The 143,831-nt window shown below is 45.1% G+C and overlaps 3 protein-coding genes across 3 annotated transcripts; all 3 read left to right on the top strand.

The window, feature by feature from the left end:
- Positions 1-12,244: 12,244 nt before the first annotated feature.
- On the top strand, positions 12,245-13,183 carry LOC101553123 (olfactory receptor 10V1-like). The gene has a single exon (XM_004620800.2). It carries the CDS (start codon positions 12,245-12,247, stop codon positions 13,181-13,183), a length of 939 nt encoding a protein of 312 aa, XP_004620857.1.
- Positions 13,184-29,218: 16,035 nt separating this feature from the next.
- PATL1 (PAT1 homolog 1, processing body mRNA decay factor) lies at positions 29,219-65,632 on the top strand. The gene is made up of 19 exons (XM_055143255.1): positions 29,219-29,476; positions 31,452-31,563; positions 37,594-37,811; positions 38,333-38,413; positions 40,455-40,649; positions 41,587-41,688; positions 42,677-42,766; positions 42,967-43,184; positions 44,847-44,936; positions 49,045-49,225; positions 49,946-50,069; positions 50,496-50,593; positions 51,746-51,805; positions 53,139-53,287; positions 53,585-53,744; positions 58,280-58,435; positions 62,616-62,707; positions 62,800-62,949; positions 63,864-65,632. Exons 1-19 carry the CDS (start codon positions 29,462-29,464, stop codon positions 63,883-63,885), a joined length of 2,313 nt encoding a protein of 770 aa, XP_054999230.1. The 5' UTR covers positions 29,219-29,461; the 3' UTR covers positions 63,886-65,632.
- Positions 65,633-82,608: 16,976 nt separating this feature from the next.
- On the top strand, positions 82,609-126,171 carry OSBP (oxysterol binding protein). The gene is made up of 14 exons (XM_055142213.1): positions 82,609-83,725; positions 88,560-88,768; positions 91,813-92,063; positions 100,667-100,865; positions 101,119-101,221; positions 101,507-101,561; positions 101,727-101,858; positions 110,131-110,376; positions 110,617-110,737; positions 120,286-120,389; positions 121,438-121,533; positions 122,821-122,999; positions 123,453-123,673; positions 123,761-126,171. Exons 1-14 carry the CDS (start codon positions 83,358-83,360, stop codon positions 123,901-123,903), a joined length of 2,427 nt encoding a protein of 808 aa, XP_054998188.1. The 5' UTR covers positions 82,609-83,357; the 3' UTR covers positions 123,904-126,171.
- Positions 126,172-143,831: the final 17,660 nt, after the last annotated feature.

Raw genomic sequence — 143,831 nt, 5'->3', positions numbered from 1 at the left:
CACTCACCCTCACAATTAAATCAGGGATACTTCTCAGGAGGTCACTAGGTTATACCAGACAGAGAACCCAAGTCGATCTGATCAGCAGTCCAGTGCTTCTCCCAACTGACTACATAAAATTAAACAGCAAGCAAAGTTTAGTGATATCAATTTTCAGGCTTAGCTAAGAACTTGGTCTCATAATTGTATTTCACAAGTGTATGGCATATTTCTATTTACAAATTGCTTTCATGTGCCTTGGCCCTCTAACCAAAAACAAAAATGTTACTAGTTTCTTTTGCTTTGTTTTGGTTTGGGAATGCATACCGAGGTGCTCAGGCCTCACTCCTGGTGGACTCGGGACCATATGTGGTGCCAGGGTCTGTGCCCAAGTTGGCCAGTGCAAGGCAAGTGCCCTACTTGCTGTACTATCACTCTGGCCTCTAATTTGTTCTTATATTATCATCACTTAGCAAGTACAGAATACACCTCAGTTCTATGAATGTGAGTGATCTGCTTAAAGGTTTTCTGATAGATCTTGGATATGGGCCCTTTATTTGATATATTATGTGCTAGCATTTCTCCCATTCAGTAGGGTGTCTTTGTATAGCTTGAGTTTCTTTCACTGTGCAAAAGCTTTTTAATTTTATCTAGCCCACTTGTTTATTTTTGGTTGTGTTGTGTTTGCCACTATGGTCATCTTATTGAAGACTCCACTGAGATCAATTTCCTGAAGAGTTTTGCCAATGTGAACACCACCAAGTGTGAGTCCCACAAGTTTCACCCCCTATATGGCAAGAACAGAAAATGGAGCAGAAGTTTTTGTGGGGGTTTTGTGGGGGGGGGGAGAGTGCACGCTCGCACATGTGTGTGTGTGCGCGCACACACACACACACACACACACACTGTGCCCTCACATGCCACACCTGGTAGTGCTCAGAGCTTACTTCTGGCTCTGAGCTCAGGAATCACTCCTGGCGGGGCTCAGGGGACCACATCAGGTGCCAGGGACTGAACTCAGGTTAGTGGCAAAAGCCCTACCTACTGTGCTATCACTGTGACGCAATAAATTTAATATTATTTACTATAAAAATTTTTGAAGGGCTCATGCCTGGCAATGGTCTAGGGACCACATACAGTGCTGGGATTCGAACCAGTGATGCAATGCAGCTTGTGCTAAACCAAGTGTCTTTTTTTTTTTAATTTTATCACCATGTGGAAAGTTACAAAGTTCTCAGGTTTATGTCTCAGTTATACCGTATTCAAACACCATCCCTTCACCAGTGCCCATATTCCACCACCAAAATCCCCAATATACCCCCAGACCCTCACCCCAACTGTATAACTGATGAATTTCACTTCATTTTCTCTTCACCTTGATTGCGTTCCATATTTCAACACAAAACTCACGATTATTGTGGGAGTTATACCCCCAAACAAGATAGCTCTACTAAGGAAGCATTTGATAATTAGTTTTCCATTAAAAGATTGTATGTTTTCAGGACTAAACCAAGTGTCTTAACCCTTGTTTTATCTCTCAGACCCCAAGCAGGAACGTTTAAAAGTGATGCTATACCGTGAAAATCATAAAACTGAACTAAATGTTAGCTTGAGTGCAGCAGAAGAAATATATGTGAAAGGAATTCTGTGCCCCCTTCCTCTGCCAGATAAACTTGCATGTGTCCTAGAGGGAGCAGAGAGCATGGACCAATAGGCACCCCTTCTATCACGCATGATTATGTAAACTCTGACTCGTGGAGGGTTAGTGGACATGAGGTAACCTGGAGTTCATACATTCTTGCTTAGCTTGATGTCCTAGACCTGAGGAAGCAGCTCACCCTTCAGTTTGGTCTCACAACGGGACATGTGCAACAGAGCTAATACACAATCTACAACCTGGAACCAAGCATAATCAACCTGCAGCCAGGTCAGGGCCGACTCATCTGAACTTCACCTTCCCAAATAAGTGAAAAAGAGTAACAATAAATAAGTACATAAATGTTATATCACTAATTTGGGACTAGTTTGTTACACCATTTGCTCAACAGTTGATCATCAAACCATTCCCCCAAAGTAATGAACATTCCGGTATTTCCACTTTCTTAAGAATCAAATAAAAAGAGATAAACCAATCACCAAACCCAAAGCACTTCGAATTCCAGTCTTTCTTCCCAAACTGTCTGGAACTCCTGAAATAGCTGTTCCTTACTTAATGTCCAACACCTAAAGGTGCAGACAGAGAAAGGGACAGGGAAGAATATGCATACTTTATTTACTCAAAGACAAAGTTTTCCCCTATCCATTGAATTAACATCTCTTACATTCTGGTAGCACTGTAGAACTGTCATCCCATTGTTCACCGATTTGCTCAAGTGGGCACCAGTAATGTCTCCATTGTGAGACTTCTTGTTACTGTTTTTGGCATATCCAATATGCCACGGGTAGCTTGCCAGGCTCTGCCACGTGGGCGGGATATCCTCAGTAGCTTGCCGGGCTCTCCGAGAGGGATGGAGGAATGGAACCAAGTTGGCCACATGCAAGGCAAACGCTCTACCTGATGTGCTATTGCTCTCATCTAACAAAATTAAGCTTATTGCTCATACTCTTCAAACTCCCTTTCTTTTCAAGGTTACTGTTCTCAAACCTAAAACTAACAGTGTAGAGGTTCTATAGAACATAGATATCTCATATTATGGCCCAAAAGTTGAATCATTACATTAAAGGCCAAAACAAATATTTCGCAAAATGTTTATGTTCTGTGATTACCTATTTATCATTTAAAATTAAAATTTTCCTATTACTTATGTCCAATAACTTTTTATCAATTCTTTCTATAAAAGCAAGTCACATTTTTTTTTGCTTTTTTGGGTCACACCTGGCGATGCACAGGGGTTACTCCTGGCTCTGCACTCAGGAATTACCCCTAGCCGTGCTCAGGGACCATATGGGATGCTGGGATTCGAACCTGGGTCAGCCGCGTGCAAGGCAAACGCGCTACCTGCTGTGCTATCGCTCCAGCCCCGCAAGTCACATTTTTTAATTACTATTAAAAAACAAATACTTTCTTAAGTAATTTTGACTTGAGATCAAAGCATCTTTTTTAATTCAAACAAAGAAGTTTTAAAAGTCAGGTGACAATGAAACATTGTTTTTCTTGATGTTATAGGAGAAAATGCTTTTCCCAAGAAAAATATGAAGTGAAAAATACAAAGTATGGAAAGAAAAAGATTACTAGATAGGAGTTTTAGGAAAATTAAACCTGTAGTTTTTAACATTAATAACAAGGAGTATATTATTATAATCATAATAGTATAAAGGCAGCTTACCATAATTAAAAAGATAGGACATTAATTTATAAAGTCCAAAAGTTTAAATCTCAGTCATATCAAGGACTATACATTACTTAACCTGATGATTCATCTCACGATGAGAATGACAATCTCAACCTCTCAAAATTGTTACAAAAAATCTAATAGAGTACTTATAAAGAATCACATACTCTTTTCCTTTTCATTTATTTTCTTTTTGTTCATTTTTAGGTCACACCTGGAGATACACAGGGGTCACTCCTGGTTCTGTACTCAGGAATTACTCTTTGCAGTGATTGGAGAACAATATGGGTTACAGGGATTGAACACAGCTCATGTGTTTGCAAGGCAAGCATCCTACCCATGTACTATCTCTCCAGCCCCAGAAAACATTACGTATCCTAAGGTTCATTATATGTACATTTATGAAGTTATATGTACATTTTACCATAAGGATTTTTTAAATACACATCACTTTGTTCCTCTTTCTTCCACTTCCCCATTCTATAGTAAAGAATTTTTTCAAATCCCTGAAGTGATAATGACTTCTCACAATGGTGGTAACAAGATCAAACCAAATTTCAAAAAAAAGAAATATTAGTGATTTCATTAGTTCAAGTTGATATCCTAGAATTGTATGTACATAACTTCAGAGTAACTGAATAGCAATGACATATTCTCTTGATCCAAAAATTTACCTGTGTCACAGAAAATATTAAGGGACTTACATCAAAATAATCAAGTTTTACTTAATTTATTAACCCTTTTCCTAGATAATTTTATTATTTTATTTATGAGCTTTATATTATATTATATATAATATAATTATATAATTATATTATATTATTTATGAGCTTTGACTTTATAAAAATGGCACTAATGGAAAACAGTATGGACATTTCTCAAAAAATTAGAAATTGAGCTCCCATTTGACCTAGCAATGCCACTTCTGGGAATATATCCCGGAGACGCAAAAATGTATAGTAGAAATGACATCTGCACTTTTATGTTCATTGCAGCACTATTTACAATAGCCAGAATCAGGGGGAAAAAAACGAATGCATGAGAACAGATGACTGGTTAAAGAAACTTTGGTACATCTACACAGTGGAATACTATGCAGCTGTTAGAAAAGATAAAGTCATAAAATTTGCATATAAGTGGATCAACATGGAGAGTATCATGCTAAGTGAAATGAGTCAGAAAGAGAGGAACAGACATAGAAGGACTGCACTAATTTGTGGAATATAAAGTAACTGAATGAGAGACTAACACCCAAAGATAGTAGAGATAAGGACCAGGAGGATTGCTCCATGGCTTGGAAACTGGCTTCACATGCTGGAGGAAAAGGCAGCTCAAATAGAGAGGGGAACACCAGATAAAGGATGCTTGGAGAGCCAGCTCGGGATGGAGGATGTGTGCTGAAAGTAGACTATAGTCCAAGCATGATGGCCACTAAATATCTGTGTTGCGAACCACAACATCCAAAAGGAGAGAGAGAGAGAGAGAGAGAGTAAGAGGGAATGCGCCTGCCACAGAGGCTGGGGGGGGGGGGGAGGGAGATGCAGGGGAGGGATACTGGGAACATTGGTGGTGGAGAATGGGCACTGGTGGAGGGATGGGTACTTGATCACTGTATGACTGAAACTTAAGCACAAAAGTTTGTGTAAGTCTGTAACTGTACCTCATGGTCATTCACTAAAAAAATAATTTTTAAAAAAATGGCACTAGTCATCAGACCTCAGATAAAAAGACTGTTCTCATTGTTTTCTGGCTTAATGATACCATCAAAACTGTAATACCCTAAAGACTATTTTTAAAATAAAGGGAATGACATCATCAAAGTAAAGTATTACTGAAAAGTAAATAAACTCTAAAAGCTATTAAATGGTGGCTCATAAGGAGGTTTGGATGTTTTGTTTGTTCTGTTTTATTTTACCCTGTTTTGAATTTCTATGGGCTATAAATCAGTCACTGTTGGTGAGAAAATTTTACTTGTAGTTTGTAATACTACTAGTGACAAAAAATACTAGTGACAAGACTCTGAAAGGTGAATACCTCAGTTCAACTGAAATAGAGCAATATGCAAATTTTTTGAAGGATGCTCTGACAGAAACTCCTAACGGTGAGTCTGATCTCAGAGAAGGAGCAGCAGCTGTCAGAATTATTGCCATGACTTGGCACTTGTTTGTGGGCAGGGACTTAGGGACACCCAGGAACTGGGTCCCAAAGGTTCTTTGAAGAGTTGTAAAGGCTTAGATGGAGCGAAAGCTTTACAAATAACACTTCGGTTCGATGATTGTTTCTCCTTCTAGAGAGAGAAAATCAAGTTCCCAGCTAATTCCAGCAAATCTGTCAGGTAAACTTTAGCCTGTCAGATTTCTTATTTCTGTGTTCAAGAGGCAGCTGCAAAGTAAGTCTTTGTAAAATGTGTATCTTTTCAGGTAAGGGAGATACAGCATCACAATACTGGATAAAAGCAAAGTGTTCCTAATTATCCCTTAGACAAATGAAAATTCTGTTTTGCTCATGTAACAGCTGGGAAAAAAATCTGTGAACCATAGAATTTTTTATCTAAGTTTTGACTTTCTTTCCAAAGAATGATTTAGAGACTTGTTGTTATAATTTAGCTCAGGTGAAGACAAAGGAGATCAAAAAGGTTTTACCGCACACTGAATAATTTCCAGTTCTTATTCAGAGCAGAGAACCATTTCACATTTTCAAATGAAGAGACTTGAGAGGCTATCCTTCTAATCCCAAGAATATCGATAATCATTGTCTGGTAAGTACACAAACTATAATTTAACATAAACCTTTACCATCTTAAAGAACTAAAAAGAAATCATTTTGGCTCTGACCCCAAGACTGAAACAGTTCCTGAGATATTCCTACTGCATTTTATTTCTTATAATGATCATGAGTCCCTAAATTGACATTGCCTTTGCTAAACCATTAGAATCCTCAGACTATTTATGCTACATATTCTTCCTTTATGTCACATGTCACTGTCACTGTCACTGTCATCTTGTTGCTAATCAATTTGCTCAAGCAGGCACCAGTAACATCTCCATTGTGAAACTTGTCGTTACTGTTTTTGGCATATTGAATACTCCACAGGTAGCTAGCCAGGCTCTACCGTGCGGGCGAGATACTCTCAGTAGCTTGCCGGGCTCTCCGAGAGGGGGGGAGGAATCGAACCCTAGTCGGCCATGTGCAAGGCAAACACCCTACCGGCTCTCCAGCCCATGTTACATGTAACAGAAATTATTCATTTATTCATGTCTTCTTACATTGTTTCTGATATTTGGCTATGATTGCTGCTGGGTATACAACAGAAAACATGAGAGCCACAAGCTATTGTATTCTTGAAAAATGTGAAAAAAGAGAAAATATCATGTAAACAATCTAAGTCAGCAGTACAATAATTAGAATTCAGAAAGGTTAAGACATACAGAAATACTCTGACAGAGTTATAAATAAACCACCATCACGGTCACTGGATTCCAGGGCACTAGAAGGTCCTGGCTCAGATTGGAGTAATAGCAATGTAATGACAACATACTTAAACTTTGTTCTGTGGTTATAATTGGGTGCAAGATAAATGTTACTGTACATAGAGAATTGAAAGCTAGAAAAGCACCACCACGGATTGTACATACTCATAAAATGATAAGAATTCATCAGGGCAAGGGAGATAGTTCAAGGGTTCAGAACAAAGAACCCTTTGTCAAAACCTTTGCATGTAGGAGGCTTCGATACATATTACCACAATGTCCCCAACACATGGTAATGACACCCAAAGCACTAAACTGGGAGTAACCAAAAACATCCCAATGTGGCTCTCAAAACCAAGAGTGTTTTTAAAACTCATCAGTGAAGATTTTACATACTATTATAACATAACAGGAACTCTTGTTGTCTATAGCATGATCCCAAAGGGCCATTAAAGGGACTAGAGCAAAAAAATCTTTTTTCATTGTTTCATGTTCTTGGGAAAGATGCCAAAGAGTAGAATCTCTGGTTCATTTGGGAGCTCTACTATTATTATATTGACTTCACCATACTGTTCCTGTAGAGACTGAACTAGAAAAACACTTCCACCATCAAATGAGAGTTCATTTTTAAACACGTTCCTGGAAATACTGGTTGTTACTAAGGTTTTTGAAGTGAGTTTATTCTCACTGGTATGAGGTGGTGTCTCATTTTTCTTTTGATTTGCATTCTCCAAATAATTGTAATTATGAGCACTTTCTCATAATCTATTATTATGAGAAATAATAGTCATCTATATTACTTCATTGGGGAACATCTTTCAGCTTCTCTCCCAATTTTTTGATGTGTATGTTTGAGTTTTTATTGTTGACTTTAGTGAGCACTTAATATATCTTAGATATTAGCTTTTCCCTCTCAGAGAGCCCTGCAAGCTACCGAGAGTATCTCACCCGCATGGCAGAGCTTGGCAAGCTATCCATGGCGTATTCGATATGCTAAAAACAGTAACAACAAGTCTCACAATGGAGACATTACTGGTGCCCGCTCGAGCAAATCGATGAACAGTGGGACGACAGCGCTACATTGCTACAGACAGATATTAGCTTACTATCTGAAGTATGGTATGAGAATATTTTATCTTATTCAGTAGAGCATCTTTTATTTTAGGCTGGATTTCTTTCTTCATGTGTGGTTAAGTAACTTTGTGCCTCAATACCTAAAACGTTAACCCTATTGTAATGGGGTTTTTTTTACCTAAATTATAATTTTAATTTTTATTGTTTTTGGGGTCTTTTTGTTGTTTTTTGGGTCACACCCAGCAATGCACAGGGGTTACTTCTGGCTCTTCACTCAGGAATTACCCCTGGAGGTGCTCAGGGGACCATATGGGATGCTGGGATTAGAACCCAGGTCGACCGCGTGCAAGGCAAACGCCCTACCCGCTGTGCTATCGCTCCAGCCCCTAATTTTAATTTTTAAAGAAAATTACTTTATTAATTAAACACTTCTTTTGCTTCTATTTTCTTTTCCAATGCAATGAATACTTGAAGATGCCCCAGAAGTCATGAGTATTCTCCCTAAGCTCTCCTCCAAATGTTTCAGATATTTGAGTGGCCTCTGATAGGCAGAGATAATATTAAAGAGAAAGGAAATAATATAGAAACCTCTAATACAATAAGGAGGACTATGGCCCGTTTTGAATAAACTTTTGTGTTGGTATCAGGTTGATATGTAGATTCATTTTTTGCAACTGGTTTTCCCAGAATTATTTGTTGAAGGAGGCGTTCCAGTTTTCCCAGAATTATTTCTCAAAGGGGATTTCCTTGCTATTTTTCTCTTTGTTTTTTTTGTTTTGTTTTGTTTTGGGGGGGAGGGACACACTTGATAGTGCTAGAACTTACTCCTAGCTCTGTGCTCAAGGCCAACTTTGTGGAGGTGCTATAGGAATGCCAAAGAACAAACCAGGGTTAGCCACATGCAAAGCAAGTACCCTGCCCTTTACTCTCTCTCTCTGGACTTTCCTCTTCATTAAATTTTTTTTCTATTAAGGTACCGTGAATTGCAAAAATATTAATTTTTAATAAAATTAAATGATACAGTTCAAATATTGAAAAAAGCATAAGGTGGTGGGGCTGGAGATATAGCACAGCGGGTAGGGCGTTTGCCTTGCACGCAGCCGACCCGGGTTCTAATCCCAGCATCCCATATGGTCCCTTGAGCACGGCCAGGGGTAATTCCTGAGTAGAGCCAGGAGTAACCCCTGTGCATCGCCAGGTGTGACCCAAAAATCAAAAAAAAAAAAGCATAAGGTGGAGTAAACAAATTTTCCCTAAGTTGTTCCTATAAGATTCTTCTATGATGTTCCTACATTCTACAAAATTTATGAACAAGTGATGTCATTTTATCTTCCCACCACTAGGCTAAAATGCTCTCTTTTCAGGTCCTGAAAGACAAGCTATTCTGGCAAATAAAATCAGGTAAGCACTATTCACAGTGGTTTTATGTCTCACTCTCTTAATTTACACCTCCAACCATCTTACCTCACATTTGTGTTTTAGAGGAGGAAAATTTTATTTTATCAAGAAGCACATAATTCTTCAAAAAGCCTTTTTATCAGGTCCTTTAAATACTTGTTCTTGTGAGGATGATTTTGACCTATCTATAAGAAGTAATTAACTAGACACATGATTGAGTGACATCCTAATGTCATGATTGTTAGGTATGAGGAATGTTTATGAATTTTCTTTTAATGTAGGAGTACTGCTATTTATTCAACCACAGATTAAGCTGACTGAAGCAGGCATGAACTCCACATTACTTTTTTTTTTCTTTTTTGGGTCATACCCAGTGATGCACAGGGGTTACTCCTGGCTTTGCACTCAGGAATTACTCCTGGCGGTGCTCAGGGGACCATATGGGATGCTGTGGATCGAACCCGGGTTGACCGTGTGCAAGGCAAACACCCTACCCGCTGTTTTATTGCTCCAGCCCCTCCACATTACTTTTTAAAAAAAATTATTGAATATCCATGAGATAGATAATTACAAAGGTCCAACACCCAGTCCTTGATCGGTGTACATTTCCCACCACCACTGTCCCCATTTTCCTCCTACCATCTCCCAAAACCCCATACCCTACCCCCAGCCTCCCTCTATTTTTGTGTGTTATGGTTTGGAATACAGATACTAAGAGGTTAATGTCTTTTTTCAGGACATTCAGTATTTTTTTAAATTTATTCTTGTATTGAATCACCATGTGGAAAGTTACAAAGCTTTCAGGTTTAAGTCCCAGTTATACAATGCTTGAACACCCATCCCTTCACCAGTGCACATATTCCACCAAGGACATTCAGTATTTTTATCAGAATGGTAAGACTGGAGTAGCTTTTAACTGGGTGACAGCTTTGGGATGTGAACATAACTGCTGAGGCTTCCAGAAGTACAGGGAGCTGGGGTTGGGGGTAGTCCATCCCAACTCTGGAAAACCTAGATATTTCAATGACAAAATCTGCATATCTGAATTTTCAGCAGACTATATCTTGGTGAGGTCCATCCTGAGATGGCGGACTCAGGCCAGGGACATGGCAGTGCTTTTGGATTATGGAAGTAAGCGACTACTGGGGGCTTTGCTTGGGCAGGCACCATGCTAACCTGCCCCCCTCCAATTGATCCCAGTATGTTCATCTTTGCGCAGGTCTGAAATTAACTGCTGCCTTTGATCTCTTCTGAGACTTATTGATAGGTCTCTGAAGTAAGGCCAGTAGAAGAGTTTATAGGTGGCGATGGAGTTGGTCCGTGGGAATGACTGCCAGTGTTACAGGAGTATTGGAAAGTGCAGGGACGTAGTTCACCTCAACTCTGAGAAAGCCTGGAGATTTCAATCACAAAACCCGCCTACCCAAGTTTTCAGCTGATTATATCTTGGTGAGGTCCATTCTAAGATAGTGGAGTCAGGTGAGAGGGATGGCCGCTTTTGATTTCTTTTGAGATTTAGGTCTCTGAAGCAAGACTGAAAAATCAGCTTGTATAGCTGAGCCGGAGGTGTTTTGTGGGCATGACTCCCATATACCTAATTTTTGGCCGCTTGATTTGTCAGGAAATTTGGTCCCAAGTTGTTGGGTCTGGCAAGAGGCACAGCAGCAATTCTGGGGTATCAGGAAGCCTGAAGATACGATCAGGCTGCTGATGCACTTGTCCCGCAGGTATAGGTTGACCTGCTGACGGCACCGTACCCCGTTTATGGATTATAGGTATGATGGTACCTAAAAGGTAGCTAAAACAAAACTAATTGTAGTCTTTAGTTTTCCTTCTGAGAGACTGTTCTAGTCTACATTATGCCCAGGAGTCTAGACAAAGCTCCACATTCAATGTTTCATCACTTTGAGTGGTAGCAACAAAGTCAGAGCAATAAACAGACCATAATGCACCTAAAAACCTTATCTCCTTCACACAGAGAGAAAGGATATTTTCCACTAAACCAAAAACAGTTTGCAATTTAAGCACTAAGATCAATTAGTAATTTTTTAAAAAAAGATCAATGAGGGGCCGGAGCGATAGCACAGCGGGTAGGGCGTTTGCCTTGCACGCGGCCGACCCGGGTTCGATCCCCGGCATCCCATATGGTCCCCCAGGCACCGCCAGGAGTAGTTCCTGAGTGAAAAGCCAGGAGTAACCCCTGAGCATCGCTGGGTGTGACCCAAAAAGAAAAAAAAAAAAGATCAATGAATAAGTACTAACAAATTGAGAAAACTTTCAGTGACCAACGTTTTTTAAACAAAAAAGGAATTGCATTATATTAGCATTTTAAGAGGAATGTTTTCATCTATGCAATGACTTGCCATTGCTAAGCAACAAAAACAAATGGTTAGGGAGAGGGGAGGAAATGTTTTCATTAAGTAAACAAATGAAAGCTAGGGGAATACTTTGCTTATAGTTAGAGGCTAAGAATTTGAAGTATCAGTTCTTTTCTGCAACCATAAAGCAAAAATAGAGTCATTGCACTTATTTCTGCTTAATTGGCAGAAGGAAGACAAGCCAAGAACAATGTCATACTCCTTTATATGGTAATAATATGATCCCAAAGAATTGTTGGTCTTGAATAAAGGTAACTAAAACTTCATGGGTGAAGGTCAATAATATATTGCTATACAAGTTAATTAGGCATTATTAGTTTAGCTACTCCTTGTAAAACAAAAATAAAGTCAAAACCTTGAGCATCATTGCCATTGCCTAAATTAACATGGCTCTTATTCATAGTGAGTCTTTATAATTAGTGTCAGTCAAATCTCATGAAAATTTTCCTAACAAACACAAGCAATGACAGGGAATAGCCTTCCCAGCATAAACTAGTTTCATAATTATTAAAGCTATGATACTGACCAGTATCATCATCTTCATCTAAAAATACAGCATTTTTTTTTTGCCTAACACCTTTTTTTGTCCTAGAAAACCCTATGAGTCAATTTTATGGGGGATGAAAATCAAACCACAGAGATCCAGTTCCACTTCGAGCCTTTCTCACCCATCCTGGAGGTACAGATATTGATCTTTGCGGCCTTCCTGCTAATGTACATTGGCAGTCTCATTGGTAATACCACCATCTTTCTCACTGTCTGGGCAGAACATTCCCTCCACACTCCGATGTATTTCTTTCTGGCCAACCTGGCAGTTCTGGAGATCTTTTATTCTTCTACTGTTGCCCCACTGGCATTGGTCAACCTCCTGACCATGGGGAGAATACCCATCACATTTACTGGCTGTGGCACACAGATGTTCTTCTTTGTATTTCTGGGCAGTGCTGACTGTATCCTCTTGGGGATCATGGCCTATGATCGGTTTGTAGCAATCCGGGACCCCTTGCGTTACACCCTCATTATGAGATGGCAACTATGCACCCAGCTGTCTGTAGGCGCCCTGATTCTTGGTTTCATTCTAGCCTTGCAACTGATAAGTCTGATTTTCCATCTGCCCTTCTGTGGGCACAATATGATCACTCACTTCTACTGTGACGTACTCCCTATCTTGAGACTGGCATGTGGAGATACGCGAACATCAGAAGCCATGATCTTCATTGTCAGCGTCATCATCCTCACCATCCCCTTTTCCCTGATCTCCATCTCGTATATCTTCATAGTGTCCGCCATCCTGAAGATCCGCTCAGCAGAGGGACGGCACAAGGCCTTTTCCACCTGCTCTTCCCATCTCACTGTAGTCCTCCTCCAATATGGCTGCTGTAGCCTTATCTACTTACGCCCCAGTTCTAGCTATAACCCCAAGATGGGCCGAGTAGTGTCTGTTGTTTATACATTTGTCACCCCTCTCTTGAACCCCTTGATCTACAGCATGAGAAACAAGGAGCTGAAAGATGCATTAAATAGGGTGATGAAAAGACACAAATTGAAATAGGAAATGGATTTTCTGGGCTCAGATGAATGATAGTAAATCATTCTTTAAAAAAAATAATAATAATAGGCCAGGATACAACTCAAAGACCTGTGTGCCTGCTTCACATGTTGGAGGCCCACCAAAATTCGATCCCCATTATTTCATACTCAACCTGTACACTGCCAGGAGTAGCTTCCAAGACCATGTCAAGGAGGGTCCATGAGCATTGCTGGGTGTAGTCCCAAAATAAAAATTATAATCAGGGATCACAAGACCTAAGCATCTGGAGAACAAGATGAGAACCTCCTCATGCCCCAGTTCTTATTTATAGTTCTCAAATATAGTCTAAGTGCTAGAAAGTAGGGTGCTAGCATTTAAAAGAGGAGGAGCAAGAGAGATAATATAGAAGTGATTTCCTTGCATATGAGTGAGCCCAGTTCAATCCAGGCACTGTAATGACCCATTGCCCTGAAGCATTGCCAGATATGGCCTGGAGGGCCACAAAAATAACCATTACCGCATAAACACTCTCCTCTCATTGCAATATTGATGCTCTTGCCATACAGAGCTGGGATACATACTTGTTTCCCTTGAATTTGGGTAGCACAGAAACTCTACAGTAGCACTGATGCCATAAAATTTTCAAAATGTGAAAGGGGAAACACCTTCAAATGACCTTGCAAGAAAACTTGCTCATAAAGAACCTAGATTTATACATAACATATAGGTTTTTTTAAATCACACTGAAAGCCAAAGACTGTAATGGTTTCAAACTATGTCCAAAAATCCTTTGACTTGTACACAAATGCTTTAGCTAAAAAATCTTACTAAGATCCCAGTTGACAGCCAGTACCCACTGCCGGACAATGAGCCAACCTTCAGATGATTCTGGCAACTAACCACCGAGTCACTCCCAGCTTTCACTCAGAACCAACTGATGTCCCCAGGAACATTTATGAAATGTCCACATCTGTCCTGGACAAAATGTCCCTTCTTTTAATAAAAGAAATTATTATTTTTTTAACTTTTAATTTTTTTGAATCACCTGAGATAGAGCATTACAAAGCTTTTCATGATTGGGTTTCAGTCATAAAATGTTCCAACACCTGGGGCTGGAACAATAGCACAGCGGGTAGGGCATTTGCCTTGCACGCGGCCAACCCGGGTTTGATTCCCAGCATCCCATATGGTCCCCTGAGCACCACCAGGAGTAATTTCTGAGTGCAGAGCCAGGAATAACCCCTGTGCATCGCTGGGTGTGACCCAAAAAGAAAAAAAAAAATGTTCCAACACCCATCCTTCCACCAGTATAATTTCCCAGCACCAGTGTCCCCAGTTTCCCTCCTACCCACCCCCAATCCAACCCCAACCCCTGTCTCTATGGCAGGCACCTCTCTCTCTCTCTCTCTCTCCCCCTCTCTCTCTCTCTCCCTCTCTCTCTCTCTCCCTCCCTCTCTCTCCCTAATAAAGGAAATAATTATTATAATTTCAAATAACTAAACTTGGGGCAAGTTAATCATCAATAACCATCAATGTCTGGGATGTTTGTGTTGTTACATCAAATGTATCCTCTATCACTTAATAAGAGATAAACGAAAGAAAAACAGAATGTAGACCTTGCCACAAAAGTTGTGTCTTAAATGGCAGTTAATAGGCACAGAGCACACACATTGCAAATGTGAGAAGTGTGCCTGAGCAGGGCCAAAGCAATACTATAGCTCTGTATATATACAAAGTAAGGTATTTGCCATGCATGTGGCCAACTGAATTAGATCCCCTGCATCCCATATGGTCACCTGAGCACTGCCAAGAGTAATTCCTGAATGCAGCGCCAGGAATAACCACTGACCACCGCTGCCAGGTGTGTCCCAAAAACAGAAAAAGAAAAAAAAAAGAAGTAAGCCTGAGTTTTTAAACTTTCTTGCATCTTACACTGTGCATAATTGAATATCTTAAGAGTTTTAATAAAGATCATAGGATTTTTGGCAATGTTCAGACTTCAGTGAAATAGTCTGTCTTCTGTTTTGCAAGGGAATGATACAACCAATAGAAGACACCAAAAAACTTTTCTTTTCTTTTTTTTTTTTTTTTTTTTTTTTTTGCTTATTGGGTCACACCCAGGGATGCTCAGGGGTTACTCCTGGCTCTGCACTCAGGAATTACTCCTGGCGGTGCTCGGGGTACCACATGGGATGCTGGGAGTCGAACCTGGGTCCACTGCGTGCAAGGTGCCCTACCCGCTGTGCTATCTCTCCAACCCCACAAAAAAACTTTTTAGCAAGGAAATGATACAACCCAAAATGACACAACCCAAAGAAATGATAAAACCAAGGTCCCTCTAGTGTAGTAATTTCAGAGAATAGTCTGAATGTCTCTCTTTGCTTTCCTGACTGCTCCAGTAAAAGCCCCAAAGCTAAAAGCTAAACTGTTCTCCCTCACTTTAGTATGGGTAAATACAGGAGTCCGACAAATGCCAGAAACACACTACCAGCAAGATATAGCCACAGGGAATGCCAACATGTTGGACAGGGAGTTGGGCAGAAAGGGCTGTTTAAGCTTTCATAGGGTGTCCTCTCTTACTCCTAACCCTTTTTTTAGTCCCTCCTACCTCCATTTCTGTAGCATGTGCTGTTGCAATAAAAGAGGCAAGTGGATGCTGCCACAAAGTCCTGTTCTGGGGATTCTACAGGAATTACAAGAAAACAGCTAACAACTGACGAGTAGGGAGATAACCAAAGAGAACCTGGAAAGGACTTGGACCTGCTGTGAACCAACTGGTACAGTTTATTTCTCTGGTTGGTTTTGCCTTCTCATTTCTATATGTAGGCTTATGATTAAGAGATCTCAGAAAAGTTTGAACAAATACTATTGATGAAGTAAATGTTTTCATGAGAATAAAATGTTAAATAAGATATATTCAGTTTCTGCCCCTGATCACTTAGTATCATATTGCCTTGTGAATTATGAGGATAAACTCTCTCTCTCCCCCCCATCTCTTCCCCGTTCCTCAAAACCTTCAAATAAAAACTGTTTTTACTTTCTTAAAAAAAGGAACATTTTTTTTTATGGGGCTGGAGCAATAGCACAGCGGGTAGGGCATTTGCCTTGCATGAGGCCGACCCGGGTTCAATTCCCAGTGTCCCATATGGTCCCCTGAGCACCGCCAGGGGTGATTCCTGAGTGCAGAGCCAGGAGTAACCCCTGTGCATCCCTGGGTGTGACCCAAAAAGAAAAAAAAAAGGGACATTTTTACAGAACATTTACCATGAAGATTGAGTGGGCAAGTGAGTTATAAGTGAATATAAACATGTATACCCTAACCAAAGAACAATCGTCTTTATTAGGGAAGGAAGTCCTCTTCCACCAAGTTGAGCAAAGAGCTTCTGGAGGGACACACATGGACCAGTGATGGAGGAAGGGGACCCCAGCTCCCACTCCCCCCACCCCCCCCCCCCGCAGTCAGATCAGTCACATCAACCCTGGAGATCAATGGGGTGATAGATGTCATAGCCAGATCATCCACATCCTTAACCCTAATCTTAACCCTTCCTCTAATGTGAGTTTCCAAGAAAAGGTGCATGGGCACACAGGACTTGAGTGTTTGGTGGCCAAGAACCATTCCCCTGGCTGGACCATAGGGGCGAACAAACGGAGGACTGGGGGAAAGGAGAAACAGGGCCCCAGGCTGGTCGGTAGTCAATTCTCTCCCCTTACAGCACAATCGTAGTAGTGGTTTTGTTCATAGTCCCAGTCATCATCGTTCCATCATCCTAGTCTCCTCGTAGACCTCAAAATCTTCTCTAGTCCTCTATTTTCTATTCATTGTCTAGTCCCATAGTCCCTTCTTTCCCCTTACAGCATAGCTATACAGCAATCATGGAGGGTGGGGTACACATAGATGGGGTTGAATATTGTCATAACAACAAACAGAGGTAAAGCCACTCCTTCAGGGGAAATTCTAGGTGATTAACTCAAGGACAAAATCTCATCTGCGTGTTCAGCACTCCAGATTACTAGGAGATCCACTCAAGGGTGGGATTCCATCCAGGGTATATTGTTTATCCTTCCCTCAGCTAGTAATCCATTTAAACAATTACAGTGAATTCACTTCTTATAATATTTCTAATCATTTTGTATGAACACAGTAAGAGATATATTAAGTTTAAAGGTTGGCTCTTCCTGGGGACATCTCACTATATTCCAGACAACAGTCCTCAGGCCAGGTTAGTCTTTCCTAACGCCAGCAGGGTCTTTATTCAGTTACTTCTTTTGGGGCCATGACAGAATTTGTTCCATGACTATGGTCTTAACAACTTATTATACTTATGATGTTTAGCTTGTCTCCTTTCAATGCCAGGGTAGCTTACAGCTTTCCCTGGGTCCATCCGGTCCCTTCCTTAGGACCCTACCTTTGGAGTGTTAGGAACTAAGGGCAACTGAGGCTTAAGTCAAGTAAATATGAATGTCCAGAAGTAAAGATTTTTGGAGTCAATTAACTCCCATGTTACAAAAGCATAGGATCAACTGTCTTCCTTTGTCTATACAAAAAGGACATTGCTTAATAAACGATGCAAATGACATATAGGAAAGGGAAAGGCAATATAGGATTATTAGTTCTGATGGGATTGGGTGTACTTCATGCGTGATGTAGGCAGGTAGATAGGGAAAGGCCCTGGGCAATGAAACTTTGATTATCAAAGTCTCCAAGGAGAATCTTTTTTTTTTTTTTGCGTCACACCCTGCGATGCACAGGGGTTAGTCCTGGCTCTGCACTCAGGAATTACTCCTGGCAGTGCTCAGGGGACCATATGGGATGCTGGGAATCAAACCCGGGTCGGCAGCATGCAAGGCAAATGCCCTACCCTCTGTGCTATTGCTCCAGCCCCAAGGAAGGAGAATCTTAAGACTGATACACCTTGGAGATTCAGAAAACAAAAAACCAGATAAGATCATCAACAGACCCTGAGGATAATGGACCTCTCCCCCAGGAAGTTCCTTAAACTCTCCCTTAACTCCACCCAAAGAAGGCCATCATCACTCCCAACCTCCCTGGTAACCTCCTTAGCAACGAACTTTTACCTGCAAAGAAACCTCCCATGGGGGCAGGTTGGAGAAACCCTATAAAGGCCACCTTGAACAAAGTAAAGGCTCACATATGCTGCCTGAGCCCATGTGCTGCTTTTGCCCATGGGACCGAGCACATGCAGTACCCGAGCACGTGTGTCGCCCGCATCACCCCTCTTGAGATGTACTTTCATACTTTTGTGTCTAAAACTCGGATATGTGTAGGTGCTCTCTCCACCCTTGGAAAAGCCCGCATTCTCTCTTCAGCCCATAACTCTTACTCTTCTCTCTCCCTCTTATCCCTTCCTCCTTCCCTCAAAAAAAAAAAAAACCTCTAAATAAAATTTGTTTACTTCACTGCTTGTCTACTCCTGAAATTCTTTTCCGCAAATGAGACAAGAACCCAGTAACCCTGATACCGGGTGGTAGAGGCGGTTGGGGAGAAAGTGACCGTCTTTCTCCTCCCCGCTTCACATAAATCACCCGTGGGGCCCACCGACATCAGGGGCACTGTTGTGGGAGTAACCAATAAACTTAAGGTCCCTGCAGGGGAGCAAGGACAACCCAATGATATCTTCTCAACACCCTAACACTATTCTTCTAACTCTATCTTTATCCCTAAAGGGGAGAAAAAAACTATTCAGGATCCAGGGAAATAGCTCAAAGGACTAGAGCAGATGTCTGTCATGCAAAGAGACCCACGCTTAATCCCTCACTCTGCATGGTCTCCCGAGGACTGCCAGGAGGCCCCAGCACCAGTAGGGAAGTCCTCCTCCCCCCAAATAAAACACACCCGTGAAAACTTTTATTTTTGGTTTTTGGGTCACACCCGGCAATGCACAGGGGACACTCCTGGCTCATGCACTCAGGAATTACTCCTGGCGGTGCCCGGGGGACCATATGGGATGCTGGGAATCGAACCCTGGTCGGCAGTGTGCAAGGCAAACGCCCTCCCCGCTGTGCTATTGCTCCAGCCCCGAAAACTCCTTTTGAAATCCTGAATTAACCAAGCTTGTTGTAACTACGTGACGTACAAACTTTAACCTTTAAAAAGTTGACACCTTTCAATAATACAGCTGTCACTGTCACTGTCATCCCAGTGCTCATCAATTTGCTGGAGCGGGCACCAGTAACGTCTCCATTGTGAGACATCTTTGTTATTGTTTTTGGCATATCGAATATGCCACAGGTAGCTTGCCAGGCTCTGCCATGCGGGCGAGATACTCTCAGTAGCTTGCCAGGCTGTCCGAGAGAGGCGGAGGAATCGAACCCAGGTTGGCTGCGTGCAAGGCAAACGAATTACTATCTAGCTGCATAAAACCATCACTGTCACTGTCACTGTCATCCCGTTGCTCATCGATTTGCTCGAGCGGGCACCAGTAACGTCTGTCATTGTGAGGCTTATGGTTACTATTTTTGGCATATCCAATATGCCACGGGTAGCTTGCCAGGCTCGGCCGTGTGGGCGCGATACTCTCGGTAGCTTAAAACCATTACATTCTCTTACTAAAGAGTTTCTTAATTTTTATTTCTTTTGAGGGAGAAGCAAACTCAGCAGTATTTGGGGGTTATTCCTGGCTCTGCACTCAGGAATCCCTCCTGGCTGGGCTGGGGGACCATATGGGATTATAGGTGTCAAACCCAGATCTACCTACAAGGCAAGTACCTTACCCACGATTGTTCTGGCCCAGGAATTTTTCTATTTTTGAATTGTTTACTTTTTAAGGTTTTTTTTTTTTGTCGTTACAAGCTAATATATAGGGACCAGGATATAGTACAGAGATCGGGACACATGCCAGGCATGACCTGTTGAGGAACATTTATCCCCAAGGCACCCTGACACGTTATGCATCGGGTCCAGGCGGACCCTGGCCGTGGAGCAAAGGAGGAGAAACCCCTCCACGCATGCGGAGAAAGCCCCACCGAGAGCAGTTGATTACAGCTCACTTTATTGCCAAATACACACATTTTTATAGTCTTGGCTTATAGGAGGTCCAGTCACATAGAGCTTCACACTATTGGCCTATCAGTTTTTCCTCTCTGCTTTGTCCCTGGTACAATCCCCTTCAGGGCTGTATGCTGCAGTTCAGATGAGTTACTTGGGGTGTACGTGATAGTTTCTGCATTTTAGGCTTACATGACGAGGGGGTCGAGTGAGGCTCAAGGCCAGAGACATGACACAGGCACCCTGCTTTGGTATCTTTGCCCAGTTACTCCCGCTATCGAGGTTCCGCTTCGGGAGGGCCGCTTTGCAAGGTCAGGTTTTTCCTGATCTAGTGCCCATCACCCTGTTCCACACCTGACCCACATTCAAATCCTAATACCACATAGTCTCCTGAATAACAGCAGGTATAGCCCCAGATGTCCCCAAGCACCACAGGGAATGGCGCGGAGATTCCCAGCACCGAGCACCGAGTGACTCAGATATTCCCAAGCATCAGAGGGCCCAAACAGTATTGCATCCTGGGTTCTCTGTTCTGGTGGCTAGTTGGATGAGTATCAGTGGAAATGATCCCCAGCTCTCTGGGCCCAGCTTGGTAGACAGCCTCCCCCATTCCCCTAGCAAAAAAAAAAAAATTATAAGATACAGGGCCTGGGAGATGTTTAGAGGGCTAGACTATAAGCATCGCATGCAGGTGCTAGATACAATCCCAGCACTGCCTGGTCCTCCAAGCACTGAAGCCAGGGAGTAGACCTAAGAAAAGCGAGACGAGGCCCCAAAAAGCTAAGATACAATGACAAAAATGCTGAATGGTGAAGTACTCACCTAGCATATGTGAGGCTCTGGATTCAATCTCCAGAACAGCAAAAAAAAAAAAAATTATTGAAAAATAAGGGGCTGGAGCGATACTACAGCGGGTAGGGCGTTTGCCTTGCACGCGGCCGACCCGGGTTCAATTCCCAGCATCCCATATGGTCCCCTGAGCACCACCAGGGGTAATTCCTGAGTGCAGAGCCAGGAGTAACCCCTGTGCATCGCCGGGTGTGACCCAAAAAGCAAAAAAAAAAAAAAAAAAAAAAGAAAAGAAAAATAACTATAATCATGATAAGGCCAGAGAGATAGTATAGCCAAGGCTATACTCAGCCTTGCACAAGGCTGATCCAGTTTCAATTCCAGGCATCTGTACAGTCCCTTGAACACTGCCAGGAGTGATTTCTGAGTGCAGAGCCAAGAGTAATCGCTGAGCATTACAAGCTGTGGCCCAAAACAAACAAAATCATGATTCAAACCTAAGGAATGTATACATCCATCCTAGGCCTTGTAAACAAGGCAGCCTTAATCAATATCACTGTCCTCCACCTCTAGATCTGGAGGTTCTCTGAGGAAAATAACTTTGCAGGGAGCTATCAGCTCATGTGATATCAATGCCTTCAGGAATGTCCTAAAGGAACTACCTGGAATTCTTCTGGAAGAAATGTCACTCTTTTCAGAAATGTCCAGAGTAGGTTTGTTAGCTTATTTCTTTCTTTTTTTTTTTTTTTTGCTTTTTGGGTCACACCCGGCATTGCACAGGGGTCACTCCTGGCTCATGCACTCAGGAATCACCCCTGGCGGTGCTCAGGGGACCATATGGGATGCTGGGATTCAAACCCGGGTCGGCCGCGTGCAAGGCAAACGCCCTACCTGCTGTGCTATCGCTCCAGCCCCGCTTATTTCTTTTTTTATATTATAATTTGCTTTTAAGTAAAAATCTATGATGAACAACATTCCTCTCTACTGATGAAAACCTTTTGGTGTTGGGATCTGTATTTTCTTTAGTTTGTTTGTTTTTATTTTCTTTTGTTTTGGGGGGGACCACACCCAGTGGAACTCAGAGCTTAATCCTGGCTCTGAGCTCAAGGATCACCCCTGGTGAGGCTTCAGGGATTATCTGTGTAGTGGGCTCAAACCTGGGCCAGCTACAGACCTACAGGGCAAGAGCCCTACCTGTTGAGCTATCAAACCAGTCCATATTTTCAAACTTTTAAAGAAACTTTTTGAGCTTTGAAAAGCTTCTGCTAAGTCCTTCACTGTAAATTTTCTTGGAGGTTCTTTCTTCCTCTGTAGTTTAACCTTTCCTCTTATTCTTCCTCAACTGACTGTGTTACTGTTCCTGTTCCAGCAACTCCTGAGTCAATTTTTCAGATAATACCTCTAAGAGTTCCTCATTGTCTTCTTCATGCACACTCAGATTAAAGTTGCTTGCCATTTCAGCTTCTTCTTTTTTTTTCTTTTGGGTCACCCCCGGCGATGCTCAGGGTTTACTCCTGGCTCTGCACTCAGGAATTACTCCTGGCAGTGCTTGGGGGGACCATATAGGATTCTGGGAATCGAACCCAGGTCAGCCTCGTGCAAGGCAAATGCCCTACCCACTGTGCTATCACTGCAGCCCGACAAAGGGTCTTTTATCATCATTTTTTTTTTTAGCTTCCATATTGAAAACTCCCTGCCCTGCTCTCCAAAGCTTCGGATGATCATCACTCTTTAATTTTTCTCTTTAATTAGTTTCTCTTTAATTAGTTTCCATTACTAACTAGCATGCTTTGCACTTTACTTATTTACCTTATTTTTCTCTCCATGATAAATGAGCTCTATAAGTGTTTTTTTTTTTTTAACGTACCTTCCCATCATGTTTCCTGATGAATTTATACCATCTAGTAAATAATCCAGTCAGGCTGGAGCGATAGCACAGCAGGTAGGGCATTTGCCTTGCATGCAGCCGACCCGGTTCGATTCTTCTGTCCCTCTCGGAGAGCCCAGCAAGCAACCAAGAGTATCCCGCCCACACGCAAAGCCTGGCAAGCTGCCCATGATGTATTCAATACGCTAAAAACAGTAACAAGTCTCACAATGGAGATGTTACCGATGCCCTCTTGAGCAAATCCATGAATTATCGGAGGACAGTGCTACGGTGCTACAGTGCCATTTCAGCTACATTCTTGCTGATTTTTGCTATCTCCACAGCTTTCACAAATTCTCTGAGGTCTTCAACAATCCTCAACTGTCTTCTTGCAGATGCCACCCACACACTCCCATAGTACTAGCACCCTAACCCAAGCAAAGTTCTTTTTTTTTGGGGGGGGGTGCACCAGGTGATTCTTGGGGTTGCTCAAAGTGGTACTTGGAGACCATGGAACTGGGAATCCCACAAGCAAAGAATCTGCTCAAACCCTTTGAGCTATCTTTCCAGTCCTCAAGCAAGGGGTTTAATGCCCTCCTCACGTCTGTACTCTTTCAGAATTATACTTATCTTCCTCAGTTGTAGCAATGGCCTAGGTAAACGTGGGTCTCTGGTAGTAGACCTTGAAAGCTGCTATAAATCTGTGATCCATTGATTTAATCAAAGGTGTGGTATTGGTAGACATGCCATTTTGGTGTTAGTCACTGTCACTGTCACTGTCATCCCATTGCTCATTGATTTGTTCGAGCGGGCACCAGCAACGTCTCTCATTGTGAGACTTATTGTTACTGTCTTTGGCATATCCAATACGCCACGGGTAGCTTGCCAGGCTCTGCCGTGCGGGCTAGATACTCTCGGTAGCTTGCCAGGCTCTCCGAGAGAGGCAGAGGAATTGAACACGTGTCGGCCGTGTGAAAGGCGAACACCCTACGGCTGTGCTATCACTCCAGCCCTTGGTGTTAGTATGATCACCAATAAAAGGAGTAGGAGCAATAATAAAATCTTTTTTTTTATTTGAGGAGGGGGGCAATCACACCAGGCCATGCTCAGTGGTTACCCCTGGCTCTGCACTTAGGAACTACTCCTGGTGGTGCTTAGGGGCCATCTGGGATTCTGGGGTCTAACCCAGGTCGGCCATGTGTAAGGCAAATGCTCTATCCACTATACTATCACTCCAGCCCTCAACAATAAAATCTTGAAAGAGGTGTTATTTAAAAAAAAATCTTTCATTCGCCTCCCCGAAGAGCTTGGGGAACCATGCAGTGCCAAGGACTGAATCTGAGGCTCCCACATATTAAGCAAGCACCCCAGAGCGTTGAGCCATCTCTCTAGATCATTTTACCTTCTAAGTCATTATTTTCTTTATGTTTATAAACCTCTGGTACTAATATCTATTACACTAAAGTTTCTCCTAACTTTTGTGATGCTTGTCATAAATTCCTTGACTACAGGTATAATGATCTTCTGAGGTCACCAACTTGCTTGCTCTGTATCTTTGCAAATCCCCAAGAACAATGTCTTAAGTCAACACTTCGCAAAAAAGAGCAACCAAAACCAGTAGCATGAGCATCATCTGAGAAGTTATGAATATAATGCTCAGGTTCCCCCTTCAAACCTATGGAATCAGAAACTAGGATACAGCCCAGCCATCTGTGCCTTCACAAGTCCTCTGGATAATACAAAGCATTGCTTTAGGATTGTAAATTTCTTAATGAAAATGAATACCCAATCACACGAGAAAGCAAAATTTGATTCTTTGAATATATAAAAACACATGTGTATTGAGACTATAAATTCCACAATGGATTGTTTGCAGCTTCAGAAATAAGAACAAAACAGTGCCAAAGATAGCCCAATACTTTTCTGGTTTGTCCTCTGGGCTATTAAAAACTATCTCTCCCACCCACATGGCATGCTAAAGTGACTTTTTTTCTACCCACTAAAGGTACACTTTCCAGAACCATCTTATTTCTGAAGAATTACTTGTTAAAAGAATTTGTAGCTCTACCTTAATAATGTGCCTACTGGAAACTATATATGAGAGTCTCATTAATATCCCTCATAGACAGCTACTTAAGAGGAAAAATGTGAATGAATTATTTCTCTATTTCTCTCTAGGTCTTGAGTTTTTTGGTTTTGTTTTGTTTTTTTTTGTGGGGGGGGGGTCACACCTGGCAATGCACAGGGGTTACTCCTGGCTCTGCACTCAGGACTTACTCATGGCAGTGCTCAGGGAACCATATGGGATGCTGGGAATCGAACCTGGTTCAGCCACATGCAAGGCAAATCTACCCGCTGTGCTATCACTCCAGTCCCAGTTTTCTGTTCTTTAATCTCTGCTCTTCACTTTTTCTTACTTTCTTTGATCTTACATTGACTTAAGCATTTTCTCATAGAAACTGCTTAAGCTATGTTCTAAAGGTCTTGATCTGTTAGCATTCAGGTCTGAGTATTTCCTACTCTCCCTTAAGTCTTCTTAATTGGCACCTGAGGTAAAGTTTTCAGTTTTTTAGTCTTTTCTAACCTAATAATCAGAAAATAAAATGTGCATTATCATGGAATGAAAATTCTGCAAAGGACCAAAGAGTAAATATCTCAAGACTCTGTTAGTCAAATGTCTGGGTCTTTGTTTGTTTTGTTTGAGGGTCACACCCAGTGGTGTTGGAAGGTTGCTCCTAGTGATTAAGATTTACAGTAATCTTAAGTGTAGAGGGAAATTTTACATATATAGGCCTTATCTATTTCATGTAACTCCAAAATACATTAGCATAGAATTTCTTTAAAAGTTTTATTAATGACAGGTAATGACATGATTATTAACATAATGAGATTCAAGTATAAAATGAAATTTAATGCAATATACTTTAGATTCCAGAGTTGAAATTTTACTTATGTAAGAGAGAATAAGCCTTTTATTATATTATATTCAGTGGTTTTAATTTCTTTATTTACATAGGTTAAAATCATATGGTAATCAAAAATTGGCTCTTAATGATTTATTATCTGACCATTCTATTTTTTATTTCTTCAAGTTTTATTGGGCTGGAGCAATAGCACAGCAGGTAGGGCATTTGCCTTGCATGTGGCCGACCCGGTTCCTTTCCTCTATCTCTCTCAGAGAGCCCAGCAAGCTACCGAGAGTATTCCGCCCAGATGGCGGAACCTGGCAAGCTACCCATGGTGTATTCGATATACCAAAAACAATAACAGTAACAAATTTCACGATGGAGATCGTTACTAGTGCCCACTCAAGCAAATCGATGTGCAACGGGATGACAGTGATAACAGTGAAAGTTTTGTTGGAACAAGCAATATAGAGTAAATTAGTTATGTGCCTAAGGGGGCAGGTGGGATTGGGAGGTAAACTAGGGACATTGGTGAAGGTAAAGTCACGTTGGAACACAAAGGCTTGAAACAACTGCATGATGAACAACTTTGTACATTACTATTTTGGTGGGGTTTTTTTTTTTTGGCTTTTTGGGTCACACCCATCGATGCACAGGTATTTCTCCTGGCTCATACACTCAGGAATTAACTTCTAGCGGTGCTCAGGGGACCATATGGGGTGCTGGGAATCGAACCTGGGTGGGCCTTGTGCAAGGCAAATGCCCTACCCACTGAACTATCCCTCCAGCCCCTACAGTCACTGTCACTGTCATCCCATTGCTCATCGATTTGTTCGAGCGGGCACCAGAAATGTCTCTCATTGTGAGACTTATTGTTACTGTTTTTGGCATATCCAATATGCCACGGGTAGCTTGCCAGGCTCTGCCATGCGGGCGTGATACTCTCAGTAACTTGCCGGGCTCTCCGAGAGGGTGGAGGAATTGAACACGGGACAGCTCCTACTGTATTTTTAATTTAAAAAAAAATAAGATTTACTGTAGCCTAAGTACATGAGGATTGTTACAGTCCATGCATGCTCCAAAACCAATTCTTGAAATGCTGGCCTGCTCCAATTCTTGAAGGCTCAGGCCTGGCCTGCATATACATTTGCTTTTGCTCAATTGTCATGGTAATATTGACGCTGACTTTTAAGAATCAAAGTGATCCAGGGGCCGGAGCGATAGCACAGCGGGTAGGGCGTTTGCCTTGCACGCGGCCGACCCGGGTTCGATCCCCGGCATCCCATATGGTCCCCCAAGCACCGCCAGGAGTAATTCCTGAGTGCAAAGCCAGGAGTAACCCCTGAGCAGCGCTGGGTGTGACCCAAAAAGCAAAAAAAAAAAAAAAAAAGAATCAAAGTGATCCTGGGGCCAGAGAGATAGAACGACCCGTAGAGCACGGGCTACCCCAGGTTTGATTTCCCCCCAGCACCCCATATGGTTCCCAAAACCCCACCAGGAGTGATCCCTGAGCACAGAGCCAAGAGTAAACCCTGAGCACCACCAGATGTGACCCCCCCCAAAAAAAAAAAAACAACAAAACTGAATCAGTAGGACCGCATCTGCCAGCTCTGCCACTGGGCGGTGTGAGGGCAATTCACGTCTCTCTTCAGGTTCCGCACCTGAAAGTGGAGAAAGCAACATGGGCTCTACCCTGTGACGCTGGCAACATGAAAGGATTTCAGTGCGATAGCGACCATCACAAAGAGCTAATCTAGCGAGACTCCAGCCAGGTGCCGTCGTCGTGATATAATAGAAGTTAACCAAGAAAGTGATCATGGTGAGATAACTTGGCAGAACTCTGATCGTCAGAGATGAAGGCGCTGCGTCCCACGGGCAACTTTCTTTTTTTTTTTTTTAATTTATTTATTTTTAATTAGAGAATCACCGTGAGGGTACAGTTACAGATTTATACACTTTTGTGCTTATACTTCCCTCATACAAAGTTTGGGAACCCATCCCTTCACCAGTGCCCATTCTCCACCACCCGTAAACCCAGTGTCCCTCCCACCCTCCCCAATCCCATCTCCCCCCCACCCCACCCTGCCACTGTGGCAAGGCATTCCCTTCTGTTTTCTCTCTCTAATTAGCTGTTGTGGTTTGCAATAAAGGTGTTGAGTGGCCGCTGTGCTCAGTCTCTAGCCCTCATTCAGCCCGCAACTCCCTTCCCCCACATGGCCTTCGACTACAATGCAGTTGGTGATCGCTTCTCTGAGTTGACCTTTCCCCGGAACGTGAGGCCAGCCTCGAAGCCATGGAGTCAACCTCCTGGTACTTATCTCTACAGTTCTTGGGTGTTAGTCTCCCACTCTGTTATTCTATATACCATAGATGTGTGCAATCTTTCCATGTCTGTCTCTCTCTTTCTGACTCATTTCACTCAGCATGAAACTTTTCATGCCCATCCACTTGACTACAAAATTCTTGACCTCCTTTTTTCTAACAGCTGCATAGTATTCCATTGTATAGATGTACCAAAGTTTCCTCAACCAGTCATCCGTTCTGGGGCATTCGGGTTTTTTCCAGATTCTGGCTATTGTAAACAGTGCTGCGATGAACATACATGTGCAGATGTTGTTTCGATTGTACTTTTTTGCCACGGGCAACTTTCATTTCCGAAACCCCCACGCCTCCTAACACTCGGGGAGTTGCCCTTCTGCGGGGACAGGTGCGCTCGGAGACCCCCGGAGGTGCCAGGGGGGCGGGGGTGACGCAGGTTTTAGTCCGCCGGGCGGCGCGTGGGTGCCCCGAGCTCAAGGAGCGGTATCAGAGCCCCCCGACTTCTGCGCCAGGGTGCCAAGCCTTAAGCGGTGGTTGGGCACACACTTTCCCTGGGTTTGCCCTTCCGAGGAGACGGTGTCACCCAGCCCAGGCACACCGCCACCCGCCTCGCTGCTGCCCACCACGGCTGTGCCCTGCGCTCTGGCTCTGCCGCTCCACGCGGCCACAAATGATCACCCTGACAGAACCTCCTGGGTTTTTGCCTTCGGCTTTGAAAAAAAAAAAAATAGCGAGAAGAAAGGAAGAGAAAGCGCCGTTATCACCCGGAGACACATAAATCACCACCGTGACCGCCGTGGCGGCGGCGGCGACGAATGCCGCCTCTTGCCGAGCGCCTTCAACTTCCCTCGGCCGCGACTCGGAGCCCCTGAGGAGCCCCAGAGCCCGGGCAGGGCACTGGAAAGAAAAGAGAAAAAAAACACAGTTGCAAGATGACCGTCTCGCTCAGCCTGGAAGCCCTCAGAGCGCCGATCCTGTGACAATCACAAGGGTTTCTCTCCGCCCCGTCGGGGACGGGAACTCGTGACTGGAACCTGAGCGCTGGGCGGGGCGGAGGGGGGGGAAAACCCGGGAGGGGGGCGGAGCCTCGAGTCCGGAACGCGGAGAAGCCCCCGACGGGCGGCGCGTGCGCACTGCGCCGCCGCGGGACCTCCTTCCCGCCGCCGCCACTCGGAAGCGGGACGCCAAATCTGTCCCCGCGCAGCCGCCGCCGCCGCCGGGCGCCGAGCCGAGCGGCCGCCCTCCCCGCGGCGCGCCTGCGCACGTTCCCACGCACGCTCCGGCGTACGGCGGCGGCCAGGGGTCGCGAGCCGGTGGAGCACCCGCGCGCGGAGGAGCCCGGGGAGTCGACGCTTCTTTCCCTCCCTCCCCCCATTCCCCTCCCCGCTCCCTCCCCCCCCTCCCCGAGAATGTTCCGCTACGAGGTGAGCTGTTGCGACCGGAAGTGACCCCTCCCTCCCTTGCGCGCCCCTCTTCCTTTCTCACCCCCCCCACCATCACTGTCCCCCCCCCCCACACACACACTCCGCGGGGCGCATCGGTCCCGCCGCGCTCGGAGTTGCTGGAGAGTTGGGTGGGGGGGGCGGGCTGGGGTGAGGTGAGGAGGGGCGGTCGGTCGGACCCGCCGGCACTGAACCGAGCACGCCGGGCCTGGGGGGGGGGGGGCCGGGGTTGAGTGTGTGTGTGTGTGGGGTGGGGGGGGTCTCGGCTTTCCTCCGAGGACGGTGAACTGGAATCAAGGGGCGGGACTGCGCGATCGGTGGCCCCGGAGGAGAGTTAAGGCTTGCTGGGGGGGGGGGGAGGGCCCATGAAGTGCCCTGCCGAGAAACACCCCCCTCCCCCTCCCCAGCCCCGCTCTCACAGCCCTGCCGCACCCCCCCCCCCCCCCCCCCCCGCCCCGCGCCTCAGCCCTGAGGAGAGTCGCCGAGGGGAGCGCGTCGCGCCCACCCGGGACTCCTGCGGAGCAAGAAGTCACCGGGGAAGCCTCAGAGACCTGTTTCCCGCCCAGGACCCGGAACCGACTCTGCCCCCGACTGCACGCGCGCGCGCACACACTCGCACTTTCACACTCCCCCCCCACACACACACACACAGACACACGCGCACTCACGGGCAGCCCGTGCCCGTGGGCCGGGGTCTGTCTGGATTTGGCCCTGGACTGCGCCCCAAAGACCCCCCCACCACCCCACCCCAGAGAGGGCTCCGGGCAGGCGGGGAGGGGGGCGTGTCCTGCCGAGTTCCTGCTCGGCCCGGGTCTGACGTGGGTTTGGTGCCAGTGCTGGGGATGGAGCAATCGCCCGGAGAGGGCTGACCCCGCCAACCCATTCACTGTGTGACCTTGAGCGTCTCGGGACACACAGTCTCTGGGCTGGTACCGTGGAAAGGGCTGCAAAGGGCTGCCGGGTGTCCGAGAGTGCTGCCCGGCTGCAGACAGCACGCCCACCCCGGGGGAAGTGGACCCTTGGCCGAGCTGGGTTGGAGGAGGGTGGTACCCTGGTGTGGCAGTTGTGGAGCGCTTCGGGATGGGCATCGTGGCTCAGAGGTAGCCCCCCCCACCCCGCATCCCGCCTTCCCGGAGAGCCTGGACTTGTAATTCTTGGAAAACGGAAGCGCACAGACCCTTGGTCTCTCTGATAGGGACCGTTTCAGACCAGACTGATTTTGATGTAAATCAGAGCGGAGATCTGCAGTAGGCAGAGTGCTTGGGAAATTGGAAATGTGTTGGAAGTTAAACTGGAGGAGGACAGTGGTTAAAATAGGCCATCCCTGGGTTGTTATGGTGACAAGTGGCGTCGCTCAGTGAGTCTGTGCTTCGTTTGTTCCTCTGAGGTGAGGCTGAGGTTTCAGAACCTAACACGGGGCCGGGACACAATAGGAGCTCCAGAGCCATTCACCAGAAAGAATGTAACGGGGCCCGAGTTTGCACGCCTCTGCGGAGCTTTGAGTTGGCTGTGAATTTGCACGGCTCGAAGAGGGAGGCCCCCCCCCCAGCTTGGATTTTTTTTCTCCAAGAGTTCATTTAATTGTGGGTGAAAATGGAACTTTCTGATGTTACCACTGGAACTTAGGCCAGAAGGAAACAGAAGGAAAAACGAAAGAGGAAACTTGAAAAGGAAATAGTGAAGTGTTTGAAAAGATGAGCTGAATGGGGAAGATGAGAATTTTGTTGAAAGCTATTCATAGAATTTAAGCAAATTATTAAAAGTGGTCGTTTTCACTGATCACTAATATCTAACCATGAGTTATAGGATATTGGGAGCCTGATTTCATGAAGAAATGTTACTTTTAGATTGTTGATGAAGATGGGTAATTGGGGGGTAAGGGTGAATGAAGGAAGGAACTTTTTTTTCAATGAGGTTGTGAACTTCATAAAAAGTCTCTTTTCTCTAATTTTTTAAGTCTTTGGAGGACTGCCCTCTGGATGAAGATGAAGATGCATTTCAGGGCCTGGGAGAAGAAGATGAAGAGATTGATCAGTTCAATGATGATACATTTGGGTCAGGGGCAGTTGGTAAGTACCATCTTTCTCTTATAATGTCATCTTGGTTTCTTGCTTTTTTTCAAATGGTCACTTTTGTCAGTAATGCTCTCTTGATAGCTGTCCCCTCGGTAATTTGACAGAGCATTCTCTTCCTGAACTCCTGTTTGGTTTTGGGCCACACCCAGCCGTGCTCAGGGCTTATTCCTATTTCTTTACTCAGGGATTATTCCTGGTGGGTGTGGGGGACCATATGGGATGCCAGGAATCAAACCCAGATCGTTTGCATGCAAGGCAAGCACCCTACCTGCTGCACTCTCTCTAGCCTCTGTCTTCTTCCTGTCTTGATCAGAGCAATCTTATTTTTATTGGAAGTATCTACCTTATTACTCTTGTGGTCCTCTTTTTTGCTGTACTTCTAAAAGTAGATGTTCCTTCAGGCCTTTTCCTTCAACCGTATTATCTATTATTCTAAGTTGACACTATAATTAATTCCAGTGGTTAGAGATGATGTGTTGTTGTTGGGGGGGGGGGCACACCCAGCCAGTGCACAGGGCTTACTCCTGGCTCTGCACTCTGAGATTACTCCTGGCAGGTGATCTCAGGGTCTGGGAGAGGAAGAAGAGATTGATCAGGGGACCATATATAGTGCTGGGGATCGAACCCAGGTCACCTCCATGAAAGGCAAGCATCTTCCCCACTGTACTACTAGATGTTTTACCAACTTTTAAAATAATTCTCAAACACGGATACTTCTTTTTGTGGTATGAGTAACAGGGAAATCATTGGACTAGGAGAAAATTCAGTTTTGGCTTAAATATGTTTTAAAATAGTTTGTTTAAAATACACTTGATCATTAGATATTGCGTGCTACTGTTTTATAGTATTTTCAATAAAATGAAATTTTATTTTTGAGAATTTTGATACAACTTCATATTTTATAAACCTATTGTTCAGAGATTTAAAAAAAAAATCCCATTCCTGAGACTGGAGAGAAAGCTCAATGGGCTAGAGCACATGCTTTGCATACAGGAATCCTGGGTTTGTCCCCAGCATCCATTGTCCCTTGAGCACTGAACAGGGAGTAGCTCCTGACCTCTACCAGATAAGGCCCCAAAATGACAACAGAGTCTCTCTTCCTACATATAGATAAATATCCTCACTTCAGAAGTACATACTCTCAAATTGGAAAGATCGAAAATATTGCCATGACCATTGCATAAGACTGACAAGCAAATCATGAAGTATCCTAAGGCAAAATAATTATTTTCAGAAGTTGGGGAAGATTAAAACTTAAAAAACAAAAGACTAAACTTACCACATACACAGTTAAAATTATTGAGATGGGAAAATTAATAAGCAAGAGCTTATATGTAAAATTTGAGAATTAGCTTCTAGAACAAGTCCAGAAATACATTCAAATTCACCAGTACTTTTTTTTTTTAAAGAAGTAAGTGTAAGTCAGTGTGATTTTTGCTTTGACTGTTGATGTTGAAAAGCAATACTAATGGTGTTTTTATTAGTATATATAAAGATGAGAGGGCTGGCCTAGGTTTGATCCCTTGTACGCAGCCAACTCGGGTTCAATTCCTGACATCCCATATAGTCCCCCGGGCACCACCAGGAGTAATTTCTGAGTGCAGAGGCAAGAGTAACTCACCCCTGAGCATCACTGGGTGTGGCCCCAAAACAAAATATATAAAGGATGAGTCATTTCTTTGAAATCTTTGTACTTCTAGCTATGTAGCATATATTCAGTCAAGTAATAAGAAGAGAAAATTTAGCATTCCAGATTATCCCACGGTGTTGCAAATAAAAATATAGTAAGTCTTTAAAATGTTACAGTTACTGGTTTTACAATTTAAATTTATTAAAGTTTAATCTAAATCTAAGGTGAATGAATTTGCAAAACTAAGGAAGTATACTAATGTCTATTAGGGTTTGCACAGTTTGGTGAGGAGCTAAAACTGCCACTATTGGGAGCCACCCAGAGAAGTATTTGAGGTAGCAGCTAGCCTCACCACAGAATGCAAGCAAAAGCTTCTGGATTCTAGCCATAATTTAGGCTATGAGATCATTCTGCAAGATGGCATGATCTGAAAATGCTGTTTGCTCTCCAAAGAGATTGCAGGGAAGGGCAAATACACTGGAATACCAAATCTAAACAGAGATGGGAGTTGCGAATCGTGTTTTGAAATAAGTACAAAATATAGTAGAGACAGGGCTAGAGCAATAGCACAGCAGGTAGGGTATTTGCCTTGCACACGGCTGACCTGGGTTCAATTCCCAGCATCCCATATGGTTTCTCCGAGCACTGTCAATAGTAATTACTGAGTGCATGAGCCAGGAGTAACCCCTGTGCATTGCCAGGTTTGACCCAAAAATCGCCCCCCCCCCAAAAAAAAAAAAATAAAAATATGGGAAGGGTCCTGGGTGATGTATAGCTGCTTACCTGCTTACCTGGGTTTGATCTCAGGCACCATGTAACCTCCAACCCCACCAAGAGTGATTCCTGAACACAGAACTAGTAGTGTGCCCTAAAAACACTGCCAGATGTGGCCCAAAAGGGGAAAAAAATACAGGGGTAAGGAGATAATAACAATAGTTAGGGCGGTTGGCTAGCATACACTAGAATAGATCCAGTTTCTGGCACCACTTGGTCCTCCAAGTTTCTCAGAGTGCTATACTAGAACCTCCCAATACACACCCCCCCCCTTCCAGCACGCAGTTGGCCAAGAATCAGTGGGGCCAGGGGCCCCTGGATCTCTGAGCATTGCTTAAGAAGCCCCATAGTAAATATTAAGGAAGTGTGCCAAAGCGCCCATGGTTATGCCATAGTAAACGAGGCATTAGAAGGTAGAGATAGTGATAGAACATATGGCTAACCCACTTGAATTCATTGACGTTTAAATAATACTGTATTGTAGATTTTAAATCGTCATAACATTTTAATTTCTATTAAAATAGAAAGGGTTTTTTAGAGGAAAATTACTTTCTCAGTTAAACCTTTTATTTTCTGTAATATACCTATGCAGTCAATATGCAGTTGGTGTAGAAAATTCTAGCCAGTAGGTAAAATGTCAGACCTTTCACATATTTGGCTTGAAACTTTTAGCAAGAAATAAAGGTCATGAATAATACCCATTAGTACTGTAGTTATTTTAAGTCACTAGCTACAAATACTCTGATGTCACCTTTCCTTAAGAAACTGGTCACTGTCTGCTGCATGGAAAAATATTTTCATCATCTTGGGCAGTAAGTGGGCCACAGTAATCTCAACTCATGCTCTAAAAATAAAAGCTTACACATTAAAGGTGCTTATTATGTGTTGGACACTCTTCTAAGAAATGTTTTACATATATTATTAATCCTCACAGTAACTTTGTGAGGTAGATACTATTATTAACTCATTTTAACAAATGAACAAAAGTGACAGAGAGCTTAAGTAACTATTAATACAGTCAGTATAAACTGCCAGTTACATTAAAACGGTCTTTGGGGAAGTCTTTAGGAATATCCTGTCTCCATTTGGGAGGGTTTCATATTCTTCTGCTCCTTAATTGATAGTTGCTGTACTCTTTGGTGACCTTTATCATCTTAAAATGAAATAATTTTCATTTTGCTCCATTAAATCTTTTTTTGTTTTATTTCTGTTTGATAATATTCCCAAGACAGACTTTAGAGGAGTCACTGCAAGTATCAGTTTATAAAAGCCAGGAGTTCAGGAATTCATGACAGGGTCTAACTAGCTGAAGATTTAACAGATATCTCTCTACTTTCATTTCTCTTTTCTTTTACCTAACTTTTGCCATTTCCCCTAATGTAGGTTGAAGTCAGGTGTTAACTTATCTAGGCGTTATATTTTTAGATAATTTGGATAAAAATAGTGAAATATCCACTTACACTATTGTTTTAGATGTTTTTTTGTGTAAGAAATCTATGTATTTTATGGCATAGATTTCTTTGCTAACATATTTCACAAAGTAACAGTAAAATCCTAGCAGCTGTTCTTCTAATATTGTTATCTAATCAGTTTTTATTGTTTTTGATTTTGATCAGTTTTTCAAACAGAGGGTCTCATTTATAATCTGTGCTCTATGACCATTCAGTTACACCCTCAGTCAGGAACAGTGTATGTTTTAATGTAATTACTAACATCAGATAAACTGTTCATCTTTGGTGTGATCTGGTAAAAATGGGAAACATAAGTATAGAAACAATACAACTCTAAGCATTAAAATCAATCTGTTAACTTCATAGGGCCAGAGAGCTAGTAAGGTACCTGCCTTGCACACATTTGGCCCAGGTTTGATCCTCAGCACCCCGAGTGATCCCTGAACAAAGAGTCAAGATTAAGCCTTAAACACTGCTGGGTGTGGCTCTAAGAATCGACCAAAAAGAAAAAAATGATCTGTTAACATTTTAAATTTAGAAATGTAAAAAATTCCTTAACTCAGGATTGCAGATTTCATTTTTTAGGCCTTGCTAAATAACAAGAGCAAATTTTTCCTCTAAAAATTTGCTCGTGAGAGGCTCCAGTGACAGTATAGCAACTGGGCTTTGCATATGGCTAACTCAGGTTTGATTCCTGGCACCCCATATGGTTCCCCAAACCCCATCAGGAATCATCCCTGAGCACAGAGCCAGAAGTTAGTCCTGAGCACTGCCAGATGTGGTCCCAAAATTTTTTAAATTAAAAAATATATATATGTTTTTTTGCTTGTGAGGGCCATAGCAATAGTACAGTAAGTAAGGACTTTACATTGAATGCTGCCATCCCAGGTTCAATCCTTGACACCAGATATGGTCTCCTGAGCCCCACCAAGACTAATCCCTGAGCACTGCTGGATGTGACCTAGGGAGGATAAAAACTGCATCAAAACCTGATTCCGATCAGAATAGCCTCAAAGAACCTGAGGAGATCTCCCCTACCTTTTTGAAATCCTCATGTCTTCCCTTGATTAGTCCCATCTAGACATAAACCTTGCTGTCTCTTCTGCCATATAACCATATAACAAATTGTCTTTCACAAGCACCTTTGCTCAGTGTCACCTCTGTGAGATGTATCACTGTATCACTGTCATCCTGTTGTTGGTCAATTTACTGGAGTGGGTACTAGTAACGTCTCTGTTCCTCCCAGCCCTAAGATTTTAGCAGCCTCTCCTTACTTGTCTTTCCCAATGTTTGGAGGCTCTTTCAGGGTCAGGGGAATGAGACCTGTCATTACTGTTTTTGGCATACCGAATATGCCACCGGGTGCTTGCCAGGCTCGGCCTGTGCGACGGGATACTCTCGGTAGCTTGCTGGGCTCTCCAAGAGGGGTGTGTGTGTGTGTGTGTGTGTGTGTGTGTGTGTGTGTGTGTGTGTATACATATATATATATGTATATATATATATATTACTCTCTGTGAGTGTAATATAGTGAGATGTACCTCTGACTATCCTATTTAAAGCTTACCTGCTTGAAAGAATTGCAGGAACTCAAAAATCTTTGTCCATTTTGTACAGTGATCTATCCCAAATACACAGACTGTATATGTGACATGATAGTTGTTCAGCTATCATGGGAGTTAAATTTTTAACTGGGTGGTGGCTTTGGGGTGTGTGTATGGTATGGCTGCAGGGGCTTCTAGAAGTACAGGGGTTTGGGGGGGAGGTAGCTCATCCCCAATTCGTGAACACGTAAAGATTTCAGCCATAAAACCCTCACACCTGGGTTTTTCAGCATACTAATTTCTGAGTAAGTGTCGTAATCCTGGTGTTTATCTAAGAAGCCTCCAGAACTTTTCTGGGTATTACTCTGGATGCTATGTGGTGCTGGGGATTGAACCTGGGTAGGGTACATGCAAAGTAGGCTCACTTCTGTACTACCCGTGGCCTCATGCTGTTCTTAGTTGCAAGATGTTCACTTTTACTGTACCCCTTAATTTGAATTTTATTTTATGTCTCAGTAGGAACTCCACTTCCCACGTGTCCTTAGAATTGTGAGTTTGACTAAGACTTTCCTAAAAAATTTTATGTCTGGCCTAAGCTTTATTTTTGTTTTTAATAATTTCATTATAGATGATGATTGGCAGGAAGCACATGAGCGCCTGGCTGAATTGGAAGAGAAACCACCAGTGGCAGTTAATGAACAAACAGGCAATGGAGAAAGAGATGAGATGGATTTGTTGGGTGACCACGAGGAGAATCTGGCAGAAAGACTTAGTAAAATGGTGATTGAAAATGAACTGGAAGATCCAGCTATCATGAGAGCAGTGCAGACCAGGCCAGTTTTGCAAGTGAGTAAGTTACTCTGATTTGAGAACTATAGCAGATTAATAATTAAAGTGAGGTGCTGAACTTTGCCATTGTGTTTCACCTGCTAGAACAAGAGAATTATACATGCCATGGAAATTTGTTAATGTAATTCCTGATGAAAATAATTGTGGAGTTACGTTGACAAACAATGAGTATTCCAGAAAATTATACTTTCTGTTTTTACTCTCAGATATTGCTTAGGCACTGTGATTTACAATGTTCTTAATAATAGTTTTTCAGGCATACAGTGTTCTAGTACCACAACTGCCACAAGTCTCAATGTCCTTTTTTGTCTGTCTCAAGGTCCCCTCCCATCACCTCCCTCCTTGGCAAGCAGTACTTTCTTATTTTCTTAACGTTGAGGCTTTCTTGGAGCCCTGCTCATAAAACAGACACACACACACACACACACACACACACACAGTAGATTAATTATCCAGTGTTCCTTCATTATTCCAGACCTGGTCTATGTGTTTTCTTTTTTTTTTTTTTTTGTTTTCAGCCCCAACCAGGAAGCCTCAATTCTAGCATCTGGGATGGATCTGAAGTTCTGAGGCGAATTAGAGGACCACTGCTTTCTCAGGTATTTAAACATTCTTGAAGTCAATTTCCTAATGATAAAACTCTCACGTGGACTCCTGTCTTCCTTTCCTTGCTGAAACAATGTATGATCCATACCAGTGACCAGTTTGGCCCCTTCTTTTAAGTGCTCTGCAGCTATAACTATTGATTGTACTTTCTTAGACTCCTTCATAGGGGTGGTCACATGACTGCCGTATTTTGTAAGGGTCGAAAGAGAGCTACTGGAACTCAAAGTTTTTAATCATTCCAGACAAATCTATAGGGTTGGTTGGAGAACAGTGGTTTGTCAGTGTTTGAGGTGGCATAGGAGTTAACCACAGAATTTGGAAGAGTGATAAAATTTACATTATCTTTTGGTGGGTGGAGCGCATTCTGCAGTGCTCGGGCTACTCTGGACTAAGTGCTCATATGACCATATGATTCTGGGTGTCAAGCCCAGGAATCCTACATGTAGAATGTACACTCAGTCCTTTCAGTGATCTCCTCAGCCCTGTTCTGTCTCTAGATTGTGGTGACAGATCTGTGGATTTATCAGTACTCAGAACTGTATACTGAAAGGGTACATATTAGTGGAAATGAAATAGAAATTAAGATTTGGGGGGTTGGGGGCCCACACCCAGCAATGCTCAGGGGCTCCCCCAGGCTCTGCGCTTAGGAATTACTCCTGGCCATGCTTGGAGGACCATATGGGATGCCAGGGATTAAACCTGGGTTGGCCGTATGCGAGCCCTACCCACTGTACTATCTGTAGGAGAACATGGGGTTTGTCCTTTTAGCCTTGCCACAGGGAGCTTAGGTTTAGACACTCCCGAGACACTCTCATTCCTTTGTTTATCTGTAAACTCTTCTCTGCATCCTCCTTCCCAACCAGTTAATCACCTTTTCCTAATCAGATTCTGTTATCTTGTAAGATCAGATTCTTCTAAGGACTCTGAATTTGTATTGTAAGTGTCTTTTGTATAGTTTACCTTAAAACAATGGCCTTTCTGTATGGACACAGGAAGACAGTTAATATTATGCTTATAATTTGGGAGTTAATTGACTCCAATAATATTTACCCCTGAGCATCTGCTTTCTCAACTCAGTTGCCCTTAGTTCCTAACACCCCAAAAGCAGGGTCCCAACGAGGGACGGAATGGACCCAGGGCAAGCTGTGAGCTACCCTGACATCGAAATGGGCCAGGCCAAAGCGCCACAATACTCAACTATAAGTTGAGGGCATGATCATGGAAAGTGCTGTCATGATCCAAAGGTAACAGCAGATTAGGACCCTGCTGGGGTTAGGAAGATTAACCTGGCCTGAGGACTGTGGTCTGAAGATGTCCTCAGGAAAAACCACACTTCATATCTCTTACTGTACTCTACAGAATAACATTGTTAGAAATATTAGAAGTAGATTTACTATGACTATTTAAGCAGATTACTAGCTTACACCCTGACACACCCTTGTTTGGACCCCCACCCTTGAGCAGATCTTCTTAGATGAGATTTCCTTAGATGAGATTTTGTTAATCTCCTCGAGAAATGGTTAATGTCCAACCCACCTTTGTGTCACCACCCTGTGTAATTTGCTATATAAAGGAAGACTGTGGGGCACTGGGGGGCAGAAGAAGAAGACAGAGGAAGAAGACAGAAGACACAGAGAGACAGACAGAAGAGAGACAGACAGAAGAGAGCACAGTAGAGCACAAGGTGAAAGAAGTGAGAGCGAGCAGGGCAGAAAGGGGATAGAGGAAGATCCAGAGAGAGAGAGAGAGAGAGAGAGAGAGAACGAAATAAACTGATCCGAGCAACCAGTTTGGCCTTCTTCCTTCTCATCATCGGGGAGGGGAAGTGGCGTGAGACTACCGAACTCGGGCAGCGGGAGAGATAGAGCCCCACTGGTCCCTTTCTCTTTTGTGTTTTTACACAAAATTTATTTCAGACCCATAAATAAATTTTTTAACTAATTTCCTCATGGTATTCTTGGCACCTGTAGAGATTATTGAAATATTTCAATTTAATTTTCTTTTTCTCTTTCTTCCCACTGTTTCCTGAATTAGGAAATGCCTACGGTGTCCGTATTAGAATATGCCTTGCCTCAGAGGCCCCCGCAAGGCCCAGAAGATGATCGGGATCTCTCTGAGCGAGCTCTACCAAGGCGATCGACGTCCCCTATCATCGGGAGTCCTCCTGTCAGAGCTGTCCCCATAGGCACCCCGCCCAAGCAGATGGCCGTACCCAGCTTCAACCAGCAGGTACCTCTCATTAACAGGCACTCAGCCCAGGATATTGGGAATCTGGGCTATTCAGGAGATTGGTAACGCCGGGAGGCGGGGGGGAAGTTTTTAGGCTTTAGCTCAGAAAGAAACATAGCCGACTAGGGGGAGAAGTTAGTACCAGTCAGAGACACATTCCCTATCGCCCGTCATTGGTGCTGCTCCTATTGCTGCTGTCCTTTCACTGGGGGAGACGAAGGGTCGTTCACCACGCTCCGTGGATACTCCTTTTTAATGTGCTTTACTGGCTGCCCAAAAACACGGGCAGAGAGACTGCTGAAAGCTGGGGGGCGTGGGAACACACAGCACTAGCCACATCCCTTTTTACCTTTAAGATATCCCTGCTTTCCCTAGAGCCTGTGCAGTCCTGTTCCATAGACTTCCCTCCACCTGAAACCAGCAGCTGGAAAGGAAGGCCAATTTGGAAGGTATGGGGGGAGGGTGGTGTTGGTGTGGCCTAGTCAGGCTCAGTATCCTCTGAACACGGTGGAGCCACACATGTAGCATGAAAGAGCTGAGCACGGCGGCCATGTCACAGGGGCCTCAGGATAGGGCTTAGTTAATCCTCCAGCTTTCTTACCATTCCTTTTCCCTCACTGCTCCCAAAGTGCATCCTCCGGGAAAGCGTCTGTAAGTCAGGATATCTGCTGGTACCTCCCTCCGGTAGCATGGAAGGGGGGGGATAAACTGGAGAACGGGCCACGTCTTCTTCCTCAGTTAAAAAGTGGCACTCGGCTTGGTTTTCATGAGAGGAAGTGACCAAGGATTCTGCGTACGAACCCAGAGATGTAGCAGTTTGCTTAGAAGTAGGGCTGTGCATTGAGTTCTGTGTCTCTACCAGTACCTGAGGGGAGGGAGTGTAGGTGGAAGAAAAACTGACTTCATTGAGTGTAGTTGTGTATGTTTGTCCTCGTAGATTCTGTGTCCGAAGCCTGTCCATGTTCGGCCCCCAATGCCGCCTCGTTACCCTACTCCCTATAATGAGAGGATGTCTCCAAACCAGCTCTGCACTGTCCCGGTATGTCACTGTACAACCTAACGAAGATGTCCTTTATGTATTTTTTTGTATTGCTGCCTCTATGATCTCTAGGCATATATAGGTAACTCTTAAATCTTGCATATTTCTTGTCATCTCTAATGCTTGAATTTCTAGATTTTTTGGGGGGGAAGGGGAGCAGTTACGCCACAACCAGTGGTGCTCAGAGGCTACTCCTGACAGTTTTTAGGGATCACCATAGTGGTGCTCCGAGCCAGGAGTATAACTGGGGTCAACTACATGGAAGACAAAGACCTTAACCCCTGTGCTATTTCTACAGTCCTCGATTTCTATCTTTAAAAATTTCAATTCAGCAAGATTGTCTAATTTCTTTTTTTTTTCATGCAATCATTCTCCTTTAATTTCCTTTGACTGGTATAGAAAATGTGAACAGCATTAACTTCTCAGTTGGACATATGTACTAATTGTATAATTTATATATATATATTATTTACAAAATAATTTTATTATACTCCCATTGACCTGTTTACTAATATTTGTTAAGCTATTTTTTTTTTTTAATTCTTTTATAAGATTGTCTAATTTCTTGCTACATTCCCTTACTTTCCTGCTTTCCTTTTTTTCATTTTTGGTGTGTAATCATGGTGCTTAGAATTTCCTAGGCACGGGGCTGGAGTGATAGCACAGCGGGTAGGGCGTTTGCCTTGAACTCGGCTGACCTGGGTTCAAATCCCAGCATCCCATATGGTCCCCTGAGCACCGCCAGGGGTGATTCCTGAGTGCATGAGCCAGGAGTGACCCCTGTGCATTGCTGGGTGTGACCCAAAAAGCAAAAAAGAAAAAAAAGAAAAGAAAAAAAGAATTTCCTAGGTGCATTCTCTCTTATTTGTTTACCAAACAGAATGTGTCAAATTTGAGAATTTCATATTCTAGTTAGTTCTCCCTTTCTGTTGCATTCTTTTCTGTCGATTTACTGGTCTCCTAACATTTTCTTCTTTTTTTTTTTCAGAACTCTTCCCTCCTGGGTCACCCTTTCCCTCCTAATGTTCCTCCTGTCCTCAGCCCCCTCCAGAGAGCACAACTTCTTGGAGGAGCACAGGTAGGTCTATGGTTTATTCCAGCTCATAAAGTGCTCGCTCTCTCCCAAGGTCCGCTAAATGCTGTCTTGGATTAGCTGTAAATGGCGTCCTCCTTCCTTTTTCCAAACACAGTTGATGAAATCAGTATTTGCTTTTGGGTGGCTTAAAGCAGAGGACCTTGCTGATGACACGAATTGTAAGATCTTGTCTGCCTTTGTAGCTACAGCCTGGACGGATGTCTCCCAGCCAGTTTGCACGGGTCCCTGGATTTGTTGGTAGCCCACTTGCTGCCATGAATTCCAAGTTGCTACAAGGGCGAGTTGGGCAGATGCTTCCCCCAGCACCAGGCTTCCGTGCCTTCTTCGGTGCTCCAGCCCCTGCTACCCCACCTCCACAGCCGCACCCCCCTGGCCCAGGACCTCATCTCCAAAACCTCAGGTATCAAAGGCCACTGTCAACCATTGTCAGCCAAGTCTCTTGAGCTCTTACAAAGCAGCAGTCTTAACACGACAGTACAGACGTCTTGCAGTATCTGCAGGTGACACGTTTTAAGATGGTATTTGGTCCACAAGTTACCAGACACTGAAAATGTTTGACAGTCTCCAGACTATAACTTGAATCACTTTTGCTTAAGTCACATGCTTCCTATGTACGTCTGCACATTACAACTGGGTTGCCTCTTAGAACGTTTTGATATTTCATCAGTTTTGTCTTACGCTAATATATCTATACAAACAGTACCTTATCAGTTAACAAGTATTATCATATCCTAAATGCAGAACTACAGATTTTGAGTACTCGGCCAATCTCAGTGCTAGCTAAGTTTATACCACAGTGGATTCAAATTTTTGCTTATACCAAAGTGGATTCAACTTTTTGCTTCTGTGAAATTGTGGATTCTTCAAAGAAACAAAACCAATAGGGTGAGGAGATTACCTGCTTACATTTTCTGTTCATGAGACATTTTTAGGAATGCCTCACGTGATTGGGGGGGAATAACAAGTCCAAAATCCACAGGCTAGGTCCTCAGGTTAGAAAGCTAATTAAGAGTTGAAGTTGTAGTCTTGAGTCTGAAGTTTGCAGGTCAGGATATGGGAATTGCAGGACTTTTACGTCTTTACCTTTCATTACTGTTTTGGGGTCACATCAAGTGGTTCTCAAGGGCTCCATCTAACTCGGTGCTTAGGGAATCGTGCAGTGCCAGGTACTGAACTCGGGCTTCCTACATGCATGCATACAAAGCATGTTTGGCTCATGGACCTGTCTTAAAGTTGAGCCTTAAGACAGAGTTTTTCATTCTCTGGGAAACCACAGTAAGCTGAGGATAATTTAAAACCATCAGCTGATTGGACGAGGCCCACCAACATAATGGGGGGGCTTCTTTTTTTCCTTAACGTCAAGCAATTGTAAATGTTAATTGTGTCTACAAAATACCATTAGAGAAATATCTAAGCTAATGTTTGCCCAGTAAAGGAAGAGCAGGGGAGGTGGGGGTGGTTTATGGGACAGAAAAAAAAAAAGAGGACCCTAACCTAGCCAAGTTTTTGTTATAAAATTTACTATTACCTATCTAAATCAATCGCTAGGTAGGGCCCATGTCATTTCCAAATATCCAAAACTAAGAACATTAAATCTGTTTAGCCCGGGGCCGAGGGAAGCACCGCTGCTTTACTGCTAATAACACTCTTACTGTTGTTGTTTGGGGCCACCCCCACGTTGTTGTTGTTGTTGGGGGCCACCCCCGCGATGCTCAGGGGTAACTCCAAGCTCTGCACTCAGAAATGACTCCTGGCAGTGCTTTGGGAACCGTGCAGTATACTGGGGATCCAACCCAGTCGGCTGCACGCAGGGCAAGCGCCTACCCGCTTTACTACCTCTCCAGCCCTGCTAATAGTGAAGAATTTATATTTGTAGAAACCTCCCCCCCCCAAAAAAAAAACCCAAAAACCTGATTTTTCCTTCTGAAATATCTCCTCAGCATAGACTTTAACATTCCCTCACTGAACTGTATGCGTTTACCAGTTACTAATACAAAGAATGATGTGGCTCTTTCAAGTTTCATGTCCGAATGACAGAATTCAAACTTTACTCCTTTTTCAGATCTCAGGCCCCAATGTTCAGACCAGACACCACTCACCTTCATCCCCAGCATCGCCGGCTCTTGCATCAGAGGCAGCAGCAGAACAGAAAGTAAGTGTCCACACTGCTTCTTCATAGATGCTCTTTCCCCATCCATCCTATTAAGACCCCTGGCTGGTAATGTTTCATGCATTCGGTGTTCTTGCATGCGTGCAGTTGCATGCATTCATGCATACAGTGTCCTGCCCCACGGTGTCAGTTTCCCTCCACCACCATCCCCTGGTCCCCTCCCACGTATCCTCCACCCCACACCTTGGATTCTTCGTCAGCTTTTTTTTTTTTTTTTTTTTTTTTTTTTTTGGGGTCACACCTGGCAATGCACAGGGGTCATTCCTGGCTCATGCAGTGCACTCAGGAATTACCCCTGGCGGTGCTCAGGGGACCATATGGGATGCTGGGATTCGAACCCGGGTCGGCCGCGTGCAAGGCAAAACGCCCCACCCGCTGTGCTATCACTCCAGCCCCAGTCAGCTCTTAATTTGGGGGTTAGTGGGGATTGGGCCACATCCTGTGTTGACAGTTGCTGTTCCTGGCCCAGTGCTCAGGAGTGACCCCTGGAGGTACTCGAGAAACTGTGGTGAGAGGGATTGAAACCAGGGCCTGCTGCATGCCAGAAAAGCACCTACCTGCCTGTGCTGTCTCTCCAGCCACCAGCTCTTAATTTTGATGGAGTGACAGTAAATATAGTACTAGGTATTGTGGCAATTTCAGGCATTTGATGGAAGAACAAAAGATATAAAATCCTCCTGTCTCCATAGAGATCTGTTTGCATATGTAATAAAATTAAACATTGCAGTTTCCTCAGCCTTCAGTCATATGGTTGGATGTGCGTAAACCCTTTTGGTTTCAAAGATCTTTCCTGAAGTGGGGAAAGAAAAACAGGTTTTCTTTTCTTTCTTTTTTTTCTTTTTTTTCTTTTTTTTTGCTTTTTGGGTCACACCCAGCGATGCTCAGGGGTTACTCCTGGCTTTGCACTCAGGAATTACTCCTGGCGGTGCTTGGGGGACCATATGGGATGCCGAGGATCGAACCCGGGTCGGCCGCGTGCAAGGCAAACGCCCTACCCGCTGTGCTATCACTCCAGCCCCCGAAAAACAGGTTTTCAAACTAAGATAAAAATATATGTATAAGCAGTAGGGCCAGAGATTCCGTCTGGGAATAAAGTGCTTGTCTTGCATGCAGCACACCTTGGTTGAATCCCCCAAAACCACAGACCTCCACATGTGGTCCCCAGAATCCCACCAGGAGTGGTAAGCATTGAGTGCCACTGGGTATGACCCAGCCCCCCTCAAAAAAAAAAAAAAGGTAAAGGAAAACACTACTAGAGCTGATGACTAAAATATGAATATTTCAGGCTTATTATTACCAGTATAGTTGTCATTATGGAGTTGGTCTGGGGGAATGTTTTGTTTTTTGTGCCACACCCACAGGTGCTCAGGGCTTACTCCTGAGGTGCTCGGGGCTTGCTCCTGGCTCTGCGTTCATTGAGGGACCATATGTGGTGCCAGGGATTGAACTGGGGTTAGCCATGTACAAGGCAGTTGCCTTAGCCCCTGCACTGTCTCTCTAACCCCAAGGAAGTTGTGTGTGTGGCGGTGAGGGGTGCGGTGAGGGGAGGGTGGTGGATGTGTGTGTGTATGCGCAGGGGAGGAGCGTTTGGTTTTTCAATAGTGCACCTGGCAATGCTCAGGGCTAACTCCTGCCCGTGAGCTCAGGATCACAATCCCTGGAAGAGCCAGGGGTCAGATAAAGGTCACCCACAGTCAAGCAAGCACTATATTCGCTCTACTGTCTCTCCAGCCCAATAAAGTTTTCTAAAGTTTAAAACTTGAAATACACTGAACTTTAACAGAGGACATCATATGCAAATATGTAACTCCTAGCTAAGGGAACATACATGGCTTATAAAAATGAAAACTTTTAGGCACACTTACTATGAGAAAAATGCATATTAAAATATAATAACCTACTAGAGAGACATCTAAGGACTGGAACCCATAATTTGCATGCAGAATTCCTGGGCTCAATCCCTGGTACCACACGGTCCCCCTAAGAACTTTCAAGAGCTCCCTCCAACCCTGGGTGTGGCCCCCAAAATGAACTCGAGTAACCTGACCATTTTATACCACCAGGCATGCACAACTTGAAACACAGTGCCCTTAGCAAGAACAGAGGGCACACCGTCATGAGTGTTGGGGCAATATATAGTAAAGTTGACCGTCTGGATGCATCCCATGGCGACAGTTCTGTTTTTCATGTAAATATGCATGATTTGTCAGCTTGAGTAAAAGTTAAAGGCAAAGTGGGGCTGGAGAGATAGCACAGCGGGTAGGGCGTTTGCCTTGCACGAGGCCGACCCGGGTTCAAATCCCAGCATCCCATATGGTCCCCTGAGCATGGCCAGGGGTAATTCCTGAGTGCAGAGCCAGGAGTAGCCCCTGTGCATTGCCAGGTGTGACCCAAAAAGAAAAAAAAAAAAAAGTTAAAGGCTAAGGTTTGAATAAGAAGCAAGGAATAGAATTCTATGTCTAGTACCATTTTTGTAAACCCTAAAGGCACACACCTAAAGTATCTACTGTCTGACACCCACCTAACAAACTCTTCAAACCATTTCGGGAAGTCCACATAACAAAGGCAGAGTAGTGGTTTCTCTAGCAAGGGAAGCTGGCGACTAACCCACAGAGGTAAAGGGGGTCTTGCTTGCGGGGAATGTGGGGGTGGGACTGGTGGCCAGGGAATGGGCCCTTCCGTGGAGTTCTCAGCAGGACCCAGAGTCCTTTTGGTGATTCTTGGCAAACTGGGCCAGCAGTGTTACTGTTCGGGGGACCATGTGGTATTAGGGATTGAACCAGGGTCAGCCAGGGCTGGCCACTTGCCTTCACCCCTCTACTATCCAGCTCCACAAGAGGGTCTTGAACTGTAAAGTAATGCTGTTATTAGTTTGATATTTTTAAAAAGCAGGAGTGGCGAGGTAGTACAATGGGCAGAGCACTCACCATGTACGCAGCTGACCCCCGCTCAGTTTCTCGTACCATGTAAGACCTCCAAGCCTCGCTAGGAGGGATCCCTGTGCAATACCAGGTGTGCCCCACAAACCAAAAAATAAAAATTCAAAGAGTTTTGGCTGCTTAAATATCTTTTTATTAAGTTGCACAGCAGTACAGGGCCAGAGAAAGACAATACGGAAGTTAGGTTTGAGCCCTGGAGCGCCCCCAGCCCCTCGCTTCCAGTCGTTGCCCAAGTGGCCCAGGTCAGCCGTGGCACTTACTGGTTAGAGCAGCACTGATGGGCTAGTCCAGACCAAAGAAAGGAAGGAAAGAAGGTTCAGGTGGTGGGTATGTGCTGTCTGTTATGGTATTGCGAGTTTGGACAAGTTTCTTGAGTTCTTTTGATCTATTGTCTCCTTTGATCTGTCTATTGTCTGTGTGGAGAAATTAATATTGCCTACCTTCTAGGCTTCCTTATATGTATGGTTTGTATAAAAGCCCAAAGGTAAAAGTGCTTGCCATGTGACAAAAATTCATATTCTTATTTTCTTAATTATGTATTTCATAGCACATTCCTCTCAAATTCTGTGAAGATTCCATTAGGCCAGGGAGATGCCCAAAAAACTGGAACACCTGCTTTGTATGCAGGAATCCCAGGTTCAGTCTCCTGCATCACAGTTCCTTGAACACCACACTCAAAGCAACCCCCCACAACACACATACACTGCCAGGTCTGGCACAAAAATAACCCCCCCTAAAATGATCCTTTTTTTATGTGTGGTGTCACCAGGAATTGAGCCCAGGGCTACGCCGACAACCCTCTTTCTTGTTGCCCTCACCACCCTCAAACCTCTTTTTTTCACTCTTAATGAGAGTAGTTGGGAGACTGGGTTTATTTCTGTATTGTTTCATTTATTTATTTATTTATTTTTGGCTTTTTGGGTCACACCTGGCGATGCACAGGAGTTACTCCTGGCTTTGCACTCAGGAATTACCCCTGGCCGTGCTCAGGGGACCATATGGGATGCTGGGATTTGAACCCGGGTCGGCCGCCTACAAGGCAAATGCCGTACTCTCTGTGCTATCTCTCCAGCCCCATATTTTCTGTATTGTTTTCGGCATAATAAATGTACCCCTCTTGGAGTGATGGTAGCTTGTGTTTCTTTTTTCAGTCAGCATCGGAATCTGAATGGTGCAGGAGACAGGGGAAGTCATCGGAATAGTCATCAGGATCATCTCCGGAAGGATCCTTATGCCAATCTCATGTTGCAACGAGAAAAGGATTGGGTCTCTAAAATCCAGATGATGCAACTGCAAAGCACTGATCCCTACCTGGATGATTATTATTACCAGGTAAGTCCTGTTACAACATAGTTCCTTACTCAAGTCACAGCACTCCCGGAAACAGGCGTTAATGCAGTTTGGTGATAAACCATAATAATGAAGAATGTCATTAAAAGGGAACAAATAAAATAATACACTAATATTGGTAGACTTAAGTATTGATAAGGACTGCCTTTGGAGCCAGTCTACAAAGGGGGTCAAAATGGACTATGAAAATTCACCTCCTGGGGGCTGGAGTGATAGCACAGTGGGTAGGGCATTTGCCTTGCATGCGGCCGACCCGGGTTCAAATCCCAGCATCCCATATGGTCCCCTGAGCACCGCCAGGAGTAATTCCTGAGTTCAGAGCCAGGAGTAACCCCTGTGCATCGCCGGGTGTGACCCAAAAAGAAAAAAAAAAAATTCACCTCCTTTTTCAGCTAGAGAGATTCATATTTTTCCCCCCTCTTGATTTTTGGGCCACACCCATTAGTAACTAAGGGTTTGCTCCAGACTCAGCATTCAGGGATCAGTCCTGGCAGAGCTCGAGCCTCACTGGGGTGCTGGAGAGCAAACCTGGGTTGACCACATGCAAGGCAAACGCCCGATCCTGTGCTTTCTCCTCAGCCCCCAAGCCATTGCTCGATAAAGTAAATTCATAGAAGCCTTAGCAAATGTCAGGGTCCCTGTTGCTAGTACAGAATTTTCAGCCGTAAAGAACAACCACATTCTGTGCTTGTGTTGCGATAGAATTACTTTGAAAAACTGGAGAAACTGTCAGCTGCTGAAGAAGTGCAGGGTGAAGGCCCTAAGAAGGAGCGCACCAAGCTCATTACCCCTCAGGTGGCCAAGCTAGAACACGCCTACAAGCCAGGTGAGTGCCTCTCTAGGCCCGTAAAAAGAAACTCTGACAGGCTTTGATAGGATTCAGATGAGTGGACAGAGATGTTTGAAACGGATTTATAAAGTATTATTGTCCTTAATAAATGCAGAGATTAGCCTTTATTCGGGCCTTGAATCAATGGTTTGACAAATGGTCTTTTAGAATTTATAACTTCTTATACCCTATTACAACTTCTAGTTTCCCTAAAATGGGTAAGGAAGAAATATTTCGTAATTTGATTACTGCTAAAAAACAGGGACAGATTTTGATGACAATCCCGCTTTTTACATAGTCACTTTTTCAATTTTTGTGATAGACTTCAACTGTGCACGAAAAATAGAATGTAATTTTTCTTTTTGAAAGCTGCTTACCCACATCTTTGATTCTTTATTTCTTGGAAATCTTTTGTCCTTACAGTGCAATTTGAGGGTTCTTTGGGAAAACTTACTGTCTCTAGTGTGAATAATCCTCGAAAAATGATTGACGCTGTTGTGACATCTCGGAGTGAAGATGATGTAAGTGTCAGTGGAATTATTTGTTGAGTCAAGTCTGGGTCGTCCCTGATCTTTTGAGGTTACTGTGGAGTGGACTTCAGCATGTTGAAGTTGTGCATAGTCTAACCTGGAGTGTCTGGTTTTCAACAAATGTGTTTAAAGATTATACCCTCATCACTCAGACAACCAGACAGGCCCTGGGGTTCTGAACAGGGTGCTCTGACTCTAAACAGGATCTGCTATTTACTACAGTTGTTTTTTTTTGAGGGGGGGGTGTTGTTTGTTTGTTTGTTGGGCTTTGTTTGTTCTGTAACACAAGAAAGTTTTTATTGAAACTTTATTTAGAAATTTATGTGAGGGTATTGGAATGCCCTGCCACAGAGGCTGGGTGGGGTTGGGGGGATGGGATGGGGGGTGGAAGGGATACTGGGTTCATTGGTGGTGGAGAATGGACACTGGTGGAAGGACGGGCTCCTGAACACTGCATGAGGGAAAAACAAGCACGAAATATATGAATCTGTAACTGTACCCTCACTGTGACTCACTAAATAAAAAAATTAATTAATTAAATTAAATTAAAAAAAGATTATGTGAGGGGAGAGAAAGGGAGAGGTCCATGTTCAAGTGTGAACATGGACTTCTCCAGAGTGGAAAAGTCAAGCAAAGAAAGAGACAAGTAAGAAAGATGTGTATACAAGGGAAAACATGGGCTTGAAGAGCAAGTCTGTTTCCTGTAGTTTTTAAAAATCATCATTTTCTCTGTTTAAATTTTATCCTATGATAATCTGTCTTCCATTCTTTTGTTGGGTTTGGGTTTGGGGGGCCATACCCAGTGGTGCTCAGGGCTTATCTGGCTCTGTGCTCAAGGATCATTCCTGGTGGGCTCAGGAGAACATATGGGGTGCCGACAAGTGAGCCTGGGTCAGCCTCGTGCAAGGAGAACACCGTACCTGCTGTACTATCACTGCAGACCCTTGCATTCTTTAATTGCCTTTTGCCTGTGAATTCAGCCTTTGTGGAGGTTGAGCCATCAACTCTGCGACCTTTATTCACATTAGTGTTTTAGAGTCAGATTTCTCCTCTGAAAATAATTGTCATGTAGAATTTCATGTGTACATTTAGTAATTTTTAGTTCACACTGACTATCGTCTCTCTTTTTTTTTATTTTTTAAGGAAACAAAAGAAAAACAGGTTCGGGACAAGAGGCGGAAAACCCTTGTCATAATTGAGAAAGTAAGTTTAGAATTGTTGCTGTAGTTGGTTTCAAGTCAGTTGGTTTCACTGTCAAATGTCTTATACATGAAATAGGAAAGGAAACAGTCCAACAGTATCTGGGGTTTTAATTAATACACTTAATTAATAAATATGTTTTGTTAAGTACCAGAGCACACTAGAAAGGAATGTCCACCTCACCCCTCACTGACAGCTTCATGAGAAGAACCCTGCAAGTTACAGTTACAAGCTGGCCGGTTAATAGCTGGTTGTTTTGGAGCAGGTCACCTTCCTAAGAAAATGAAAATATTCAGTTCATTCAGTTCACTTGTATTTAGTGAGCTCTTCTGGGTGCTGAGTACTATGCTGGCTGCTAATAAAAATAAGAGATGAGCTTTGCATGCGGCCAACCCGAGTTCAATTCCTCCATCCCTCTCGGAGAGTCCCGCAAGCTACCAAGAGTATCCTACCCACACGGCAGATCCTGGCAAGCTACCCGTGGCATATTCCATATGCCAAAAACAGTAACTACAAGTCTCACGATGGAGATGTTACTGGTGCCTACTCAAGCAAATCAATGAGGAACGGGTTGACAGTGCTACAGTGCTAATTATAAAGCATTGGTACCAGGTTAAAGGCCATAGAGCGAGCATAATGGTTAAAGCCCAGACTCTAGGGTCTCAGGATGTACCTCAGCACCGGCCGGGGGTGGGGGGGTGGGGCCAGACTCTGGAAGCAGACTGCAAATCATGTCTTCCACTTTTGGACAGTATCAGTGTCTTAAGTTATTTATCCTGTCTGTGCTGTTCTCCTTTCTTCATCTTAAAGGGTATAGAGTTTAAAACCAGAGGTTTTTTTTTAAAGGGCCGTGTCTGTCTTCCATGAAGGGAGTACATGCAAATTGCTTAGAACAGTACTTGGCACCACCTAGGGAAATTATCCAAAATGGTAGCATTTTTTATAAATTTGTGACATAACCGTGATAAAGAGAGTTAACAGTACTGTTGGCTGCTGGAAGATTTGCAGACAGTGTAATCATTTCACTGTCATTGCATTCTAGCAAAAAATGCATTGACGTTCTTAGCAGTGCATTCTTAGAATGTCATTGCCTTCTAAGAATGCAGTGTCCCTTTTATTGTCAAAAACAAGAGATAAAGAATGGGTCTGAATGGGGGGTTTTGTTTAAGTTCTTTCCTAATATTTTTTTGGACTTACAGGAGCAACTCCCCCCCTTCCCCCGGTCTTAATGTAATATGTTCCAATTTTCATCTCGTAATCCTCAACTGTAGTTATTTCTCTTACTCTACTTGGGTCCTCATTTGACACTGTCTTGCATGCTTTGTCTCTTATTTAGACGTATAGTTTACTCCTTGATGTGGAGGATTATGAAAGACGGTATCTCCTAAGTCTAGAAGAAGAGCGACCTGCCTTGATAGATGAGAGAAAGCACAAAATTTGTAGCATGTATGACAACTTAAGGGGGAAATTACCTGGACAAGATAGGTAAGAATTGTGCACCTCAAAAAACAAAACCAAAAAACTTCAAACTGTGAGATCTATTCAAGTCTTCCTGCTCCGATCCCTTAAGTTAAGTTGTGTAGATAATCGCTGAGTCGATTGTATAGTACATACATGCAGTGCCGTGTAAGAGGGGGAGAAGGAAGACGTATAGTACATACATGTAGTGTGCCTTGTAAGGGGGAGAAGAAGGACATAGTACATACATGCAGTGCTGTGTAAGAGGGGGCGAAGGAAGATTAGCTCTTGTTGACCTAAGTTAGCATTTTTCTTCCCCAACAGGCCAAGTGATGAACACTTTGTACAGATCATGTGTATCCGAAAAGGGAAGAGAATGGTTGCCCGCATTCTTCCTTTCCTCTCCACAGAACAAGCAGCTGACATTCTCATGACAACAGCCAGAAACCTCCCTTTTCTTATCAAGAAGGATGCACAAGATGAGGTGATCTGCTGTGGGATGTCTTAACTTCGGGGCCTTCTGAGTTGATAAGCTTTCTGGAATTCATATTTCTTTCGCTCCTCTCTCATCTGTGTTGCTCTATCTAATCTTGGACACTAGAATTGGACAATGTACAATGTTAAATGCTATCTACTATCTACTCCAGGCCTGGGTTTAATCCTGCATTTTGGTGTAACAGACTGTTGCTTAACATGAGAAAAGCAACAGCCTCGCTGTAACTGAAATAGTTGTGAAGCTCTTTGGTCTTTATCAGAACGACTTGGGAAAGCAGATAATTCGGCCCTTACCCCATATGAAACGAGTAAGAATTTATAGGGGAAAAATCAGGGCTTTTGTGTATATAAAAATTTCCACAGGACACTCTGATCCTCGCTTAAGTTGGCCAACTTCTTGTCTTGGTCACTTTGCTGGAAATAAGGTATAATATACCTTAAATAAGAATCTAATCACATAAGCCATTTGTTAGTAATTTAAAATGAGTCTGTTGGGATGTACAGATGGTATCAGGATTGAGACTCTTGACTTGGATGCAGCAGCTCCGGCTCAGTTCCCGCCACTGCACGGTTCCCCAAGCGTAGCCGAGTGTAGCCCCAAAAGCAAAATGGTCTGTTTTAATCATAATCTAATTGTTATGATTTTTATCTTGATTTAATGTTGACTAGAATTGTAAGCATGATTATCGCATTTGTAAGTTAACTTGTTAGAATTGTTCTCTGCTTATTACTTTAATAATACTTGATTAGCAAAGTTTAGAGCAATCTCAAATTCAAAACAAGAAAGTGTCAGGATTTAGACCATGATTCGTGTGCGATTTAGAATAAAAGTGGACTCACAATAGTGGATGATAAATTGAGTAACAGCCATGTAGTAATTTGCAGAAAGCAGACAATGCTGAGATAAGTGGTCTGGCATGATTCAGCTGAAAATTTTTCCTTCCAAAGTAGTAAGAATGGAAAAGAACTTCTTGAAATTACAGCATCTGTAGAAGTAATGAGTGAGAAGTATGAATCTCCTCAGAAAAGTTGCAGAAATTTTTCAGGAATAAAAATTGGATTGTAGGGCCGTTTAAGGATCTGAGGTTTATTCTAGAAAATGAAAGCTGAGACTGAAAGAATGAACGGCATTACAGCCTGTAAGTTGGTATAGGCAACGAGCTGGGCATTCACTAAGAATCTCAGAAGAAACCATACACAGTAACATATTTTGGGAGAGACTCCATCAGGAAATGCTTATTAAAAGTTTATCAAGCAGGGGCTGGAGAGATAGCACAGCGGGTAGGGCGTTTGCCTTGCACGCGGCCGACCCGGGTTCAAATCCCAGCATCCCATATGGTCCCCTGAGCACGGCCAGGGGTGATTCCTGAGTGCATAGCCAGGAGTAACCCCTGTGCATCGCCAGGTGTGACCCAAAAAGCAAAAAAAAAAAAAAAAAAAAAAAAAAGTTTATCAAGCAATGTTTTATGTCCTAGAAATAATAGTATCTAGTTCTAGACAGTAGAAGCTAGAAATTCCCAAGTGCCTTTTTTTGTGAAGTTTACCTGCCAGGGGACAACTGGATTATATAGAGACTAAAGTGTTACTTAACTGTACTAAAGAGTAATAGGTCACATCTATAAATAATCTTTTTCTTGAAGTAATAGCTGGCCTAGGTCTGAAGCATAGTATGTACAGTGAGAATCCTGGAATAAATATCTTCATACAAAAAATGGGGAAGCTAAAAGGATTACTAGAGTTTTGTGTAGAAAATACATAACTCGAGTTGAAGGGATCTCTATTGGTCAGAGAGAAAAATTGAATATGTCAAATAATTTTTAATTCATAAGTTGATAAGAATATTAGAATACCTTCAGAGTGCTAGAATAGCAACTCATAAATCTGAAAACTGATAAATAAAAGGAAAGGATAAAGCACTCCCGTACCTTTTTATTCACTTGTATCACTTGTCATCCCATTGATGGAGTTTTTGTGTCTTTCATCTGCTAATGAAGTAGAATCTAGTCAGACCCCTAAGGGCTGGAAAGATGAGGATAAGGCACCTGCCTTGCTTGCAGCCGAACTCTGACACCACCAGAAGTGACCCCTAAAGTGCAGAGCCAGAAGGGACCTCTGAGGTTCTCTAGATGTGCCACCCCACATACTCCTGCCAGTAAAATAACCTCTAATTTTATTATTATTATTTTTTTATTTTTTTTGCTTTTTGGGTCACACCTGGCGATGCACAGGGGTTACTCCTGGCTCTGCACTCAGGAATCACTCCTGGCGGTACTCAGGGGACCATATGGGATGCTGGGAATTGAACCCGGGTCGGCCACGTACAAGGCAAACGCCCTACCCGCTGTGCTATTGCTCCAGCCCCTAACCTCTAATTTTAAATACCAATTTTTGTAGGAAAAAAGAACGTAGTGGAGCTTGTTAAGTGATACAACAGGTAGGATTAGCCAGGTCCAGAAAGTTTGGGTCAGTGACTTACAGCATTTAAACCCACACACACTTCTCAAAAAGTTCAGGCCCAACCTCAAGACTATCTGGACAGTGCTGCTTTGATACTTCCTTTGTGATTCCCGCAAGAAAAGCCTGCCAGATTGCTCCGGAACTTAAAAATGCACCTAAGACCAGCATGAGGTCATCAGCTTAAGTCCTTGTGGGTGCCACCTCTTTGAGGCAGCCCTGACAGCCCCGCTGTCTGAGGTCACTGGTAGCAGGGGTAGGCGTAGAAAGGAAGATAGATGAACAGCAACCAATCTTAGCAGTTTTAGAAACATGACCAGCCAGATCAGATACCGAGCTATGGATTTGTTTGATTCTTGGTTAGCTTAATCAGCTGCAAAAGACTTTTTTTTTTCCTCCCCTTTTTAGAGAAAATTACTGTAGGGAGCGGAGAGACAATACAGCATTGCAGCAGGTTGGGTGCTTGTCTTGGAGGCAGATGAGACAGGCTCAATCCTCAGCACCATTTATGGTTCCTTAAGCACCATCAGGAGTGATCCCTGAGCACAGAGCCAGAAGTAGGCCCTGAGCACAGCTTGATGTGGCCCCACAGAGAAGCGCGGTGGGGATAGGGAGAGAGGGAGTGGGAAGGAGGGAGGAGGAGGGAGAGAGTATAGGAATCAAGATTCTTGTCTTGCATTCAGCCTACCCTGGACCCAAGTAGCTCCTGAGCACCACTAAGTATGGGCCAAGTACTTCCCAAGGAAAGGGAAATTATTGGTGCTGGAGTGAAAACAGAGGGGAAGTCATTTGCCTTGCGTGTAGCCAACCCTGGCTCAGTCTCCAGCATTCTATACGGTCCCCCGCGCACCACCAGGAATAATTCTTGTGTGCAGAGCCAGAAGTTACCTCTGAGCATCACAGGGTATGGCCCCAAATCCAAAAACAAAAGAGGAAAGTTATCAATAGGTGTGACATTTTAAGGGATTTTGTTTAGGGACACAAAGTATTTATGGAAATATTAATAAGACAATAATTACAATTAGCAACATTTAATTGAAGTCAGATGATGGGTGTGTGGTCGGATGATAAGTATGTGGACCTCATTATACTGTTGAATTTTGTTTTTTGGGGGTCACACTTAGCAGTACTCAGAGGTCACTGAGTACAATGTCAGGAGATCAAACCCAGGCCTCCTGCACCAAAGGATGTGCTCCAGCCCATTGAACCCTCTGACTCTAAAAATGCTTTATTTTTAAAACTCTGTTTATTTAAATTAATAGATTACAGAACAAGTCTACAGTGGGTCCTTGAAGGCCACTTAAAGTAATACTGTTACCTTTCCATTTCATGGGCACTGAGTAACTGGAAGCACTCTTGATTTACTTTTGTGTGTTATAACCTCCTTAGCCCTGTCTTTTAACTTTCCACTCTGAGCCTAATGTCAAACAAAGAGTAAATGACAGGCAGCCTTGGGTTGAGACACTGGCCACTGGCTTTATAACTCACCATTGAGCTTCTGACCACTTATCTTCACTAATGATACACAAAAATTGGGTTATTGTTTCCTCATCAAGTTTACATAGAAGTATTAAAAAAGATAGTTACCCGAGAAGCCTTTCTGATAACTCTTTCATATTCAGAATTTACCCATCAGAGACTATTTCTCACAGTGTATTGGAATTGCCAGTTTATTCATTTCTCCCCCGTACAACTTTGGATTCCCAAGTCTGTGTCCTGTTCCCTTTTTTCCTTTTTAAACTGTCTGACACGTTGTAGGCATTTTGGTATTTGTAGAAAACTGATGTTTATCGTGACTCTTGCTACGTATACGAGAAGTGAGTTTCGCACCCTCGGGTCACACGAGGTCAAAGCATTTCCTATGCAGACTAAGTTGTAAAGCTTCTCCGTAGATAAGCTTAGAATCTTTTCGTGAAGGGGACAGTCACATCCGCTAGACTTGTCAGCCTTTGTTAGATCTTGCCGAGGGTGGCAGAGTGTGTCTCTGACCGTCTTCCCATCTGTCCCCACTGCTAATAAGTGACTGTAGTTACGAGGTGCCAAAGTGTAACGCTTATCTTTTTGTTGTAGGTGCTGCCATGCTTACTGAGTCCCTTCTCTCTCCTCCTGTATCATCTTCCGTCAGTGACTGTCACCAGCCTTCTGCAACAGCTGATGAACCTACCTCAGAGTGCAGCTGCACCAGCACCTTCCAATCCTCACCTCGCGGCTGTGCTCCAGAACAAGGTGCTCTGTCCCGTCTAGCTCCCTGCGCCTCTGAACTAGACGCACAGCTACGATGCCCGTGGCAAAGACTCTTTTTAGTCCAGAATTACATTCCGTTCTTAGTAACAGAGACTAGTAATAATAGCCGTTTCATTCAGTAAAATAGAATTTTGTGTGTCCTGTAGAATAAATCTGGCTCTTCAGGGGGCCCCATGATGTTGTCTGGGACCCAGAGTCCTTTCATTGACCCCCCCCCCAGTGTCATTAGCCCCAAACACCGTGGCTCATGACCTCTCAAGGCCCATAATGATTTTAAAAGTCAAGGTTCCATTTGAGGCAAGTTTCTTGCATCAGAGAGAGAGGTGCAGGGTCCAAGAGATGGTATAGCAGGGAAGGCACTTGCCTTGCACATGGCCAACCTGGGTTGCATCCCCAACACCCCATATGGTCCTCCAAGCACGCCAAGAGTGATCCCTGAGTGCAGAGCCAGGAATAAGCCCTTCACATCGCTGGGCGTAGCCCAGAAACAAAGAGACCAAGAGGTATAGATTGTCTTCCTTGTTGTGGCCTTTTCTAGAAGTTCTAGCCAAACACTTTTAAATTTCAGTGACAAGGATTTAATAGTACTGCTAGAGAAGCTAGAAAACATCTTTTCATTCCTGTCACTGTCATTAAATGCGAAATAGAGTGTGAGTAATGAGAAGGATGCTCACGGGGCTAGAGCAATAGCACAGTGGGTAGGGCATTTGCCTTGCACGCGGCCGACCTGGGTTCGATTCCCAGCATCCCATATGGTTCCCTGAGCACCACCAGGAGTAATTTCTGAGTGCAGAGCCAGGAGTAACCCCTGTGCATCGCCGGGTGTGACCCAAAAAGAAAAAAAAGGATACTCACTAGGTTGGTTATTAGCAGTGTCTGTTTAAAGACTGTAAGTAGTCGCGTAGCCCATTTCATCTTTCATTCTTATCATAGATACAGAGACTCAAGGGAAACAAATAAAAGAAAGTCTTTTCAGACATTCCTTGCCATTCAGGTTGATGGCCCGGAGATGATTACACTCTATTGAGCCAGTTTCCCTTACTGTAACATGGAGATGGTGCCGCTGACTTCAGAGTTGTTCGTGACTTATGTAATGTGCAAGTGGCTGTACACATTTCCGTAAACAAGGCCTTCTGCAGTGTTGATGAGAAGTTGAAAAGAAATAAAATAAGGGGCCAGAGCGATAGTGCAGTTTGTAGAGCACATCCCTTGCACACACCCAGCATCCCGTATGGTCTTCCTTGCACCGCCAGTAGTGGTTCCTCTATGCAGAGCCAGGGGTAACCCCTGAGCACCGCTAGGTGTAGACCCAAAAAAGCAAAAACCAAGAACAAAAAAGTTTTATTCTTCATCGGGGGCCATTTTTGGTGGGATTCCTCCCGTACCGCCCTTGTTATTTCTTCTGAGTACTGAAAAAATACTGCTTCCTCCCATATTCTACAGGTGTATACCTCAGGCTCCTCGGTGTGGCTTAGGGGTCCCACTCGGTGAGTGTAGGTGTACGTGATGAGACCTGTGAGGGAAGGACGTCCCATCCCACACCGGGTCCCTCCATGCACCCTTAGCTGTGGAAATAGGTTCCAGTCACCCATGACACCCAGATGAAATTAGCAGTTTAGGGGGGAAAAAATATTCCTGATACAAAGAGTTGCATCGTGTTAGAATTCTACATCTTTGTTCAGATGTTTGGTGATGACTCTATGCCCAAACATAACTACAGCGTATGAGCTTTATTCCAAACAACCTAGAGTAAAATTGGTTTCATTATGTCATTTGCTTCAAGCCTGTTTCTGAGGACCTGCCTACACTGGTCAGGCCTCGCTGTGGTACCTGGGAGTAGGTAACAGCCAACTGCTAAGAGAGAATGAAAAAGGCATCTGAATGCCTCTCTCCCTTGCATCTGAAACCTAACAAAGCGTGTCTCTGAGGGACAGTTTCTCAGAAGCTGGCAATGATGACTTCACCAGAGGGGACACAAGATGGGGGATCTAGGGCCCAAGAGATAGTACAGCAGGGAAGGTGTTTTTCTTGCACATGGCTGACCCAGGTTCAGTCCCCGGCACCCCTGAATAGTCTTTAGAACCCCCCAGGAGTGACCCCTGAGCGCCAGGGGTTAGCCCTGAACACAGCAGGTTGTAGCCCAAAAAAAAACCCTGAACAACCCCCACCAAAAAAAGGATAATACATACTATCTGTGTCGTTAGCTCTTTCAGTTTGGTTTTAGGGTTTTTTTGACCACCCTAGTGGTGTTTGTGGGTCACTCAGCCCAGTGTCTCTCTGACCTTAGCTTTTCCAGTTTTCATTTTGAGGAAGGAAAGCAATACCAGACCATGAGATCAGACAAAAGATAGATATGTAGCCCGGTGTGTTTCTGATAATAACATGAAGGTGACTTTCATGAAAAGGCAGGTTTATTCTCTCTGAGGTAAACTTAGAAAGGTAGGTGGAATTCAGAATTATCCCTCCCTGTCCTTTATGATCTTCTCTAGCTAGGACTTGGACATTTAACCTGGGATTTGTCCAGGTCTGCGGTTTCATTTATTTATTTTTTCTTTTTGGGTCACACCTGGTGATGCACAGAGATTACTCTGGCTCTGCATGCAGGAATTACTCCTGGTGGTGCTCAGGGGACCATATGGGATACTGGGGATCAAACTCGGGTTGGCCTGAAGCAAGGCAAGCGCCTTCCCCGCTGTATTCTCACTCCAGCTCCTGAATTTTAATAATCGTAGGTCTTCTGAATATATCCATATATCCACATTTTTCCCCCTTTTCTTTGGCTTTTGGCCCACACTCAGGGCTCAGAATTTACTCCCAGTATATTGCTCCAAAGCCCTGTGGCTCCAGGGATTGACTGCAGGTCTCCTGCGTGCACGCCATGCACCCCCAGCCTTTGCGCTCCTCACCTGGGCACTATTTTATTTTTCAAACTTACATTAACATCCTGTGTGAGCCTTTGTCTGTCCTGGATTTGTCTTTTGGAGGGGGCCCTCCCACACAGGACTCTCGGGGCTGGATGGCTCAGTACTTGGACCAGAGGATGCAGTGCTGATCAAATTCTGTGGTGCCAGGGACCCCCAGAGTAACGCTGGCAGTGCTTGGGAGCCCACACAGCCAAACCCACTGGTGCTCACTGCGAGCGTGCAGTGAGATGCTGGGGATCAAGCCAGGGCCGGGCACATGCATGCCTCCCTAGCCCTGCGCTCTCTCCCCAGGTGTGTTTTGTTGTTGTTTTAATAATAGCTCTGTTTAGTCATGCCTCTCGGAGAGCCTGGCAAGCTACCCAGAGTATCCCGCCACACGGCAGAACCTGACAAGTTTCCAGTGGCATATTCGATATGCCAAATACAGTAATAATAACAGGTCTCATTCCCCTGACCCTGAAAAGAGCCTCCAATCCTTGGGAAAAATGAGTAAGGAGAGGCTGCTAAAATCTCAGGGCTGGGACGAATGGAAACGTTCCTGGAACCCGCTCGAGTAAATCGATGAACAGCGGGATGACAGTGACAGTGATATTTAGTCAGAGGGGGATGGGCACACCTGGCAGTGGTTGGGACCGTGCAGTTCCAGCAATCAGACTGGGGTCAGCAGTATACAAGGCAGGCACTTGAACCCCCATACTGTGTCTCCAGCACGTACCACCCCCACTCCCACCCCCCACACACACCCCTGCATCTTTTTTTTTTTAAGGAAATTTTCTTTCCACACTCTGATCCTTTCAGTACCTCTGTGTTTTCCCACAAACTTTCATGCCTTTTTTTCTTTAGTTTAAAATATCCTACTTTGGGTTTTTTGGTTTTGTTTTTTAATCTTTTTCATGAATTTCACCATCCTGTATCAAACTTTATCTTGGTTTGACTTTCATCTCTATTCTGGTAAATAGGAGAAAAACAAAATCTTACGGCAGAGAGGGGGGAAAGCTCCTTTCTGTCTCGTGGTAGAGTGGCACAACTGAGTCTTCACTACATTAACTAGACAGAAAGAAAGCCAGAAGAAACACATGGTTCTGTCTTTGCCCCATCTCACTGAAAAGTAGGGCTGTGGTATCATTTTGATGTAGCACTCTTCCCAGCTAATGTCATCCTCTCCTCGACCAGTAGGGGGTGCCGGAGAGCTGAGTGCATGCTGTTCTGAACTTGGTTCCCTCTGTCGTCTTTTGTAGTTTGGCCTGTCACTGCTCCTTGTCATCCTGAGCCGTGGGGAAGACCTACAGAGTTCAGAACCTGCTCCAGAATTAACGCAAAACAACCAGTGGTCAGTGTGGACTCGACTTCTCGCTGCAATTTCTGTGGGCAGTCTTTGTGTTCTTGAGGTGGCGTTGTGACCCTGGTTTTTCTCCCCCTCAGGACCGAGGTAATGTTCATGGCTACCCGAGAACTTCTGCGGATCCCGCAGGCAGCGCTGGCCAAGCCCATCTCCATACCCACAAACCTAGCATCACTCTTCTCTCGCTATGTCGACCGTCAGAAACTGAACTTGCTGGAGACAAAACTGCAGTAAGTTTAAAATAAGACACTTCCAGATCTCATCGGGTTGGTGTTTTTTCGGTCACAGAGTTATGAACAGGGGGGCTGGAGTGATACACAGTGGGTAGGGCACTTGCCTGGCGTGTGGCCGACCCAGGCTCAGTCCTTGGCATCCCTTGTGGTCCCTTGAGTACCCACCAGGAGTGAATCCTGGGTCTTGTCAGGTGTGGCCCAAAAGCAAAAAAAAAAAAAAAAGAAAATTAATTTATAAACAGATCGGGGGTAAAAAAACTGATTTGGGCTGGAGCAATAACACAGCAGGTAGGAGGTTTGCCTTGCACGCTGCCGACCCGGGTTCGATTCCCAGCATCCCATATGGTCCCCTGAGCACCACCAGGGATAATTCCTGAGTGCAGAGCCAGGAGTAACCCCTGTGCATCGCCAGGTGTGACCAAAAAGCAAAAAAAAAAACAATTTGACTTTAATGGAAAACATCAATGGCTTTTATCAATATCAATATCTACTAGATACAAAACACTCAAGTCAGCCGGAGAGAGTAGAGCAGATGGGACTCTTCTGGCATGCGGCTGAGCTGGCTTCAGTCCCCAGCACTGCCAGGAGTGATCCCTGAGTGCAGAGCCAAGGGTGTAGCCAAGCCCTCCTGGTTCGTTGACTGCTAAGCAGAGAGCAATGTCACTATTTCATTATTAGAAGAATTCCTTTGAAGGGCCGAAGTGATAGCACAGCAGGTAGGGCGTTTGCCTTGCACGCAGCCCATATGGTCTTCCAAGCACCGCCAGGAGTAATTCCAGAGTGCAGACCAGGAGCATCGCTGGATGTGACCCAAAAAGAAAAAAAAAAATTCAGTGTAGAATACCATTTCAGTGTAAAAATATTTTAATTCATTTATGCAAACAAGTTGTTTTTTTTATTTCTACCCCTAGGCTAGTTCAGGGGATCCGATAAAGAGACCTTCAGATGTGTCCCGTACCTCCTTTTGGCTGTCACCTGCACTGCTGCCACCACCAGTGGAGTGTTTTCCCTGCGGGAGGGAAGCCGCTGACTCCCCAGAGCGTCTCGCGGGACTGCTGCCCGTCGCAGGGGTCTCGGTGCTGGTGTTGCCCCCACTGCTCTATGAAATTTGGCTGGGTGATACTTCCGCTGGTTTCTTCTTACCTACTGTGTTACAATTCTGCATGTCCTACTTTTACGAAATTCTTCCCAATTTTGCAGAGGTTTTCTTTTCTTTTTTTTTTTTTTGCCCTAGAGACACAAATATAATCTCTCCCTTTATCCCACCACCGCTACTCCAGTTGAGAGTAGATTGTAGCCTGCCAAAGGATTCCTTCCCGCATCCTATTGAAGTCTTACTGCCCCATATTAATATTAATAGGAAAGCCAATTAAGTAGAAGTACACATATATACATATATGCCCAGGTATATGTATATATACACACACACATGTTCCTATCTATGTTTATGTGGTATTCCGAGGATCCTTAAAGAATCAGTTTTAGATGGAAAAAAATCTTTAGTTGCCACGTCTGTCCTCCGAACACAAAACCCAAAACCAGCTGATATATTTTTTTTAACTATTTCTAGTCCATCTTGTAATTAATTTGGTGGGTTCTACTTGTTTTAATATTAATACAGGGTATGCAGCACATCTAATAAAATCGACACTTGTAATTGGCTGCTGCCCAGCTCTAGACTGAGAAGTCCTCACCCTCCACCCCCTCTACCCACCCCCCATTTCCTTTCTGTCCCCCTCAGTGGAGACAGCACACGGTTAAGTCTTTCTCCTGGTACAACTACGGTGTATTAGTCTGTTTCCTCTAGGGCAGACCAGATTGCCCAAGATGACCTTGACTTACAGTCTGCTTTCATGGTGTAGCTTTTGCACACTTACTCTTGTCTTCCTCAGACTACTTCAGTAAGCCATGCTTTTCCTTCCCTTCACCCCTCACCCCCACCCCACCTCCTCTTTTTTTGTTGTTGTTGTTGGTGGTGCCATGGGTAGAAAACTCCAAGCATAGCCACGGAGGCTCACTTTGCGTGCTTGGCCCATTTGTCTCCACCGCGCCATGGGCAGAACTCCTGTCGCTGCTACTTAATCTCCCCCACGTCCCACTTCCCAGGCACGCCTGGGGCCTGGGTCCGAAGCCCAGCAGGGCCAGCTTGCTCTGATTCTTCCTACTAACCCCTCTTCCAGCAATCAACCAGGATACGGGATTCTGATCCCGAGTGATTACAGCCTTCAAGAAAAATGAAATCTGAATTAATTTTATATGACAGTCCTGTACCTTTTTGCTGTTCTCACCTTTTCGAATGTAGTAGAGGGGACAAGTTATATATAAAGAGAATAAACATTTTGCACATACATGTATTGTACAACAGTAAACTCCTCCGTTATAACCAGCTGTCCTTGTTCTCCATCTCCGTTCCTCCCACTCTGTCGGCCCCAGGCTCCACCGGCTCTTCCCCGGTGACGTGACCTCGTTTCCCTCTGCCGTAACCTACTGACTCTCCACCCGGCGCCTTTCCTCCTTCACAACTGATCGAGTGAATACTTGATTATTATTTCTTCCTTTCTGTGCTTTATCTTTTTTGTTTGGTTCTAATAAAAAATTAAAGTTTCTAAATTTACATTTTTATAGGGTATTGTAAATAAAAACAAATTGTATACTTGAAAAAAAAAATGTGTGCCTCCATGTCTACTTTCTTGTTAATTCTGAATTTGACTTTTAACCTATTTCTAGCACATTTCCAGAGACGAGCAAACATCTTGATGATGGGGCTGTGCTAACAGCGGTATTGCCTAATGCTCCTGCCCTTTCTGTTGTAAGAAGAGAGATAAAGATCTTTTGTTTGCATAGTTACTTTTCTTTGAAACTGAAGGTACCAGGGCCAAAGAGATAGTGAATAACATTGGATTAGGGTTTGAATCCCCGGAACCCTGTATCATTCCCCCCAGCCCCGCCACAGGTGATCCCCGAGTGCAGAGCCAGGAGTAAGCCCTGAGCCTCTGGGGATGGCCCCAAAATGAAAAGTGAAAAATAATAGAGTCAAAGGGTTTTCAAGGGCCAAGGAAGTCAGCTCAATGGGTTGGAATGTATATGCCTTGCATTTACCTGAATTTGATCTTCAGTGACCACTGGGAGGCGCCCCAGCACTGCTGGTATATCTGACAGTCTAAGCATCGCCCCGCTTGGCCCTGGTGGCTAATGGACCTAAGCAATACACCCTAACTGTAAAACTGGGCTGAAGATCACTGGCAGTTACCTAAGCTATCATTTAGAAAAGAATTATATTAAAAAAAATAATAAATGGGGGCCAGAGAGATAGTACAGCAGGTAGGGCATTTGCCTTGCACATGGCCGATGTGGGTTCAATCCCTGGCATCCCATATCATCCCCCAGGCACCGCCAGGAGTAATTCCTCAGTGCAAAGCCAGGAGTGACCCCTGGGTGTGACTCAAAAAAGTGGGGGGGGCAGCCAGGGCAATAGTATGGCGGGTAGCACAATTCCCTTGCACCAGACAAACGCCTTGCGTGGAACCCTGGCTCCCCGGGTGCTGCATTCTCAGTGCAGAAGCAGGAGGAAGGCCTGAGCACTGCCAGCCCAAAGCACACACTGAGAAAATGTAATGATTGGGCCGGAGCGATAGCACAGCGGGTAGGGCGTTTGCCTTGCATGCGGCCGACCTGGGTTCAATCCCTGGCATCCCATATGGTCCCCCAAGCACTGCCAGGAGTAATTCCTGAGTACAAAAGCCAGGAGTAACCCCTGAGCATCGCTGGGTGTGACCCAAAAAGCAAAAAAAAAAAAAAAAAAAATGTAATGATTAAGATGGTGAGAAAAAATTGTCATGAAATCTGACCTAATGCAGTGAAATAAGATACTCGGGTGTGCTTTGACCTGTGTCGGGTGGCTTTCTTCAGAATCGGACCTTCTTGATGTATCGAGTTAGGAGTGTGAAGGATGGTGGTATCATACCTCTTGGGCCAGCTCTGTTTAAATCTGATTATTGTGATTCTTAAAAATGAGTTACGTTGGGGCTGGAGCGATAGCACAGCAGGTAGGGCGTTTGCCTTGCACGCGGCCGACCCAGGTTCGATTCCCAGCATCCCATATGGTCCCCTGAGCATGGCCAGGGGTAATTCCTGAGTGCAGAGCCAGGAGTGACCCCTAAGCATCGCTGGGTACGACCCAAAAAGCAAAAAAAAAAAAAAAAAAAATGAGTTAAATGGCTTTTAGAAAGCATGTCTTTCAACTGAGAAATAAGAATTTTAAAAATCACCTGATAGCAGTGACTTTTCGTTGTCATTTTGTGCGGGGGGGTGGGTGGAAAGTGGTTCCTGTGTTGAACTCAGAGCCTTGCAATCCTGAGTACGTGCTTTACCTCCTGAGCCACATCCCTGGCCTGCAGTTGCTTGGATCTCTGAAGCGGGGAGGGGGACACACCCAGTGACGCTCAGGGCCGATTCCTGGCTCTGTCTAGTGTCACTGTGGTTCTGGGCATCAAACCTGGGTCAGTTTGTCCATGGCAAGAACTTACCCCCTGTACACTCTCTAACCCTCTTTTGACCTTTTCCTGTTTTGCATACCTCACCCGTGAATACATTGCAGGTGTCATAATAGCCTCCGGTTGACTTTTTATTTTGCAAGTATTACACATAAAACTGGCCCAGAGAGCAGTCCCCACAATGCATGGGGTCCCTGAGCCACACCAGGAGGAGTGACCCAGAGCACAGAGCCAGGAGTAAGCTCTGAGCACCACCAGTGTGGCCCAGAGGACATTTTAAAAATAACATTTCCACGTGCTCCCTGTGTGGATTGCCACAAAAATACACACAAGGATGTTTGTCGTGCTCTCTAGGAGGAACCGTTTCCGTCCTAATCCGAAAGCAGGGGGTTGAATGACCTCCCCTGAGACTGCTGAGCCGCTTCTGATTCAAGGGCCATTTCCGCCTCCCTCTTCCGGCTTCCTAATTTCAGCAAATTTCATCACCCTGCTGTGCAAAAGTGAAGGAAAGAGGAAGGTCAAAGGACAAGGGATAGCCTTTGGCTCTAGGAAAAGTGAGCTGGCAAGCGAGGCAGACCACGCCTAGTAAAGAGAAAATGGAGATTCTGGTGAGCAACGCGGCCGGAGAAATGCTCCGGACCCGAATCGGGGCCAGCCACACCGGGGATCCGGACGGAGGAGGTGCAGCCACAACACCTTCTCCAGATGGAGCCCTGGCATCACTGAGCAGCAACTAACACGGCTCCGGGATGTGGGACTGGGACACATCTGAGCCGCGTGGCCGCTAATGTGGCCGCACGACCTTTTTTAAAAATAGAAAACATACAATCTTTTAATGGAAAACTAATTATCAAATGCTTCCTTAGTAGGGCTATCTTTTTGGGGGGAAAACTTCCACAACTATAGTGAGTTTTGTGTTGAAATATGGAACGTAATCAAGGTAAAGAGAAAATGAAGTGAAATTCATCAGTTATACAGTTTGGGGTGGGGGCAGGGGATGGGGGTATACTGGGGATTTTGGTGGTGGAATATGGGCACTGGTGAAGGGATGGTGTTTGAATATTGTATAACTGAGACATAAACCTAAGAACTTTGTAACTTTCCACATGGTGATAAAATAAAAATTTAAATTAAAAAAAAAAGAGAGAAAATGGAGTTTATCCTCTAAAGCTCATTTCCATTGCTCAGCAGGCGCCTGGAATTAACAGGCGTTAAGAATTGTGTGGGCTGGGGCTGGAGCGATAGAACAGCAGGTAGGGCATTTGCCTTGCACGCGGCCGACCCAGGTTCGATTCCCAGCATCCCATAGGGTCCCCTGAGCACCGCCAGAAGTAATTCCTGAGTGAAGAGCCAGGAGTAACCAATGTGCATCGCCAGGTGTGACCCAAAAAGCAAAAAAAAAAAAAGAAGAAGAAGAAGGTGTGGGCTGTAACAATGATGATTGGAAATGATCACCGGACAAGAACTGAGTGCTGAAAAGAGGTAAAATGATATACACGATAACCTTTTAGTAACTGTATTGCAAACCGCAGGCCTACAGGGAGAGAGTGAGGAGAAAATTGCCCTAGTTAGAGGCAGGCTGGGGTGGGTTGTTGGGGGGGAAACTTAGGATATTGGTGGTGGGAAATTTATATCGGTGAAGGGACAGGTGTTGGAACACTGTATGACTGAAACCCAGCCTTGAAGAATTGAATTGTGTGAGGGGTCAGAACAACAGTCCAGGGGCTGGAGCGACAGCACAGCAGGTAGGACGTTTGCCTTGCACGTGACGGACCCAGGTTCGATTCTCAGCATCCCATATGATCCCCTGAGCACCACCAGGAGTAATTCCTGAGTGCAGAGCCAGGAGTGATCCAAAAAAAGAAAAAAACAACCACAAAACTACAGTAGGTAGGGTGCTTGCCTGCAACTAACCATAACCTGGGGTCCATCCCCAGCACCCTATATGATCTCCATAGCCCCCCCAGGGGAGATCCCTGAGCACAGAGCCAGAAGCCCTGAACACTCCCAGGTGTGATCTGGAAAACAAAAATTGGGGAGAGAATAAATGAGTAATGCTAACCACCATGCCTGTAGTAAATATACCAGGTTTGCAACCAAATATATTGTATTTGCCAGGTGTTCCGTCTGCTTGTTTTTTCTTGTAGGTTAAGGAAACCACGTAAGGTAAGCCTTTACCTATGAAGGGGGGAAGGTTTAATGTTGCCTAGAGCTGCCCCTTTTTCAAACCAGACTTATTCCTTCAGCTGCTGAGAATGCAGTTGGCTGATGGCTCAGAGCTGAGCCTGTCTCCCATCTACCTCACCTAAGGAACATGCCTTAGCGGGTGCCACTTCTTAGAGATGGTCTGAATGCAAAGACTGCTCAGTGCCATGGTATAAACTCCCAGTCATCAGGGTCGGATCCCTGGGAGACACCAGCCCAGCTCTGACCTCCCCAGAGGTGACCCCTCTGTTAGTATGCGCCAGTGAACTTCCCAGATAACCTGACCTAACACAAACCTGAATTTTTTCCATTGTTCTTTGAAACCACAAATGACTGTTCCTAGTAAGAACTTTTTCTACTCATTGTACACAGTTAGGGTAAAACTAAGGAACCAGGAACTTGATCTGCATTATATCGGCGAGATCTGCACTATTCAACTCTCAACGCGGCGAAAGTTTGAGAGCCAATCGGGAATAACATGGAGAATGATATTTTTTAATCACTTTATGCAAATGGGTTTAAACAGGTCTACATGGAAATACACAACACTAATGATTATATTAGATTATATTATTTTATTATAATATATAATATTAAATATATAATATTAAATTATATTATATTATTTACTTCCACTTGCCAAGGCTTGGAAACAAAGCTTCAATAGGTGAATGCACAAATAGTGGGCATCTAGCCAACAGCACTAAAAAAAGATGAGCTATTGAGCCACGGAAAGACATGGAGGAAACTAAAGTGGATATGATGACGTACAAAAAGAGAATCTGAAAAGGCTCCCTACTGCTTGCTTCCAACCTAAAACATTCTAAGAAAAGGCATAAATAAATTTATGAAGAATGTATGGAGTAAAAGGGTGCTTGCCTTGCACGAGGCTGACCCAGGTTGTATTCCTCCATCCCTCTCGGAGAGCCCGGCAAGCTACCAAGAGTATCCCACCCACACAGCAGAGCCTGGCAAGCTACTCATGGCATATTCAATATGCCAAAAACAGTAACAATACATCTCACAATGGAGACGTTACTGGTGCCCGCTGGAGCAAATCGATGAGCAAATTGATGAGCAACGGGATGACAGTGACAGACAGTGACAGATGATACCACCAGGAGTAATGGAGTAAAAAGGAATTGCCAGGCATCTAGGGAAAAGAAAGCACAAACAGTAAAACCCTTCTGAATGATACTATAATGGATGCATGTTATTATATACTTCTTAAATCTATAGAATATGCAACCCGAAGAGGTTTAATATAAACTATAAACTTTTAGGTGGTGATCAATTTAGCAAGGAAACCAAGGTCTATGGTAGGGGGCTGTGAAGGTGAGTGGGCAGGTGACTTTCTACTCAGATACTGAGAGCTTCCTCCTTAACTTTTTTTTTTTTGTTTTTATCTTTGTTTTTTTTTTTTTCTTTTTGGATCACACCTAGTGATACACGGGGGTTACTCCTGGCTCATGCACTCAGGAATTATCCCTGGCGGTGCTCAGGGGACCATATGGGATGCTGGGAATTGAACCCAGGTCGGCCCCATGCAAGGCAAACGCCCTACCCGTTGTGCTATTGCTCCAGCCCCTGTTTTTATCTTTGGATCACACCCGGCGATGCACAGGGGTTACTCCTGGCTCTGCACTCAGGAATTACTCCTGGCAGTGCTCGGGAGACCATATGGGATGCTGGGAATTGAACCTGGGTCAGCCGCACGCAAGGCAAACACCCTATCTGCTGTGCTATCACTTCAGTCCCCTCCTCTTCAACTTTATTAAGAACCTAAAACTGCTCTCAAAAGAAACGTCTGTTTGAGAGGGCGGGAGAGATAGTACCAGAGGTACACTTGCCTTGAATGCAGCTGCAGGGACCACAACCCAGGTCCAAATTCCACATGAGGTCCCCTGTGCCTGAGTACAGAGGCAAGGATAGACCCTGAGTACTACTAGGTGTGCCTGAGTACTGGTACGGACCGCTCTCCCCCGCAAATAAAAAAAGACTGTGTGAAAGCATGAAAGCAAAACTGCCAAAAGCTTGACGGTAAGTCAGCCCGAACTGAACAGGGTAGGTTTTTGTTGTTGTTCTTTAAAGATATTCCTATTGAGTCACTGTGAGATAGACCCTTCCGACGCTGTTCTTGACTAGGGCTCAGTCTGAACAGGAGAGTTGCAGAATGGAATCAGGCCTGGGGAGGTGGCTCAGAGGGCCAAAGCACCTGCTCTGCATGTGGGAGCACCAGGTTCGATCCCTGGCAGTGCAGCATTGGGTCTGCCCAACACACACCTGGCAAAACGGGGTAGGGAAGGGCGATGGATGGCAAGGTGGCATTGGACAGGGAGTTTGGGTTTTTCTCTTACGGGCCCAAGTCTGTGGAGGATACCACTGAGCAGAGAAATCATGTAAGAAAAAAAATGCTAAAATCATGTCACTGTCATCCCGTTGCTCATCGATTTGCTCGAGCGGGCACCAGTAACATCTCCATTGTGAGACTTCTTGTTACTGTTTTTGGCATATCGAATATGCCATCGGTAGCTCGCCAGGCTCTGCCGTGTGGGCGAGATACTCTCGGTAGCTTGCTGGGCTCTCCGAGAGGGGTGGAGGAGTCGAACCCCTGTCGCCTGCGTGCAAGGCAAACGCCCTACCGCTGTGCTATCACTCCAGCCCGCTGAAATCATGTAAGAAAAAAAATACTATTATCAGAAGATCCTGCTGCTGCTCTATAAGGAAATTTGGGGGGTTTGGTTTGTTGGTTTGCTTTGTTTTTTTGAACCACAGCCAGTGGTGCTCAGGGTTTACTCTCTGCAGTGCTCAGAGGAACATGCAGCAGCACTGTGGCACTGTCACCCCATTGTTCATCGAGTTGCTCGAGTGGGCCCCAGTAATGTCTCCATGGTGAGACATGTTGTTACTGTTTTTGGCATATCGAATACGCCACGGGTAGCTTGCCAGGCTCTGCCGTGCGGGTGGGGATACTCTTGGTAGCTTGCCGGGTTCTCCGAGAGGGACAGAGGAATCGAACCTGGGTCGGCCGCGTGCAAGGCAAACACCCTAAACACTGTGCTATCGCTCCAGTCCTGAGCAGAGGAACATGCAGTACCAAGGATTAAACCTAGATATCTTGGCTCAGTCCAAAATTTTCACTTCAGTTTTTTTGGCGGGTAGAGGATCCCTTTTTTTTTTTTTAACCACACCTAGCAGTGCTCAGAGGCTACTCCCTGATCAGTGCTCCAGGGACCATGCAGTGCTAGGAATAGAACCCAGGCCTCCTGCATGCAAAGCAAGCACTGTGACCCTCTGTGAAGAGATTTTGAAAAACAGATTAAGGCAAATGGACTAAATAAATCATGCTAAAATCACAAGTCTCTAGGGGCCAGAGAGCAACCCCAAAAGGGTGAGTTCATGCTTTGACTTTGGGAGGTCTATTTTTGATCCCCAAAACTGAATGGTCCCTGAGCACCTTAGGGAGGTGACCCCGAGCAGACACAGCTGTCTGTGTCCCCTAAACAAACAAAAGCTCATAAAAGCATAAGTGTCTAGACCAGGATTTAAAAAAAAAATAAAAGAAGTACATATGGAAGTCCTTCAAAAAATTAACAATAGAACTACCATATGTTCAGGCAATCTTACTTCTGGATCTATATGACATTAAATCACCATCTCAAAGATATGTAAACTCCCAAGCTCACTGGCAGCATTATTCCCGATGGTGGAGGCATGGAAACAAGCTAAGTGTCCATTGATAGATGGATAAAGGAAACGGGATCAAGATTGTCATTGAAGAGTGTTAAGTCATGGGAAGAAGGAAATGATGCCATTTGGAATAACACGGACAGATTTCATGAGCATTAGACTCAAGGAAATAAGTGAGAAGGAGAAAGACAAATACTATGGAGACAAATACTATATTCCACACTATCTCATGTGTGGGATCTAAAGAAGTCAGTGGGAGCCGGAGAGATAGTACAGGACACTTGACTTGGCCCAAGCCAGGTTTGATCCCTGGCACTCCAGTTGGTCCCTTGAGCACCACCAGGAGTGATCCCTGAGTACAGAGCTAGGAGGATGCCCTGAGCACTGCCAGATGTGGCCACAAAACCCAATGTATTGATTAAAGAGATCAAGGACCAGAGGGATAGCTCAATGGGCTGAGTACATGCTTTGAAAGCAGGAGATTTAGATTTGATCAGCACATGAAAAACAAAAGAAATGGGAGGAGAGTGCTAGAATGATACACTGTGAATAGAGCACTTGCCTTGCATGTGACTTACCAGGGTTCAACCCCTGGCGCCCATATGGTCCTCTGAGCTCGGCAGGAGTAATTCCTGAGCACTTCTCCGAGTGGTACCCAACACCCAAAAAATGGGAGCAGGAGAGAAGAAAGAGGGAGGGAGAGAGAGGAAGAGAGAGAGGGAGGAAGGGAGGGAGATGAGGGAGAGAGAGAGAGGGAGGAAGGGAGGGAGGGAGGAAGGGAGGAAGGAAGGAAGGAAGGAAGGAAGGAAGGAAGGAAGGAAGGAAGGAAGGAGGAAGGAAGGAAGGAAGGAAGGAAGGAAGGAAGGAAGGAAGGAAGGAAGGAAGGAAGGAAGGAAGGAAGGAAGGAAGGAGAAACAAACTAAGAAACTACGTCTTTCAATATATCTAGAGGTCATAATGACTCTGAAAGAGGGAGGGAGGGAGGGCGGGAGGGAGGGAGGGAGGGAGGGAAGAAGGAAGGAAGGGAGGGAGGAAGGAAGGAAAGAAGAAGGAAGGAAGGGAGGAAGGGAGGGAGGGAGGGAGGAAGTAAGGAAGGGAGGGAAGGAGGGAGGAAGGGAGGGAGGGAGAGAGGGAGGAAGGAAGGAAGGAAGGAAGGAAGGAAGGAAGGAAGGAAGGAAGGAAGGAAGGAAGGAAGGAAGGAAGGAAGGAAGGAAGGAAGGAAGGAAGGAGAAACAAACTAAGAAACTGTACGTCTTTCAATATATCTAGGGGTCATAATGACTCTGAAAGAGGGCGGGAGGGAGGGCGGGAGGGAGGGAGGGAGGGAGGGAAGAAGGGAGGAAGGAAGGAAGGAAGGAAGGAAGGAAGGAAGGAAGGAAGGAAGGAAGGAAGGAAGGAAGGAAGGGAGGGAGGGAGGGAGGGAGGAAGGAAGGAAGGAAGGAAGGAAGGAAAGAAGAAGGAAGGAAGGGAGGAAGGGAGGGAGGGAGGGAGGGAGGGAGGGAGGGAGGGAGGGAGGGAGGGAGGGAGGGAGGGAGGAAGGAAAGAAGAAGGAAGGAAAGGAGGGAGGGAGGGAGGGAAGGAGGGAGAGAGGGAGGGAGGGAGGGAGGGAGGAAGGAAGGAAAGAAGAAGGAAGGAAAGGAGGGAGGGAGGGAGGGAGGGAAGGAGGGAGAGAGGGAGGGAGGGAGAGAGGAAGGAAGGAAGGAAGGAAGGAAGGAAGGAAGGAAGGAAGGAAGGAAGGAAGGAAGGAAGGAAGGAAGGAAGGAAGGAAGGAAGGGAGGGAGGGAGGGAGGGAGGGAGGGAGGGAGGGAGGGAGGGAGGGAGGGAGGGAGGAAGGAAAGAAGAAGAAAGGAAGGGAGGGAGGGAAGGAGGGAGGGAGGGAGAAATGGGTCCAGAGAGACAGTGCAGTGGGTAAGGCACTGACCCCAGCAACCCATATGATCCCAGAGCCCCAGCTAGAGTGAGCCCTGAGCACAGAGCCGGGAGAGTAAGGTGTGACACCACCAGGTGTGGTCCAAAAACAACAAAAGAAAGAAAGAGAAGAGAGAGAAAAGAGAAAGAAAAATAGAAAAGACAGAAAAAGAAAGAAAAAGAGAGAAATCAAAGAGTAGAATGGTGACCACCAGGGACAGATAGGGAGTCAGGAGTGGGGAAAGCAGAAAATCATCAACCAACACCAACATGAATAAGTTCTAGGACTTATGTAGAGCATAGAGTTAATAGCAGTAAAGTTATGAGACTGGACCATACATGTTCTCAATTCTTTAAAAAAGGTGATTATGTAAGGTGATCAAGATATTAATTAGGGCTGGAGTGATAGCACAGCGGGTAGTGCATTTGCCTTGCACCCAGCCAACCCGGGTTCGATCCCCAGCATCCCATATGGTCCCTTGAGCACCACCAGGAGTAATTCCTGAGTGCAGAACCAGGAGTAACCCCTGTACATCGCCAGGTGTGACCCTAAAAAGCAAAAAAAAAAAAAGAAAGAAAGATATTAATTAACCTTATGGAAGTGATCATTTTGCAACACAGATGTGTATCAAAACATCACATCATATTCCTTATACTGAATGTTACATTTAATGCACTGTATCACTGTCATCCCATTGTTCACCAATTTACTCAAGCGGGTGCCAGTAACGTCTCCATTCGTCCCAACCCTAAGATTTTAGCAGCCTCTCCTTACTCGTCTTTCCCAACGATTGGAGGCTCTTTTTAGGGTCAGAGGAATGAGACTGTTATTATTACTGTATCTTGGCCCACACAGAAGAGCCTGGCAAGCTCTCCATGGCATATTCGATATGCCAAATTTGATACACTTAATTACATATTTTAAAAGGGGTGCATAAAGGATTGTCTAGCTTTTGTCTAAGGACAAGATAGAAGGATGAGGATTAGACTGCATGAGAATACCAACCATTTTAAAGTTTAGTATTTCATACATCAAGGACTGAGAGAATGATTACTGTGCCCAGTCCTACCAATTCTTTTTTTTTTTTTGCTTTTTGGGTCACACCCAGCGATGCTCAGGGATTACTCCTGGCTTTGCACTCAGGAATTACTCCTGGCGGTGCTTGGGGGACCATATGGGATGCCGGGGATTGAAGCCGGGTCGGCCGCGTGCAAGGCAAACGCCCTACCCGCTGTGCTATCGCTCCGGCCCCCCCTATCAATTCTTTTTCTGTTTTGGTTTTTAGGATTTTTGGGTCACACCTGGCAATGCTCTGGGTTGTTCCTGGCTCTGAACTCAGGAATCACTGCTGGTGGTGCTTTGGGGACCATATGGGATGCTGGAGATTGAAACCAGGTCGGCCTGTATGCGGCAAATGCCCTCCCCACTGTACTATTGCTCACACCCTGAGTCCTATCAATCCTATCCATCCCCATATATATCAGGATTTTGCCCCCTTCGTGTCATCTGTTAACACCATAGTCCGTTCACCAGCATTTCTTGTCTGAGACATATATCAGCATCTTAATTGCTTTCTTCTCTTCAGCTTCATGACTATACACTAGCCAGTGATAACAAAACAGACAGACAGACAGACAAAACTCCCCCATTGCTTCCCACTGCACTTAGGATAAAATCCAAAGTCCTCATGAGGTCTTGTGAGTCCTTTGCATCTGTGCTTTCTCCCTCCACCTTTATCCCACCATCTTTCTCTTTTTTTTAATTTTTTATCAGTGAATCACCGTGAGGTACAGTTCTAGACTTACAAACTTTCGTGCTTGCATTTCAGTCATACAATGATCGAGTGCCCATCCCTCCACCAGTGCCCATTTTCCACCACCAATGGTCCCAGCATCCCTCCCACCACCCCCATCCCGTCCTCCCCCTACTCCACCCCGCCTCTGTGGAGGGGCATTCCCTTTTGCTCTCTCTCTCCTTTTGGGTGTTGTGGTTTGCAATAGAGGTATTAAGTGGCCATCATGTTCAGTCTATAGTCAACTTTCGGCCCACATCTCCCATCCCGAGCGTATCCCACCATCTTTCTTCCATCTCAGTTCTTTTCTTCCTGGGATCTTCCTGCAAAGATGATTCACATCAATCTCTTTTCAAATGCTGGTCTATCTAGTACAGATGACTCAAAGAGAATTCACTTTTTTATTTTCTGGGGGGAGGGGGGTCACACCCAGGGATGCTCATTGGTTACTCCTGGCTCTGCACTCAGAAACTACTCCTGGTAGTGCTTGGGGGATCATACAAGGATGTCAAGGATCAAAGCTGGGTCAGACTCATGCAAGGCAAGTGCTCTATTTATACTATTGTTCCAGACCCCGATTCACTCCTGTTTGAAACCAGTTAGTTCCTTTCACAGCTCTTGGGCTGTTCTCCATCTTTTCTGTATATATAGTTACTGTGCATATTCCTTCTATGCAAATATTGTATATATGAATTTGTATGTTTCTTAATGCCTGGTATCTCAAATATTATTTATGCTCCACACACAAAAAAACTCTATCTTGGGATTGGAGTGATAGTACAAAGGGGAGGGTGTCTGCCTTGCAAAGCGGCCAACCTGGGTTCCATCACCAGCATCCCATATGGTCCCCCAAGCACCGCCAGGAATAATTCCTGACTGCAGAGCCAGGAGTAACCCCTGAGCATCGCTGGATGTGACCCCCACCTCAAAAAAGTATGTGCATCTGTATATTCACTAATCTGTCCCCAACACTTCACCCAATCCTAGAGACAACATAGCAGCTGCTCAATAAATAGGGAGGGGGATGAATATGCTATTCTGGTACTGAAGGAACTGAGAATCAAACAGGTACGGATCACACATTGGATGAACTCACAATTAAGTGGCAATGTGTCTGGAATTTAAATAACTATAAGGCAAAACAACATCACAGGAAATTCTAGAAGTCCTAAGAAAGGGAGTATTATTTCTAGGCAGGGAAATCAGAGGAAACTGTGGAGGAAGCTTATTGTTCTGGGCACTGAAAAGAGGAAAAACATATGCAAGAGGTACCAGTCCAAGACAATTCAGGGCAAATGTGACAAAAATATCTGGAGCATGGCACCAGAGCAAAATGGGCTGGGAAGAAGAGACAAGAGAACAAATTGTCAAGGCTAAGAAATCTGGGCTTAGTCTGGGGGCAGTAGCTAATAAACAACAGTAAATCAGGTGATTAAATTAAAATTTGTCAGAGACACAGCAGAAGTAGAAATGACATGTAATAGGGACTGGAAAGGTAGTACAGGAGTTAAGGCCCTTACCTTGCGTGCAGTCAACTCCAGTTCAGTCCCTGGCACTACCAGGAGTGATCCCTGAGCACAGAGCTAGGAGTAATAACCTGAGCACTGCTGAGGGTGCTCCAAAACCAAAAATTAAAATGATGTCCTATTCTCAACTAGCAACATTTTCCTATATCCATGTATGGATACAGAGATAATATATCTAGATGTCTGTGTACACTTCAAAATATTTTTTTCTTAACTTCCCCATTGCTATTAGTGGTGGGGTCCAATGCTGAGGGTGCAGAAGGGGGCTATGAGGGGGCTATTATGTTACTTTACCCCTTGACCCTTGGTACCATCTTTCCTGTTTCTTTCTTTGTGTACTTTACTGTCCCACTTCAAAAGAAATTGTAAACTCCTGACTCTTCACTCTGAAATACTTGAACACAGTTCTCCCAAATTTGAAGATGTTTGCCATTATATACATCATACCTGTATCACACTGAGCAAATGAAACAACTAGCTAATATCATCTAATACAGGTTCATTTCCAAATTCCCCACATCGTTGTTTTTATTTATTTAATACATTTTTTTAATTGAATCACTGTGAGAACAGTTACAAAGCTTTCAGGATTAAGTCTCAGTCATACAATGATCAAATATCCAATCTCTTCACCAGTGCACATGCTCCACCACCAAGAACCCCAGTATACACCCCCTCCCACTCCCCACCCTGCCTGTGTGGCAGATGATTTCCACTTTACTCTCTCTTTACTTCGATTACATTCAATTTTTGACAGAGACCCCACTATTATTATTTGGAATTTTTCTTCCAACAATCAGACCTGCCGAAAAGGCATCATTAGATCATTTGTTTTCTATTGCTGATAATGAAGAGCATATGATGTTGCACGGCTGCAAAAGCGTCCGCATGGTTTTGGAATTCTGGTATTTTAGTAACTAAGTCCAGAGGTATTTCCTCCAGCAGTCACTGCATTCCGTGATTGGTTTGTGTGTCTCTGGAATCATGGCTGTTAGGAACGGAGGCACTGTTGGTGGGCGGCTGCTTGGGGTCTCATTTGGGCGGGGGGGGCAGGGCCAGTTCTGCACCCCCTTTGTGAGATTTCACAAGTGCCCCATCACTGCAAGCTCCTACCTCTCTGCCAAATCGTTTTTTTTTAGAGACTTATAAACTGTTTTCAAAAATAGATTCCAATAAAACATTTGGCTACCTTTGGGGCTAGAGAGATAGTACAGGGGTTAAGTCTCTTGCATTGCAACTGAGGGCATAATTCAATCCCAGGCACCACATACAGTCCCCAGAGAACTGACTCTTGAGTACTGCTGGGTGGGACCCCAAACCCATTCAAAACTAAAGTAATAAATGCATTCCACAAATTTCTTTTTTTTTTGGGGGGGGGGGCACACGCAGGTGGTGCTCAACCCCTGCAGGGCTCAGGGACCAAATTCAGGTCTGTGGTAGCATTGTAGCACTGTAGCACTGTCGTCCCATTGTTCATCGATTTGCTCAAGTGGGCACCAGTAACAACTCCATGGTGAGACTTGTTACTGTTTTTGGCATATTGATTATGCCAACGGGAGCTTGCCAGGCTCTGCTGTGCGAATGGGATACTCAGTAGCTTGCCGGGCTCTCTAAGAGGGACAAGGGAATCGAACCTGGGTCGGCCGCGTGCAGGGCAAACGTCCTACCCGCAGGTCTGTGGTATGAAAGGCAAACACCCTATCCACAGTACTATCTCTCCAGTTTCCAGAATTGAAAAACAAAGCATTTGTTTGTTTCTTGATTTTGTTCATTTGCTTCGTTGTTTTTTGTTTGTTTGGCCTTTTGGTGGGGGTGTCATATCAAACAGTGCTCACTGGCTCAGCGCTTAGAGGCCCATGTTGTAGCAGGGATCAAAATCACGTAAGGCATGTGTTCCAGCCAATTAAGCTATCTCTCTGCTGCTATTTTTTAAAATTTAGAACCATGACCCCGGGTTCAATTTTTTTTTAAGTAATAAATCTCCTTAATTTTCATGTCCTCTCAAAACCAGTTGTCTTCTAGAATACCTCGCATTCTTGATTTATCTGATTGTTTCTTTGGGGGTGTCGTTCAACTGGTTCCTCCAGCCCCTGTAAACCAGAGGTCAGATATGAAGTTTTGATTAGATTTAGGTTCAACATTCAGGCAAGGAAATGTCATTACGTGGTGGCTTCATGCTACAGCACACAAGTTACCTCATAAAAAATGTGCATTGTCCCAGGGTTAATAACCCTAAACTGGGTGACTCGATTACGCAGAGGGAACAGCCAGGTTTCCTATTACCAAAGTCTTTGTTTCTCCTTTGTGATTCGCAAGTCACTGTAGGCAATGTGCTTGGCAACGTTTTTTTTGGTAGCTATTTTCCACAGGTGTATCAGACTTCTTTATATGCATCTAACCACAACAACATTCTTGTAACATTTTATTCTTATTCAACGGAGGTGAAAATAGACTCACAGTGTTTTAAAAAAAACCCAACACTGGTGATGGAGAGGCAGTATAGCTGGTAAGGTGCTTTGCCTGCACGCTACCAACCTGGGTTCAATCACAAGCACCTCCAGAAGCCATCTCTGAACTCAGAGTAAGTCCCTGAGCATAGCCAGACTTTAATTGAGTAAAAATTTCTCTGGATTATAGGAAAGCTCTGTCATGAGCGTGTTCGATATGCCAAAAACAGTAACAACAAGTCCCACAGTGGAGACATTGCTGGTGCAGGCTCGAGCAAATCAATGAATAGTGGGGAGGACAGTGCTACAGTGCTATAGAAAAGCTCCCAGAAGCACAGAGCCACATTCGCAGCCACATAACCTCTTATTGTCTAGTTCCCCCTTTCAGAGAACCCAGCAAGCTACTGAGAGTATCCTGCCCGCAGGGCAGTGCCTGGCAAGCTCCCTGGGGTGTATTTGATATGCCAAAAACAGTAACAATGATGGGTCTCATTCCTCTGACCCTGAAAGAGCCTCCAATGCGGCACCATTGGGAAGGACGAGTAAAGAGACACTGCTAAAATCTCAAGGCTAGGACAACTGGAGACATTACTGGTGCCTGCTCGAGCAAATCAATGAACAACGGGATGACAGTGATACAGTGATACAGTGATAGAAAAGGTAAGAATTTTACAAGCATGTTTTCCAGAGTTCACAAATATTTCTCTCTTTGAAAAAAAATCTTAAAAAAAATAGATCTTTTAAAAATGTTGCCTGGGGGGTGAGGATACTTTTACTTTCTTGTTACCTGGGAGCACATAGCCAAGGAAAAGCAAATTTGTTTAGAAGTATCTAACAACTATTTCGATTGCGTTTAAAGCTGGAAAAATGTAACAGATACAGTGATTTCTTCAACAGTATACTTTTTTGAGTCTTTGTAATAATAGTTTACACCACGGAAATGTTAAATAAGTTTCTCCTATACACCAAGAAAGCCAGTTAACCAACAACAATTATTTCCCGTGCCCAGGTAAGCATTTGCTTGTGGGCTCGTGCTAAAACCCAGGGCCTTGACATCTGGTAGCGACGGGCTGAAAGCACACACGAAGCGAGGTCCTCCCGAGTCTATTTTCTCCTCCCAGCTAGGTCAGCAACTCGCGGGACAGAATTAGGAGAAGCATCTGACAGTCTAGAACCAAGAGATAAAAAGGGGTGTGGTGCCAAGTTGAGCAAACCAGGGAAGGAAATGAGGAGGACCGTGGATCCAGGAGGGAACTGCGGAAACTATTTCTGGGCCGCCCCAGCAATCCGCAATCCAGGCCTCGGGCTCAGAGAACAGCTGCGAAACGGAGGCTTCACGCAGGGAGAACCTCAGACTGACTCTTACAAAGAGCTGCGAAGATCTTAATCCCGAAAAAGGGTCATGCAAGACTGCGTGGGTCTACACGGAAAAAAAAAAAAAAACCAACAGAACAAAACAAAACAAAAAAAAACAAATAAAACGATTCGGAGAAGTTGACGTGAACCAACTTCTCCAAAACTGGAAGCAGGCGGCCACGCCCCTCCGCGCTCCTTCCGAGCCTTATTGGTTGCCTTGGTGCCCCCCCGCCCCCGTCTCTCAATGGGTCTCTTTCATTGGTCAGCACTGCTTACAGCTTTCACAGACAATTCCCGAATCCAATCATCTCCAACACCCGGCCCGGCTCCGACCTGCGAATGACGTGCCGTCCAACCAATGAGAAATTAAAACGAGGGTGTAACAGCCCAGACTCTTCCCCGCCTTTTCTCCTCGGCTAGTGCAGTAAATGGTAGAAGAGGGCTGAACAGTTGCTAGCAACCACCAATCCGTCAGGGCGGAAATGGGTCGAAGAGAAGAGTGACGGGAGGGGGTGACGTGGCAGTGACGAGGGGGGCAGAAACGGAAATAAGTGACGGACCCACGAGCCAATCGGCGACCAAATTGTCCGGGCACTCTGCGTTCTTCAGTCCAGCCTGCGCGCCGGACACCTCGAGGAAGAGCCAATGAGCTGCTAGGGGAGTCTGATTGGCTCTCGCCTGCGCCAATCGACGGCGCGCCTGGGGGATGCGTCCCGCCCCCGGGCTCTCACTGGGCTGTGTGGAATGACAGGCCCGAGAGAAATGCCAATGTCCTAGGGGGTCTTCCGCTAGTGACACTCGGCGGCGCCAATCGACTTTCTTCTTCCCGGCGGCCGAGCCCTCCTCCCCGCGGCGGGCCTGGCGGGGCGGGGACGCTGCGCGGCGGCGGCTGATGCGCTAGCCGTGTGGGACGCTCCGGGCGGCGACGGCGGCTCTCGTAGGCGGTTCCGGTCGTGTATCTCCGGGCGGCGGCGGCGGCGGCGGCTCATGGCGGCGACGGAACTGAGAGGAGTGGTGGGGCCCGGCCCGGCAGCCATGGCCGCCCCGGGCGGCGGCGGCACGGGTCCTCCCGTGGTGGGAGGCGGCGGCGCCGGCGGCCGCGGCGACTCGGGGCCGGGCTCCGGGGCCCCGCCGGGCGGTGTGGCCGCGGCGACGGCGGGCGGCGCGGGCCCGGGCTCCGGGGGAGTGGCGGCGGCCGGCCCGGCCCCGGTGCCGCCAGCTGGGGGCTCGGGCGGCTCGGGCGCCGGGGGGTCGGGCTCGGCTCGAGAGGGCTGGCTCTTCAAGTGGACCAATTACATCAAAGGCTACCAGCGCCGGTGGTTCGTGTTAAGCAACGGGCTCCTGAGCTACTACAGGTAACTGCTTCCGGGGCGCCGTGTCCCCCGCGCCCCCCCCACCCCGCGCTCCCTCCTCGCCGCAAGCCCACAGCCCCCGCGCCGTCACCCTCTCTTGGGCGGCCCCGCAGCCAAGGTCGCATCAGGCCTCTCCCCCCCCCCCGCCCCCTCCCGCGTGCACTGACAGCTGCGTGCACCTGAGCCCACCCTCACCCAAGTGAAAGCCCCCCCCCCCCCCGCGCTCGCCCCGGGCGCCAGGGCTAGCCAGCCTGCGCGCCCTACCCCTCCCTTGGCGCCCTGGCCTTTTGCAGGGTGCAATTGTTCCCGGGGAGCCGTCACCACTCTTCTTCCATTGTGTCTTCACCCGCACGGCCGCGCGCGACTTAATCATTCTGCACGAAGGCGCTGTTGTAGGTGCAGAGGGTCCCCCCGGCCACACACGCACACACACGCACACAAACACAAACGCACCCACCACCCCCCGCTGGCGAAGGAACTTCCAGTGAAAGTCCCAAGGCTTCGTGTATGGGTGCGGAGTTTCCAAAATTCAAGGTTATTTCGCGGCTCCCCTCCACGTTCAGGCGCAAGGACACGATGCACGGGGCGGCCGCGGTGATCGGCCCCCGCGGCCCGGTGCAAGAGTCTTGTGTGTGCGTTGGCTTTCCGGACAGCCCAGACTGGAGGTGTGGACTGCCCAGGGCCGCTTGGATCTTGGCTTGCCCCACCCCCTCCGAGGGCAATGATGAAGTGCTTTAGCCAGGATCTCTGGGTAACGAGGTGAAGTTCAAGTCCAGAGAATCCGTGTCTTCGGTCTGCCCTCTGCTCCACAGTGTTTGTTTGGGGATGTTTATTGTATGTATTTATGGTGACTCACAGCCTTGCTCTAACATAGCATGCTTTTTTGGCCATTGTAGCTAGAGGAGTTAAGATTCTGGATTTTTGGAGACAGGACACAAACCTTACCTGAGACTGGGGTCCTCGTGTTAAGTCTTTTAACGGACAGTAACCCTGGGAGTCGGACAGCTACTCCTCTGACAGATGAGAGAACTGAACTTGGGCACCTCCCAAATTTTGAGGCATCAGAATTTGAAACTTAACTCTTCACCATAACATAACTTAAAGCCCAGGTTAGTGCTATAAGGATCAGGCAGACACAGGGGTAATTGCTTGTGTGTTGCACTTCAGTTTCTAGCAGTTACTTTGTGTATTTTATACAAAATGTATATAGAAGGGTCCTTTCAGTGGCCTAGACACTCGGTGAACCAATCTCCTTTATTCAGTGACTCCACTGATTTTGCCTTTCGAAAATATTAAAGGGAAATGGAAGGAGGAGTTGGAGGTCACTGAAGTGGGAACACTTTCTTATCTGTCCTCTGAGCGTGGGAAAATGCTTTAGCCCATCCTTACTGCGTAAGTGACATTAACTGTTAACAGATGCATATGTCATTTGCGTTATTATATTTAGAATTGATTTTGAATAGGAAATTATACAACTGTTTTAAAGTTAGATCCCAAACATCTTAGCTTGCTCCAAAGTTTTCCTCCTAATCAGGTTCATGGTGGAGAGGGTGGGTTTGTTTGGTGGGTCTTATCGTGGTCTGGAGATCCTGGGAATCCCCCCTTGGAAGGCAAGTGCTCTTCCACTGAGCGATGTCCCTGCCCTTCAAGTTCATGCTTCGCTGATATTACTGTCCATCACTCTCATACTGATTCAGATCCTTACTTGACTCATAAATCACTATCACCCACTTTCAAGCACTTTCAAAAGTTGTGTATTGGGGACCAGGAATGTGACATGGTGATAGAGTGTGTACCTCTTAATGTGTGAGGCCTGGCTGCCTTCCTCAATTTGGGTTTTTTTTGTTTTTAAGTCTGTATTGGATAAGGGCCTTAATGTATGGTCATTTTTCCTCATCTGAGTTCTTATCAGAGCCACTTTGCAGCTAGCTAATTCTTTGATGAGTGCCTTTTTTGTCTGTTTGGGGGTCACATGTAGTCATAGTTGGGGGCTAGTCCTGGCCTTGCTAGGGGATTGTTCTCAGTGATACTCGGGGAACCGTGTTATTCCTGGGATTGAACCCTGGGACTCCTACATGCAAAGCATATTCCCTGTCTCCATATTCCCCATCTCCCGAGAGACATTTCCCTAGCACTAATCAGTACCCTTCTTGGTTCACTTACATCTTGCTTGGATATTAATAATTTGTGTGTTGCTGTCTTTTTTAAGTACTTGTAACCGATTTTAAGTTCTTCCTTACAAGAGCTAGTGGTACCTGTCTGACTACAGATAAAACTTTCAAACCATGTGTTGGGAAATGTGGCATAGGCCTGTCCTTGCTAACTGCAATAGACCCACCCACAAACCAAACAACAGGATTCAGAGTTATCATATCTATACACTGTTCCTCTCAACATCGTTGGAGTGCTTCTGCAGCTATTGATAGTTTATTCTTACCAACAGAGATCACTGGGTTCTTATTTTCCCGCATTATTTAGGCAAACTGTCATTTCTCTTGCTTCTCATATTCCCCAAACCAGTCATCTACTATATATACCTTGTACAAAATAGTTTTCTTTTTATCTAAGACATCCTATTCCCCAGACCCATCTTCTTGCTCTCTCAGTAGGTTTTAGCAGGCTGCTTCCGTTAACTTGTCTTGTTGTTCCTTTCATGCCCAGTTACCTGGGTGGCCCATGCCCGCTCTCAGATACATCATAAGAGGCCAATAGTGTTCTTTCTCTGCTAGCTTCTGGAGATTGAATTACTCTTTCAACTGGCCTCTCCAGAGAAGAACTCTCTACTCCAAAAATTCCATCTAGTACTGTCATTCCTAAACAATTTATCTTTCATTCTGAAAAAACACGTCTTCCAACCTTCGACACTGGTGACTAATAACCCTAAGTGTTTCTTCCTAGACCCAGTGACTCTGAGGCCAGGCCTGTCATCTTACACCTAGAATCCCTTGGTATCTTTAAACTACTGCTTTCTGTGATTCGAGAAACTTCTGGTGTTGACAGAGATGATCTGGATAGAAGGGATCCCTAGGAAGTGATGGAAAGTATTAACACATTGGGAGGAAGGAATGTGGTAGAAAGGCCAAGTAGCAAGCACCTTTGGAGCAGAAGGCGAGGGAGGGCGGGCTCACCTGTGGACTGCAGGCCTGTAACTCAGCCTGCATTATGCATAATGTAACCGAAGCATGGAGGTGTGGGGGGTGGGGAGGTAAGGTTAGGAAAAAACAGGGACTCGGGTTACAGTGTGGCAGGTGCAGGGGCTGGAAAACGGTGAGACCCCCCCCCCTCGCTGTTCCTTCCCTGCTGCTCATTTGTACACTTGAGAAAGAAGAACACGTCTCATGCGACAGACTGAACAATAGCAAATCTGTCTTCCTAAGCACGGCAGACAGACTTTCTCAAACACACCAGATCTAAGCTTCTGGAGAGATGGGGTGTGTGTCATTTCTGGCATGCAGGAATTCTGGACGTGCCAGGTGTGTTTGGTTGCTTGGCTCCAGTGAAAGGGAAACGGTCCTGCTTTATCCTTTGGCACTTGGCAAAGGACTTTGACCTCTTTATGTTCCAAGTTGGCCAGTGAAAACTTTGGTCTCAACATGCAGGTCCCTGAGCAGAGTCAGTGGCGAGTGGGAAAACGGGCACACTTTCTGCGCCGCTCTTAATTGTGCTAGACGCTTGATATTTTTATGCAAATCTCTTGTCGCTTGTTGCCACCAAGTAATGCTATAAAGTTCAAAAGTGAGTTTATTAATAGAACTGTCTGTCAGTGGAGGTGGGAAATATTTTACACCCAGTTCTCCAAGAACAGATTTGCTGAATCTTTTTGCTATTAATAGAATGGCTTAGGAGTTCCCACCAATAGAGGTCAGTGGACCTTAGGAAAACACATATTCTAGAAAGATTATTCTGCTTGATGATTTTTTTTATGATTACTTTTTTCCCCATTCCTATAGAAAATTGTTCTTATTTCATTACTTGAACTGTAGTCAGTCTTTAATACTCTAAACATCTAAGGGTGTCCTTATTGCTTTATGATTTTGCACTGGTGCCCGCTCAGACAAATCGATGAGCAACGGGATGACAGTGACAGTGACAGTGACAAAGTTTCTCATTTGGTCTGAGTTCTATGCAGGATTGTGAGTTGTTTGGTATCTGTAAGATGGAATTATTTTTTTTTCTTAGGGAATGATACTGTTATATGATATTTTGTTGCATGAATTTATAAAACACTTTAAACTTTCCTAAATAAAAGATCATTCCTGACTGAAAAGATTCATGAGGGAATTTGGGGGTGGGGGAATGATGGAAATGCTCTACATCTTGATTATGGAGGTGGTTACACAGTTGTATGCAGTTATCAGAATTCTTGCTGTCGACTTAAAATTGCTGAATTTAGGGGCTGAAAAAATTGTAGAGTGGGTAAGGCACTTGCCTTGAAACCAACCTGGGTTCAATCCCTGATGCCACATGTTTCCCCGAACTCCACCAAGAGTGGCCCCTGAGCACAGAGCCCAGGAATAAGCTCTGGACACTACTGGGTGTCACCCCACAAGAAAACAGCAGCAAAGCTGTTTTTTGGGATGGATGTACCTCAGCAAAGCCTGTATTTTAAACGTGACGGTTAAGAGGAATAGCAGATATCTGACTCAGGAACAACACTTAAAGGAGCTGAAAGGAAAGCCCTGCATTTCTTCACTTTTAGGGAGCCATTTGAGGAGCACATGTCTGAGTCATGTGCTCCCACATTTTACAAAAGTTTAAGGGTGATGCAAATAAGTGATGAAGGATATGACACCCAATGGGTTTTCTTTCTCAATTTGTCTTTGCTTGGTTATTTCAGGTCAAAGGCGGAAATGAGACATACTTGCCGTGGTACCATCAACCTCGCCACAGCCAACATCACGGTGGAGGACTCCTGTAATTTTATTATTTCCAATGGGGGCGCTCAGACCTACCATCTGAAGGCGAGCTCAGAAGTGGAGCGGCAGCGCTGGGTGACAGCCCTGGAACTGGCCAAGGCCAAGGCTGTGAAGATGCTGGCAGAATCAGGTAGTGAGCAAAGAACATCAGGCCTAGGCAACATTCTGTCTACCCTTTGTAAGCATAAATCTTATCCCTTATTGTCAGCAATGATTAACTATCCCATGGATGTATCAGACTTTTCCTTATCAGGTAGTGTTTTTCTTGGAGCGGTGGTACTTAACTTGGGTAAAAAAAGTTCGTATTGTTGTTGTTGAGGCCATACCCAGCAGTGCTCACAACTGACTGACTCCTGACTCTGTGCTCAGGGATCATTCCTGGAAGGGCTTAGGGACCCATGGGTGCTGGGGATCAAACCTCTGCCAGCCCCGTACAGGACAAACACCCTACCTGCTGTACTGTCGCTTGGCCCTAAAGTTAATGTTTTAATCCCACTGAGTTCACTTAATGGTAGCTAAGGTAGTCACCTGATGATTTTGGTTCTGCTGTGGTTTTTCTTGTCCACACTGCACTTAGGATTTGTTTTTATTTTATTGCAGAGATAGGGATTGGGCCATACCTGGCCATGCTCAGGGCTTAATCCTGACTCTCTGCCTTGTGATCAAGCCAGTAGTGCTCAGGAGACCGTGTGTAGTACCTGGGATCAGCATGGGTCTGCTGCATACAAAGCAAGCTCCTTAATCCCTAATACTCTCTCTACCCTCTGCACCATATTTAATATCTATTAAGTAGTTAAAGGAAGATTCATAGTTTTTTTCGTTTTGTTTGTTTGGGTTTTTTTTTTTTGCTTTTTGGGTCACACCTGAAGATGCACAGGGGTTACTCCTGGTTCATGAACTCAGGAATTACTCCTGGACCATATGGGATGCTGGGAATCGAACATGGTTCGGCCATGTGCAAGGCAAACTTCCTACCTGCAGTGCTATTGATCCAGCCCCCAGGAAGATTCACAGTTTGTTGGGTGTTTTTTTTTTCTTCTTCTTCTTCTTCTTTTTTTTTTTATAGCAGGTTATATTTTAATTTAGGTACTGCTTCTCTGTCTAGCAGATAGGGGGCAGGTTTTATTTCTTTCGTTTTGATTTTAATGCTGTTAGCTCCTCCAAAGGAAATGACAAATGACACTGCTGGAAAAGCAATTTGCAGTTACAAAGTGTCAAGGCAGAACTGGTAGTGAGAGGTACAACATTGCTCCCCACTTAACTCACTCTTGGATAGTCTTTTACACTAGTCCTTGAATTGCTTTCAGTGCAGGGGTGCCTTTTGGATTATAGGAATTCATCTCGAAGTTCCTGAGTTGTTCTTCAGGAAAAATAAAGTAATGAGTCTTTTGGTGACCTAGACTTTGTTTACAAAGAACCATTTTAAGGGCCAGCCAGCCGGAGTTGATAGTACAGCTGGTAAGCCATTTGCCTTGCACACTGCCAACCCTGATTTAATCCCCTGGATCCTGTATGATTCCCGAGCACCACCAGGAGTAATTCCTGAGTGCAGAGCCGGGAGTAACCCTTGAGCATCTCCGAGTATGACCTAAAAAGAACCATTTCGTACAGGTCTCACTAATCACCCAACAGTTGAAACTGGGTTTGCAGTAATAGCATAGATTGCATTGGTACTCTTGAACTAATGTTAAAAGGCTCAGTAATTCATTCCCAACATCAAGAGCATTTAACTTCTCCATTTTGTCCTCCACGGCATTGGTTTTTATTGAATTTTCAAATCCCTATGCTGAATTACTTGGACAGCTCTTTCAAAATGCATATTCCTGGGCCTGTCTCACACAAGCTAAATTAGTCTATGGGGGTGGGGCCAACAGTCCTCCCAGCACCTTTCATAAACTCAGAGATGTGGAGCACATGTGTTTTGTATACAGAAACACTGGCATTGATCCCTGGCACTACATCATCCACAAAGCACCTCCAAAAGTAGCTCTTGAGCAATGTCAAGTATGATCCCAAAACAAAACAAAATGAGTTGTGGTGGGATATTGGATTAAGGTGGCCAAAAGATATAAACCTCTGATTATAAGAAATACAAACGAGGGGCGTAATGGACAGCATGGTGCTTATGGAATGGTGCTGTGTGGAAATTTTTGAAAATTGCTAAGAGAATCACTGTATCACTGTCGTTCTGTTGCTCATCAATTTGCTCAAGTGGGCGACAGTAACATCTCTATTCATCCCTGTCTTGTTCAGGGGAATGAGGCCCATTATTGTTACTGTTTTTGGCATATTGAGTACGCCACGGGTAGCTTGTCGGGCTCTACTGTGAGAGATTTTGCATCGCTCTCTTGTGGGAGCTTTGTTTTATAGTCTATGGATCTTGGCCATTGATGAGATTACATGGTGCTGGGGGCAGTTTGTGGGTTTGACTGCTAAGCTACTGGAAAACTGGGGATCTGGGTGGAAGACGCCCAGTCCTGATCCAAGCAGGCTTCGAGATCTCAGCCACGGGTCCCGCATACCTGGGTTCCTTGGGTGTGTGCGAGGCTCGTCCGAATGTGTGGAGAGGGGCCTTGAGCATGTCTGTGGCTGGGTTCTGGAGGTTTTTGGCTGCCAGGGCTCTGCTTGGAGCAGGGAGGGAAACTTAACCCGCCCCCCCTCCGAGGGGGCCCTGGTGAAGACAGCCTGGCACAGGGGCAGGAGCCAAGAGAATAGACCCTAAAATTCTCATCATACGGAAAACAAACAATGTGGGGTTTTGTTTGTCCTTGTTGTTGTTGTTTTTAGGTATCTATATAAGATGATGGATATTAACTAGATTTACTGTGGTGATCATTTAAAAAAATATATATGTATAGGTATATGTTTATAAATCAAATCATCATGCTGAGTACCTCAAACTTACATGATTCTCTCTGTCAGTTATGTCCCAATAACTGTGGGGGAGAAAAAAAATGATCAAAATTAAAATTTACTTTTGTGTTCCACGGGGGGCAGGGGATGGAACGTTTGTGATCCGGGTGGGCTAGGCGGGCTGTGGACCACACTGCACACCAGCCTGCTAATGCATACCCGCCATCAGCCAGAGCGCAGTGTGACAGATGTCAGAGTGGCATGCTTCTGATTCTCAGCCCTGTGCCCAGGCTCACAGCACCTACCTCTACTCCCCTGCAGATGAATCAGGTGATGAAGAGTCAGTCTCACAAACTGATAAGACAGAGCTGCAGAATACGCTCCGGACCCTCTCCAGCAAGGTGGAGGACTTGAGCACGTGTAATGACCTAATAGCCAAGCATGGCACAGCCCTGCAGCGCTCCCTCAGTGAGCTGGAGTCGCTGCGGTTGCCCGCGGAGAGCAACGAGAAGATCAAACAGGTCAACGAACGGGCCACACTCTTCAGGATAACGTCTAATGCCATGATCAATGTAAGTACAGATGCTCTCTGGGTTGCTCTTTGATTCTGTCCTTCTTTGAAATGTCATTCTCCCTCAGACTTGGGACAGATGCAGTTGCTAGATCACAGGCCATGAGGTCCTCTTTCCGCTCCTCCAGGGATTTCTGTTACGTTGTTTGTTGCGTGAGGGCGAACAGGCTGCAGACATGGGGTAACTTTCCTGCTCTGCTCGGAGAGTCAGGCGGACAACCCTCCAGCATGGAAACTGGCCAGGGGTCCAGAGCCCTGGCCCCACTCCTGTACCCAGAAGGGGATCTGATGGTCATGGTAAAGGCCATCCCCTCTTTGGGTTGTGATATTATTTCATGATAGCTAACTTGATCTGTTGGACTTGAAAGCTCTCCTTGAATCCTTTCCACCGTGTGCCTTGGAGCTTTAAATTGGATTTTTATCCCCGCTTTGCTAATATAATTCTGGCCTACAATTGTGAAAATGGGTCAAGTACTCAGGAGACCCTTATAGTACTGACTGGTTCCATCTTTAATCCCTGGTTTGTGGGGTAAGACAAAAAACAAAAAAAAACAAAAAAAACGACTCAGGGCACTGTTCTTTCAAAGGAAGAGGCTAGCACTCTTATTTGGGATGACTGTTGGTTTGTGGCAAACGTCAGCTTTGGTGTGAGGCTCTAGGTAAAGTCAGAGTTCTTCTGGCATTAGTGATGTGTTTCAGATCCTTGATCATAGGTGTGAACTGAGTACATGGTTTAAATAGTTGTGCTTTCCCTCAATAACCGATTCTTACCTGGCATGTTGTTTCTGTCAGCTTCTACACAGGAACTCCAGTGGGAAGAATTCGTTGTGAGAAAAGGCTTATGTAGGGTTTTCCGCCCTGCACCCCCACCCCGACCTCCTCTCCCTCCCCTGTCTAATTGAATGGGATAAAGTTACTTTACTCAGGCAAGATTATTTCCTTGTTTAGGGAGTGATATCAGACATCTGCTTAGAACTAGTTCCTGCTTAGATCTAGTTCTGTTCATGGGACTTTTAGAGATCAAAGGCCTTTCCACTGGGAGGCAGGGGGAGTAAAGTTGGTGTTTTTTTTTTTTTTTAGCTCCTTAATTACTTAATAGTTGTGATCATCTTTATTTTGATAATATTGTATAAATTGTTCAGTGCTTTGCTTAGTGCTCTGATTAATAGTGCGTTGATTATTGTAAAGGGCAAAACACGTTATTTTGTCACCTAAGGATTGCAGGAAGATCACATATCACTCAGGGCCATTCTGCAAATCAACCCTAATACTTGTGTTTGTGATGCCTACTTTTTTTTTTCTTTTTGGTTTTTGGATAACACCCAGCAAAGCTCAGGGATTGCTCCTGGAATTACCCCTGGCAGTGCTTGGGTGATGGTGGGGGACCATATGAGATGCTGGGGATCAAACCCAGGTCAGCCGCATGCAAGACAAATGTCCTACTGGTTGTACTCTGGCCCCTGATGCCTGCTTTTGTACCATTTCCCCAGCTCGTTGTACTTTAGTGCTATGTTCCTGTTTTTCCGGTTCTTTGTGATTAGAGAAATCTCATAAAACATATAGGTCAGTTAATCAACACTAGCAGATAAACTTTTATTTTTGAGTTTCTCTTTGTCCATTTTCTTTGTTTTGTTTTGGGGTTCTATCTGGTGGCTCTCAGAGGCTATTCCTAGCTCAGGGTTGACCCTGGTGATACTCAGAGGATCACATGGTATCAGAGATGGCACCTGGGCCTCTGGCTTAAAAAAAGTCTTTGCCCTGTCTTCATATCTGCCTTCTTAGAAATCAGAAATACCTCCCCACCCCCTCCCAGTTTGGGGACCAAAGTGGGTGGTGCTCAGTAGCTACTCCTATTGTTGTTCTGGGGACCATGTGAGGCCAGGGGTCAAGCCAGGCCTCCTGCATGCAAAGCATGCACTCCAGCCCATTGAGTGTATCTCTCCAGCCGTAGGTACACTTTACAAATATGGCAACTCAAAAGTCTATTGATAGTAAAGATTACCATTTATTTGTAGTAGGTAAATAATTCTGTATTCCATGATAAAAAATATTTCCCTCGTTGGTGGTGGAGAATAGGCACTGGTGGAGGGATGGGTGCCCGATCATTGTATGATTGAAACGTAAGCACAAAAGTTTATAAGTCTGTAACTGTACCTCACAGTGATTCATTTAAAAATTAAAAAAATTTAAAAAAATATTTCCCTAGTTTTAAGCAAAAAGAAAAAAAATTGTTAAATGAAACTTTCCTTTAAAAATTTCTTATAAAAGCAGAAACTGTAATTGAACTATGCTCAATTTCATTCCTTGGGGGCAATTATCCCTCATGTTTTCAGTGTGTGGAATTTGTATTCAAAGGTAAAATCCCTTGAAACCTAGAGGTAAGTTGTTTTCTCTTTCTTTCTTCCCTGGTGCACTGCCTATGCTCCGTCCATGGTCAGTTATTGCTTGAAATGTGCATTTTTATTCCTATGTTGTTTCTTTTTTGCCTTTTCAGTGGTGATGGCAAAGCTTTCAAAATAATACCCATGTTAAAAACTAAGATGCTAGTGCATCATGTCCTAAATCAGCAAAGTTAAAGACTATTTTACCCACTTTTTAATTATTTAGAATATATCTTTATTTCCAGCATGAATCTATCCAGGGGAATAAATTTGATAGTATCAGTGTATCCTTTTCTTAATTCAGTGAACATCTATTGAGCACCTGTTTTCTAGGGCAGCGTTTCTCTACTGAGGGCTATATGACATCTTGTGCGCCCCCTGGAAATTCCAGGGGCCACAGGTGAAAACCACATGGTGGGGGATGGCACAAGACTAAGGGGCAATAGTACAGGGGGTGGGAATAGAAAACAGCATCCGACATGCTTTTGGTGCTGGAGTGATAGCACTGTGGGGAGGGCTTTTGCCTTGCACGTGGCCAACCCAGGTTCAATCCCCAGCATCCCATATGGTTCACCTATGCACTGCCAGGAGTTAATGCCTGAGTGCAGAGAATCCCTGAGCATTGCTGGGTGTAAGCCCGCCCCCCCCCCCCGAAAAGAAAGTTTAAAAAGACGTGCTTCTCAATTTAAAAAAGTTGAGAAGCACTAATCTAAGGAATTTAAAACAAATGCAATACTTTAAAAACAAAACATATATTTTAAGATGATGTTCCTGTGGTCCCCACCTTCAGGAAGTTTACCGTCTAGTGAAGGGAAGAGATCAATATGGAGTGTGCTAAGCGCCACATAGAAATGAGCTGTGTTACACACACTGGAAGTGTTTAGCTCAGACTTGGAGGATTAGAACGAGGAACATCTCAGAATCTTCCTCTGGAAGAAGCAAAATGGAGTTTGGGATCCTGAAACTCTGTATTAATAGCTGCCTTAGTTAACTATTTAACCTGGGGTGACCTACTTCCTCTGTGACCTTAATTCCTTTTCCATGTATAATGATGATGATGATGATGATGATGATGATACCCATAGCTCCCTGCTCATAGGGTTGTTGAAAGGCTTTTATTATAGAAATGATGTAAAGTGCTCAGCAAAATGCTTGACATATAATTGTCTCTCATTACATTTTAGTTATGATCAGTATTATTAAAGGAAGCGAGGGAGAAGAGATCATGTAGGTAGAGGTGTGGCAACTGGGGATTCCTCCCTGGCTCTCAAAGTCTGAAACCTGCTTGCAGTTAACTATTAGTAGAGCAGGGGAATAGTTATTGCTAAGGATGGAGAGGAAATAGTGTAAGGGGAGAGGGGATATAAGATGCTGGTTGTACTACGTGGGCTTCGTACTAGTGGACTGGAGGGAAGTAAGACCAGTGTTGATCCAGGCTTAACTACAATCACTAACACCTTATCCGACTGTTTACTGCGAGCCCAATATGGTTTTAAGTGTTGTACATGTAAAGCAATAATTCTGTGAAGTAATTACTATTGTTATTCTTTACTTAAAGATGAGGGTGATGAAACACAGAAATTAAGTAGCTTGATTAAAATTTCATAGATAGTGAGTGGGATGGAAATGGAATTTGAGAGCAGCAATCCAACCACCCTGTGTACTTGGTACTGCCTAATAATGGGGGGTGGGAGGGAAATATCCAAATTCCAGAGATATAATAAAAAAGGATGACTAGAAACCAGATAATATAGGAAGGGGGAAAAAATAACCTAAGAATAAAGGATGCCTCTTGGGTTCTGATTTAGATAGGTAGAAGGGCCCTGGAACTGTTTTTAAGGTGGGAACATTGAAGGGAGAAGAAGAGAGGAAAGATGGTGAGTTCATTTTGGAACACACAGGTTTTGAGATTACTTAGTGCCATTGAATAGAGAGTTTAATACTTCAGTCTGGAGTTACAAGACTAGAATTACCAATTTAGTAATCATAATTTTATAGACAAGAGTTGAAAGCAAACTGGTGAGGGAGTCAAGTGATAGAGCACTTGCCCTGCATGTGTGAGGCCCAAGGCTTAACTCTGGCAAAGAAAAAAAAGAAGCCATAAGAGTATGGATGGCTTTCTCTGTTTACCTCTTTGTTTGTAACAAGGCTTTTGAGTCTTTTGAGCAGATTTTTATCAGGCTTCTATTATGTACAAAACAGCCAAGTTATGATCTTGATTATATGTACAAATAAGCTATAAACTGTGTCTTTAAGTTGTTTATAATCCATCTGGAGAGACAGAAACTTAGTCACACTCTATGTAGATGGTATGAATCAGAAGCATATACAAGGTGATGTGGGAATGGATAGAACAGACTGGTTACTTTTCAAACTGGGGGAAAGGGTCACAGAACAAACATTTGCCACAAATCTTCAATATGTGCATATATATTTTTTTGCTTGGTTGGTTAGTTGGCTGGTTGATTTTTGACCACATCTGGTTGTGCTCAGGGCTTACTCCTGGCCCTGTGCTCAGGGATCACTCCTGGCAGGCTCAGGAGACCGTATGTGGTGCTGGAGGCTGAACCTAGGTTGGCCATGTGCAAGGCAAACACCTTCCTTACTGTACGGTCACTCTGGCCACAGATCCTAAGTATTAAAAAGGACTTAGCCAAAGAAAGGAGGGGATTCTAGGCATAACAAATAGAATATGGAGCAGTGGGCAGGCCCTGAAGAGATCTGTGTGTCCAAGAAAAGGTAAGCAGTTCAGTGTGGCTCCACCATAGAATACAGGGATAGGTACCGCTGGTACAGCTACCTGGAGAGAGGTGCCTTCCTGTGAGGGGTCTGTATCCATGGCCCATCCTGGGAGGGGCCTGTATCCATGGCCCATCCTGGGAGGGGTCTATCCATAGCCTTTCCTAGGAGGGGTCTGTATTTTTGGGTTTTGGGTTGTTTTTTTTTCTTTCTTTCTTTTTTTTTCTTTTTGGTTCACACCCGGCAATGCACAGGGGTCACTTCTGGCTCTGCACTCAGGAATTACCCCTGTCGGTACTCTGGGGACCATATGGGATGCTGGAAATTGAACCCGGATCGGCCTCATGCAAGGCAAATGCCCTACCCGCTGTGCTATCACTCCAGGAGGGGTCTGTAGCCATAGGTCTTCCTGAGAGGGATTTGTAGCCATAGCCCTTCCTGGAGGGGTCTGTATCCATACTCCTTCCTGGGAGGGGTCTGGATCCATAGCCCTTCCTGGAGGGGTCTGTAGCCATACTCCTTCCTGGGAGGGGTCTGTCGCCATAGCCCTTCCTGGAAGGGTCTGTATCCATACTCCTTCCTGGGAGGGGTCTGGATCCATAGCCCTTCCTGGAGGGGTCTGTAGCCTTATTCCTTCCTGGGAGGGGTCTGTCGCCATAGCCCTTCCTGGGAGGGGTCTGTGGCTACATAGCCATAGCCCTTCCTGGCTGGGGATCTGTGTTTGTAATTAGGATTTAGGATTTGGTCCTGTCATTGAGGTGCCAGAGAAGACTGATCTGATCAGATTTGCATTTTATCTCTAGACACTTTTCCCATTTTGTTTTCAGCTTCCCCTTCCATCTCCACCTCCCATTGTTGTTGTGATGACATGGAGTTGCACATACTGTACTGTTCACAAATTACTTTGGTTTTCTTTGTTTTGGGGTCACACCTGGTGGTTCTCAGAGCACATTCCTGATTGTGCTTAGGGGACTATATGTGGGAGGGGTGGGTATATGTATGGGAGGTGGGACCTGAGTCATCTGCATGTGAAACAAGCACCTTACGTGCTCCAGCCCCAGCTCACACATATTTAGCTGTGGTGTTTGTCTGTGATTGTGTACCAGGTTTCAGTGCTCACACTCTCGGTCTCAGTGTTGGGGTTTGTGCATGCTCATTCAGATTCATCTACACAAGACCCAGTTGTGGTGCTTACTGATGCACTTATCAGAGATCACACTTCCTTACTATTGCTGTTCACACATCTTTTTATTTTATTTTATTTTATTTTGTTTTTGGCTTTTTGGGTCACACCCAGCAATGCTCAGGGTTACTCCTGGCTCTGCGCTCAGGGATCACTCCTGGCGGTACTCAGGGGACCATATGGGATGCCGGGGATTGAACCCAGGTTAACCGCATGCAAGGCAAAAGCCCTACACGCTGTCCTGCTGTCCTATCGCTCCGCCTCTCACACATATATTTATTTTTATTATATATATTTTTTTAATTTTTCACACATCTTTTTAGTGTGGTGCTTACACAGACCTGTTAGTGGTACAGCCAAAAATTGCTTGCAGGGCGCCATGCTCTGCTGGAGACCTAAACCAAGGGCCTTGCACATGCCAGTCACGTGCTCTACTACCAAAGCCACATCTCTCACGTACCACCCCTTTTTTTTTCCCAAAGATCCCCTTTTTTTAAATTTATTTTGCAGTACTGAGATTGCACCCAGGTCTAATGCTTGCAAAACAGGAGCTCCATCCCTAGCTCCGGAAGATCCTCCTTTGACTCCTCAGATAAGCATCTAATTATTTCTCAGAGGGAGAGGCTTTGAGCCACACAGCTGGCTTTGTGCTCAGGGCTCACTCCTGGCAGTGCTCTGGGGACCATGCAATGCTGTGAAGCTAATCAGGGTCAGCCGCCTGCAAGGCAAGCACCTTCACGCCTGTACCCTCTCTCCAGCCCTAGGTTTCTAATTGTATTTCTTCTTTTTCCAATTTATTTAGGCACTGTGACTTAAAGTAGTGTTTAACAGTAGATTTTTAAACAAACCGTTTGATTATTATACCAGCTACCAGAGCGTTGATTTCCTTAATCATTATCTCAGGGTTCCTTCCCACCCTACTCACTCCCTTGGCAAATATTTAAAAATTTTTATATTGAGTCACATGCTTATAAGACTTGAGGTTTTGATGTTCACAGTCACCTGTCCTCACCATCATCAAAGTGTCTAAGACCCTCCAGACTTTTTTGGTTTGGGGCCACACCTGGTTTGGCGCAGGGCTTCCTCCTGGTGAGGCTTCGGAAGCTATATGGAGTGTTGGGGATTGAACCAAGGCTGGCCACATGCACGGCAAGTGCCTTACCCACTGTGATAGCTCTCCTGCCCTCCACAGTTTCTTTCTTTCTTCTTTGGCTTTTTAGGTCTCACCTGGTGATGCTCAGGGGTTACTCCTGGCTCTGCTGCACTCAGGAATCACTCCTGGTGGTGCTTGGGGGGCCATGTGGGATGCCAGGAGTGAATCTGGGTCAGCCTCGTGCAAGGCAAATGCCCTACCAGCTGTCCTATCTATTGCTCCAGCTCCTCCACAGAGGTTGTTCTATCTTGTCCACCTCACTGTTCTCCTCCTACCCTCTCTCCTTACATGGCTTTCTCGGTTCTGTAGTCCAGGCCCAAGATTTGATATCTTCTATTGTCTTGACTTGTTTCTCTGCTTACCACAGATGAGTGTATCATCTGGTATTTGCCCTCTTTTATAGGAAACTGCCTGCTTTCACCTTTCCTTGTGACAGCATAATATTCCGTTGTGTATGTATATATATCACAACTTTGTTCCCATTCACTTGTGGTCAGACATTTGGGTTGTTTTTATATTCTGGCTTTGTACCGAATGCTGCCATGAGCATAGATGTGCATGCGTCTTTTCAAGCGAATGCTTTTGTGTTTAGGGGTGGGAGTAGAGGCCAAGAAGTAGAATCGCTCAGCTTCTAATTTTCAGGTTAATTGTTTGTCTTGGTGACCAAAAAAATAAGACAAATTTAGTTTCCCCCCGTTGGGAACAATTTAGTACAAATTCTTGGTTTCCAATATCTGAATTCCTAAACTTTAGGTGATTTGCATTTAAGAATTCATTAAAAGTAGTTATCCTGTGTTTTCCCACAACTTTGGTCCTGTTGAGAGTCTTCTTTTGGTGTGGTTCATGCACCTAAACCTTGCGATATTGCTAACGCGACATGGGAAGTACGCTCCTGCCCTGACATTTGTTTGGTCCCCGCGCCCAGGAAAGTAGGAAAGCACTGATAGCTGTGTTTAATTTTATTTTTATGTGTTTGACCTTGATTGCATCGCAGAACTGGCTGTCCCTGATACTGTGGGATAACAGGGAAAGCATTTCATTGTCACTTGCTAGTTAAAGTTCCCGGGATAAGGCTGCCTCGAGAGGCCTGCGGGGGAATCTTGTCTCCTTGCGTTGCTGTGACACAGTCCAACCCTTTCTCCCTCCAGGCCTGCAGGGATTTCCTCATGTTAGCTCAGACCCATAGTAAAAAATGGCAGAAGTCACTCCAGTATGAAAGAGACCAGCGGATCCGGCTGGAGGAAACCCTGGAGCAGCTGGCGAAGCAGCATAATCACCTGGAGCGGGCCTTCCGCGGGGCCACCGTGCTGCCTGCGAACACTCCGGGCAGCACTGGCTCTGGTAAAGGTAAAGGACTTAGTTCTTGGAGAGCCTGTTCGGACTTGAGAGAGGAGGTTTTCTGCAATTAATAGCGGGGCCTGCAAACGCTCCAGAATCAATGATTCATGTGAAATGAAATGGGAGCTGTTTATTTCTTCTGGCTTTTCTCCTGCTTTCTACCATTTGTTGCTGTGTTTGCGGTTTGTCTTTAAAAGATCCTGCTGTGCCAGGCTTTGGTGAACACAGCCAAAGTAAATGAATGAGGCTTTTCTCCTTGTAGATCAGTGCTGCTCTGGCAAGGGCGACATGAGTGATGAGGACGATGAGAATGAATTTTTTGATGCCCCTGAGATCATCACCATGCCTGAAAATTTGGGCCACAAGTAAGTTTTTATCCTTGATGCCTGAGGAAAACGCACATATCTGTTCGGAGGATAGAAATTTCAGTGGGAGCATCACATTTACTAAGGTTTGGGTTCTTTCACTTAAGGGGAAAACTGCTCTTTTCCAAGAACTAGCTCCTCTGGGATGTTTAAATCCATACATATCCTGTGTTGTCATTCGGTTTCCCATCAATATGCATGGATGAGTATGTTTTATCTAAGCATTGTAAAGCCACCATGAAGAACAGACTATGACCCTAAAGCTCCTGTTTCTTACCCACGCAGACGTACCGGCAGCAATATCAGTGGAGCCAGCAGTGACATCAGTCTTGATGAGCAGGTACTTTTGATTGGGCTGTTATCAGGAATCGGGGGCTTGGGGTCTGACTCCCAAGGGCTTTCCTGTAAAGCGCTGGTTTCTCTTTAGTGTGGGGGAAGGGAAGGCTATAAATACAGGGTTTTCTGTTCTTTGTGGGTGATTGACTGCCTTTGTTTGCATTCCTAGTACAAGCACCAGCTGGAGGAGACCAAGAAGGAAAAAAGAACTAGGATACCGTACAAGCCAAACTACAGCCTCAATTTATGGAGCATCATGAAGAACTGCATTGGGAAGGAACTCTCGAAGATCCCCATGCCGGTGAGGTTCTTGCACTCCCACCTGGGCTCCTCCTCCGAGGGCCTCTGGGTTCAGTAGGAAGAGAGCTACTGTGTTGGCTTCTCTCACTTTTGTGGCAGTTTGTGGCATGGTATTTGTTACTCTTCTGGTCATAACTATCCCTTAGAAAATGAACTGTGTGGGGATGGGGCGGTAGCACAAATGGTAGGGCGTTTGCACACAGCTGACCCGGGTTCAATTCCCAGCATCCCACATGGTCCCCCAAGCACCACCAGGAGTAATTTCTGAGTGCAGAGCCAGGAGTAACACCTGTGCATCGCCGGGTGTGACCCCTCCAAAAAAAAAAAAAAAGCCAGAAAAGAAAATGATTTGTGTAAATTACCCACTTTACTATGTCTCTGGCCACCAATAACAACAAATTCAGATGTGCTAAGGGCATTAAAAGATAAGTATAGCAGAATTTCTGTTTTAGGATGCATTTAAACGCAGTTTTTGTATTTTGGCTTTTGAGCTGTACTTTGTGGGGCTGGGGATCTAGTCCCCACTCTGTATCTGGAGACTCTTTGCAGTGATGCTCAGGAAACCAGGCATCAAACCAGGGTCTGCCACGTGCAAAGCAAGCACTTTAAACTTTCATCCTATCTGTCTGCTCCCAAGAAGCATGTTGTTTTGTTTATTTTTTTCTCCTTCCCGTGCCACCAAGTTCATGCCTGCTTAATAGTTCTCATAATATGGCGGACACCACACTGCTTCTCCCCGGAAAGGGAAAAAGAACCTAGAAAGAAGGATCTTTCCCCTCCTCAGCCGGCGTGGGGCTATGGCTTAGTTGACAGTCTAGAGACATGGCTGCAAGAAGTTGCTGAGACCAAAAGTAGTCTAGCTGGCCTCCGGATGGTGGTCGATCAGCAGCAGAGCGGCCACACAAAAGTGTGGCCACTCGGGTCGAATCTCGGCGGAGCGCGAGCTGCTGTCACCCCTGGCCCGAGACTGCCCACGAGTCTTGCTGTTTCAAGTTCATAAGTTTTTTTTTTTCTCCTTCCCGCGCCACCAAGTTTGTACCTGCTTAATAGTCCTCATAATATGATGGATGCCACGCCGCTTCTCCCCGAAAAGGGGAAAAAAAAACGGAAGCATGTCGTTTTAAAGAGAGGGATGCAAACACAGTTCATAGCAGCCAAATCAGGGCCTTCATCAGGGCTGAACTCTCTGCTCTCTTAACTCCGGTCACACTGTCTTCTGATCTCTCCACTCTGTCGCCAAAGTCATCTTTTTGTTTGTTTTGTTTGGGGGCCACACCCAGTGGTGCTCGGGGCCAACTCCAGGTTCTGTGCTCAGGAATCACTCCTGGCGGGCTCGGTGATTTCATATGTGGCTCTGGTGGTCGAACCTGGGTTGGACCTATGCAAGGCAAGCATCCCACCCACAGTACACTAAATCATCTGTGTAAATGATAAATCACTAAATCATAACACTGAATCTGGCCCTAAACTCACTTGATCATAAGTATGTTGCTTGATCCTATTGTTTTATGGTATCTTCAATAAAACAAAAAGCTTTTATTCGAGAATGTTGGTGATAAGAAATCTTCATATGCTAAAAATCTGCCATTATTAAAACATTGGGCCGAAAAGTTAGTACGATGGGTTGCCTTGTGTGTGATTAACCTGGGATCAATCTCCAGCACATCATATGATACCTTAAGCCCGAACACTACTTGCTCTGGCCCAAAAACAAAAAATGAAATTTGTAGAGGTGGGAGAGATAGTACAGCAGGCACAGAGATTTCCTTGCATGCAGTAGACTGGGGTTTGACCCCCATCACTGTGTATCGTTTTCCTGAACACCACCAGGTGTGATCCCCGAGCACAGAACCAAGAGTAAGCCCAGAATACCATAGGGTATAGACTAAAAAATGCTTTTTATTTCAATATTTTTTTTTACTTTGGGTCCACACTCGAAAAAGCTCAGGAGTTACCCTTGGTTCTTCACTCAGTAATTAACTCCTGATAGTGCTGGGGTACCATATGGGGTGCCGGGGATTGAACCCAGGTTGGCTGCATGCAAGGCAAGCACCCCACTTAGCTGTACTATCTCTCTGGCCCCAGACTAAAAATTTTAAAGCAGCAACAATAACAATTTAGTTAAAATAGTAAAGTGAAAATAGTAGGGAGCTAAGGATATGACTGAGGACTGAAGAGCAGCCCCGTGTTCCATCCCCTGTGCCTTATGGTTCCCCAAGCATTGTTGGGTGTGATCTTCTCCCCAAAAATCATCATCATCATCATCATCATCATCATCATCATCATCATCATCATCCCGTTGATCGTAGATTTTCTTGAGCTGTCTCAGTAACGTCTCCATTCATCCTAGCTCTGAGACTTTATTTATTTATTTATTTTTTTGCTTTTTGGGTCACACCTGGCGATGCACAGGGGTTACTCCTGGCTCTGCACTCAGGAATCTCTCCTTGCGGTGCTCAGGGGACCATATGGGATGCTGGGAATCGAACCCGGGTCAGCCGCGTGCTAGGCAAATGCCCTACCCACTGTGCTATTGCTCCAGCCCCCCCCCCTTTTTTTTTTTTGCTAGCTCTGAGACTTTAGCAGCCTCTCTTTACTTGTCCTTCCCAATGGTGCTGCATTGGAGGCTTTTTCCGGGTCAGGAGAATGAGGAGAATGAGACCCATCATTGTTACTGGTTTTGGCATATGAATAATAATAATAAAAATAATAATAAAATCAAAACTCCCTAGTTCCCAGACCATGACTGGATCCTTACTGCTTTGGGGATGGTCCAGATTCGCAAGGGAGCTTGATGCTGCTTCCCTGTAAGCCTGGCTCTGCCCACACACATCCTCTGTTCTAGTCACTGGCGTTTACTTTCAAGCATTCAGAGGTGTCTTACTTTCTTTGCTGAGGACATTTGTGGAGACTGATTTTTCTGCCTGAAATGTCATCATTTCACCAGCCCTACCGCAATTATTTTTGCCATGCTTTTTATTCAGGATTCAGTTACATTGTCATCTCTTAGAAAACATTTGATTAGGGTGAGAAGTCTCACTTGAATGTTGCAGTAAGTTCCCTTGTTTCTGCCTGAGTATTGACAACTATGTGCTTATTCATCCCAGAAGCATTTTTCTAAGAATTGACTATCTTGCCTGTTGTACTTTAACTCAGTTAGCTATAGGTTTTATTTCTCAAAAAAAAAAAAATAATAATTTTTGGGACCTGTAATCCAGAGGTGCTCAGGAGCTATTCCGGGCTCAGTGTTCAGGGGTCACTCCCTCCGGTGCTCGGGGAATTTGTAATGTCAGGGATTGAATCCAAGCTTCTAGCATGCAAAGCATAAATCCCAGCCCTTTGAGGTCAGTCACATACAGGGCAAGCACCCGGTATTTAATATGTCTCTTTAAATTGAGGAGACTAAGGTCGTGGTTTAGGGTTGAAGAGATAGTATAGGAATCAAGACGCTTGTCTTGCATGTGGCTACCCTACTCCCCCAAGCACGTCCCCCAAGTGTACAGCAAGGAATAGCCCCTTAACAACACTAAGCTCTCTCCCTCTCTCCCGCTCTCCCTCTCTCCCTCCTAGGGGTAAGCAAACCATGGGCTTCCGACCAGATCTGGCTACTCTTTGTATAACCAACAGACAGATGAGTTTTTTAGTTTTCACCTTTTATTTCATTCACTCCTTCATTTGTTTGTGGTTTTGGGGAGCCATGCAGTGGTGTCATGAAACTTAGACGCTGGTGTCTATAAAGCTTTATTGGCACTCAGTGAGGTGCCTTCTCGTAGGTGTCTGGCTGCTCTCATCCTACAGGCAGCAGTGTTGTAGCTGTGTCCGAGCCCTTTGGCCCTCGAGATCGGAATGTTTGCTCTCTAACCTCCAGAAAATGCAAGCCGTTCCCTGCCTCAGACAGATAGTAGCTCAGCGCACTGTCGTGTTGAAGCCCAGGAGCCAGTGTTGTGAGGCCGGGACAGGACCCTGTGGCGTCAGGACCATGCTCCTCTGGCCCATGGCTTTACTGCCGACACCCTTAATGACTAGATCCAAAGTGGCTGCTTCAGGGGGCCCGTCAGACTGTCTTCCCGGTCAGCAGGAGGAAGGAAAGAGAAGAAAGGCATGCTGCCCTTTTATAGTGCCTCCCAGGGCTTGGGATGTGACTCAGTGGTCCAGTGTGCGCCTTTCATATGCGAGGCAGCATTGGACTTCTCGAATATGGCCATGGCTAGCTAGAGAGGTGACCGGTTGGTATGGCCTAGTGAAGAATTAGGATTCTAAATAAATAATATTATTTATTATTAGGATTCTATTCTTATAAATGGGCCTGGGGCGGGGCTTGCAGCTTCGGTCCACAGCCAGGGAATTGGCCTACAGAAGTACAGAAACCATTTTTCTCTCCTCTTGGGATTTCTGGATCTGAATCTAGTTTTCTTTTAAAATAATTGGTTTGGTTTGGTTTTGGGCCACACCTGGTAGTGCTCAGGACTTGTTTACTCCTGGCTCTTCTCTCAGGGACCTCTCCTGGCAGACTCAGGGGACCATATGGGGTGCTGGGAATTAACCCCAGGTCAGCTGTATGCCAGGCAAGTGCCCGACCCTTGTACTGCCACTCTGTCAGCCTGAATGTAGATTTTCCCAACATACACCGCCTTCCTTATGACCAGAGCCGCCTTACTGGTCTTTATATCCTTGGTGCTTAGTCAGTGTCTGGCATGTATATACTGTTCAGCAAACATAGGAGTGGTTCATTAAATGATTCTTGGAAAATAAATAGCTTTACACCTAAGTGTATAGGATTTTGCTAGAAAATGTTGACCTCGGGGGCTGGAGCGATAGCACAGCGGGTAGGGCATTTGCCTTGCACACAGCCAACCTGGGTTCTGATTCCCAGCATCCCATATGATCCCCTGAGCTCCGCCAGGAGTAATTCCTGAGTGCAGAGCCAGGAGTAACCCCTGTGCATCGCTGGGTGTGACCCAAAAAGCAAAAAAAAAAAAAGAAAATGTTAACCTCAAGATAAGAAGAAAGCTTTTAGGGCTGGAGCAATAGCACAGCAGGTCGGGCGTTTGTTTGCCTTGCATGTGGCCAACCCGGGTTCGATTCCCAGCATCCCATATAGTCCCCTGAGTACCGTCAGGGGTCATTCCTAAGTGCAGAGCCAGGAATAACCCATGTGCATCGCCAGGTGTGACCCAAAAAGGAGAAGAAGGAAAAAAAAAAAGCTTCTAGCAAGCAGAACTGAAAATAAAACCCATAAAATAGTGGGTTCATGGAAGAGAGGGTGGTGGTTGCAAAGAATCCTCCCTTGCCTTGTGCCTTGATGGAAGCTGTGGGAAGATGGGTTGGAAACATAAGAAACATAAGTGATATAAGCTGTTTACAATAGCTTCTGAATCCGGGTGACCCTTCTGACCTCCTCCACTCTTAGTTCCTTGTTGACATTACCATTAGGAATGTGCAACCCTCTACCTGTTTGCCTGCAGCACTTGCCCTTCCCCTGCTCCGTGCTGTGCCACAGGAAAGCTGATCCTCGTAGGCGGGTTTTCTCCAGCTTCCAGGGCTGCCGACACCTGGCGGGGCTCCATCAGTGCCGGGCTCCAGGAGGAGTTGGAGACCTGCGTGGCAGGGGGAGAGAAGGGAGAAGATCTAAGGGTACTCACCTCCCCAAATTTTTGCTTCTGCCAATTCCTTTAGCCTCTGGACTGCTGTCTCTGCCCCTCCAGCCAACTAACGTGTGGTTTCCTGGTTTCAGAGAAATTTGTTTCCTGAGGGTATGGGTGTAGGTTTTTGAGAGAGGGAGAGAGAGGGAGGGAGGGAGAGGTGGGGGAGAGGGAGGGAGGGAGAGAGGGAGAGAGAGAGGGAGGGAATATGAATGTGTGTGTGGAGGGAAGGAGGGAATGAATATGAGTGTGTGTGTGTGTGTGTGTGTGTGTGTGTGTGTGTGTGTGTGTGTGTGTGTGTAATAATAGCTTAAGGATCCCTGATTCTAGCCCCAGGTGATGTGGATATGCATTATAGTCACCAATGGAAGATTCCACCATCCCTAATTTCTCTCAGAATGTATGAAGATGTTACTTCCTGTTGACTTAAAATAGAAATGACTCTTTAAAAGAGTCTTATTGAAAAAAAACAAAACACCAGAACTTTTCGAGTTTGTCAGTTCATGGCCCCACAGAGTGCATTTTTCTTAAACTGCATTTCTCAGTGCCAGAAAGAGGGTTTGTTTGGGGAGCATGGCACTGTTTTAGCTGAGGCAGGGTAGACCCTACATCCCAGAAGAGTGCTCTAGAGTGCTCTCATGTTGCTGCTGTGGCACTGTATTCACTGGGAAGTCTTCGCAGAGAAAAGCTTACCATATTTCTCGGAAGAAGCAGGTTCTGGTATGTGCATTATACATAATGCATTAAATTATACATATATTTAAGTGCTTAAAAGTACAAATGCGTAGAAACAAGTATCAGATTAATAATGGTTGTCTTTTGGTGAGGGCATTTCAAGTAAAATTTTCCTTTGTTACAGTCAAATTATATTTTATAATTTGGAATGTAGTATATATGAGAGTGGTTCTGGGACTCAGAGATTGGAAGGCAAGAGATTGGACCAAGGGGCTGAGTGGTAGTGCAGTGGGTAGGTTGTTTGCCTTGCATGTGGCTGACCAGAGTTCAATTCCCAGCATCCCATATGGTCCCCCAAGCATCTCTGGGAGTAATTCCTGAGTGCAGAGCCAGGAGCAATCCTTTTTTTTTTTTTTTTTTTTTTTTTTTTGCTTTTTGGGTCACATCCAGCAATGCACAGGGGTTACTCCCAACTTATGCACTCAGGAATTAAGGAGCAACCCTTGATGTGACCCAAAAATAAAAAAAAGATTCTAGGAGTCAGGTAACCCCTGAGCATCGCTGGGCGTGACCCAAAAAGCCTAAAATAAAATAAAAAGAGACTGGACCAAATCAAAGGTAAAGAGGTATGACTATAAGAAAGAAAAATGTTGGTTTTGCTTGTTATTTTAATTAGCTGCTCCTTAGGCCAGCTCTGTTTAATGAAAATATGTCTTCTTCTCCTTATGTTCCTGGATTGGGAACTTAGGCTACTGATATTCAGGTTTGTTCGGGTACATTGCTGATTAAATAGGATTTATGGGCTACTTGGAAAGCTAATCCATTTGTTTAGTCATTTTTTTTTTTTTAAGTAGTAACGCTCTCTTAAATTCCACATAGTCTCAATAGTCCATTTTAAAGCTAAATCTTTTGTGAGAGCAGAGGAGCAGGGAAATAGTGTGTCTTGTTCAGTTTCTAGTATTCCTTGAGTGGCACAGAATCTGGTAAACATGGGAGCTTACTGAATATATTTGGAATGAATAAATGAAAGAGAAGCATCTCTCAGACAGAAGCGCATAAACGCACATTTGCTTCATCCAGTGGTTGTGTGCCCTTGGTGGGCCTTACATTGGGAAACGAAGAAATACTCAGAACCACCATTGAGAACACTCCAGGTCCAGAAACACAAGTCTCTTGACCTCATTGAAGAAACCAGATCCTGCCCTAATGGGGAAGTGAATTGAGACTTAGCAACCTTCTGGTTCAGGGTAGAAGCAAACGTTTCAAATGAAACCTTTTCTGTAATGTAATCTGCTCAGGAATTGCTGCTACTTATAATTTACTACTCTTTCTTTCCTCCCTCAAGAATTATTGTTTTGTTTGGGGGCTACACCTGGCAGTGCTCAGGGCTTACTCCTTTGTGCACTCAAAAATCACCCCCAGTTGGGTCTGGGGGACCATATGTGGTGCTGGGATTGAACCTGGGTCAGTCGCAGGCAAGGCAAGAGCCCTATCGACAGTAATTATTTCTCAGCCTCCCCTCAAGAATTTTAAGTATTTAACTTCCTCTCTGTGCTAAAATATATTTTCTCTTCTACTCATTCAGTATCTGATGATGATTTCCTATGGGTGACGTATCAGTAGCCTTTGGGTATGCAGTTGAGAACAGGAGAGGTATGAATCCCATCTCAGAGAGCTTACGTTTAGCTCACACATAAAGGAAACGTGTGATTTCTACCATTCACTCATAGAAACAGTTGACCATGGAGCGTGGGATGTTTGCAGGTTAGATCTTAGGATTCCTCTACTGAGCGAAGACTTTTCTTTTCAACAAGTGCTTTATTGTCTTGGCATCTTTTTAGTATCTGTCTCTCAAATGCAAAAAAAAATAAAGAAGAAGAAGAAAGAAAAAGAAATTTAAGCTTTCTCTTATAGATGTGTGGGAATAGTTTTCATTTCTGTTCTTTTCCCTGACAGGTGAACTTTAATGAACCCTTATCCATGCTTCAGCGCCTTACTGAAGATCTGGAATACCATGAGCTATTAGATCGAGCTGCAAAATGTGAGAACTCTTTAGAACAGCTCTGTTATGTTGCGGCTTTCACCGTGTCCTCTTACTCCACAACCGTCTTCCGTACCAGCAAGCCATTCAACCCGCTCCTTGGGGAGACCTTTGAGCTGGACCGGCTGGAGGAGAATGGGTACCGGTCCCTCTGCGAGCAGGTAAAGGAGCTCTGCAGCTGGGCTCCACCCAGTTTCTGCTCCATCATCCCCAGTGCTCCCATCCCTGTCATCCTGCCCGGCCTTCTTTTCCTCGCGGGACTCGCAACACTGGACGCCCTGGTATCTCCATCTCCAGTTGTGGGTGTGAAACTGTCAAGTGTGAGTGTGGGTTGTTTGTCTCAACTGATAGTTGAGGCGGTTTTTTCTTCCTTCTTAATTTGAACCCATGATTTCTTCAAGGTGAGTCATCATCCCCCTGCTGCCGCACACCATGCTGAGTCCAAAAACGGTTGGACGTTGCGTCAGGAGATCAAAATCACCAGCAAATTCAGAGGCAAATACCTCTCCATTATGCCCCTCGGTAAGGCTCCATAATCATAAGCATTAGTGCACCGGGGATGGAAGATTTTCTGCTGTGACAGCAGCCATTGGTTTTGGAGTAAGGAGGGAAGAGGTCTGGCCCGGACACTGAAACCTGACGAGACATGGCAGGTCGTTTGACTTCTCAGCTCTTAATGAGGAGGCACAAGACACTTGAAGGGCTATCGAGTCATGCTTCCTTTATCATAGCAGTATTTAATGCATCTTTAAATACTGCTTTAGAATGTAACATTTAATGTTCATTTTTCAAAACCTCTCTCTTAATTGATTTTCTCAATTATTCTTGCAGTCAGGCCCTCTAATCAATCAGAAGTCTTATATTAGGTTCCTTAGCTACCTCTTCTCTTTTCCTTTGAGTGTGCTCTCTCTCTCTCTCTCTCTCTCTCTCTCTCTCTCTCTCTCTCTCTCTCTCTCTCTCTCTCTCTCTCCTCTCCCCCCTCTGGTTTTCCCTCTCTCCCTTTCTCTTGCCCCTCCCTCTCCCTCCCCCAGGCAGGTTCCGGGTTAGCTAAAATTGTTTTAAAGATCTCAGTGGATTACAAGTTAATTTTGTTCAGGACCAGAATGATCATGCCTGGGAATAGAAATGTTAATATGCTTTTTTGGAAAATCTATACTGGGGACCGGAGCGATAGTACAGTGGGTAGGGCGTTTGCCTTGCATGTTGCCATCCCGAGTTCAAACCCCGGCATCCCATATCGTCCCCCATATGGTCCCTTGAGCACTGCCAGGAGGAATTCCTGAGTGTAGAGCCAAGAGTAACCACAGAGCAGAGCATGGCTGGGTGTGACCCCCCCCCCCAAAAAAAAAAGGAAAAAGGAAGGAAAGAGAGAGAGACTGAATTTATTCAAAAAGTCTAGTTTATTTTCCCATGCCCTTGAACTAGGGTCAGCCACATTTTGCCATGTGTTCCTGGAGAGTGGACACTGGCTTAGGGAAGCACAGAGCACACTGAGAGAAACCCGGGCTCCCTGGAGATAGCGCTGACAACACAATAGCTCCCCGAGCTCCTGCAGCCACTCCATTTCCCGGCTCTAGTCATTCAGGAGGTAACGCTGCCCTTCTTGGTTATCACAGTGTAGTCTTTTTAATAAATTCCCTTTCTCTTTAAAACACAATGTATCAGATAAAGTGCAGGCTAAAACTTAGCCAAATAAAACCCTAGGGATGTTTGTAAGGTGTTTAAAAAAAAAAAAAGAAGCAGTTATTAACTCTGTCACTTAATAGTTAATGTGTGTAAAGATCCTTAGCTGGAAGAGACTAAGTGATTTTGCTCTGCATCTTTTATTCAAGGAAAATATTTATAAAAAGGATTCAAAGCGCAGCATCTCTGAAACTGATAATTTCGGAAGTGTTAAGAGGGTAGGGCGTTTGCCAGGTGTGACCCAAAACGCAGAAAAAAAAAAAAGGTAGTAAATATCTGGACTGCAGCGATAGCACAGCGGGGTGTTTGCCTTACACATGACCGACCCGGGTTCGATTCCTTCGTCCCTCTCGGAGAACCCGGCAAGCTACCGAGAGTATCCTGCCCGCACGGCGAGCCTGGCAAGCTACCCGTGGCATATTCAATATGCCAAGAACAGTAGTAAAAACTAGTCTCACAATGGAGACGTTGCTGGTGCCCGCTTGAGCAAATCGATGAACAATGGGAGGACAGTGGCAGTGACAGTAACATTTACACTCCTTGAAGTCTAAAGAAATAACCTTTTTGTGGGGTGGGCAGGGGCCGCTCCTCAGCAGGGAGCCAAGGAATTCCACCCAGTGATTCTCAGACTGAGCAAATGGCTATGCTTGGGGGACCACCAGGGCTCACCCATTTGGGGTTTAGTGCCAAGGGTCGGGAGGGCCAGCTCCATGCAGGCTATGTACCTTAGCCCCTGGTATTGTATCTCCAGCCCCAAGAGACACTTAAATATTTTGGAATTTGGGGATTTTCTACCCTAAATCAATCAGTTTGAAAATATGAACGAAACAGCCATTCAACCTGCCCATTTCTTTATTTTTTTTTCTTTTTGGGTCACACCCGGCAATGCACAGGGGTTCCTCCTGGCTCTGCACTCAGGAATTACTTCTGGCGCTGCTCAGGGGACCATATGGGATGCTGGGAATCGAACCCGGGTCGGCCTCGTGCAAGGCAAACACCCTACCCACTGTGCTATCGCTCCAGCCCCCCAACCTGCCCATTTCTTTGTCAGCCACATTGCTGGATTCCAGGGGTCTTAACCTTACCTCTGAGTGGCACAGCAGTCAAAAGTTCTCCTCATCTATTTCATTCATTTTCAAAAATTTCTAGGCTTTTTGGGGCTGGAGTGATAGCACAGTGGGCAGGGTCTTTGCCTTGCACACGGCTGACCTGGGTTCAATTCCCAGCATCCCATATGGTCCCCCGAGCACCGCCAGGAGTAATTCCTGAGTGCAGAGTCAGGAGTAACCCTTGTGCATGCACAGGGGTTACTCCTGGCTCATGACTAATCTCTTTGACTTTTAAAGGTATTTTTGTAGTGCTTATTTATTTATTTATTTATTTATTTTTGCTTTTTGGGTCACACAGTGATGATGCCTGGTTACTCCTGGCTCTGTGCTCAGGAATTCCTCCTGGCAGTGCTTGGGGAACCATAGGGGATGCCGAGGATCGAATCTGGGTCAGCCACGTGCAAGGCAAATGCCAAACCTGCTGTAACTGTGTCTCTGGCCCTGTAGTTGTTATCCTATTATAATTAAGTTCTAACAATCTAGTTTGGATTAATACCAACTTAATTTTAATAGTTTTCAAAAACTTTGCTACCTAGTTTCTTTTCCCTCCTTTGCGCCTTTATTGTCATGTAAATTACAATCCCATCAGCATAGCTTGATAACTGTTGCTTTATGCAGTTAAAAACAATCATGTGGGAGAAAGAGTCGCAAGCAAAAATGCATTTTTACAGTCTTTTTGTCAATAGATTTGTTACTGCCAGTTCTTTTATTTCAGCCTCAAGGACTTTCCCTTGTTTTTTTTTTTTTTTGGTTTTTGGGTCACACCTGGCGATGCACAGGGGTTACTCCTGGCTCTGCACTCAGGAATTACTCCTGGCAGTGCTCAGGGGACCATATGGGATCCTGGGATTTGAACCCGGGTTGGCCGCGTGCAAGGCAAACGCCCTACCCGCTATGCTATCACTCCAGCCCCTTCCCTTGGTTTTAATCATTATTATCCTTTAAGATTTGCTAATGGTCAGATCCATGCATGAATATCTTTTTTTTTTTTAGGTTTTGTTTTTCTGGTAACGTCTTAAGTTCACCTTAGTGACAGTTTTGCCAAATATAGAGCATTGGCTTGGCAATCTTTTTTCTGTTAGTATTTTTGTTTGTTTCTCCTTCTCCCGTTCTTTGTTGTTTCGATGACCAGGCGTCTCCACGCTTGGCTGTGGTGCTTGCTGAGAGTTGTACACGTTCCCTGGACCTCCTCGGGTTTCACACCTGTGCTTGTAGTGCTCACCAGGGTCCCACCCTCCCTAGTCGTGGTGCTTGCCAGAGGTCACCCTCTCTTTTGTGGAATGAGAATTACCAGTGGCAGTGTTGCCAAGCTGGCAGTGCCCTTGGCATGTGGGCCAGTGCCAGAGCTTGAACTCACGGCCTCATGCCTATGAGGCAGGTGCGGCGCTGAGCTGTCCCTGAGTGACCTTTCCCGCCTCGTTGCCTCTGACATCCCACTGTCTGCTGGTCCCCCTGGTTTCTGGCCCTCTTATTGAGGCTGCCTCAATAAGAGGCTATTTTGGGTACATTCTCTCACTGCTTTTAAGAGTTGCTGCCCTTTTCCTTTCTGTGGTTTGATTATTTTTATTGGTGGGATTCTTTGAGTTTGTACTACATGGACTTCATTCAGATACATAGATTACTGTTTGTTTCAAATCAAATTTGGAGACCCATTTCTCCCTCCCTCCCTCCCTTTATCCCTCCCACCTTCCCTTCCTTTCCTTCCCTCCCTCCCTTCCTTTCCTTCCCTCCCTTCCTCCCTTCCTTCCTCCCTCCCTCCCTCCCTCCCTCCTTCCCTCCCTTCCTCCCTTCCTTCCTTTCTTTTTTTCTCCCTTTCTCCCTCCCTCCCTCCCTCCCCCTTCCTTCCTTCCTCCCTTCTTTCAGAGTCATTATGACCCCTAGATATATTAAAAGATGTACAGTTTCTGAGTTTGTTTTTCCTTCCTTCCTTCCTTCCTTCCTTCCTTCCTTCCTTCCTTCCTTCCTTCCTTCCTTCCTTCCTTCCTTCCTTCCTCCCTTCCTTCCTTCTTTCCTTTCTTTCTTTCTTTCTTTCTTTCTTTCTTTCTTTCTTTCTTTCTTTCTTTCTTTCTTTCTTTCTTTCTTTCTTGCTTGCTTTCTTGCTTTGTCTTTCTCTTTCTTTTTTCTTTCTTCCTTCCTTTCTTTATCTTTCTTTATTTCTTTCTATCTTTCTGTCTTTCTCCCCCTTCCTCACTTCCTCACTTCCTTCTTCACTTCCTTTCTTCCTTCCTGGATGGAGCCATTTTTTTCTTGAACAAATACTATTTGGATTATTGCAAGCCTTTCGTTAATTTCCCAAGTCCTAAAAGAATTCACTGATTATTTTTGCTGGTGCTCAAATTGGTTTTATTTTTATTTTTTTGGGGGGGGTCACACCTGACGGTGCTCAGGGGTTATTCCTGGCTCTGCACTCAGAAATCACCCCTGGCGGTGCTCGGGGGACCATATGGGATGCTGGGAATCGAACCCGGGTCGGCCGCGGGCAAGGCAAACGCCCTCCCCGCTGTGCTATCGCTCCAGCCCCTCAAGTTGGTTTTATTAAAGTGCAGATCTGCGAAAGCCCTTATTTCTACCATTCTGGAAGTGACTTTTCACTTCCATACGTTTTAAATGGTTCAGTTCAGACCTTTAACCAATACCAAGATTTTTTTTTTTTGGGGGGGGAGGCAGACCTGGTTTTGCTCAGAGCATACTTCTGTGCTCAGGGAGCACTCCAGGCAGGGATTGGGGGACCATATGGAGTGGCCGGAATTGAACCCAGGTCATACACATGCAAGGCAAGCACCTTACCCACTATACTATCTTTCAGGCTCCTATACCAAGTTTCCTTTTTTTTTTTTTTTGGAAAGTAGAAAGTTTATTGGAAAGTAGAAGAGAAAGGAAACGAAACTCCCCAAGTGGGGAGAAACCTAAGTTCTACCATGTTTTCAAAGCGTAAATATTATATGTAAAATAAGGTGGCCATGGGGAGTTCTTTGCTTTCCGGCTGCCCTGTGTGCTACAGAACAGCGGGCACGTCATCGGGATGGACCTAGGGTTGTAGTACGGGACTGCGGATGTTCGTTCAGATCTTACTCTGAATTTCAGCCATCCCGACACTGCTTAAGTTTTCTAAGCTTCGAGTCTTTTTTTTTTTTTTTTTTTTTTTTTTTGCTTTTTGGGTCACACCTGGCGATGCACAGGGGTTACTCCTGGCTCTGCACTCAGGAATTACCCCTGGCCGTGCTCAGGGGACCATATGGGATGCTGGGATTTGAACCCGGGTCGGCCGCGTGCAAGGCAAACGCCCTACCTGCTGTGCTATCTCTCCAGCCCCATCGAGTCTTCATTTTTAAAATGGGGATACAGTTGCCTGAACAATGCCCTTCTTTGAAATATGTCTACATTAATCCCTAAGACCTGTGTATATGTCACTTCTTATAATGAAAAAAACTGGGGCTGGAGCGATAGCACAGTGGGTAGGGCGTTTGCCTTGCACGCGGCCGACCCGGGTTCTAATCCCAGCATCCCATATGGTCCTCTGAGCACCGCCAGGGGTAATTCCTGAGTGAAGAGCCAGGAGTAACCCCTGTGCATCGCTGGGTGTGACCCAAAAACCAAAAAAAAAAAAAAAGAAAAAAAAAAAGAAAAAAACTACAGTAATGGGTAGGGATCTTCAATAGAGCAGTAATCCTGAGTTATTTTTTGAGTGCAGTATAACCACAGGGTTTTCTGTAAGGTGGAGGCTGAGGCTTATCATAGATAACAGAAGCAAAAGGTTTGATTGAACCCCAAGTCAGGATGCAGGATATAGAAGCAGTACAGCTGGTAAGGCTGGGTGCCTGCCTTACATGTGACTGACCTGGGTTCAATCCCCAGCATCCCATATGCTCCCCGCCTCCCCCCGGTACCACCAGGAGTAACCCAAAAACATACCAAATTAAGAATGTAGGTGGGGCTGGAGTGATAGCACAGTAGGTAGGGCATTTGCCTTGCACGCGGCCGACCCGGGTTCGAATCCCAGCATCCCATATGGTCCTCTGAGCACCGCCAGGGGTAATTCCTGAGTGCATGAGCCAGGAATGACCCCTGTGCATTGCCGGGTGTGACCCAAAAAGCAAAAAAAAAAAAAAGAATGCAGGTGGCCTAGAACAAAAAAGTTCTTGGAAAGAAACTCACATCTTTTTTTTTTTTTATTAAATTTATTTATTTTTAATTAGAGAATCACCGTGAGGGTACAGTTACAGATTTATACACTTTTGTGCTTATACTTCCCTCATACAAAGTTTGGAACCCATCCCTTCACCAGTGCCCATTCTCCACCACCCGTAAACCCAGTGTCCCTCCCACCCTCCCCAATCCCATCTCCCCCCCACCCCACCCTGCCACTGTGGCAAGGCATTCCCTTCTGTTTTCTCTCTCTAATTAGCTGTTGTGGTTTGCAATAAAGGTGTTGAGTGGCCGCTGTGCTCAGTCTCTAGCCCTCATTCAGCCCGCAACTCCCTTCCCCAACATGGCCTTCGACTACAATGTAGTTGGTGATCGCTTCTCTGAGTTGACCTTTCCCCGGAACGTGAGGCCAGCCTCGAAGCCATGGAGTCAACCTCCTGGTACTTATTTCTACAGTTCTTGGGTGTTAGTCTCCCACTCTGTTATTCTATATACCATAGATGAGTGCAATCTTTCTATGTCTGTCTCTCTCTTTCTGACTCATTTCACTCAGCATGAAACTTTTCATGCCCATCCACTTGACTACAAAATTCTTGACCTCCTTTTTTCTAACAGCTGCATAGTATTCCATTGTATAGATGTACCAAAGTTTCCTCAACCAGTCATCCGTTCTGGGGCATTCGGGTTTTTTCCAGATTCTGGCTATTGTAAACAGTGCTGCGATGAACATACATGTGCAGATGTTGTTTCGATTGTACTTTTTTGCCTCTCTAGGATATATTCCCAGCAGTGGTATTGCTGGGTCAAATGGGAATTCAATATCTAATTTTTTGAGAGTCGTCCAAATTGTTTTCCAGAAGGGCTGAACCAGTCGGCATTCCCACCAGCAGTGAAGAAGGGTCCCTTTCTCCCCACATCCTCTCCAACAGCGGTTGCTTTTGTTCTTTTGGATGTGTGCTAGTCTCTGTGGTGTGAGGTGGTATCTCAAAGTTGTTTTGATCTGCATCTCTCTGATGATTAGTGATGCAGAACACTTTTTCATGTGCCTTTTGGCCATTCGTATCTCTTCCTTGGTAAAGTTTCTGTTCAGTTCTTCGCCCCATTTTTTGATGGGGTTGGATGTTTTCTTCTTGTAGAGTTCAACCAGTGCTTTATATACCATTGATATCAACCCCTTATCTGATGGGTATTGTGTAAATATCCTTTCCCATTCTGTGGATGGTCTTTGGATTCTGGTCACTGTATCTCTTGCGGTGCAGAAGCTTTTTAGAAACTCACATCTTGATTTTAAACTCCTGACTTTTGTATACTGTAGGAAAATAAGTTATCTCATTTTGTTACTATTGTCTTTGTAGTACTGGGATGCGAACAGGGTCTGCAGCATGCAAAGTATTTTCTTTACCAGTGAGCCACATCGCTGGCCTTTTCTAGGCAAACTTGAATATAGAATTTCAAACATTGTTTAGAGTGCCTGGGGGAGGGGCCACCTGTGATACTGCGCCCAGGCACGTGGCCCTGATGCTTCACCCATTGTTGGAGGTCAGCAGGGCCACACCCAACGGTGCTGGGGTCCCTCCAAGGCTGTGTCTGGCAGCGTTCAGGGGACCATGTGCTGATGGGGATCAATCTCAGGGTCTTATGCATGCCAGGAATGTGCTCCAAGCCCTTTGAACTATCTTCCTGAACCTAGAGTGTATAGTTTAAGCCACTAAATTTGTGCTAATTAGTTCCAACAAACAGAACAATAGTGTCTGAAGCTCAGGAGTTGAATCACTATATTCCAGAAATTTAATTGAACAAAAAACCGCTTTACCCTTACTTGTTTACTTGCCTTAAGTAGACAAAAAAGTAAACATGGGGCCAGAGCGATAGTGCAGCGGGTAGGATGCTTGCCTGGGTACCCCAGATGGTCCCCCAAGCCTGCCAGGAGTGGCCCCTGAGTGCAGAGCCAGGAGTAAGACCTGAACACTGCCAGGTGTGGCCCCTGACCACCTTCCCAAATAAATGCATACCTAATTTTGTATACAGTTCAGTGAAGAAAATAGTGTAAGTGTACATAAGGGTTAATGGTGGGACTAAGATGGATCAACAGGTTTGGCCCCCAAATTTGAAAAACACAAAACATATCAGGAGATAGTGGGCAAGATCTGGAGGGTTCCTGATCATAGAGCTTCCATGCCCTGTGCCCATGGAACCAGGGCACATCAGCTTCCTGACATTTGATGTTTTTGCTAACCTAGAGTCTACACCAAGCTTTGTAGTCCAGAGATTTTGTTGGGATTTCCTTATGATTGATTGGTCATGATTGATTGGCTCATTGACTGCTTCATTGAAATAAATATCCAAGCCTTCTTTCTCCCCAGAGGGAAGGGAGTATCATTTCCAGGTGGTTGGGAGGACCGGCTAATATCAGATAACTCAGTGTGCCAAATCCAGTTACACCATGGATCTTTCTGGGTGGGCCCGCCCTCATCCTGAGTCTTCCCTTAGTTAAAGCTCTCCAGGAACCCACCGTGTGAACTCAGGTTCTCCACAAATTACGAAGAGAGGATTGTCAATTTGGGGGAGGGGAGGAATTTAAGAGTTTAAAGGTTTCCTCCCTAGCACAGTGAATAAAAATGTGACAAATTCTTTTTCTTTTTTGCATTAGCAGGAATTATACCCAGGGGTTCCCATCTCTGGGTCTCCCACATCCTTCGCCCCTGCCAATTCTTTACTGCTCAGTACGACACCACATATCTAGTGAATGGTAGAGGCAAGATTAAATCTAGTTTCATCTGATTTCTAAGCCCTGGTTCTATTCACTACTCTTTTTCTTTTATTTAACTACTGAGACCGTTAAATAGGAGGTTTACTTAAGGTCAGCTTGTTACTAACAGAGGTCCAGATGCCACAACTGACAATTAGTATGTGCTTCTTTCCATAATTTTTTTTTAAATTGAGGATTAGGTTCTTTGCATTGGGATAAGTGCTTCCAAGACTCAAGAAGGTTTTAAATCCATTATTATTTGTAACATGTAACTATCAGTAGAATAGAGTATTAGTATTAATAGGAACAATTGCTGTCATTTCTGAGCTAGCATTTCTTTTTCTAATATTTTGTTTAATTTGCATACCTCTCTCTGCTTCCAGGTAGCATCCACTGTATTTTTCATGCAACTGGGCACCACTACACTTGGAAAAAGGTTACCACTACAGTGCACAACATTATTGTGGGCAAGTTATGGATAGATCAGGTGAGCAAAATATCCTAAAAATGCTTCCGAAGTATTTTTGTCATCTTTAGGACTAGCCCAGACTGTTGCTACTGGTTTATCGGTTTTTCCTAAGGAACTTCTCAAGCACTCACTCCACCTCCAACTTCCCAGAGTTTCTGCTCCATAAATTATTATTTATTAATAACTGCGTAACAACACTTAGTAACTTCTCTAGTAGGACTGCATTGGGTACAAGAAGATAATAAAACAAGGCACCCATTCTCCATCCTTTCACTGTACATCAAATACTTATTAGTAGGCAGAGTGCTAGGTACTAGGGCATACAAAATCAGATGAACTGTTACTGTATTATTGGAGATAATTGACATAGTACTTGTAAGTTAAAGAATACATAACAGTATACAGAATGTAAGTGAGGTGCTAAGATAATATCTAATTGTCAGATTGCTCTTAAGAGGTTAGTTATAAGGCCCAAGAGTAGTTCAAGGGTTAAGGTGCTTGTCCAGAATGCAGCTGATCCAAATAGATCCACTGCCAGGAGCTCCCCAAACACAGAGCTAAGTCCTGAACACCTTTGGGTGTCTCACAGAAGCAGGAACAAAACCAAGCAGCCACCCAGATATTGGTGACAGCAAATACAGAAGAGTTATCTTTGAGAAGTGAGGAAAGCCCTCATCGAGGTATGGGGGTCAAGATGAGTCTTATATTAGGGTTTGGGATTAAGAAGCTAGGAAGGAGGAGGTAATCGAGTGTGAAGAGTTCCCTACACTGTGAGTTCTTTCAGTACAGAGTGAGGAGACAGGTAGCAGGTTGATGTAGAAAGATAATTCTATGTGATTATCAGTGTTTATGCTGGAGATCAAATTTTTCCACCTAACATTTGGTATTGGTTCCAGTCTAGAATATCAAGGTTGTAGAGAGATCCCACAACTCACAAGACCTGAACCTGAGTGAGGGAGTACTGGAACATATAGTTAAAATATCAAGAATTTAAATGTACGACTTGATACATACTTAAGCCATGCGGTCTTTAAGAAATTAATATACGATTCTTTGTGTTTTATAGTCTGGCGAAATTGATATTGTGAACCACAAGACAGGAGATAAGTGCAATCTTAAATTTGTTCCTTATAGTTACTTCTCACGGGATGTAGCAAGAAAGGTAAGAAATGGAAATGAAAAATTTTTCAACTTTATATATTTCCCTTAGGAAGCCTAGCCTTTGGGATAATTTAGATAATTTAGACACATAAATATCTGTGTGTGTGTGTGTGTGTGTGTGTGTGTGTGTGTGTGTGTTTGTGTGTTGGTTTTGGTTTTGGTTTTACTTTTGCTTTTTGGGTCACACCCAGCGATGCTCAGGGGTTACTCCTGGCTCTGCACTCAGGAATTACTCCTGGCGGTACTCAAGGGACCATATGATATGCTGGGAATCAAACCCAGGTCAGCCGGTTGCAAGGCCAATGCCCTACCTGCTATGCTATCTCTCCAACCCCATGTGTATCTGTTGCTGTCCCCAAAATGGTGTTTCCAGAATAAAGGTAAAGGAGATAGTCTGCAAGAAAGGGAACTCTGTCACATTACTAAACCAAATCCTTTTCTGAAAAGACAAGATCGTAAATGTCCATCTAGGTAAATGTCTAGCAACAAGAGACTGAAAATAGGAAACCCAGAGAAAGAAAGGATTGCAGGAAATCATAGGTAGCTGACTCCTGTGGAGTTAGAGAACTGTGTCTTACAACCAAAGTGGAATTGTGGCATGAGTTTTGATAGAAGAATAAAGAATAACTGGGCTTTTTAGTCTGATTTCTGGAAAGAAGAAAATAGAATTCTGCGTACCAGTCAAATCCTTTTTCTAAATGTTGTCATCGTACAGAGGCCGGAGCAATAGAACAACATATAGGTCACTTGCCTTGCACACAGCCAACCTGGTTCATTCCCCAGCACCCCATATGGACACCCGAGTCCCCACCACGTGTAATTCCTAAGCACAGAGCCAGGAGTAAGCCCTGAGCACCACTAGATGTAACCCCTAAGCAAAAACTCCTTGTACAACAAAATGATAACAAAATTCTCAATTCGTAACACAGTGACTCTAAACAGCTCAAGAAAATACAACAGAGCATTCAGATTCTAGGGACCGGAGAGACTGTACAAAGATTATTGTGTTTGCCTTGCATGAAGCCAACCCCAGTTTGATCCCCGTGCTCAAAAGAACATATGTGGCATGGTGCTTTTGATCACAGAGCCAGGAATAGCCCCTGAGCACTGTTCAGTGTTACCCCAAGCCCTATGCTCCCCCCCAGAAGCAAGATATTCAGATCCCTTGGTGTTTGCCATCACAAGGATTTTACTGGTATGTACCCCAAGGTTTTGGTTTCCAGAACAGTCAGGTAAGCTAACACACGATGAATTCTGTACTCCAGAGTTTTGTTCCTCATCCTTGCAGGTGACAGGGGAAGTAACTGATCCATCAGGAAGAGTTCACTTCGCTCTTCTGGGCACGTGGGATGAGAAAATGGATTGTTTCAAAGTACAGCCAGTCATTGGGGAAAACGGGGGTGATGCTCGACAGAGAGGCCACGAAACAGAAGAAAGGATCATGCTATGGAAAAGGAACCCTTTACCGTGAGTCTCAGTATCCACATCCCACTTTGAGCTGCAGGGTTCCCTTCCCAGCACCCCAGAGTCCTGCCAGGAGTGATCACTAGGCACAGCACCAGGAGGAAGTCCTTAGCACAGCTGGGTATGACCCAAAGAGAAAAAAAAATTGAGGCCATTTGTCTCCTCTCATCATCTAGTCATCAGTAATAAGCAAGGTTACCTTCGTAAGAGGTTTAAAGAAATAGGAACAAGGAATTTTTATTTAGTAGGCGTTCCTATTCTTTCTAATTTCAGCTGAACATAAGTTTAGAAAACTGTCCAGTGGAGTGGCGTGGGGGAGGGGCCAGGAGGGCCTCTTCCTCTGTGGAGCAGTCCTGGTGATGGTCTCTTGGCAGCATTCTTCGTTTGTGCCCCTTGACCCTCTGTAGGATTTGGGCGCCAGCATTGCTCTTTCACTTTCTCCTCCTCTGCTTTTAGGAAGAATGCAGAGAACATGTACTACTTCTCAGAACTTGCTCTCACTCTCAATGCCTGGGAAGGTGGCACTGCCCCCACAGATAGCCGGTTACGGCCCGATCAGAGACTGATGGAAAACGGGCGCTGGGATGAAGCAAACGCCGAGAAGCAGCGCCTGGAGGAGAAACAAAGACTTTCCAGGAAGAAGAGAGAAGCAGAAGCCATGAAAGCCACGGAGGACGGTAGTAACCCCGGCTTCTCTAACTCGGGGTGTGAGGAGAGTTGTCCGCGTGTCTTTGGCGCTAACTCCGTCTCTCTTTTCTCTGCAGGCACACCCTATGATCCATATAAGGCGCTGTGGTTTGAGCGGAAGAAGGACCCAGTCACCAAGGAGTTAACTCATATTTATAGGGGAGGATACTGGGAGAGTAAAGAGAAACAGGACTGGAACTCTTGCCCGGACATTTTCTGAAATGTCAGTAACAAAACGGAAAAAAAAAAAAAAAAAGGAGAAGGATCCAAAGGAGAAGAGGACAGAGATGTGCAGGGAAGCTGGCAGTTGTGACTCTCACCGAGGGCTTTCCTCAAGTTTGTCTGTCTTAACCAATCATTTTTTCCAAATCAATCACCAGAAGCAGACACCAGTGGTGGTGATTGGCTGGTTGCCTTAGCTGATTGAAACTGAAATTGAAATACTAGATGTCTGTGTTTGTAAGGGAGAGGTTTAGTGGCTGAAAGTTCGTGTTATTCCACTTCTGCAGAGTCAAGTATTCTTGGCTCTTCTCTGCCCCCGTTTAAGATGACGTCATTCGCCCTCCCCTTGTTGTATCCTGCTCAGCCAAGATCTACGTCAGATTATGATTCAGGGCCATTTTGGTGCTGTTCCGAGCAAGAGCTGATTTTAGCAGTTCCTTTAAAAAGGAACACAAGAGACTTACCAACAGATGCATTGTGAATGATTGTGGTGGAGCTTAGGCGTAGCATTATGAAATGAGTTCACAAACGGGGTGAGTTTAATGGGGGATCCGCGCGTCGATGCCCTCGGAAATTGGAACGAGCGACTGGGGTCGTTCTGTGAGGTTGGAACATTCAGAATTCTTTTCCTGGAAGTTTCTATCTTCGCTTCCATAAAACACTCTTCTGCCATTCTCATCTTTTTGGACAGCAACTGGATGCGACTTTGGTGTTTGGTAGGAGGGTTGCATGATCCTCACAAAGGGGTTTTTATGGGTAACACTAGTCAGGATGTCAAAAAAACTACGAGCCACTTTTGCTTTCCCAGTTCATCCTCACCTTCATGCCCATTCTCCGTCACCTTCCTGACTCCTCTCTCTCCTTTCCTCTCTCCTCTCATCTGTCTCTTTCTCTCCCAATCCCCTTCCGCCTCCCCCTTCCCCCTTCACACAATACCGATTTGGGTCTCTGCCCAGTGTGGAGCAAGACATTGCCTGTCCCATTTTTGATAAACTTCAGAATTTGAGAGGAATTTATCTGGAATACAAGTTTTCGCCATCTCTCAAGCCCCATGGACTGGAGCCACCCTCTGGAATAATGTGTTAAATATCTGTATATTATATATATGTAGAGAAAAATCTAATTTTTTTTTTTTGGTTTGATTTTCCTTCTTCCCCTTAAGAATCTTGGTGTTTTTGTTTGTTTGTTTGTTTGGGGTTTTTTTTTTAATCCCTTATCTCCCTGGGACTCTCAGACACTTGATTTGGATTGAAGCCTTCTCTGTTTTCCACATTTTAGGAGCAGACAGATTGACCCCTGACAGTTACTGAGCAGGGATGTTATCCATGGTTTGTGTCAAGGGTGCCCAGTTGCTGGCTCAGCTTTGTTCTCCCCGTCACCTGTCTCTTGAAAACAAAAAGTCTGCACCCTTTTCTGCCCTTCCCCCTTCTTTTTTTAGGAAGAGTATAGGTTAGAGAGTCAGGAGGATTAAAATCCAGTTTCATTCTGCCTCTGTCCAAATCACAGCACGCACAGCTGACTCCCAAAGGAACCTTCTTCCCAGGATGTGGAGTGGGTAAGAGAACTGCTCCCGATGGGCCCTGGCTTCCGTCATTTTGTTTGTTTGTTTTGTTCTGTATTTGTTTCAGTGGTCTTGTTAAAAAAAAAAAAACAACACAGAACCCAACCCCTGTACAACCCACCCGTGGTTGAGGATCACAAATTGAGGTGCCTTCCTTGTACGCTCTTTTGTTAGCATTTTCTGTTTCTGTTCCTTAACTGCTGAGCCTCAGCCAGTGTGGGTCCTCGGGGGAAATAGCATTCCAGAGGCAGCCCTCCCTCCAGAGAAATTAGATTTCTACTAGGTAAATGAGCACCCTCACTCCTTCCCCGCCATCCCTCCCTTCCTGGCTCTGATGAGCACGAGAGGGGCAGCCGCTGGGCCGTGTCCTCCTCAGAACCTGACTCCCTCGTAAGCAAGGGATCGTGCCAGGGCCGCTTTCAAAAGGGCCCGTGAAAGTGGCGGCCCAATCTGGGGGTTCAGACAGAGCGGAAGTGCCCCGACAGCATTGACCATCCTGCTTTCTCCCTCCCCTTCCCACCCTCCCCTTGGACTTCATTTCCAACTGATCTCAGTCAGATTCCTGCTAATGGAAGAAGCTTTGAGTCCTTCAGGTGAAATAAAGTCACATGAAAACAAAACAAAACTATATATATTTTTGGTTTTTTTGCCTTATTGTTTTTTTCCAAGAAAAAACTACTCGATTAAATCATTTTTAAAAAGTCATATTGGTCGTCTGATTCACTTCTGCTAGGTTACGAGGTAGCAGTGGGAGGAGGCGGTGAACTGACCGTGCAGTGATTTTTCACGGGGGCTGGAGAGGCTGAAAGAAAAAGTGGGCACAGGTTTCCAGACGCGTCAGCTGTTTAACAGCATCTCCAGGGCTTCCAGGCAGGAAACTAGTGTTGGCAGCTCCTCGCGCTCCAATATCGTCTTAATTAATTGTCGCTGTCCCACCTCCGTAAAGAAGAGGAGTTTCTAATACTGATTCTGTTTCAAATCCACAAACAAAAGTTTCCTTGAACTTAATTTCTCTTACCCATTTAGCTTCTCAGATTTTTAGTTGTTTCATGTAGGGATTCAGCTTCTCCACTTTGAAAGAAAAACAAGTGAGTATTGAAGATCTTGGAGGGAAATGGTGGGGAAAATGCTATGGAGGTGTTCTGTGTAAATACTGGACAGAGAGGAGATGGCAGAGTCACCAAAGCTGAGGAGACAGCGGATGAGAGCAAGCACAGTTCCCGCCTGGCGATGAGCAGCCGGGGCTGTGAACAGGGTGCCGAGATAGGAAGTTGAACATGGAATTCATCGAGCATAGGATTCATCTCAACCAGCGTTGGTGGCTGGAGCTATAGTGTAGTGGGTAAGGAGTTTGTCTTGCACTCGGGCAATCTGGGTTCGATTCCCAGCATCCCATATGGTCCCCTGAGTGTAGAGTCAGGAATAACCCCTGAGCTCTGCTGGGTATGACTCAAAAAGCAAAAAAAAAAAAAAAATGAGTGTTAGCAGTCATCATCTCAGAGACAAAGGAAGGCAATCAATAACACAAAGTCACACCCAGTCACATAGCTGAATGGTTAGTCACAGTGTTGGAATTCAAGGCTGGGTTTGCTTAACCCCAGGATTTGTGACCTCTACAACCTTGTGTTCCATGAGAAACCGGGTTGGGAGGCAACAGGCAACTGAGAGTTGAGTCGTTTCCTCCTGAACTTGATCCAACTGTTCTGAGATTCCCCGCTTCTATTTCCAGAGGTTTATTGGTGGTGGGAGCCATGTTGGAAGGTGTACGTACCCTTGAAATGTATCCTCTAGGCCGATTTCCTCTTTCCTCAAGTTCCTCTTGTCTGTTCAACTCTATTGTGGTCCGGGAACTGCTTTCCTGGGTCTTGGGAAGGTCCTGTTGTCATTAGCCTGATTCTCACTGTTGGACTTCATGTGTTTTTGCAAGTTAAAAAATCATGGGGCTGGAGGTATGGTGGCGGGTGGTAAAAAAAAAAGAAAAAAAAATCATGGGGCTGGGAAGAAGGCCCCCAGGCCTGGAGCATGCTGGTAAGTCCAGGGTTTGACCCCTGGCACCTCATGAGCCAGACTCTATGGGGGATGGCCCTGCTTTAGGAAAATACACTGTGGGGCTGGAGCAATAGCACAGTGGGTAGGGCATTTGCCTTGCACACGGCCAACCTGGGCTCAATTCTCAGCATCCCATATGGTCCCCCGAGCACCGCCAGGAACCAGGAGTAGTTCCTGAGTGCAGAGCCAGGAGTAACCCCTGTGCATTGCCAGGTGTGACCCAAAAAAGAAAGGAAAAAAGAAAATACACTGTAGGGGTGAGAGTGATTGTACAGCAGGCTGATCTGGAGTCTAGCCCCTGCATCTCATATGGTCCCCCCAAGAACAGCCAGGAGTAACCTCTGAGCATCTTCAGGTGTGTCTCAAAAACAAAACAAAAAAAAGTAAAGAAAATCATTGTAGTGCACTTGAGAGCTGTATCCTCAATCTTGATCATCACTGTGATAATTTATTTTCTCCATTAGGGGCAGACAGATACTGAAACATTTTAGTAATCATTCCCCTAATCCCATAATCTTTTTGTTCATTTATTTTTTTATTTTGTTTTTAGGCCATACCTGGCAGTGCTCAGGACTCTTCTGACAGAGTCCATATCGGGGTGTTGGGGCTTGAACTCTGGTCAGCCCTGTGCGAGGCATGCACCTTCTCTACTGTCGCTCTGGCCTTAATCCCTTAATCTTTTAATGCAAGCCTATAACATAATGGGTTGGGATGCGTATCCTGATGGATCTACCTCATCCAAAATTAGGGCTCAGTGAAAGTACCTCTTATTCTGCTTGCCTGCAACTTCCAAAGTCCCACAAAACATGTTCAACCTAGCAACTGGAGCGATAGCACAGCGGGGAGGGCATTTGCCTTACACGTGGCCAACCCAGGTTCAATTCCCAGTATCCCATATGGTCCCCCAAGCACCGCCAGGAGTAATTCCTGAGTGCAGAGCCAGGAGTAACCCCTGTGCATTACCAGATGTGACCCAAAAAGAAAAAAAAATGTTCAACCTATACACAGTAAGGGTTTGCTATGCTTTCAGCAAGAAAAGTGAAACCCAACCTGTAACAAAGTCCTAGAAGGTCTAGGGAAATTCTTGGAATTTTTCTTATTGGGGTTTATACTTGATGAAACCCTTAAGATTCTTCAAAAGTTAGAACGATAGCAATTCCTCCCCAAGGTTTATAACGCCTTTCCCCGTGATGAAACTTTTTCTTAGCCTTCTTGTTGGGAAGCATCCCGAGTCTTTCATCCCTTCCCTTGCCCAGATTCAAAACATGCAGTAAGGGCCGAAGCAGATGCCTTTGTATGTGGGGGGGACCCAGGTTCAGGGCCCAGGACCACATAGTCCCCTGAGCATCAAGTTTTGGGGGTCTCCCAGCACTTCTGGGTATGGCCCCCAAGCCAAAACTACTAATATGTCTCCTCAGGCATTCTTTTTCGGTGCGGGGAGGAGGAACACCTGGCTCTGTGCTCAAGGACCACTCCTGGTGGTGCTCGGGGGACCATTTAGGATGCCAGGGATGGGACTCAGGTCGGCTGCTGTGTGCAAGGCCAGTGGTACCCACTGGTCTGTCTCCCCAGCTTCATCCTCAGGCTTCCTGCCCATCATCTACAATAAAATATTCTTGGTTCACATTGATGTCTTGGGAAGGAGCAAGGTGGTCAGGGCAGGGAGTTTTTAAGGGTCTGCCTCTGAAGCCGTGCTCAGAGGAAACTCAGGGTCTATGGGCAGTATGTAGCCAACCAGGCTGGATGGTTGATGATGTAGTGTGGCTCAGTGGTGTGATTCTGGTACTGGGGACAGAGATGGGGGAAGGGCAGGGGGTGGTGATACAGAGTTGGGGATTGTACTGGGGTCTTTGCCCTGATCGCCTAGCTCCCTATATCCATCAGGCATCTTTAAATGCTGAAACTAAGGAGCATAGATTTGGGCTGGAGTGATAGCACAGCAGGTAGGGTGTTTGTTTTGCACGCAGCTGACCCAAGTTCGATCCCCAGCATCCCATAGGGTCCCCCGAGAACCTCCAGTAGTAATTCCTGAGTGCAGAGCCAGGAGTAACCCCTGTGCAACGCTGGGTGTGACCCGCAGACTGGCCTATGGCAGCCTTGTATAAAAGTCTCCTAGTTTGAGTTAAACCACCTGAGGTTAGACGTTAGTGAAGATTGCGTGGCCCCGAGGAATGGCTGGGAACATCATCATTCATTCATTTATTCATCATTCATTCATTTATTCATCCAGTCATTGCATTCTGGCCCCGAGGAATGGCTGGGAACATCATCATTCATTCGTTTATTCATCCAGTCATTCCATTTTACTCAAGTCTGTCACAGGGATAGACATGACAAGCATACACTGCAACAGCAACCACAATCTCATTTAGTAAGTAGTGAGAATGTACCGGAGAGGGACAGCCGGCCCGTTGGGGAGTGAGGCGAGTCACTCATCCTCACCTTGTGTTATCCTGCACAGCCCAGATCTAAGTCAGATTATGATTCAGGGACATTTTAGTACTGTTCAGAACAGAGCTGATTTTAGAAGTGCCTAAAAGAGGAGATAGAGATGTGTCAGAAAACAACTTCTAGAATAGGAAAATGAATCCGAGCTGAGAGTTGCAGCTTTTAATAGGGACTATGGGGAGAAAATGTAAAAAAAATAAAAAATGCTGCTTCATCACAAAGATGAAGAGTGAAGTGGAGGAAAAGCATACTGCGCATCCGGGTGGATGGATGAACTAGAGTTTAGGGTCTAGAGTTTAGGGTCAAGGGGGGGACCCAGTTATAGATGCCTTTACCATGGAAAGGAACTTTTTCCTCCTACAACTAGAGAGCCAGAGACTCTGTGTGTGTGTGTGTGTGTGTGTGTGTGTGTGTGTGTGTGTGTGTGTGGTGTAGTCAGGGATAGACCCTAGGACCTCACACTCACATGAGATATACAGTCTACCATGGAACAAACAGCCTTGGGGAATGGAAGGCAGAGGAAGGAAATTTTTTTCTGGTTTGTGAATGGAAGGTGGGCATCAGAGAATCAAGCTTAAAGGGAAAGACGGGCTCATTTGGGGACATAAGTTGGAGGTGCTGAGCTGGGAGGTGGAGTGAGCGATGTCGGGCATACATATGACAGAAGTGAGGAATGGGCAGCGTGGAAAGGCTGCACACCGAAGTCCCCTCCTCAGGGCTGGGGCACACATTTTGCGAGGGGAAGCCCCCCAGTTCCATCTGTGGCATGGCATGGTACGCTGAGCACCTCTGGGTGTGGTTCCCAAACAACAACAAAAAATTACCAGGTCAACTCTCGGGCACTATCTGCAGATACTCTAATTCAACCAGGGGTAAGTGCAGTTATAGATGCATGAATGCAAGGGATGCAAAATTATGAAATATGAGATGGAGGTGGAATAAAATTAGCATATTAGGAGATATTATTAAACCACATTAAATTCTCTCAAATTTTGAGAATTTGAGAGAAGTCTGAGTCAATTTTATTTTTTTACAATGTTTTATTTTTTTACATACATTTTAAAAAAGTAAATATCAAATGGCCCTATAAGACATTAGATATATATATATATATTTTAAAATATTTAGATTTCAGGAGTGATAGTACAGTGGGTATGACTCTTGCCTTGCCTGTGACCCACCCTGGTTTGATCCCCAACACCCCATATGGCCCCCAAACCAACAAAGAATGATCTCTGATAAGTATCAAGAGGAGTACTCCACAGCTTAGAAGCTGCCCTCACACGCTAGGTGAAGAAGCAGCTCTGATAGAGAAGGGATCAGCAAGCAAAGGGTGCTAGGCGGGCCTACTAGGGATGGGAGATACGGGCTGAAAATAGACTATAGACTGAACAAGATGCCTACTTAATACCTCTGTAGCAGACCACAACATCCAAAAAGAGAGCGAGCAAATGGGAATGCCCTGCCACAGAGGCAGGGTGGAGTGAAGGGGACAGGGTGGGGGTGGTGGGAGGGATGCTGAAACCATTGGTGGTGGAAAATGGGCACTGGTGGAGGGATGGGCACTCGATCATTGAATGACTGAAACATAAGCATGAAAACCAGTAAGTCTGTAACTTTGTCTCACAGTGATTCACTAATAAAAAAAGGAGGGGGAATAAATAAAGGTGGTGGGACTGGTGTCGAAATATTAAATGTAATTCATTAATGTGAATTTTTTTTTTTTTTTTGCTTTTTGGGTCACACCTGGCGATGCACAGGGGTTGCTACTGGCTCTGCACTCAGGAATTACTCCTGGCGGTGCTCAGGGGACCATATGGGATGCTGGGAATTGAACCTGGGTCAGCCGCGTGCAAGGTAAACGCCCTACCCGCTGTGCTATCGCTCCAGCCCCCGAATTTTTTTTTAATTTAAAATTAAAAAAAAGAAAAGAATGATCTCTGAGTGACAGCCAGGAGTAACCCTTGAGCACTGACATGGACTCAAAACCAAATATTTTAGATTTAGCAATCATTATTAACTACAGTTACAATGTCCCTGTATGCCTCATCTGGAGGGAATACTAAAAGTTCACACTTGACTCTTTGCAAATGACCTTCTGGTCCTCTTCCACATGTTTTATTTACCCAATTTAACCATATCTGAAAAATTCAAAATGTTCCTATCCTTTGACCTGGCCAAAAAAGATCTGTCTTCTCAAGGGACCACTAAGCAAATGATGGTTGGAGGGGTCGCTCAGGATGGGAGATGTGTGCTGAAAGTAGGCTAAGGACCAAACATGGTGGCCTCTCAGTATCTATTGCAAACCATAATGCCCATAAGCAGAGAGAGAGTAAGAAGGAAGGTGTCTGCCGCAGAGGCAGGGGGTGGGCTGAGGTGGGAGTGACGGGATAGATGCTGGGAATATTGGTGGTAGAAAATGCACAGTGGTGGAGGGATGGGTGCTGGATCATTGTATGAAACTTAATCATGAAAGTTTGTAACTGTATCTCACGGTGATTCAATTAAAAAAAATAGCACTGCACTGTAGCACTGTCATCCTGTTCATCGATTTGCTCAAGCGGACACCAGTCACGTCTCCATTGTGAAACTTGTTGTTACTGTTTTTGGCATATCGAATACGCCACGGGTAGCTTGCCAGGCTCTGCCGTGCAGGCAGTATACTCTCAGTAGCTTGCCAGGCTCTCCTAGAGGGACAGAGGAATCGAACCCGGGTCAGCCGAATGCAAGGCAAACGCCCTACCTACTGTGCTATCGCTCCAGTCCATAAGAGAAATTAATAAATAAAAATAACAAAAATAAAATCTGATTTCTCAGAAGAAAAGCAAATACAAAAGGACGGTCATTGCAGCATAGTTTTTAATAAAGAAAACTAGAAAAATTTCAAAGTGTTCACCATCAGATATTTTATCAAATGCATTGTGTGATAGCCACACAAACCAATATGCAGTCCATGCACCAACTTTTCCTTGGGGTGGGGGCTGAGGATGGTGGGGTTGGGGGCACACCTTGTGATGCGCAGTAGCTGTTCCCCAGGTCTGTGCTAAGGGGGGGGCGGTGCTCCCAGGACCATGCACTTCCTGGATCGACCTCCTGGCCTCCTGTCTGTCCAGTCGGAGACACAGCCTTAAGGGATAACAAGAACTACATCACTGGCTTGCGAGGAGCCTTCCTTAGTTATTCTTCTCCTTTTTTTTTTTTTTTTGGTGGGGGTAGTTGTTAGGTCACACCAGGTGGGGGTCAGGAGCTCCCGGCTCAGTCCTCTGGGGTCGCTCCTGACAGTGTTCAGGGAACCTAAGCAGCACTTGGGGGACCATGCAAGCTTTGGGGGACTAGCCGTAGACCCCTCAGGCAAGACAAATACCTTAATCTCTGCACTCTCTCTCTCTGGGCTCTTTGTTGTTGTTGTTGTTGTTGTTGGGGGGGTGTTGGGGGCCACACCAGGAGGTGCTGAGGGATTACTCCTGGCTCTGCACTCAGGAATCATTCCTGCCGGTGCTCAGGGAACCATAAGGATGCCGAGGATCGAACCCGGGTCGGCCTCATGCAAGGCAAATGCCCTACTCGCTGTACTGTCGCTCCGGTGCCCCTTTTTTGTTTCTTTTTCGGGGGGGGCTCTTTTTTTTTTAACCTAGCATTGTGAATGCCAGCATTGGAACTTGGGGCCATCCCCGTGGTGTGGGTGGGAGTTGGCAGGGGTGGAGTGGGGTGACATAAGGGTCTCTAATCCTGGAAGTACTGAAGGACCAGGTGGTTCCGGAAAGGGAATTTAGGGCCAGGCATGGGCTCCAGCCCTTTGAGCCATCTTCCTGGTCCATGTGGTTTATTTATAACTGAGAAGAGCAAAAAGCTGGAAGGTTGGAAAGTGGGGGGCGGGAGGGGATGGGGAACCCAGAGAAAGGTGAAATCATGAATCTCTTCTAATTTATGAACAGACACCTTGCTTTATTATTTTTTGAATAGTTTTTACCCTTTATTTTATTTATTTATTTTGCTTTAGGGCCACAGCTGGCAGTGCTCAGGGGTTACTTCGGGTTCTATGCTCAGGCAGGGGATGGAGCCTGGGTTAGTATGTGCAAGGCAAGTGCACTAACCCCTGGACTATTGCTCCGGCCCTGCTTTATTATTTCTGGAACATTTTTTGAAGCCTACCTCCATCTGATACTATTTATTATCTTTTTTTTTTGGCCAGGGAGGCTTAGGGACAAAACATACACATTCTGTTTATTACAGATATACACGGCCACCCCCCTGCTAAAATAGCTCTATTGGAAGGCTGAAGACCTAAATGTCCTCGATTCAGACCCGGGTTGGGCAATGATTTTGGAGGTGAACATCAGCACCCCTAAGCCCTGGGTGGTCTTTCTCTCCCTAGGTTGAGCTTCCTTGAAAGAAGAATCCTACAGGCTGGAGCGTTAGTATGGCGGGTAAAGCAATTGCCTTCCATGCGGGGCGACCCTGGTTCGATCCCGGGCATCCTGTATGGTTCCTCAGCACTGCCAGGAGTGATTCCTGAGTGCAGAGTGATGAATGACCCTCCTGATCAGTGCCCCTAGATGGGTTTGGGGGTGGGATGGGGGGATGTACTCCTCTTCTCCGCCCACCCAGGTGGGTGCAGGAGGATTTGGAAGATTCATTCTAGGGGACAAGGGACCGGTGGCCTCGGCTCAGCAGGGGGTTGGTTGGTGCCCCCGCCCCCCCTCCCCGCGCCAAGTCTGGCTGTGGCTGGGATGGAGACCCTCGGCTAAAGAAATCCTTTTTTCGGCCCAGAGTAGCAGTACAGAGGGTAGGGCATTTACCTTGCACGCAGCCAATGCGGGTTCAATCCCAGATGGTTCCCCAAGCACCGCCAGGAGTGATTCCTGAGTGCAGAACCAGGAGTAACCCCTGAGCATCGTCTGGTATGCCCTCCTCCCCCCAAAAAATACCCTCTAACCCCGATCAGTCCAGCTGGTTTCACAGAAACAAGAAATTAGCACAGCTCTTGGGGTTGGTAGGGGCGGGCATGGGGGGAAGTGATGGGTGGGGGGAGTGTTAGAAGCCCTTTTGGTATTCGTCTGCATGCACTTAGGATTTCGAATGCAGGGTGCTCAATTCAATTTAAACTTTAGAGAATTTTTTTCTTCTATGTTTTTAAAGTGGCCATGCTCAGGGCCACTCTCCACACGTTCGGACGAGACTCACTCATGGGGGAGCCAGTGGAGGAACCCAGGTGTGCGGGATCCAGGGCCGAAATCTCCAAGGCTGCTCGGATCGGAACTGGGCCTCTTCCATCCAGATCCCCCATTTCCCAGTAGTTGGGCAGCCACACCCAGAGACTGCCCCCAGCGCTGTGTAATCTCATAAACGGCCAACATCCAGAGACTATAAAACCAAGCTCTTGGAAGCTTGGAAGCTATTAGACATCTAATAGCCTACTTCTCCCTCTTGGAGAACCTGACAAGCTACCCAGAGTCTATTGCCCACTTGGGAGAGCCTAGCAAGCTCCCCATGGAGTATTCATATCCAAAATACAGTAACAGATATATACATACCTCTTGGAGAGCCCTGCAAGCTACTGAGAGTATCCTGCCAGCACGGCAGAGCCTGGCAAGCTACCCATGGCGTATTCGATATGCCAGAAACAGTAACAATAGGTCTCATTCCCCTGACCCTGAAAGAGCCTCCAATCATTGGGAAAGACGAGTAAGGAGAGGCTGCTAAAATCTCAAGGCTGAGTGTAATAAAGACGTTACTCGTGTCCGCTCTAGTAAATCAATGAACAACGGGATGACAGTGATACAGCGGTATTTTTAAAGATGTTCATTCTGTTACGAGAGCAAATGGAACATCAGGAACTAGTCCGTTTCTCATGAACATTGTCTTCGTAAGATTCAGTTGCAGTCCGACCTTTCCACACTCAAGGCTAAAGTCGGCCAGCATTTGTGCCACTTGGCTAATGTTTGGTGTTATTAGAACAATGTTGTCAGCAAAGTGAGGTAATGTAGTTGCTGACTGTCTATCTTCACTCCCATTCCTTCCCATTCCAGTTGTCGCATGATGTTCTCAAGGGCGGCACTAAAGAGTTTCACTGAAATGGTATCGCCCTGCCAAATCCCTCTCTTTACATCGATGATCACTTCTTTAGAATGGTGAGATCCTGGTGGTGAATCAATAATACAGCTCACTGGGGCTGGAGAGATAGCACAGCGGGTAGGGCGTTTGCCTTGCACGCGGCCAACCCGGGTTCAAATCCCAGCATCCCATATGGTCCCCTGAGCACGGCCAGGGGTAATTCCTGAGTGCAGAGCCAGGTATGACCCAAAAAGCAAAATAATAATAATAATAATAATAATAATAATAATAATAATAATACAGCTCACAGAGGATCCTGATGTATTAAGTTTGAATGCCCTGTTTGGCTAGGGCTTTGATGACCGCTTCAGACCCAACATAATCAAAGGCCTTTTTTTCAAATCGATGAACTTTAGACAGAGTGGCATCTTGAACTCTAGCGAAACCTCAATGATCTTGGTCATCGTGTGGATATGGTCGATCGTGCTGAATCCTTTTCGGAACCCAGCTTGCTCTCATAGTTGACCTTCATCTAGTGTTCTGCCAATCCTATTCAGGATGATTCAAGTGAATAACTTGAAGACAACGGACAACAGGCAGATCGGGTGATAGTTGTTGATATTGTGGATGTCTCCCTTTTTGTACAACAGAACGGTTCTGCTGGTTTTCCATTGGGACAGAACCTTGCATTCAGACAGGTAGCATGTGAAGAGCCGAGCCGGTGTATTGACGAGTACTGGCAGAACGAACATCTCTGAATGCACCAGTTATGTGTATGTAGGTTGAAAACTCAACATGACGAACAACCTGGCACCTGAGCTGTGCAGGAGGAAGAGAGCGACATGGAATACCTTCAAGAGCATCAAAGAAGTTGTTAAGAGAACAAAGAACCTCCGGCTCTGGGGACATCTTTTCGACTCCACTGTTCTTCCTGCACTAACATGCTTCAGAGACCTGGGTCCTACGGAAACAAGATGAGAACGCTATTTGGGTATCCCAAAGAGGAATCGAAAGAGCTATGCTTGGAGTATCATGTTTCATTCAAGTGAGAGAAGAAATTGGGAATTACGAACCTCTGTTGATGATTGAGAATCAGGGACACTGTCTTGTTTGCCAAGGCGTCGAAAATCAGATGGGCCAGACACATAATTCAATTCAGAGACGACCGCTGGACTAGAGCTGTTACTGACTGAATTCCACGTCAAAAGACAGCATGGCCGCCCACCTATGAGATGGTCAGACTTCTTCGTCAAGAACAAATGGCGTGGGGCTGGAGTGATAGCATAGCGGGTAGGGCGTTTGCCTTGCACACGGCTGACCCGAGTTCAAATCCCAGCATCCCATATGGTCCCCTGAGCACCGCCAGGGGTGATTTCTGAGTGCAGAGCCAGGAGTAACCCCTGTGCATTGCCAGGTGTGACCCAAAAACCAAAAAAAAAAAAAAGAAAGAAAAAGAACAAATGGTGTGATGCTCTTCATGTTCCTGGAGCGAGCAGACGCCATTAGGCTACACTAGCATGCGACAGGGATGAATGGAGACGTTACTGGCGCCAGCTCGAGCAAATCAATGAGCAATGGGATGACAAGTGACAAGTGATACAAGTGATATTTTTAAAGCCTAAGTATGTCCCAAATGTTGCAAGGAACATACACAATCCATATTAGCTGTTTCTCTAAACTGTAATTGGGGCCGGAGAAGCACCACCAGGAGTGACTCCTGAGTGTAGAGCCAGGAATAATCCTTGAGCATCACCGGGTGTGACCTAAACAGAAAAAAAAAAAAAACCAAACAAAAAACCCAACAACAAAAAACAACAACAAAAAAACAAGTACCTAAACTGTAATTGACTCTGTGTGTGTGTGTGTGTGTGTGTGTGTGTGTGTGTGTGTGTGTGTGTGTAGGTCACACCCAGCAATGCTCTGGGATCACTCCTGGCCGGACTCAGGGGGACAAAATAAAGTGCGGGAGTTAGAACAGGGGTCAGCCACTTGCAAGGCAAGGGCTTCGCCCACTGCACTTTCTCTCAGTTTAAGGCAACATTGGCAAATGACTACTGTTAGATGGTAACTGTATGCTGGCACGACTCTGACTCCCATGTGTACCTTCATCCATCACCCCTGACTTTCCTCGCCTTGAGCTTTGCAATGATACTCAGAAAATATAGTCAGGAAACTTGGATTTCAAGAAAAAAAAAAGCAAAAACAAAACAAAAACAAAAAACTAGGCATCGCCTTGTCTCACCTATACCCAGATCTCAGAGTCATCCTCGCTGATGGGAATGGAGGTGGAGCAATGGCTCTGGGGACTTTGGGTCGGATTGTAAATCCAATGACGAGTCCCATGAGCTAAGGTAAGACAAAACAGAGAAATATCTCTGAGACCCTCTTCTGTAGCTGCCTCCCCCTCCCACCACATCAACTGTCATTCGTGCCTGGATACTAAGAGTGGATGAGGCTTATCTATCTATTGGTGTTTTTTTTGCTTTGTTTTTGGGTCACACCTGGTGATGCTCAGGAGTTACTCCTGGCTCATGCACTCAGGAATTACCCCTGGCGGTGCTCAGAGGACCATATGGGATGCTGGGAATCGAACCCAGGTTGGCCGAGTGCAAGACAAACACCCTACCCGCTGTGCTATCACTCCAGCCCTGCTATTGGTTTTTGATCAAAACGAAGGAAAATCAGGGCCAGAACGGTAGGACAGAGGATTAGCTTGCCTCACACACTGCCAACTCAGGTTCGATCCCCAGCACCCCCATAGGGTCCCTGAGCACAGAGCCAGGAGTAATCCCTGTGCACTGCAGGGTATGGCTCCAAAACAACAACAAAAACTCAAAACTCATAAAAGGAAGGAAAAACAACATGGTAGAGTAGTAGATTGGGCTGTTGGATCATTTAAATATTTACGAGGAAGGTTCTCCCAGGCGAGGGGAAATTTTTCGTGCAACGTGAATAGGCTTGGTGTCCAATTTAGTGAAAAGCTTGTCGAGATGAGGCTGTCAGAGTACTGTTAGAGTGATGGTCCCGGGAAGGAGCAGGCTCTGAATGAAGCCCATCCCCTTCCATTGCTAAGCCAACCACACCCTCAAACCTTAAGAGCGAAGACATATTTCTTTCTTTTTTTTTCTTTTTTTGCTTTTTGGGCCACACCTGGCGATGCACAGGGGTCATTCCTGGCTCTGCACTCAGGAATCACTCCTGGGGGTGCTCAGGGGACCATATGGGATGTTGGGAATCGAACCCGGGTCGGCCACGTGCAAGGCAAACGCCCTACCCACTGTGCTATCACTCCAGCCCCAAAGACAGATTTCTTGATGGAAACAGTGAGAAAACTTCCCAGAATGCCCAACTAGCTACCCTGCTGAATTCGCACCCAAGACTGACACATGAACGAGTACCCGAATTCCCAGGCTGGAGTCCTGACAAATTTTGTTTCCAGTCCCCACGACCTCGTGAGTCAATTTCTTTTTATAAAGTAAAATATATGAATATGTATTCCAAATGGGCTAAATACCCGTATAAATAGCATCATGTTAGTTCTGCTTGGGGTTGCCTGTCAAATTGACTTGGATTAAGGGCAGATTCTCCCCTCCCACCCACAAATGATGAAGATGAAGAAACCAGGACAAAGGAGACAATTGCATGAAAGGTACAATTGGATTTTTCTTGGTGAACTTAATGTAATACATACACATATTGATTTCCTATAGGGAAGACCAAAGACTTACATAATGTTATACTGAAAAATGACTTTAATAAAATAAACAAGCTCATGCCCCACCACCAGCCCAAAGAAACTTAAAAAAAAAATAGGGATGATCTTATATTTTAAAAATCCTCAAAAATAGGAGCTGGAGTGAATGCACAGCGGATAGGGCATTTGTCTTGCACGTGGCCGGCCCGAATTCAATTCCCAGCATCCAATATGGTCCCCCAAGCACCGCCAGGAGTAATTCTGAGTGCAGAGCTGGAAGTAACCCCCCCCCAAAAAAAAACCAAAAAAATCCTCAAAAATAATTGAGTGGGGATAAGTGAGGAGGAGGTAGGAAGGTATATGAAACTGGGTTGATAATTATTGAGAATGTATTATGGGTGTTTAGGAATTCATCATAATGTTCTTTCTCCATGCTGAAATTGCATTTATTTTAGGATTTAAGAGGAAATATTATATGATAATTTAAATTCTTTCTATTGAGGTTTAAAAAAAACAGTAAAAAGAAAAGTGGCAGCACATCTTACGGGGCATTAACTTCTTACATTAAATATTGTTTAACAGGCAACATGAAAGATACAATTATGAATAGCTCACAGAATGTGATAACAAAGGTTTCTCTCTAGTTCTGTCTCCAACAAGTCCTTTATCTCCTAAGAAGACCATTGTCACTGTTTTCCTTTTAGTAAGGAAAGATTTAGAATCTTCTTTGAAGTAAATCAGGCCCTTCTAAGTAATTGCTGACAAATGATCTATGTTGCAAAAATTCTTCCTGCACTTCCCCCTGTATTTTGCTTTCATAATAAAAAGTGATCAAATTAAAAGATACATATCCTTGGGCTGGAGTGATAGCACAGTGGGTAGGGCGCTTGCCTTGCACACGGCCAACCCGGGCTCAATTCTTAGCATCCTATATGGTCCCCCGAGCACTACCAGGAGTAATTCCTGAGTGCATAAGCCAGGAGTAAGCCCTGTGCACAGCTGGGTGTGACCCAAAAGAAAAAAATTTAAAAAATAAAGTAAAAGATAGAGACCCAGGGGCTGGAGTTGAGTGTAAGGGTTGAGCGATAGTATGGTTTACTTGCCTTGCATGTGTCTGATCCTGACTTGAACCCCTGAACCACATAAGGGCCCCAAGCACTGCCAGAGATCAATACTGAGCACAGAGCCAGGAACATTTCGTTAGCAAGCAGGGTGTATCACCTCAAAAAAAAAAAAAAAAAAAGAAAAGTCTGTACATGCAACATAGATTACACTGTTTTCTTAGGGCTACTTTTGGCTGTGCTAGGAGCTATACAGGGTGCTGGGGATTGAACCTGGGTCAGCCACGTGCAAGGCAGGCACCCTATCCACTGAGCTATCTCTCTGGCCCTTACTGGATTTTTTGGTGTAACTTTTGACATAAGTTAAAAAACACTTTAATCTTATCAAAGGTATTTGAAGACTGCTTTGGGGATAAAAAGATGGAAAAATAAAATTCATTGACATTGTCACTGTCACCCCCATTGCTCATCGATTTGTTCGAGCGGGCACCAGTAACATCTCTCACTGTGAGACATATTGTTACTGTTTTTGGCATATCCAATATGCCACAGGTAGCTTGCCAGGCTCTGCCATGCGGGCGGGATACTCTCAGTAGCTTGCCAGGCTCTCCGAGAGGGGTGGAGGAATCGAATACAGGTCAGCCGCATGAAAGGCGAACACCCTACCGCTGTGCTATTGCTCCAGCCTCACTGACATTAAGAGTTGAAAATGTTCATATCTGAAATAAATTGTAGCACTGTAGCACTGTCGTCTCATTGTTCACTGATTTGCTTGAGTGGGCACCAGTAACGTCTCCACTGTGAAAATTGTTGTTACTGTTTTTTGCATATCGAATACACCACGGGGAGTTTGCCAGGCTTTGCTGTGTGGGCAGGATACTCTCAGTAGCTTGCTGGGCTAGTGCTCTCTATGTATATACATGCATATTTATATATATATATGTACACACACATATATGTAAAAGAACAAAATCATGCAATTTACAGCAACATGGATGGAACTAGCGAATATCGTGCTGATGCCACTCAGAAGGATGTGACAAGGAAAGGGACAGGTACAGAATGACCTCTCATATTCGGGACTTAAAGACAGACAGCAAGGTAGCAACAAATGTTTCAAACACAGCATAATGGGAGAACTGATTCACACAATTGAGTTTGGGGTGGCGGGAGCTGGCAAAGGAGGGGTCCCGGGGCCCTTGGAAGAGGGAGGGGGTACCCTGGTGATGGGTGTGGTGTTGGAATTATATGCATGAGAAACTATTATTAATAGCATTGTAAACCACCATCTCATTAAAAAAAAATTTTTTTTAAGAAAAGAAAAATACTGGGGCTGGAGTGATAGCACAGAGGGTAGGGCGTTTGCCTTGCACGTGGCCAACCCAACCCGGGTTCAATTTCCAGCATCCCATATGGTCCCCTGAGCACGGCCGGGGGTAAAGTGCAAAGCCAGAAGTGACCCCTGAGCATTGCTGAGTGTGACCCCCCCAAAAAAAAATACTTGGCATATAATTCAGAATCATAGATAGAAGAGAAAAAGTTACCCAATAAAAGTTGTAGGAGACAATGCTAACAGAATTGGTGACCAAAGCTACCTTTAAAACAGGGAGTCTCAGGATCAGTTCCCCCCACAAACACTTTATTTAAACACCAAGGTTTACAATTGTTTCTGATGCATGTTACAGGCATTTAATATTCCACCCCAATCCCACCACCACTGTCACCTTCTCTCCACCACTGGAGGAAGAAGATTTTTAAAAATTAATTTTTTTCAGTGCTGTGAGCATAAGATTTCATACATACAAAGCACGGGCTACATCTCTTCTGGAATTCCCCGCTTCCCCCTCCACCCACCAATCACACCTGGTGATGCTCAGGGGTTACTCCTGGTTCTGTACTCATTACTACTAGTGGTTCCCTGGGGGTACCATATGGAATGCTGGGTATAAAACCTAGTTAAGCTGGGTGCAAAGAAAGCACTTTAGCCACTGTATTATCGTTCCAGTTCCACCCCCCCACTTTTTTTTTTCTATTTTGGGACCATTTGGAATGCTAGGAATCGAACCCAGTTCAGCACATGCAAGACAAATGCCTTACCCGCTGTGCTATCGCTCCAGCCACCCCCCCCCAATTTTGTTTATTTATTCATTTATTAAGAGTAAAATGAGGCTGCCCTGTGGACCGAAGAGCTAGCACAACAGTTAGATATTTTGATTCAGTTTCTCGAGGGGTTATCAACTTGTTTATGCCTATCATGTTCATCCCACGAAGAAACTGCAGAATCCACTTTATCTTGAGAAATATTTCAGGCAAGGTAGTTTTTGTGAATTTATTCAAAGTACTGTTACTTTTTTTTTTAATCCTCCAGAAATTGACCTTTTAAATTGTGATTTGTGGAAATTTTTAGCCCGTGGACTAGGAGGTATTTAGCTTCATAAAATGACTCAAAACCAGTAACTCACATTAGACTTTTTCCAGTTCATATAGTCCGCTGTTAATTCCCTTGGGGGTGTTTTTCAATTCAGTCCATGCATTCTTCAGTTCTATGACCTTTGGAAATTTCTTATTTAGGGGATTGAGGGGGGGGGGGGCCTGGTCACAGCCAGCGGGGCTCAGGGGCTAGGGACTTCCTTACAATGTCTCTTTCTTTTTCTTAAGTTCTCCTTTTGGTGGGAGTCTTTGTAACTATGACTCTGGCGACGCAGATTCCTTCTCTTGCTTTTACTGAAGTTTCTCCCAGAAGCTTCCTCTTGTTCTTGCCTTGGACTCGGTGATTCCGTTTCCCCGTTTTGTACATGTCTTGCAGGTGTCTGTGTATTGGAGAAAACGGCTCCTTCCAAGAGTCTGAAGGTTCCCGTAAGGGCTAGCCGACGACGTCTAAGGTTGTCTGGACCCTTTGGGACATCAGCGACCTGATTTATTCTCAGCAAGGCCCGTTGCTGAGGGTTTGTTTGCCGAGACCTGTCTCTGTTGCTAACCAAAGCCCTGGATTAGTGAACTCAATTTCAGGCTCATTGGAAAAACCCTCAAGCTTTGCAAGACAGATGTTTGGGTCTGTG

This window comes from Sorex araneus, chromosome 6 (genome assembly GCF_027595985.1).
Source record: "Sorex araneus isolate mSorAra2 chromosome 6, mSorAra2.pri, whole genome shotgun sequence".
Taxonomy (NCBI): domain Eukaryota; kingdom Metazoa; phylum Chordata; class Mammalia; order Eulipotyphla; family Soricidae; genus Sorex; species Sorex araneus.
The sequence above is the reverse complement of the archived record's forward strand: the minus strand, read 5'-3'. Positions and strand labels throughout refer to the sequence as shown.

What these genes read in the sequence shown, in the direction of transcription:
- LOC101553123 (XM_004620800.2), top strand. Translation starts at nt 12,245, where the DNA reads ATGGGGGATGAAAATCAAACCACAGAGATCCAGTTCCACTTCGAGCCT.
- PATL1 (XM_055143255.1), top strand. An exon ending in AGGCAGCAGCAGAACAGAAA is followed by an intron (nt 44,937 to 49,044) that starts GTAAGTGTCCAC and finishes TTCTTTTTTCAG; the next exon opens with TCAGCATCGGAATCTGAATG. An exon ending in CATCTCGGAGTGAAGATGAT is followed by an intron (nt 50,594 to 51,745) that starts GTAAGTGTCAGT and finishes TTATTTTTTAAG; the next exon opens with GAAACAAAAGAAAAACAGGT.
- OSBP (XM_055142213.1), top strand. Translation starts at nt 83,358, where the DNA reads ATGGCGGCGACGGAACTGAGAGGAGTGGTGGGGCCCGGCCCGGCAGCC. An exon ending in TCTCGAAGATCCCCATGCCG is followed by an intron (nt 101,859 to 110,130) that starts GTGAGGTTCTTG and finishes TTTCCCTGACAG; the next exon opens with GTGAACTTTAATGAACCCTT. An exon ending in CACGGGATGTAGCAAGAAAG is followed by an intron (nt 121,534 to 122,820) that starts GTAAGAAATGGA and finishes TCATCCTTGCAG; the next exon opens with GTGACAGGGGAAGTAACTGA.